Source organism: Leopardus geoffroyi, chromosome D3 (genome assembly GCF_018350155.1).
Source record: "Leopardus geoffroyi isolate Oge1 chromosome D3, O.geoffroyi_Oge1_pat1.0, whole genome shotgun sequence".
Taxonomy (NCBI): Eukaryota; Metazoa; Chordata; class Mammalia; order Carnivora; family Felidae; genus Leopardus; species Leopardus geoffroyi.
The window spans coordinates 21,958,755-22,080,724 of NC_059339.1; the positions used below are offsets into that span (position 1 = coordinate 21,958,755).

The 121,970-nt window shown below is 44.8% G+C and overlaps 3 protein-coding genes and 1 long non-coding RNA gene across 10 annotated transcripts; 2 read left to right on the plus strand and 2 right to left on the minus strand.

Annotated features, from left to right (window-relative positions):
* The first annotated feature begins 1,711 nt into the window (after positions 1-1,711).
* PIK3IP1 (phosphoinositide-3-kinase interacting protein 1) lies at positions 1,712-13,269 on the plus strand. 3 transcript variants are annotated; one of them, XM_045458282.1, is made up of 7 exons: positions 1,713-1,981; positions 2,846-2,866; positions 2,987-3,106; positions 3,193-3,312; positions 4,265-4,465; positions 4,563-4,641; positions 11,551-13,269. In XM_045458282.1, exons 1-7 carry the CDS (start codon positions 1,912-1,914, stop codon positions 11,753-11,755), a joined length of 816 nt encoding a protein of 271 aa, XP_045314238.1. In that variant the 5' UTR covers positions 1,713-1,911; the 3' UTR covers positions 11,756-13,269. The 3 variants fall into 3 exon arrangements, with proteins under 3 accessions (XP_045314237.1, XP_045314238.1, XP_045314239.1); XM_045458281.1 differs by having other exon boundaries at positions 1,712-1,981; positions 2,846-3,106; XM_045458283.1 differs by lacking the exon at positions 2,846-2,866.
* Positions 13,270-14,422: 1,153 nt separating this feature from the next.
* On the minus strand, positions 14,423-74,326 carry LIMK2 (LIM domain kinase 2). 5 transcript variants are annotated; one of them, XM_045458275.1, is made up of 16 exons: positions 73,940-74,124; positions 62,222-62,321; positions 32,729-32,864; positions 31,702-31,811; positions 30,922-31,110; positions 29,348-29,453; positions 28,776-28,972; positions 26,632-26,818; positions 25,710-25,796; positions 24,415-24,546; positions 24,196-24,252; positions 22,234-22,299; positions 21,117-21,291; positions 20,102-20,157; positions 18,882-19,039; positions 14,423-16,235 (listed from the first exon to the last, which is right to left on the minus strand). In XM_045458275.1, the coding sequence occupies exons 1-16, from the start codon at positions 73,953-73,955 to the stop codon at positions 16,091-16,093; spliced, it is 1,917 nt and encodes a 638-aa protein (XP_045314231.1). In that variant the 5' UTR covers positions 73,956-74,124; the 3' UTR covers positions 14,423-16,090. The 5 variants fall into 5 exon arrangements, with proteins under 5 accessions (XP_045314231.1, XP_045314230.1, XP_045314232.1 ...); XM_045458274.1 differs by lacking the exon at positions 62,222-62,321 and having other exon boundaries at positions 73,940-74,326; XM_045458276.1 differs by lacking the exons at positions 62,222-62,321; positions 73,940-74,124 and adding an exon at positions 42,604-42,888.
* On the plus strand, positions 74,286-81,415 carry LOC123588056. Its single transcript, XR_006707669.1, has 3 exons — positions 74,286-74,399; positions 75,205-75,345; positions 80,728-81,415. It is a non-coding gene; the product is annotated as an uncharacterized LOC123588056 (long non-coding RNA).
* On the minus strand, positions 78,639-116,693 carry RNF185 (ring finger protein 185). Its single transcript, XM_045458284.1, has 7 exons — positions 116,551-116,693; positions 92,298-92,517; positions 89,704-89,722; positions 87,702-87,814; positions 86,257-86,311; positions 83,062-83,179; positions 78,639-81,119 (listed from the first exon to the last, which is right to left on the minus strand). The coding sequence occupies exons 2-7, from the start codon at positions 92,471-92,473 to the stop codon at positions 81,022-81,024; spliced, it is 579 nt and encodes a 192-aa protein (XP_045314240.1). The 5' UTR covers positions 92,474-92,517; positions 116,551-116,693; the 3' UTR covers positions 78,639-81,021.
* Positions 116,694-121,970: the final 5,277 nt, after the last annotated feature.

Here is a 121,970-nt window from a genome sequence, read left to right on the forward strand (position 1 = left end):
CCCCTGCTGCTGTGAAATTAAAAACTGCATTCTCAGAAAATGGTAATAATAAACTGCATTCTCATTTTTGCAAACCTATATATTTTATGTAATGAAACAAAATGTATATCATATTTCTCTTGTAGTGGTGTAAGAGTAGGATCTGCAAGGAAAAAGGACCTCCTCTTTGGCCTTCTGCCTGCAGAAAAAGCCTATTGGTTCCCTGAAAATAGTGTAAGCTTTCTTTAGCAAGTGAAATACACCCCATTGTTCTCTCCTTGATCCTTTCACTTTTTTTTTCATAACACTTAAGACCACCTGACACTTTATATATTTATCCTTTATCTTTCCCTACTAGATTGTAAGCTCAGTAAGGGCAGAGATTTCAAGTATTTTATTCACAGACAACTTCTCAGTATCTGGAATTATATCTAGTATGCAGTAAGTTCTCAAAAAATTGTAAAATTAATAAAAGTGTTTTTAAAAAGACTCCTGAATATTATGTGAAAATTATTATAAAATTTTGGCATATCTGTGTATATATATATACATGTGACTAAATTTACAGACTCTGTGTAATTTCTAGCATAGGCCAAGTCAGGAGTCAGAGGATCAGAAGTTTGTGTGGGGAGACAGGAGCGTGACTGCAAAAACAAAGCAACATGTTTTATTAAAGGGACTGAAGGAATCAAACACAGTCAGCAAACTTCTGTAAAAAGTAAACTAAGTTTATCTCTGTCCTTTCCATGTCTGAAATCTGTAGTAAATTCAAATTCACTTCACAGTGGTTGGATTGACATTAGCTTTCTTCCTTGATAAAGCTTTTGAAACTTATTTAAGGAAGTTTTTTTTTCTGCTCCCTAGATTACTGCCTAAAGATACAAGCCCTCCGATCGAAACAGTCTCTCATTTCTATTTTGAGATTTGCCTGAGTCACAAGGTAGTCCTGGAGAATCACTCTGTTCGTCTCTACATTTACTGAGGCTTCAAACTGGGAACTCAAACTGTCAGCCAAACAGGAAGAGGACCCTTCTGCCTAACTCCAAAAGGCCTAAGTCATATGTATGTGGTGAGGTTTAATGATGGATATAAATCACTGTGAATGGATTTCCCACAGGGTGGAGGGGGGGAAAAAAAGCAAACATTTGATTTAACTTCCTCTATGAATTCAGGGCTGGTAGAAAGGGTAGAGTATTAAATATAGCTGAGCAAATGTCCCAACGTTTGCCTAACATGTGTTTTAAACTAAAGAGACCTCTTCTGTATACCTAATATGTATGACACTCCAAAAATATAAACAAAGGAAAGTGACTGATCTGACCCTGGCAATGTCATACTGTTGTTTTTTTTTTAAGTTCATAAAAACATATAAACCACAAAAGCCCTTTTTCTTTTTCAGGAATGAGTATAAAGAGTTACTTCCACCTAGATACTCTTTTTTGTGCCCCTTATGTGGTCTTGAATTCCTCCTACTAGTGTAGTTAGCACACTGTCCACCCTTGTGACTACAATTTCAAACCCTTCTCCCCACAATGATGCCTCTTGACAGAGTTACTCTTTCTGTACTCACACAAATGGAAACAGAAGAGATGAAAAGCCCTGGGGATGCAGTCAGTGTAGGTCTCAAACTGATCTTCTGCTAAGCACAACCTGAACTCTGCCTCTCTCTTCTCTGGGGGGAGTTTCTCTCTTGGCTTAGTGATCTTGCCTGGCATAGGAGGCTTAGGACCCAGGGGGCGCCTTTCAGCCGAAAAACACCTCGCTGCAGCAAGCTGGCTGGGAAGCTCCCAGTTCTAAAGAGAGGCTGTTTACCAGAAGAGCATAACAAGGGCAGGTCTGACTGCAAGGCTGGGACTGGGAGGCAGAGCCGACGCCTAGGGGACCCCGTTGGGCACTGGTTGGTCAGTCACCTGCAAGACGAAGGAGAGGAGGATGCTCTTGGCCTGGGTGAAAACATTCCTCATCGGCAACATGCTCCTAGCAGAAGCCTATGGATCTGGAGGTGAGATTACAATCTTCCTTCCTGCAGCAACTTAATCAAGTAGAAAGGGTAAAGCTCCCTATTTCCTAAGCATGGCCAGGCTACACAGGAAGATGATAGGAAATGAAGCTTTTAGCTGGTTTCTGTTGTCCTATGAAGGCTTTTTTTTTTTTTTTTCTTTCTCCTTTCCCTGTCAGTGGCTTGCAGCTCCATATTTGCCATTAAGAACAAAGGCAAGTAGCCACTTTCTTTTTCTTTTTCCTTGTCTGGGGCTCATGAGTGGGTGGAATTTGGGGTTCATCTCCGCTACTAAGTCCTACTCTTTTCAGGGGCTTTGCACAGGGTGGTTAGGGCACAGGCCCTCCTTCCCCAGCGTCTTCCTGTGACTCTCCTGCTGAGGGGAGTGGGAGTTTGGAGTCACATCCAGGCAGCGATGAGGCAGGTTCCCTCCGTTTGAGGCTTTTGCCCGACCGAATTAAGGCTTTTGAAGAATTCTCTTGGGAGGGAGTGTTGCTTGTCCAAGTGTGGTCACATCCGTGAAAGGAATACCCGAGTTTATGTAACATGGAATTACAACACAGGGATGAATTTCAGGGCTGGCTGCCCCCCGACCCAAAACTCCGAACGTCTCCAAAAAGGAACCCGAACCCAGACCTCCCCCACACCCTCCTCTAAAGTGGCCACAAGTTCCAGAGTAACAACCCCTTGCACTTGTGCAGTGCTTTCTGGCTTGAAAGAAAAAAAGAAAAGGAAGGAAGGAAGAAAAGAAAAGAAAGAAAAATGAAATGAAATGAAATGCTAACAAGCTAACGTTGTCTGAGCAATGACTGAGGGCCGGGCACCAGCAAGGGGCTTTAGAAGCGCTTTCTCTTCCTTCTCTTTCAGGCGTCACAACAACCCTTCAAGGCAGGTGGGGTTTTCCAAGTGAGGGCAGGGGGGCCCCGACGGGCCCAGCGTCGCCCAGCCGGGATAGACTCGGCTTCCCTGCCGGCCACTCAGTGTCCGGGGGGCTCTTCTTCATCACAGGCTGCTTCTGGGACAACGGCCACCTGTACCGGGCGGACCAGCCCTCCCCAGCGCCGGGCCTCCGATGCCTCAACTGGCTGGAGGCGCAGAGCGGCCTGGCATCTGCCCCTGCGTCGGGTGGTGAGTGTCCGCCCCGGGCGGCGGGCGGGCGGCGACCGCGGTCTGGGTCCTGGCCCCGTCCCATGGCGCCTTCTCTCCCTTCCCAGACACCGGCAACCACAGCTATTGCCGGAACCCGGACCAGGACCCGCGCGGGCCCTGGTGCTACGTCAGGGGCGAGGCCGGCGCTCCCGAGAAGTGGCCTTGCGAGGACCTGCACTGCCCAGGTACCCGCCCAGACCCCGAAGCCCTCAGGACCCCAGAGCCCCCAGCACGTTAGGCAGCCTGGGAGCGGCCCTTACACCCGCTGCGCACGTGCGTCCGCGCGTCGCCGGTCGGCCCCGCCCCGCCCCCGCGCCACCCGATTGGCCAGGGCTGTCTCCAGGCCGCAGAGCCCAAAGCCCATTGGCCGCCGCCGCCTCTCTGAGTGAGCTCATCCTCCGCGAGCGCCTTGTAAACAACCGTGGGAGGCGAGGCCCCACCACTTGGCCGCGAGCTCCATGCTTGGTGCGCAGCCTCGGGGAGCCCGCGGGACAGTAGTCCGGGTCTCAACGCCCTTAGGTAGCCCCTCCCTCAGCGTTTAGTGATCGTTTGGGGAGCGTATGCTGTGTGTTAAGGCACTCTATTCACAGTCCCTCCTGGAAAGAAGCTGGTTGTGGGATCTGAGCCTCAGAGAAGTTTAGCGACGTATTCAAAGCAATGGCAGGGTCCAGATGTGACTCTGTTTCTCAGACTCCGGAACGAAGGCTTGTTGCTCCCGAGGCAGCAAGACCATTCTCTAGGGTTAGATTAAATGGAATATGTAAAGCATATAACATAGGGATTGGCAGGCAGTGTGGGCTCAGTAAATGTGAGCTGCTCACAGGGGTCGTGGATTGTTTCCTAGCGCAGAGGGGGACCCCCCTGGAGAAGATAGCAACTGAGCTGGGCCTTGAAGATGGCAAGGATTCGAACAGATGAAGACGTGGGAGGCAGGAGAGGCTCTTTCTTATGTCCTTCCCCTCACATTTGCCTTGTCCCAACTGTAGTGTGACCCCATCAGACCTGGTCTTGCTCCTGGGGCAAGGATTGATTTCAGTATGTACAGACATTCTAAGGTGGACCCTCTCCCCCAACAGTTTCAGCTGTGGAGTTCACTCAGGCTACGCTAATGAGAGATATTTTACACTTCACCTCCAGAGACCACTTCCCAGTCCCCTCCAACCTTCACAACAGAAACTGAGGAGGCGTCTGAAGTGCCAAGTGGAGATGAGGTGCAGGTGTTCGCTCCTGCCAACGCCCTGCCTGCCCGGAGTGAGGCAGCAGCTGTGCAGCCAGTGATTGGGATCAGCCAGCGGGTGCGGGTGAACTCCAAGGAGAAAAAAGACCTGGGAACCCTGGGTACGATTGCCTCACCCATCCTTATGCGAATCATCAAGAAATATTTGCCGATGGGCTGGGGTGAGGCTAATGGGACCTTGTGTCCTGTCCTTGGCAGGCTATGTGCTGGGCATTACCATGATGGTGATCATCATCGCCATTGGAGCTGGCATCGTCTTGGGCTACACCTACAAGAGGTCAGTAGCTTCTCTTCTGGGCCCTCTGAAAGGACGGGAGGAAGGTACATAAAGTTGAATCAGACTTTTTTGTAGCATACATACCCAAAAAGGAAGTGAAGTATTAAAAGAGGAAAACAAGCTTAAGATGTACAGACTTGGTTCTAGTCTTTACCAGGTGACCTTAGAAAACCCCTTTCCTTTAGTGTCTTTACTCCTCACCCAAAAGCATTGTGAGGTAGGAGTTCTTGTTCCTCATTTTACAGATGAGGAAGCTTTCATCAGAGAGGTGAAGTGACTTGCCCAAGGTCATACTCCCTGGGAGTGGCAGAACCTAGATTCAAACCCAGCTCTTTTGATACCAAATTCTCTGCTGTCTAATCCAACATGCCTGGTATGGAAGCGAGTGGCACTGCAGAAATCAGTCTGGACACTCATTGCAGGGTCCCAGAGATTGAATTATTTCTGTGAGTTATAAAATTCTACTAGAAAAGGTTCCCAGCTACTCCTTTCACAGTTTGGGCTTGAATTTCCTGGGCCATAAGCAGGGATCTCCTATTTAGGACAGGAGGAAAAAAATGAGCTGGAGGATATAGAACCTGCTACTCATCACTACATATGAGAAAGCCAAAGAGGCTTCTCCTGGGAAACTCAGGGACCTGACCTGTGGCTGGGACAACAGGAGGAGGAATGCTCATTTTGAGAGGGCCCCTGAAATATCATGTGGAAAAGGCTCTCAAAGTCAGTGGTGGGTGCATGATAAGCCAGAGTTGCATTCATTTTTACAGTGCTGGCTTGTTCTGGGAAAATTATTTGCCGTTCTGGGCAAAATCAGGGGATTTGACTTCTAGCCCCGAGTGCTTGGATATGTCTCTTCTGAGGTCTGAGAAGGCTTCCTAAAAGGGATGTGACATGGTGGCCTGCATTTTCCAGTGGTAAGGGCTGTGAGTTCACAGCCCCAATGGATCACCCAGCATTAAATAAACCTGGGGTGTCCTTAGAGACAGTGTAGTCAACCTCCTCATTTTACAGATGAAAAGGGTGAAATAGTGGGTAAGAATAACAACAACAACAATAACAAGAAAGTGAACACTAACCATATGCCAGACCCTGCTTCAAGCAATTTGCATGCTTTAATTCAGTTCACACAATCACCCTTATGGTATTATGGTTACCATAATTTAATTTAATTTAATTTTTTATGGTTACCTCACACTTTATCTTATGAGGTAAATGCTGTTATTTACACGTTTACATGTTACATGTAAACATGTTACATGTTACTGTTTACATGTTAGGAAACAGAGGCAAGAGACGATACGTACCTTGCCTGAGGTCACACACCTAGCATTTGGTGGAGCCAAGTCTTAGTCCTGTCACTAGCTGTGTGACTTTGGGCAAGTTATTTCTATTTCCTACTGCAGAGCACTGCTGTAGCTAAGGCATGTGATTGCTTAGCTCAGTGTGTAGCAGATAGTAAGTGGTCAGTAAATAATAGTTGTTTTTTCTTTTCTGTAAAATGTGAGTACTGTACTAGCACTCTCTGAGCGCTTGTTTCTTCTCTGATTTTCTATGATTCAGGGAGCAGAGGTTCAAAGAGAATAAGAATTGACCTAAGAGGGTCTCTTGACTTCCATTCCAAGGCTGTTGCCCTCAGTGGGATGGTTAACATGGCAGGTCCAGGGACACCTGTTTGTTCATTCAGAGAGTTACAGGAAATGATGTGGTAGCCTTGGCCTACAAGTCATAATCAGACCTAAACCTGTTGGCTGAGTTTAGCCTTTGAAATATTTCCTCTTAACTCAGCCACTGGATAGAGTATGGCTTTACTCCAATCTTGTGACGGTTTCCAGGCCTCCAGGTATTTGAACTGACTTAAATGTTCTTAATTCTGAGCTCAATTCTCATGTGCAATGAGGAAGCCAGGCCTTTTTTTCTTCTAAATTGGCTTCTTTAGGCTGTCATAGGACTGCCCTGAAGCCTAGCATTTACTATCCTGTAAATTCAGGGCAAGGCACCAAGTCACCAGACTCCCTGTCTACTACTACTACTCCCTCCCTAACTACTGGTCCACCCCTTCCCTCAGCAAAAGTGCTCTGAGAACAGACTATAACAGGAAACCGCATGTGGTCTAGAGGCAAGCTCTCAGCTCCCATCTCTCTCCAAAGTCAGAGAACAGAGTGTCCTGGAAAGAACTGTTGTGTATAGGTTCGGTCATTCCTCTGCACCTCCGTTTCTTGACTATTGAATACGGATATATGCCCCCTCCATGCACCCATACCCACCCACCCAAGATTATCAGTAAGTATTAAATATAAGCAGTAGGACACCAATCATGTTAGATAATCATAATAGCAGCCAACATTTATTGCATGCTTTTTATTTTTATTTATATGTTTACTTATTTTTGAGAGAGAGAGAGAGACAGAGTGTGAGTGGGGGAGGGGCAGAGAGCGAGGGAGACACAGAATCCAAAGCAGGCTCCAGGCTCTGAGCTGTCAGCCCAGAGCCTGAAATGGGGCTTGAACCCATGAACCGTGAGATCATGACCTGAGCTGAAGTTGGACGCTTAACCGACTGAGCCATCCAGGCGCCTCTGCTGCATGCTTTTTAAATAAATAGGGCCCTACTGAATGCTCTTCCCTGATCATCTGGCCCAAGTCTCATGACCACACTAGATGGATCACTTTTTATACTGTTTTACAGTGAGCTGCTGAGACCTAGAAGAGTTAAGTGCCACATCCAGGCTACACAGCCAGTAAGATGTGTGCAAGGATTAACAATATCTCCCAAAAGCTCAGCGAGGCTCAGCAGTGTCCTGCAAATTTGAATTGCAAAGGATATTAGGAAAAATGGAAACTTTCAAAATAAAATAGCTGGACTTATAAGTCAAAAGAACCAGGATCTAGTTCTGCAACTGCCATCAATTCTGGGTGCAACATTGGACAAGTAATTTACGTTCCTCATCTGTAAAAAGTGCAAAGGTAGGAGGTTGGATATGATGATCCTCTCAGCTCTAATATTTCCTAAAAAGGCAATATTACCTGTTGGTGGCTGCAGACAGTACTGAGTTCAAATCCTAGTTCTGCTGTTTGCTTAAATAAATGATTTAACCTTTCTGCATCTGCCTTCCCATCTCTAATCCTAATAGATACCATACAGGTTTGTTGTGAGGATGAAATTAGACAGTATAGTTGGACATAGGTTTTGTGTTCATAGCCTTAGCTGCCTTGAGGAACTTTTCCTGAGTAGCAGTGTGGTACAGCACTGCTTTCAACTGGGCAAACAGTGAAAAGAATAATTGGAAGAAACTGTGTTGCCTGAAGAAAGTCTGAGGTGTCTCTGTCACTCCAAAGAGGATGTCAGATGTGGGCAGCAGCTCCATCCATGCTTGCTGTCTCTGGCCCTGGGGCAGTCATGGATAGAATTACTGCAACCCCTGAACTCTGCCAAAGACCATGAGGCTAATGGGATGGAGCTTTCCCCTGGCTGGGAAGGGCAAGCAGGAACCAGGCTTCCTCTCAGGGGAATAAGGATGGCAGGTGGGTGTGGGTGAGGCCTCAGCCTGTCGGGTCTTTGTCACGGTTGTCTAGGCTACAAGACTCAGCCAGCCAGTCTGCAGCTCCCTCTCCCTGCCCTAAGTGCAGTGTCTGTGCTATCCAGAAGGAGCATTTATTTTCTGATAAAAAGGCAAGGGAAAAACTGTAAGTCAACACCACTCCACCCCCTTAGGAGGAGCTGAGTCAGTGAATAAACCTTTTGTTCTATCTTGGCTGCCAGACAACAGCCTGCCCCCTATCCCCACCGCCCCCCCCCCCCAAAAAAAAAAGGCATAAGAAGGGGCTGAGCTGTTTGATGGTCAGTGCAGCAGGCCTGGTGGCCTCAGATCTTAAAAGGAGCTGGGGACATCCTCTGCATCTCCAGGACTCATAGGCACCATTAACAGGAGGCCTGTGGGGTTGGGTGTGTTTTGAGGCTTGTAAATGGATGAGACTGTAATCCAGATGAATCCCAGCATCTCCTTCCTTTACCCTGACTGTTCTTCCAGTCCTGCTCTGCTCCATCAATATGAATTGATTTTTTTCCCCCTAAAGACTTGTTTATGATGATGTATCCTGATCATTATCGATAGCTGGCCACAGTCAGATGCTTGGTAAAGGAGGTAGCTGAGGGGGGCACCTGGGTGGCTCAGTCAGTTAAGCATCCCACTCTTGATGTCAGCTCAGGTCACGATCTTGTGGTCATGGGATCAAGCCCTACATTGGGCTCCGTGCTGAGTGTGGAGCCTCATTAGGATTCTCTCTACCTCTCTCTTTGCTCCTCCACCACGTGCGTGCACTCTCTCAAAATAATAAACTTAAAAAAAAAAAAAAAACAAGGTAGGGGTGCCTGGGTGGCTCAGTTGGTTAAGTGTCCAACTTCAGCTCAGGTCATGATCTCACAGTCCATGAGTTTGAGCCCCGTGTCAGGCTCTGTGCTGACAGCTCAGAGCCTGGAGTCTGCTTTGGATTCTGTGTCTCCCTCTCTCTCTGCCCTTCCCCTGCACATGCTCTGTCTCTATCTCAAGAATAAATAAAAACATTAAAAAAAAAAAAAAAAAAAGGTAGCTGAGGAAAGCAGGACAACTCCAAAGCCTCAGTTTGTCTATAAAACGTGGACAATACTATCTTGCAAAGTTAGTGTGGAAATGGTACATGTATAAAGTGCATGGCATCCAGTAGGTGCATAGGTAGCTCTTCTCATCCTGGGTAATGGGAAGGTCATTTCCTCGCACCTTAGTAGGCACTCCGGATGTATGAGTTCTCACTTTATCTCTTCCTTTAGCCCTTTAGAGTTTGAAATTCAGGCCCTGGCAAAGGAGACTTGCATACTCCACCTCTTTTGTTAATTGCCACTTGGCCTTCTGCTGGCTTGAGGGCTCCCTTAATAAAGTTAAACCCAGACCTACATAGGCAACCTTGAAGAATCTGGCCTTTTATTATGGAGGAAAGTGTTTCCTTCTGTAGTGGCAGCTGTAACTGATGAGCAGTGCCCAAAGGCAAAGTGAATCTTAGGCTGAGTGGGGATGCACTTGGCCCAGACAACTGTCTTCCCAGGTCCCTCCATTTCCTTTTTGGAGTGCTCTGGGGGTTATTCTGCTGCAGGAGTTGGTGGTGTCCAGTAGAGACAAATGATAAGGATGGGGCAAGTGCTCAGGGTTGCACATGCAAAAAACTCAGTCACCTAGGGTGATTCACAAATTTGTCTTCTGTGACCTTATGAGAATTAGGGAATCAAAGCACATCTCATATGAGGGATCATCTAGAATATCAGGGGCCTTGGAGGTTATCAAGTCCAACTCCTTGTTTTAAGAATGATAAAATTAAGGCCCAGAGAGGAGGGGAGTTGCTGAGGTCACATAAACAATAATTGCCTTGGCTGGTCAGTAGGAGTTTCCTTGGGAAACCATATTAAGATAACATTGCTTGGTGAGTCAAGTCATATTCAGGGCAAATCATAATAATCTCCTCTGTGAGTTTTACAGCAGTTCCAGTGTTTTCAAAATGCATTCACATTCATTGCTATTTTGAGGCAGATACTGTCCCCCTTTCATAGATGAGGAAACCAAGGCTCAGCAAGGCTGTTTTGCCAGGTGTCACACAGTCAAGGCTGAGCTGGTACTAGAATACAAGAAAACTGGTTGACTTAAAGACAGTTCTGAGGCACCTGTGCAGCCCCCAGGCCCCTCCAGGCCCTGCTGTTTTCTCAATACTGTTCTCCAGTCTCTGGAAACTTGTCATTGCACCTTATACCATGAAGAATATGTAATCCATCTGATCTCAGCTATCTTCCTGAGGTCTGAAGTAGGCTTTTTTTTCACCTAGTCATCCATCAGCTGTCAGTTTCAAGGCCTCTTTGGGGTGGGCTCCTTCCAGAAAGATTTCCCATGACAGTTGAGCCCATGTTTCTAGTTGTGGCTTCAGAGTATGTTAGTGTGGACCCAGATCTGGGTCCTGGGTGCTGGTTGTGGTATGCAGTGTGTTAGGCACTCACCAAACCCTTCAGCCTGCAACAGGGGTAATCCAGGCCAGTGGGAAGGACCCTACATGTGCAGCCAGAAGACTGGGTTTGAGTTCCTGTGCCACTGTTTCTTTGGGGTGACTCTGATCGGTTCAGAACTTCTCTGAATATTAGTTGGAGTCCAGCAGACTTGGGTTTGAGCCCATTATGTTATTGGAGAATTCTTTCACTTCTCCAAGCTATTTCCTCATCTGTAAAATGAATGGTAAGACCTAATTCTTAGGGTTTAGCCAAGGATGAAGTGTGATAAGGTACACATCATCCTTAGCATGGAGTAAGCACTCCATTTGAGTAAAATGGGGCAACACCATGGCCTAACTGAGTCATTAAGCACCATGAAAATTCAAAGATGTGTGAACCTAAAGGTATCTGATGGTCATTGTCTCATTGTTTCCCACTGACCTGAATAGCCCTCAGTCCCTTCTGCCCACTGTGTGGGCTAGGGACAGTCCTTATTTCCAGCCAGGGCTCACACCTTCCAGCACTTTAGGACAAGACAGCTGTCTCAGAACAGGTCAGTTTTCTGCACAACTTTATGGGTTAGGACTGAGATGGTTCTCTGGGTCTCTTGGAGCCCTGGGCTTAAAGAACAAAATCGTTATCTTAAGAGTCTCTCTTCTATACACTATCTTCATTGAGCCTGTCTGCAGCTGTGTGAGATTCAGGCTGCTACACACCCATTTTACAGATGAGGAAGCAGAGACCAGAGGTGTAAGAACTTCGTGTCAGGGCAAAATGGAAATTTTATACCTCAGCTACTGAATTGCTGACCATGGTTAGCCTCAGCCCCTGCCTGAGTGCAGCATTGCTATTTAATGAGCAAAGCCATTCAGGAGGCACAGCCTCAATGCTTACCTCTTTTCCTGCCAGGGGGAAGGACCTGAAAGAGCAGCATGACCAGCGTGTGTGTGAGAGGGAGATGCAGCGAATCACCCTGCCCTTGTCTGCCTTCACCAATCCTACCTGTGAGATCGTGGATGAGAAGACTATTGTGGTCCACACCAACCAGACTCCAGTGGACCTTCAGGAGGGCAGTGCCCCTCTCATGGGCCAGGCAGGCACTCCTGGGGCCTGAGCTGCCAACAATGGGCAAGAGCCCATGCAGACACTGGTGCAGGACATCCTACTCTCCTTCAGCTGGGAGGATCTACACTTTTTGTTGTGGTTAAAATCCTCCCTCGACTTTTTGTTTTCTTAATTCTAAAACAGAAGCAGGTGGTGTGCTGAGGGCAAGTCTGGGTAGGGTCCTACCAATGCTCCTCCTCCATCCCTTGGAGCAGGGTTTTGCCTGTGGATGGAGACAGTGGCAGCCCCCACAGCAATGCTGCTGACAAGGGCTTCCAAACATTGCTTGTGCTCTGGATCTGAACCAGGGACAGGCAAGGAGCTCCCCCAGGCTCCTCTGTGCTTTATTATCTAAGATGGCCTCAGTCTCCGCCTTTCTGTTTGTTCTCCGTGTGCTTGAGTGGCGCATACTGTTATCCATAGTTCGGGACAGACAGGTCAGGAGGCAGTATTTCAAAAATATAGTTTTTAAAATATTTGGGATGGAACTCCCTACTGACTTTGAGAACCAGAAATGAATTTGTACAAAAGTCAAAACTATGGGTTGAGAATGGGATCTAGGCTGGAGGCTCCTGGGGGGTGCTCCAGCTTGCTAGCAGTGATGTGCCTTGATAACTGTGGGCTGGCCCTGGGCCCAGGGACTCTTCCTGTTTTGAAAGGAAAGGAAGGGAAGAATCGCACTGAACATTCCACTTGGGAAGAAGGGAGAGAAGGATCTATGGCTGCCTTAGGCCACAGGACTCGAGGGGGACCTGGGGAACCCTAGACAGTTTGTTCAGGGTGGACATTGGCCTCTTTTCATTTTGCAGGGGTAAGACATCAGCCAACTAACCTATGGGAATTACACTGTGGGGCCTTGTGAGCTGCTTCTGAGAGGTTAACTCAGAAACAAAGTTCAGAGGCAAGGTAATAAAGTGCTTCAGGGCTTGCCCCTGTAGTGGCTTGAGTTTGCAGGTGGCTCTGTGGCCTTCAGGCTAATGCATTACCGTGAGGGTAGTATGGCTAGGCTCACAACCCCTAACTTGTAAAACAATCAGAACCATTGGAAGGGACCTTAGGGTTCCTCAAGCCTTTTGGACACAGGGACCCAGAGGGGGAAAGTGATGCCCAAGGTCATAGAGCATAGGCATGGCTGAGAGGAAAGTAACATTTCTCCACAGCACTGTGCTTCACTGAGCCAATGGCTCAGCAGGGCCTCCAAGTCCTGATGTCACACTTGGAGGCCTTAGCAGTGCTCCCTACCCAGAGCTTCCTTCCACTGCCCCATGTGGAAAGGGGGCTTAGAGGGGCCCATTCTCTTCAGCAGACTATTCCTAGGAGTGGTTTGCTGAGGGGCCTAGGCCTCATGGGTCCCTTGGTGTTAGTGATGCTGAAGAAAAGAACAGTACATTACTGGTTTCTACTTTTCTATAAAAGCATTTCTCTGTGTACATGTTTTATATACCTCATTCTGATACCTGCATATAAAGTGCAGTAAATTGCTCTGCATTTGACTTGTATAAATTGAAAAAACAAAAAGCTGTGTATCACCAAGTTTTTATGGGGTACAAGGACATTCCTCCGCTAAGCTGGAAGTTTTTAATTACCTTGTCCATACCTGTGTGGCAAGCTCTGGCTTTCCCTCATTAACTCTGGCCCTGTGACTGGGAGATGGCAAGTGAGTGGTGTGTTAACTGTTGCCTCTGTTCTGTCATCACCAGGAATCATTCAGGTTGAAGCTGCAGGAAAGATGGGTATGCTGGTTTGGTCACTGCAAATCCTCTCCCCTTCACCATTTTTCCCAAGGTGGAGGTAGTTAAAATGAACATCCAGGCAGCCGTTGGCAGGGGCTGGAAACAGGTGTGATTGGTGGTGCTGCAGCAGCAAAAGGGAAGGATGGATGTGCAGAGGAGGCTGGGTCCTTGGGATGCAGGAAGCAGCTCTGAGCAGAGAAAGCCCCTGGGGATGGTGAGGGAGGGGGGTGGGGTGGGGTGAGGGGAGTGGAGGGGAACTCCTAGAGCTCTAGAAGAAGTTACCAACAGGACTTTCAGCACAAGATTTCAACAACATGTTCTCTGCCTCTAGGAATACCCAGGGTGATCTCTGTCCATGCCTAGACATTGCCCTGTAGTTCTACAAATAAGGGGCACCCTAGAATATCAGTTTTGCCAGGAATTGGAGTCTGTCCTTAAGTTGAACTTAAGGGTATATGGATTTATACTGTGTCCAGGATCCCACTAGGCAGATAATATCCTGCCCAGTGCTTCACATCTCCCATGTGTAGAAGTAAGAATAGGTCTTCTCTCAAGCATTTATAGGAAAACACAAGGTGTGGAGGTGACTTGCATTCATTTCTCCCCTTTAGGAAGGTGGCACCCAACCCTGCAGGGAGGATATCCAGGCTTATAGGAGTGTACATGCATCAGAGAGTGGAAGTATATGGCCCCAAGGGAAGCACTTGGCTGGGAGGTCAGAGTCAGACCTGCTTGAAGGACTGGGTTGCCTCAGGTGGGATGTGCATGTTCTCTGGAGCAGTTTAGTATCTATATAAGAGGGGATTAGAGTTGGGGTGTGTGTGAGAACTCCTGCTATGGGGAGTCACAGGGCGGGGCCTGAAAGTGGCCAGCAGACCCTCCACATGTACCCTCCTCCTGCTGAGCCAAGCCCCAAGTCACTTTCTCACTCTCCGTATCATCAGTTATGTTAACTGCTCAATTTATTTGGTCTGTTCAACAGCCCACCGTGGGCCCACCACTCCCATGCTTGCTGGGGACAACTGAGGCACAACCAGCCACAAAATGCTGACTTAGGGCTGCTGGGAGCCAGGGCTCAATCCTACAGCAAGCTTGCACACTCCACACATTACGTATGGTCTATATAGCAGGTAAACTCTGTCCAGAGATGACATCTAATCCCACAATTTATCAGGTCTATGTACAGTATTTCACATATCACCCAACAGACACAGCAACAAAATAGTTTTAACATCAACCACTCTCCTGGATCACTCCCCACCACCACCTCCCCCATCCCCAAAACAACCACCACACATTGCAGTAACGTCCCAAACCCATTTCCAATTTGTTAAATATGGTGCAAGCTCACAGGAGGCAAATCTATTTGTGTTGAAGAGTCCCTGGAGCTCTGGAAGCCAAGGTGGAGGGTGCCTCTGGGGCTTTTCAGCACCCATCAGCTGTGTCAGGAAGATACAGGCAGGAGCTAGTGAGCTGGGCCAACCAACAAGGGAGGTAGAAGCCAGAAAGGCCAGCTCAGGGAGTGGTCTCCTCCAGCATCCCAGCTCTGGAGCTCTGCCACCACCTCTTTCTGCCTGGGTTGCTGCCTGGACCAGGCATAGTGAAGAGTGAGCAGTGGTTGCCACAAGGACAAGACCAAGAGACTGCTGAGATTCCCACTCCCTTGGCTCATACACTGAGCCTGTGGCAAGCCACACAATCCTCCAGAACCCATCTAACACTAAGCTAAATGTCTTGGGCTTCTGACTGAGGTGCCCACCAGGCTATGAATGACAGCAGCCAGGATATGGGCTTTCTAGAAGACAGGGCCCCTTTCTAGCCCCTAGCCTCTTCCTGCACTTGTGGGTGAGTGCTTGTTGTAGGCAGAAAAGCCCAGGAGCTCTCAGCAAGAGTGGTAGTTTGTGAACATGAGGCGGAAGCTCCCCCTCACACTGATGTGGCCCCTAGGCCTGGGAGATGAGTAGAAACTAGCCCTTCCCTGACTCCTGGCCAGTTCCACCACAAACTAAGGAACTCTTCAAGACCTACTCCCTCAACCCCTGCCCCACAGGGGGGCGGGGCATGGGGTGAAAGGGGGGTAGCACCACTGTCATTTCACATCCTTGGATAGCCACCTGGCCACCAGTCTCTCTCTCATCCACACTCCCCCTTAAAGTCCTCCTGTATCCAGTGCGACCAGAGACTTCAGAGCCCACAGGCAGGTTCACCCTGGAATCCTGCCCAGCAGGTCCAGGTCACACTGATTAGTGTAAGCAACAGCCTCCCAGAATCACACTGCCAGGGAGCTCCCGAGTGGTCATCAGTAACAGATTCCCCCAGCCCATGGGCCAGGCTTTTCTTTTTCTTTTCTTTTTTTTTTTTTTTTTTTCTTTCTTCACAGCTTTCAGGTGAGTGTTGGATTTACAGACAGTAACCAGAACCCCAAACCTGTGATGTGTTTCCTGGTGCTGCACCCGCTGGCCTCCTGGGGAGGTAGTAGGGATGGCTTGTTCTGCTTCTGAATAAGCCGCCAATCCACAGGAAGCCCGGACAGCCCTGCCCACAGCAGAGATGGGGCGCAGAGGGGGCAATGGTGGCTGCAGAAAGCCCCCCTGCAGGGGGCTGGGCCAAGGCTAGGGAGGTGAGTCCCGGGTCAGGCCATACTGCATGCTCACAGTGTGGTCCAGCTCTTCCAGCTCTGCAGGCAGTGGGATGCCCAGCTCCCCCAGATACAGGGAGAGAGCCTCAAAGGAGTCCTCCAGTTTTGAGAATGCCGGTCTAGAAAGAAAAGGGGCGAGTTGGAGGCAGGTGAGACACGGACAGGGCCACAGGGTGGTGTGAAAGGCACCCAGGCCTGCATCTCAACCACTTCCTAGTTGTGTGACCTTGGGCAAGCCCCTTAACCTGTGCCTCTGCAGGAAATGGGGATATAATGTTACTGCTATTGTGTAGGGTTGTTGTGAAGATGGGAGATAATACTGTGATAAGGCTGGACTTGCTCAAAGGGGTAGCTTAAAAAAAGAAAGTCCAGGAGAAAAAAAGCTCCTCTCATGTCTTGGAGAAAATGCAATAATTTTAAGTGCCTTTTTAAAGATTCTTTCCAGTCCTTATATTGTCTTCACATCAATAGATCTGCTCAGGAAAGGACATTTCACAGACTCACCAGCTCTTCCCAAAGGGAAAACAAACACTGGGTTTCCAGTACTGTGGAAACAGTTCAGCTGCCCTGGAACCCTAAGACAGCTCAGGCTTACTCCACCTCCTCCATGTTTTTGTTTAACCATCTTATCACCTTCTCAGCGGGGCCCACTCACTCTCACCACCGTATTTAAAATTACAACTTACAGGTGCCTGGGTGGCTCAGTCAGTTAAGCATCTGGCTTCGACTCAGGTCATGATCTCGCAGTTTGTGGTTCAAGCCCCCCATCGGGCTCTCTGCTGTCAGCTCGGAGCCTGGAGCTTGCTTTGGATTCTGTCTTCCTGCTCTCTCTGCCCCTACCCCACTCACGTCTGTCTCTCTCTCAAAAGTAAACATTAAAAAAATTTTTAGGGGTGCCTGGGTGGCTCAGTCGGTTAAGTGTATGACTTCGGCTCAGGCCAATGATCTTGCGGTTTGAGCTCCACGTTGGGCTGTGTGCTGACAGCTCACAGCCTGGAGCCTCCTTCGAATTCTCTGTCTCCCCCCTCTCTGCCCCTCCCATGCTCATGCTCTGTCTCTCTCTCGATAATAGATAAACGTTAAAAAAAAAAAATTTTTTTTAATTACAACTTCTACCCTACACATCCTCTTTCCTCAGCTCTGCTCTTTTCCCCATACTATTTGTCACTTTCTTTTGTTCAGTGAAGTTTATTCTATCTATTGTTTATCATCTCTTCTTATTAGAATGTGAGTTCTAGGAGAGCAGGCACCTTTGCTTTGTTCACTCCAGTGTTCAGGACAGTGTCTAACACATGGTAGGCACTCAGTCAATATTTTTTGAGTGACTTAAACACAGACATTTAGAATGACTAGGAAAGGATATTAGCAAACAAATACTGTGTAGCTTTACATTTTCTCCTCATGGTCTTGCTCTGATGTTAGTGAAGGAATGCAGTCCTTTGGCCCATGAAGGAACAAAATGTAAAGCTTCCCACCAGCAAATCCCAACTCTAAACTTGACCTTGGAAACCATTTTATTTTTTATTAAAAACAATTTTTTTAATGTATTTATTTTTGAGAAAGAGGTAACACGAGAAGGGGAGGAGCAGAGAGAGAGGGAGACACAGAATCTGAAGCAGGCTCCAGGCTCCTAGCTGTCAGCACAGAGCCCGATTGTGGGGCTTGAACCCATAAACTATGAGATCATGACCTGAGCTTGAAGTCAGACACTTACCCAGGTGCCACCTGGAAATCATTTTAAAATAAAGGTTATGCGCCAACTGGTTATCTTGAGGGGATGGAGCAGGAGAGTGAGGAGTGCTGGGGAGCACATTGGTTAGTAGATAATAGAAAATGTATACTTCCTGTGCTATATATTTTAGTAATACTTGAATTTGTTGTTTTTTTTTTTAAAGAAACAGGATTTTTGAGAGCAGGAAAAAGTACAGATTCTAGTTTTCTAATGTACAAACTTGAAAACAACCAGGGTAATAATGAAAACTATAACCTGAGATAAATAAAGGTCATTTAAAAAATATTTCTTTAAAGGAAAAAATTAGTTAAATGAATAAAGATGCTCACTATAGTAATACCTATTGTAAGGAGAAACTGGAAAAACCTGAATATCTATATTATGTATATTATATGTTCAGATTATATCTTAAGTGAATTTCACATAGTCAACAAAAATGATAAATGGGAAGACTGGGTAGTATATTTTTTGCAGGGCAAAATATAAAACTTCTCTTTATTTGAGGGGTGGCTCAGTCAACATCCGACTTCAGCTTAGATCATGATCTCACGATTCATGAGTTTGGCCCCTACCTCAGGCTCCTTCCTGGCAGTGTGGAGCCTGCTTAGGACTCTCTCTCTCTGCCCCTCCCCCATTCACCCTGTCTCTTGCTTTCAAAATAAATACATAAACTTAAAAAAATTTTTTTCTTTATCTGAGATTATAGCTATATGAAAAAAAATGTATGTGTTTGGAACAGATAGGTGAAGAACATTTTTTCTGTTGGAATGGCACAGGTTTGTGTGAATTTTCTTCTGTTAAAATTTCTTTTCATGGCTGTGTCTTTGTTATATCCAGGTCACTCATGACAATGCCTTTGTCCCCCCTACCACCTCACCTGGCACATCAGAGTTGTTAGGGTGGCTTCAGTGGTTGGTATCCTTGAGCTCAAGGCTTTTGCCACCCTTGTGCCTGGGAAGGGCTTGGGGATGGCTGAAGGCTGGGGCAAGCATCCGGGATTATGTGAGCTGGGGAGAAGGGGTAGGATACCGACCTGCTCTCGGGCTCCAGTTTGCAGCAGATGGCGGCCAGGGGGAAGAAGGCTGGGGGGCAGTCTGTGGGGACAAACTTCTCCCAGAAAAGCTTCACGTTGAGACCAAAGTCCAGTGTTCGGGGCAGGCAATCAGGATCTGCATACACCTGCCCGATGATCTGCAGGTGAGAAGATGGCTGGTCAGGAATGGGCTGTGGTGTGTGCGGCCATAGGGCAGGGGAGAGGGATACTGGTGTATGGACAAGAAGGATGGGCAGAAGAGGGAGGTAAAAACCAAGGTTAGAAAGCTATCCTCCATGCCCAAATTTTGCTAGTCCAGACTTGTCTCTCAGCTGAGAGTCTGGTTACTGAGGAGGGTTTAGAAAAGACTTCTCTGCAGCAAAAGCACAATGTTCCAAATCTGGAGGAGGAGTTTCTATACATCCCACCCTGCCCTGCTATGTGCCCTTGTGTCTATGTCCCCTGCCAGAGTTCAGGCTCTGTGAAGTGAGGTTCTGGGTCTGATGCATGTCTGAAACTTCTTGGCACCAGCCTCGTGCTTTGCACACAGTATATGTTCAATTGATCTCTATTAAAGAAAATGATTTAAAAAAACCCTCCTTCCATTATTCCAACTGTTCTTGTCTCTCCTCTACCACTCACCATTTTGTAGGAATTACAGAAGGCTCTGAACATATGTGTTTGATTGAGTGCTTTCAGACAGACTGAGCTAAGCTCCTAAGGGGAGGAATCTTTCCAAGACTCAGCCTATACACCTCACAGTGCTTAGAACTGTGCTAGACAGGCTAGCACTTCTTGTGATGGCTACTTCCACTTGTGGGGCTGAGGGCAACAGCACTATCAGGGCCTGGGGAATGGGGATCAGAGTCAAAGGTTACATTGGCCCAACAACTAAATGGACAACCATAAGGACAGCCTCATGCCTTTCCTAGTGGAGTTCCGAGTCTCACCTGCCCCTTACCGGCTATGTGACGAAGAGGAAGCTGCTGCCCCTTTCTGAGCCTCAGTTTCCTCACCTGAAAAAACCCTGCCCAGTCCTTCTCATGGGACTGATGAGACTCAAATGTGTCAACAGATGTGTGATAACTGCACAACCCTACATTCATGTTGACTTTATGGTGAGCTACTCATCGTTAGGAGAAGCAGTCCCAGTTCTGAGGCAGGGCAGAGCCATTAGGCCTTCTGCCTCAGGCCTGGCCTCTGTGCAGGCCGGAGCTCACCTCGCAGAGAACGATCCCAAAAGAGAAGACATCCACCGTCTCATCGTAGCTCTTTCCTTGGAGAACACAGGAGAGCAGGCTGTTAGGTTTGGTCTCTTATCTGCTCTGCACTGAGTCTGGGGCCAAGCCAGGCCACAGCCAAGAACCAGGGCTAGAAGAGGCTCCATGGGGATGCCTTGAAGGCTTCCCAGGAGAGGTACCATCTGAACATCTTTCCTCAGCCCTGGGTGGGCTGCCTCAGAGAGATCTTATAAAACACACTATCCAAAATGAAACTACATTGGACATTGAAAGAGAAATGGATCAGGGTTCATCTGGACTCTGTCATTAGCTAGCTGTATGTTCCTGGGCAAACCGCTGAACTTCTCTGGGCCACAAGACTCCAAAAAGTGTTGGGGTGCCTGGGTGGTTCAGTCAGTTAAGCACCCGACTCTTGATTTCAGCTCAGGTCATGATCTCACAGTTGTGAGACTGAGCCCCACATCAGGCTCTGCACTGAATGTGGAGCCTGCTTGGGATTCTCTCTCTCCCTCTCTTGCTCTCTCTCTCTCTCAAAATAAATAAACATTAAAAAAAGATCACCAACAGCTTAAAAAAAAAAAAAAAAAAAAAGACTCTAAAAAGGGTTAAACCAGCAGGCCATTTCTGAGACCTCACAACCCTGTATATTTCAAGAATCCCAGCCAGCATCTCTGGCTGGTTTGAGCATTATCCACAAGGGGGCACCATAATTCAGTTCTCAGCAGGGAGAAGAAAAGGCTAAATCTCTTGGCAATAAACAGCCTGAGCTCTCAGCTACACTTGGGGCACAAAAGCCACAGTCAGATCTCACCCTAAGCCCAGGACTTCAGGGAGGAAGGGGTTTATAAGGCCCAGTCTGGCAAGGGATAAAAATCATCCAGCTGTCAGCTCTGGGTACCTGGCCTTCCACTTCACCCAGGACTCTGATGCAAGATGTGGCTCCTAACTCCCCTCTGGGGACATGTCGCCTCCAGTGTCCAGTGTCAGGACTCACCATTCAGCATCTCAGGGGCCATCCAGTAGGGGTTTCCTACCACGGTATAGCGCTTCTTACGGTCATTCTTACGCAAGGTGCGTTTCTTGGTGGTGGCCTTCTCCACTGGGGGCTTTTTCCTCTCTTCAACTATGAGCCGTGACAGCCCAAAGTCTGCCACCACCACGGTCTTGTCCTGGTAGGACAAGGGCCAGATCAGGACTTGGTGAGGACATTCCCAAGAGAAATTGAGAAGGGGAGAAAAGGTATGTAGCAAAGGAGAGTCATAGCTCATGCTCTCTCTGGTAGATAAGGCTCAGTTATTTGTTTTCTAGCAGTCTGGTACCTGCTCCTCAGACTTCCCAGACTTGGGGGTGTTCACAACAGAGCCCCTGGAGCCTGGAGGAGTAAGGCTCTGGGACTTGCAGAGTGGAACTCAGAAGCAGGAAAAGGGATTTTTTTTCCTTTTTTACCCCATCCTGCCAGTTCCCCAAAAGATTTAAGGCATGGCTAGAACCAGGATAAGACAGAAAAGGATAAGGTGTAGGGAGTCAGTGGGGGGATTTAGAGGGAGACAAGCTCTTCAAATAGCTACAGGGCAGTCATGTGGAAAAAGGGTTACAATTGTTTAGTGTGGATCTAGAGGGTGGAGCCAGGGCCAGTTAGTGGATACGTGAGAAGCTAGATTCCAAGTTAATTGGAGAAATGACATGCTAACAGCCAGAGCTGATGGTTGGTGGGAAAAAATGCTGGTCCCAAACTGGCCACTGTACATTTACTAGCTCTATGGCCTTAGACTGAGGCTTCAAGGTGCCACAGTTGTAGAATAGGGTCCTCAGTGAGCTGCTTTACAGAACTATCGTGGTGAAACCAGGAAAAACAACAGGGCTCTTTGTAGTGTTAAGGAACTTCTGAAGTCCCTTCTAACCAAAGGATTTCAAAGGCTGCTACTGGGAGGAGGTATTATTGTGTCTGCATGTGTTTGAGAGCCCCCAGAAGACAGGGGAGGGCATCAGGCGCAGCAGGAAGGGTAACACAGGAGTCCTAGTGACACCTGAGGTCTAAAGCACAAGGACAGTCTCCTTTGTGACAAGACATGAGGGCTGGCCCTGGGGAAGCCAGAATGGTTGGGACATACCAGCTTGATAAGGCAGTTGTGTGAGTTCAGATCCCGGTGGATGATGCACATGGAGTGTAAATAGGCCTGGAACAGAAGTACGAGCTGAGGCCAATGGCTAGTTATTCAAGCAGATGCAGACCCTGGAACTGGAGGAGACTGCTCTTCTCCCAGGCCATCCCCACTCAGCTTCAGAACCCAACATGGACCTTAGGGCAAGGGCCTCCTGCTGTCACCCCCTTGTCCCAACACTAACAGAAAGCCAAAGACCGCCTGGGCTTCCTCTCTCTCCCTGCTGCCACCTCTTGCCCATCCTTTGGTTCGCTGGCCCCAACCCAGTGCTGCTCTAGACCCTCATTGCTCCCTCCCAAAGTCCCCAACTCTACTGGGCCCTGGCCCTTGCATGCCCCCAGCCCCTCTATCCATTTTATGTAGATCCAGGCCACCTGAAGTGAAGGTCCTCAGATGTACTGCTCCAGTCCCCCTCACCACCATCATCACCATAATCTCTGGCTTCAGCCACCCTCACTGCCAGTGATCAGAGAAGTGACTTCCTCCTGGCCAGCTGGCCTCCTGGCCAGAAATACATTTCTGACATTCTCCTTCCCTGAGACTCAGCACCCTCCTTGTTCTTCTACACTTTAACCTCTCCCTCTTCCTACCCCAATGTTTTCACACAAGTCTTTGCTATTTCCACCCCTAGTCTCCACTCCTGGCTCCTGTCACTCTCTGTAGCCACTTCCTTTTCTTTTCTCTTCCCCAGCAAATGTGGAAGGAGCTACTTCCCTCCTCCCCTGTCCTTTGCAATAATGCTTGCATCCCCTAGGCTCCTGGCTCTGCTCACATACCCAGGGAGCTCTTCCTGAATCATGGTAGTTCTTGTGACCTGCCTGCTTGCCTGTCCTTTCCCCAAAGGCTGCCGGAACTTCTCCCACGCTACCTGTTCCTGAGACTCCTGTGTGGCTGCTGTTTCCTTCTAGCCTCCTTGGTGCCAGCCCTTTTTAAAGCTGCCTTCTCTACATACGCCGATGCCCACTAACAGCACATCAGCTTCAGTCGACACTAGGTCTTCCCAAACCTGTTTCCCCAACATCACTGCCTCCCCAGTATCTGGTAAGTGACACCACCATTCTTCTAGGTACCTCAAAAAAGCACAGCTCTGCTCACAAAACTTCCTTACTTAAACATCTTTTACATCTGTCTAAAAAGATGCTTCCTAAGCATCCTAAGTAAAATCCAGACTCCTTAGCCTGAAATATAGGGACCTTAATGTACCCGAGACCAACACTGTCTTAATGGACACCACATGAAGAGCGGTGATTAAAGCTTCAGGCTTGGGGTCAGACTGACAAGCCCAAGCTCCTCTCTCTTTCTAGCTTTCTAGCATCAGCTTCTCATCTGGAAACCGGGGCTGTCATGAGGAACAAACATATACATGCATGTCAGTCCCTCAGCTCAGTGCCTGGCATACAGAAAGCACTCAGCGACTGTCACTGGTACTACTACTACTATATAATTGGTATCATTCTTTTCCAGGTGAAATAGACTATTACTTCCTCTCTCCTCCCAGGTATTTGCTGCTATCATCACCTCAACCTTGGTGCCTCTCTGCCAAGAGGAACTTTTATCCAATTTTGACCCATCCTTCAGGGCTCAATTAGAACACTTCCCCCTCCTCTGATTTCATAGGCAGTGAGGTTCCCTGCTTGTTCCAAGCTCCTGCAGTGGCTAGACGCTACTAGTTTGCCTCTCCAGTTTTCCCTTGAAGATTTGGAATTCTTTGAGGTAGACTGTGAGCTAAGAAAAACAACTGGGGACAATTTCAACAGCCCAGAAAGAAGCTCAATAAATAGCTGCTGACTGACCCAGCCCATACAAGCTGCCCAGGATGGGGTCTTTACCTTCCAGTGCCTGCCTGCAGTCCCTCCCCATCACCACCTCACCACCACTCCCACACCTGGCAGGGCTGTTGGCAGAACTCACCATTCCAGATGCGATGCCTTTGGCAAATCTGACCTTCTGCTGCCAGGGGAATGGGTCCTATGGGAAGGGGGAATGCCCATCAGAGGCTGTTGGGACCTGTCCCATTTGTGGTCCAGGCCCCATGGGTCAATATTGTCTGCCAGTGAACCCTCCCTGCCTGTACCCAATCACGCTCAGCATGTCCCTTTGTAGGCAAAGCAGCGAGGATGGTGTGCTCACCACACTGCGCAGAAAGTCCTTCAGCGTGCCCCCTTCAATGTACTCTGTCAGCAGGTTCAGCTTCTTGTCCTTGTACAGCACACCAATGAACTTGAGCACATTGGGGTGGTCCAGGCTGCGCATCACCTTCACCTGGGGGTGACGAGGCCAAGGAAGGTGGATGGTTACTTTCCACTATGTCTTCCTCACCCCTTCCCTCCAAGGAGTCAGTCTGATAACTGTTACCTGCATCTCCTACCTCCAGTCTTATGTGATGGGGCACCACATCACATGGATAGGGATGCCTCACAGGCCTCACCCTGGGATGCTGCCTTTCTAGGAATTGTACTGGGGGGAACTGGAATGGGAGGGTCCAGGAGTGAAACAAAGGCCTGGAGGGCAATACCTGAACCACAGGAGTACCAACCGAAGGAATGGAACAACTTGGGAGAGGTGGTAAAAACTGTGTAAATGCTCAAGAGATGGCAGTTCTCTGGAAGGCCCCACTCCAGGCTCCCTTAGCAGGGTGTTCAGGTGGTGAGTATAATATCTAGTTGTCCTAAATTGGCCTGTTTTCATGTCCATAACCCCCACTAACTGTAAGCTCCTCTGAACCACATCTCGTTTGTTACTGTATCCCTTGTACCCAGATCATGCTGTCTTTAGTAAATGTTTACTGAATAGGTCATTATGCTGTAATTTAGAAGGGGTAGGATATTCCTCTAGCGCTATTTTCTGCCCAGCTTTTAAGAAAGTGATTCTAAAATAAGTTTCCACCTAGGGGTGCCTGGGTGGCTCAGTCGGTTAAGCGTTGACTTTGGCTCAGGTCATGATCTCATGGTTCGTGGTTCAAGCCCCACATCGGGCTCTGTGCTAACAGCTCAGAGCCTGGAGCCTGCTTTGGGTTCCGTGTCTCCCTCTCTCTTTGCCACTCCCATGCTTGCACTCTGTCTCCTCTATCGAAAAGAAACATTAGGGGTGCCTGGGTGGCTCAGTTGGTTAAGTGTCCGACTCGACTTAGGTCATGATCTCATGGTTTGTGGGTTTTAGCCCCACATCAGGCTCTGTGCTGACAGCTCAGAACCTAGAGCCTGCTTCAGATTCTGTGTCTCCCTCTCTCTGCCCCTTCCCTCACACATTCTTTCTCTCTCTCTCTCCCTCCCTCTCAAAAATAAACATTTAAAAAAAAATAGACATTAATTTTTTTAAAAAAAGTAACAAAATAAAACAAGTTTCCTCCTGAAACCATTATTTAGTAAGATCTACCCTCTTCCAAGAGTGACACCACACTCCTAACCTCTACCCCCCCTTTTTACCTCAGTCAGAAAAGTCTTCTGTGTTTCCTCATCACACCGAATTAACTCCTTCATGACCATCACTTTGCCCGTGGCTTTGTGTGTTACCTAGTTACAAGGAGGACAACTATTAGTGGTGCAGAGTTCTGGGGAAATATGTGAAAATATATGCAACTGGCCATCCCATCCCTTGGAAGACATACTGAGCCAGATCAGACTGACAGAATTTATGTGTAGAAGACACAGCATGAGGCAACAGGGGCCTCAAAGGGGAGCGTACCCTCTTTGGAGAACGGGGCATGCATAGAGGGGAGGCAAGAATGCAGAAAAGGGAAGTGAGGAGGCAGGAAGGGACACTGCCAAGCCAAGCAGGGGCTCTGGTTATCTGACAAAGGAGTGAGTCCCTTGGGTGAACAGAAGTCTGGGGGCAGTAGGGGTCAGTGCCACAGACATGCACCAGGTAACTAGGTGGGTCAGGGTGAGCTCTCCAGCCCCAATGCCCTGAAAGCTGAGACACATGGCTTACCTGACCCCCCCTCCCAGCTCTCAGCAGAGGAGGAGGAGAGAAAGAGAGAGAGGTTAGTCCCTAAGACTGTTCATCAGGGAGGCAGGAGCCACTCCCCTGTGTGCTCCCTGCAGTATACCCAACACTCAGGCCTCTGGGTACCTAAAAACATCCCTGCCTGGAGATGGCAGGGCCATGGGCAACAACTCATCCCAACCTGGGTCTCCAGGTCCACCAAGCTCACTACAACAGCAACGCTGCCCTTAGGTGGCCTGGGAGGGCAGGAGTGTAGCCCTCACACCATCACCTGCAGCAAGGAAGGGGGCCTGGTGTCCTGCAGAGTATGTATGGGGTGAGACCATGTGGTAAGAGCTCCCCAAAAGAAGGTGAGAGAAGGGTAGGGGGCCGAGAAGCAGACCAGCTGCTGCCTGTGCTCACCTTGATGGCCTGTCCAAAGAAGCCCTTCCCCAGGATCTCCCCATGGATCAGGTCACATGGCCGGAAGATCTGCTGTGAGTAGCTGCTGGAACAGCGGAGGGATTCTGAGCGGCTGATGTCACGGCTAAAGAGCAGGGGCTCCTTTGGGGAGCTGGGGCCAGGGGACTTGGAGATGCTGTTACTGCGCCTGAAGATAAGGAAAGATGAGGGTAGGGATAGGGTAGTCCTCAGAGACTTGCCAGAAAAACCATGGAGGTAGAAACCCCAAAGCTACCTTACCACCCTATCCATCCCAATTTCTGTAGTTCAGGTGCTATGATGAGGGGAAGGAACTCTTATGTCAGACAGACATGCCATTTTGGGGCTACAAACATCAGTAGTTTATTTAAGTACAATAAAACCACATTCAAAGCAGGAACCCTATAGTGCTCAATATAGGACAGCACTGTAGGATGGTAACCCACCACTTTACATGCCTGCTTGATTCAAGGTACGGAATTGGGTTAGAGTGGTAGCCTACCACCATCTGAAAAATGACCAAATGGGATTCTGGCTATTTTGCTCATTTTGTACCTGTCTATATTTCCTGAAATTTAAAATAATAAGCATGTATGATTTTTACAGCAATAAAACCAGTGTATTTACGTTTTTAAAAGCAGCCAGTAATAATAATGGTTGATAACTGTTACCGACTTCCTGAAGGACAAGAAAGGTTGAAGTCCACAGCACTGCAGGTGAATTACAACCCTGCAAACTTCTCTCCAGCACATCTTCCTGTTTCATTTGGGCTACCCAGAAAGGACCACACACAGGCTTCTCAACTCTTGCTCTTTTGCTCTGCCTTCCACCAACTGTGCCCACAGAAGCACACAAGGTGTGCTGCCTTCTGTAGTATGGCCCTCCAGAGATCTAAGCAGTCCCTAGCCACCCCACATCTTCCTGCTTCCAAGCCATGTTCTCAGGCCTTCTCTGCCCTCTGGCACCTCACCTCTACCAGCTCACTCGTTCTGAGGCCACAAAGACAGCCAGAAGTGCATGCCCAGAAATCTGTTGGGAGGGCCCTGTTTCCAACGGATGCCAGTCAAGGGCCCTGAGTGATTCAGTCTGTTTGATCAGGAGGGCGGATAAAGACCTGACTCCTAATGATACTAACAACACCTCACATTGAGTTAGTGCTGACCCTGTGATGTCACTGTGCCACTTTGCATTCCTTTCCACACTGAATCCTTACATAAAGGATTGTCCTTACATAAAAGACAGCCACCTTTGTCTTAGAACTCCACTTTATAGATGCAGAAACAGAGGCTTAGAGACATGAAGTGATGTGTGAAGGGAGGGAGCTCAGCTCAAAAGCATGGTATGGGTGTGTCTGCCTGGAGAGCCACTGCTCCAGACTCCTGTTCTTTCAGTCTCCCTATTTGGCACCTGTATCCAAGGTGATTGCTCCCTCCCCATGGACTTGGAACTATGAGGTTTTTTAAATTTTTTTTTTTTTTCAACGTTTATTTATTTTTGGGACAGAGGGAGACAGAGCATGAACGGGGGAGGGGCAGAGAGAGAGGGAGACACAGAATCGGAAACAGGCTCCAGGCTCTGAGCCATCAGCCCAGAGCCTGACGCGGGGCTCGAACTCACGGACCGCGAGATCGTGACCTGGCTGAAGTCGGACGCTTAACCGACTGCGCCACCCAGGCGCCCCAAGGAACTATGAGGTTTTGATTGTTGGTCCCTCAAATCTAAAACAGCTTGCATCCATCTCTTGCTTTACAGTTTTCAGTGTTCTTACTTCCACTTAATAATTCTTTCTGTGCCCCAACTCCAGTCTCTGAACCCCATGCTTTACCCATGGGCCATGCTGTCCTTCGGGGGTCAGCATTTCTGCCTCCTGAGTTCAGCTCAGAAGTTCAGTGGACAGAGCCGACTCTCTGGTTTCTAACGAAACCTGGCAGACAGCTGGGTCAGATCATGCACAGGCCCTGGCTGTGAACTGTGATCCCTATGGGGAGAGCTGGGTCAGCACAATCCTCATGGCCCATCTCTGGCCAGCGGGTTTCCTTCCTAACTCTGCTGGCCTCCCAAAGTCAGCTCAGCCTCTTCTGAAAGATAGGCATGGGTCAGCATGGAATCAGGGTGGGAGGCAGCACCTCAGAGAGCGTCTCCTTAGTGTTCCTTCCAAATTCTCCTTGGTGTCCAGGGTGCTGAGAGTCGGGGAGTGTCCGGCATTCTGCATGCGGGGAGAGAGCCGTGCATCCAGCCGCAGCTGGTCCAGGCGCTGGGAGACGGGGTCATGTTCAATCAAGAGCTGAAGCGTCTGGCTTGTCTTGCTAATTGCATCCTCTACCTGTAGCCAAAAGCAGTGTAAGGCTGGCTCCCACAGGCTGTCCCATCCCAGGCCACCCACCGTCAGCCCACATGATCTTAGCACAGTATGGCCAATGCTCAAGTTGGCTAATGGTGGCCTCTATCTGCCAGTAGCCCCAATGTCCTCTCACTGGCATCCTGTCAGATATCCCATCTGTCAGGCCATCCTTACTGCCCTGAGAATGTGCCAGGCTGACACAGGTCATCAGTGGTCACAGGCTCAGTGGCAAGACAAAGAGATAGACTGGGGGTGGAGAAAGGCAAAGGTCCATAGCTTGATCTCCCAGAGGGTCTATGTTCCACCATAGAGGAACCATGTTCCACCCCCACAAGACAGACTGGACACACACTGTACCTCTTCCACTCGGAGTGTGCGGACAGGGGTCCCATTGATCTCCAGGATGCGGTCCCCAGGGTGGATGGCATTGCGGTTGTTGGGACTGATGTGCATCCGGTTGACCCTGGGCCAGACAAGAGTTGAGGCAGGAAGAAGGCATCCTAAAATTGTGCTTGACCAATTTTACTTGTATAGGAAGGTTCACCATGTCCCAGGCCCCTACATGCCTGCAAGGCCCAGACAACTCACAGGGGAAATGCAACACCCTTTACAAGATGCCTCATCTCAGTGAAGGGCACCCCCACTCACCCAATGGCCTAAGCCAGAGCCTTGGATGGCATCTCCCCTATCCGGAGTTCTCTCACTGCTCCACAACCCTTACCATCTTCGAGAATCCTGCCTTCACTTCATCATCATAGTTACCAACATTTCTCACCTGGATCTTTCAACAGAACTGGTCCCTGGTCTCTACATCTGTTCTAGATTTCAGCTCAGGTCACAATCCCAGGGTCGTGGGATTGAGCCCTGTGTCAGTGTGGAGCCTGTTTAAGATTCTCTCTCTCCCTCTCTGCCCCTCTCTCCCAGCTTGCATATGCCCTCTCTCTCTCAAAAGAACCTCTGGTCTAGACAGATATCTCAATGAACTAAAGAAGCTCAATCACCTCTGTTCTTCAAAAAAACTACCCATCACCAACACCATTGCTGATGTTTAAGTTTTTATTAACACCACCCTCTACATTTCCAGGCTTGCTCCTCTTCCATCCAACATCCATGCCAGCAATCCCTCTAGAACGCTAACCTGGTTGTATCACCTTGTTGCTTATCCCTTAAAAGACCTGCTGAGTGTTCATAATCCAGGCCCTATATAACTTAATAGCCCCCTTTTCTGGCTATTCCCAACCACCTAATTTACACCAGACACAATCATAGACTCCCACCTCTGCCCTGAACACAATTCCCTCCCATCTTCATCTAATGAGGTTTTAGTGCAGATCTCAACTCTTGGTGACTTCCCCAACCTTAATACCTCTCACCTGTACTGCAAGCACCTAGTAAGTGCACAATCGCTATTTATAGGGTTGGCAGCCATAGATTCCTCATTACTGGTATTAGACGAACACAGGCTCTTTCCCCATCTGGTCTCTGGCCTGGACCTAGGATGAAGTCTTAACCTCTTTCTCCTCCATCCTCCATTCACTCAACCAACAGAACAATAATCAATGAACCTATACTACATGCCAGACACAGTTCCAGGACCTGGACATACAGTACTGAACAAGATTAAGTTCCAGAAGGAACTTGTTGGGAGGACAGATGATAAACTAATACACATAATCAAGCCAGATAATTTCAAAGAACAAACGTTATCTGAAACTTGACACATGAAAGGTGAGCGGTTCTGTCATTAAGTATCTTGTGGGAAACAGCCTAGGCAGAAGGAAGAGTAAGTGCCAAGGCCCAGGTGCAGTTACAGCACAGTGAGCTCCAGGACAAAGATATGAGATGTGGGTGAAGAGAACTCTGCACCCCTTGAGGCCCATCTATGGACTCTGTGTAAGGACTCCTGCTTCTGGGGTTCTCAAAATACTCACTCTTTTACTTGCACAGTGGTGGCATAGTTGGAGCAGGCACTTTCCACAGACACAGAGAAGCCCCGTCTGCCCTCCGTGGTGGCTGGCATGGAGATGTGTGTGACAGAGTAGGGCAGCTGGTCCTGAACAGACTCCGTGGAGAGTCTCTCAAACATGGGTGCCAGCACCACCTCATTGTGGCACTTCCCACTAGAGGAACATAAAGGTGGTTAAGATCCTGGAGCCCCACCTGGAAGCCCCCAGTAACCACTGTACCATGTGGCTTCAAGCAATAGTACCCACAATCCCACTATTACCATCCTTGCCATGATTCCAGTTGGTTGCTCAGAAAGAAGAGCCCAGGGTCTCTGGGGTAGGCTGGAAGTGGGGGTGAGATGGCCTGGGTTCTCTTCACTCTGCCTTTGATTCACAGTGAGAACCCAGCCCTCTTCTCCATTTTGGGCCTCAGTCTGACTTCTTTGCCAACTGAGGCAATTGCGCAAATGAACTCTAAGGGGCCTTTGCTTTTAATTTTCTGGGATCCTCCTCTGAGAGCACCTTCTGAGCCATTCTCTCCCTCTGGGAAGACTGCAGCACAAAGTGTCATTATTCTCATGGTCGGTAAGGACAGAGGGCAGAGAGATGTTACTTGTCTTGCTTACAGATTACAGAGCTGGTTATAGGCATTGCTGGGATAGGAATCCAGTGCTCTGATATCCCAGTACTGTTTCTGCCCAACTTGCACTGACATCTGTTCCTCTCTCTTGACTGCTCTTGTAGGGGAGAGGGACACCATCTTACCAGTAAAGGGTGGCATGCTGCACCAGAGCATATGCATCCCCATCCTCGATGATCACCTTGCAGCTCATACAGGCAAAGCACTCTGGGTGGTACTTGAACTCCCCGGCCACCTGTGAGCAGGTGGGGAGAAGGGTAGACAGATGACAGATGGAGGAAGTGAATTGTCACTGTTGCTGGAGGGTAGGGGTGGGTGAGTGACCTCTTAACTGAGACACCCAGGCGCCCCTAGAGAGACCTCTAATTAAGGATCTATAGGTCCTTTGCACAACTCTGCCCCAGAGCTTCCAGAGGACAAGTCAGATTGGTGCCTCTGTCATTTCTGAGATTACAAAAACTGTTTTGGTCCTAGTCAAGTCCCCAGAAGTCATCATCCTCACTAGAAAGACACATAGTTCCTCTAACACAGAGTTGGAAAATCCATGATTGGGCTTAAAGCCCTTTTCTGAAGCAGGTAGTGGAGGTGGAACCTCTCTCTACCAGCCCATTCCAGGGTCTCCTTTTCAGATTCCCTCTACACAACTTGGGTGTATTCTCCTCTCAACCTGTAATGCTCTCCTTCGAGGACTTTATCCATTGAATTAAGTCTCTGCCCTGCCCGCCCACCCACCCATTCCCAATATTGGACTGTTCAGTTTTTTTTTTTTTTTACCTTAAAAAAAAGGTTTATTTATTTGTTTTGAGAGAGAGAGATAGAGAGAGCACACATGCTGGGGAGGGGAAAAGAGAGAGAGGGAGATGGGAGAATCCCAAGCCCTGATGCAGGGCTTGAACCCACAAACCATGAGATCATGACCTGAGCTGAAATCAACAGTTGGACACTCAACCTACTGAGCTACCCAGGTGCCCCTGGACTGTTAAGTTTTTAAGGGAAGGATCCTACCTGGCACTTAATTGGTACTCAACAAACATCTGTTGAGTGAAGAAATAAAAGGGGAGGCCTTGGCTGATGGAAGACTAGAAGATGAAAGGCCATGGGAAACCAGAGGAGCTGTCAATGGACTCTGATGACTGAGAGGGACTCACTCACCATGACAGGCCCTGTCATCAGCAGAGAACACCCATGGCAGAACTCCCCAAACTTCCCCCAGTAGTCCTTGTGGCAATAAAGCTTCCCATCCTTCTCATAGTACCAGTTGGTGAGGGAATCCTGGCATTCTGAGCACCTGAAAGGCAAGACAAGAAAAAATTGTTGTGGATCCCTGGAACCAGGCTACATAGGCTGCCTCTGGCTCCCAGGTCTAACAACAAAATGGACAGACCTTTCCTTGATCCAAAGCCAGGATGGAGGAAAGTTACAGTTTACTGCCATCTCCCCAAAGGAAGCTGATTCAGAATAAAGAAGATCCCAGAAACCAGTTCTGTATTGTCTGCCTAACCTGGTAGACCAGTGTCTGTTTATTAATTTTTTTAACACTTTTGTGTCTTGAAGCCCTCAGAGAATCTAGTAAGAACCAAGAAGCTGTTCTTGGAAAAAGGCATGTACAAGGAAAATGTACATATTATTTAGGTATGGGTGTGTGTGTGTGTGTGTGTGTGTGTGTGTGTGTGTGTGTGTAGGTCTGAAGCCTAGTCATGGCCCTAGCTAAGAACCTCTGTTCTAGATTTCAGCTCAGGTCACAATCCTAGGGTCATGGGATTGAGCCCTGTGTCAGTGTGGAGCCTGTTTAAGATTCTCTCTCTCCCCCTCTGCCCCTCTCTCCCAGCTTGCACATGCCCTCTCTCTCTAAAAAGAACCTCTGGTCTAGACAGACATCTCAATGAACTAAAGAAGCTCAATCACCTCTGTTCTTCAAAAAAACTACCCATCACCAACACCATTGCTGATGTTTAAGTTTTTATTAACATCATTAACATGTAGCATTCTTGTGAAAAAATTATGCTAAGCATTAAGAAACAATCAGGCAAATCCAGAATGTGGGTCATTCTAAGACTACTGTTCTTGACTCTTCCAAAAAGTTAATGTCATGGGGAAAAAAAGGTACAGGGATTAAAAAAGCCTAGAGACACAGCAACCAAATGCAGCACCTAAACCTTGGATCCAATTCTGGATTGAAAAAGAAAGCAGCTATGAGTGTCATTTTTGGAACTGAGGAAACTTGAATTTGGGCTATATATTATACTGTGAAATTACTATCCATTTTCTTAGATGTAATAATGATACCTTGGTTAGATAGAAGAATTCTTAGAAGAAACATATTAGAGTAACTAAGGGTGAAAGTCAAGATATCTACAACTTACTTTTACATAGTTCAGCAAAAAATAAAATACATCATGTGTGTACATAGTTAAAGAGAAAGTGGCTTAAAGTTAAGTCTGGGTGAAGGATATATATGGGTGTTCTTTGAACATTTCCTTCAACTCTTCTATGTATTTGAAATTTTTCGAAATAAAATAATGGGGGTGGGGGGGAACAAAATTCCACTAGCACTGTGCAAGATATACATGTTAGACTCCACAGCTCCTTTCCCCTCCAATTACCTGGTTGTAAAGCTCCACCCCTCAGTCAGGCTGGGTGTGTTTTCAGACCAAGTTTGCACAAGATAAGCATTTCTGAACCTCTCCTGATTTCTGAACCTCCCAGCACCCAGAGCTAAGGGCTCCCGGCCCTTGTGAGCCCATGCCACCTCTTCCTTTCCAGTGAAGACTCTATTCTTGTTGTCAAGGCTTCACACCACCCTTCACTGGCCAAATCCTTGCTTCTGAGAGGCAGGATGGAGTGGCCTCTTAGTGTGACTCCTGACCCTGCCACTTACTAGTTAGCTCATCTTGGGGAAGTTACTTCACTCCTCTGACCCAGTTTCCTCATCTGTCAAATGGACTACTGTGGAAAGGAAATAACATGTACCAAACTATATATAGTTTATATAAAAGGCTAAGTACAGTAGGAATTCATGAAGTGTTAAACTGCTATTAAAGATGATGATAATGGTAGCTGCTCACACTATTTGCCATTTTTCCTCCACTAGCTGGATAGCTTTGGACTTCTCTCAGTTCTTCCTCCTTGACAAAATGTGACTAATAGCACAGTACTACAAAGAACACCGTGAAGACTAAATGAGCTAATGTATGAGAAAAGCCTTTTGCAAACTGTGAAGAGCGGAACTAGCTGTATTATTACAGCATCTTGCTAGGCACTGCAGATATAAGAGATAGATATATAAGGTTCCCTACTACAATTTCCAAGAGCTTATAATGGGCTGGGGAAGAGAAAGTCTAAACAAAACTTAATTAACAATGAAAGGTGAGAGGTCACAATGGGTGCTACTACTACTGGGCACTGCAGGAGGGAGGAGGGAGACCAGAATGAGTTGAAGCAGCTATGGAAAGCAACTGAGCCAGGAAGGTCTAGAGAAGCAGGACCCTGAGAATCGCTCTTTATGGAGTGTCCACGTCTCTCTGGATGTTTAACACTGATGGCTTCTGCCATCAGTCATCCCCATCCTGTAGCATCTCCTACTTGTTCTTTTTTTTTTTTTTTTTAATGTTTATTTATTTTTGAGAGAGACAGAATGCATGCAGGGGAGGGGCAGAGAGAGAGGGGGACAGATGATCCAAAGAAGCCTCTGCACCGACAGCAGCAAGCCCAATGTGGGGCTCAAACTCACAAACTGCAAGATCATGACCTGAGCCGAAGTTGGACGCCACCCAGGTGCCCCTCTCCTACTTGTTTTATGGATGCTGAACTTAAGGGACTTGAGAGCCAGACACAGCGTGACGAGTATGGATATGAAATACCTAGAATGGTACAGTGTGAACCATTAATTCTAGGAGGCAAAGGGGGAAGACCTGTTCTGGACATGCAGCTCAAATTCCTCTCAATGTAAAAGGCACGCTGGATGAGCTCTGAATTGGGAAGAGGCCTGGTTCAAGTTCTTGGGAGCTACAGGCTCTTGGACAAGGCCCTTTCTTTCTCCAGGTATAGTTTCTCCACCTATAAAATGAAGGAATTAGACTATACCCACATCCCCTTAATTCCATGCATATCTATGTCTTTCCCTAGATGATCTAAAGTTCCAATCTCTGAACTAACACTTACCACCTAAGTGATCTTGGGCTGGCTGCTTCATTTCTCATTTGTGAAATGAGACAAAGGGCAACATCACCACCTATATTCAGGGTAGCAGTGCGGACATTAAATCCAGTTCTGAATGACTGTGAGGAGCCTAGCAAAGGGCCACCACTAGGAGCAGGGACTTCCTTCTTGCCTCCCAGCTTCTGACTTGAAGCTCCTAGGTACCTATCTTTCTCCTTCATTAGAGTGTGAGTTCCCTGAGGACAGGAACAGCGTCCCATTTACTGTTGGTAGACTAAGCACCTAACAAAGAGCCCAGCACAGTAAGCCCTAGCAGAGGTTTCCAAACCAAAAATGGTGGGAGTGGCAAGAACCAGCAATCCAGGTGGAAGCACAAACATTCTGTGGCTCATGGTCAGCAGGTCCTGCCCTTCTGCTGTCTGCAACGGAGAAAAGCTGGTGCATACGTTATTTGCACCCAAATGCAGGCCTGGGCCCTGTTACACCCTCTCAATGGTATGTGTGCTGCAGGGCACAGGAGTACCAGAACACGTCCTCCTTTCCACTGCCAATATTCTGCTTTTGTTTGTTGCAGGTAGCCCTGGCCAGGCCCAGGAGAGTGGGGAGAGAAACGAGTGCAGACATGCAGGAGAGAGCCACGCCAGACTTCTGGGAAGAACACCTGCCTGGAGAGCGACATCACCAAGGCACACCATGTGTCAGGGAATGCCTTTGAAGGGCATGGCCAGCGAAACAGCCAAAGTTGGCTGACACAGGTATGTCTGAATAATAGGAAGGTGAACAGCTGATAGGAGGGCTGGTTGTGGGTCCCTAAGCTGTTTTGTCACAGAACACAATTGGTTCTCAGGTCACCCAAGTGGTAGACTTAGAGTCCTAGCTTAGATATTAAGAACAATTACTGTCGACTGTTACTTAAATGCCAACCATATTCTGGGCACTCTATGAGGTGCCTTACTTATATCCTGGCCACATCCTGCAAAGTGATAGGATTATCCCTGTCTTATAGAACACTGAAAAGCAGAGTCAAGTCACTTGTGCAAAGTTGCCTGACACACACAGGATGGAGCTAGAGTCTTAACCTATGTGTACTTGGCTATGAAGCCATTTCCACTAGACTACATCACCTGAGCACCTGAGTAATGCAGCACATCTACTAAGCTGGGCCTCAGGATTTGCATCTGTGAAAATGAGAGCTCAAGTCCCCCTGAATGTTAACACTTTGTTTTTTTTTTGTTTTTTTTTTGTTTTTTTTTTAATTTTTTTTAACGTTTATTTATTTTTGAGACAGAGAGAGACAGAGCATGAACGGGGGAGGGTCACAGAGAGAGGGAGACACAGAACCGGAAGCAGGCTCCAGGCTCTGAGCCGTCAGCACAGAGCCCGACGCGGGGCTTGAACTCACGGACCGCGAGATCGTGACCTGGCTGAAGTCGGGCGCTTAACCGACCGCGCCACCCAGGCGCCCCTGAATGTTAACACTTTGTGAGGGCTTCCCCTTAAATCCAAGTACTGAATTTAAATGGCACAATGATTCTCCTTCTTCCTTTAGTCCACAGCATTGTTCCCCAGCAGTCTCTGCCTTTTTAAGAAAAGAATCCATGGGGCACCTGGGTGGCTAAGTCTGTTAAGTGTTGGACTTCAGCTCAGGTCATGATCTCCTGGTTGGTGGGTTTGAGCCCCACATTGGGCTCTGTGCTGACAGCAGAGAGCCAGCTTTGGATCCTCGTCTCCCCCTCTCTCTCTGACCCTCCCAACTTGCGCTCTCGAGGTCTATCTCTCAAAAAGTAAATAAACATTATGGGGTGCCTAGGTGGCTCAGTTAAGCATCCGACTTCGGCTCAGGTCATGATCTCACGATGTGCAGGGCGTTTCCTGGTTCGAGCCCCGCATCGCGTGGGTTCGAGCCCTGCTGTCAGCACAGAGTCCACTTCAGACCCTCTGACCCCCTCTCCCTGTCCCTCCCCTACTTGTTCTCTCTCTCTTTCAAAAATAAACATTAAAAAAAAAAAAAAAAAGAAAGAAAAAAGTAAATAAACATAAAAAGAATCCAAAACACACTCTGGAAATGTAAGGTGCTACCCCCAAAACGCCCCCCTCAGATTGTTAGAGGCCATGGCCACGATATGTTTCTCCCAAAGCCAAGCCTTTTTTATTGCAGCTTTCAATTTTTGAAAGTTTCAAGTGAATGTCAAAATCTGCCCTAGCAGCAGGTTGCCCAAGGGCATTCAGCTTGGAGGTAGTGGAGCTGGTGGTGGAACCCTAAATAGAGGCCTGAGGTATCAGACCCTCTCCTGAGCAACCAGAGGGAACAGAGCTGAAACCCTCCAGTCAGGGGAGATCACAGACAGGCCCACATGTGTTGAGGATAGCCGACAACCTTGAAAATTCCTCTCCCAAAGCACTATGGTCAGTTCAGTGGGCAGCTCAGATCCAAACTAAGGGCCTAAAAAAATTAAAAAAATAAAAGACTTTATTTTTAAGTAATTTCTACACTCAATGTAGGGTTCAAACTCACAACCTGATCAAGAGTCATATGTTCCACTGACTGAACCAGTTAGTGGCCTCAAACTAAGGACTTATGAGTCAGTAGGGAACACAGTTTAAAAAAAAAAAAAAAGAAAAAAGAAAAAAAAAAAAAGATAATCAGGTTGAAATTCTCAAAATAACTCTTTCAAGATCTGGGTCCACATTCTTTCTTTGTCATTTACTATCTGTGTCACTTCAAGCCAGTTACTTTAGGACTCTGGGCCATAGTTTCCTTATTTGTATACCAGTGATGATAAAACCTCACCAGTTTATGAAAATTATGTACAGATGCTCAAGCAGGTGCCCAGTAAATGTCCATTTCCCTCCCTCCCCTCTTTAACTTGAGAACAGCAAGGGCAAAAGTAGACAGACTCCTTTCCCTCCTGTGCCTAAGCAATATGGATCTGCATCTTGGCCTGGAACCAAACAGATTTCTGTGAGTAAAGAAGGTCCTAAAATGAATCATTTATCTAATAAATTAGAAAAAATTTATTATTATCAATTAGGAAATAGTTACTGTGCATCTAGGATGTGCAAGACCAAACAGGCAAGGTGCTGTGCAGGGAGAGGCCAAGTGAGATAAGACATAATAAGCCCAGCCCTCACTCACATGCAAATTTTTCAGACCAAATGTTTACAGGTAATATTTCAACCTTATGTGGTTGAAGTAGTCACTATTACAGTAGATTTACACAAGTTAAAGAAAAAGCCCACCATGGGGTACCTGGGTGGCTCAGTCACTAAAGCATCCGACTCTTGATTTAGGCTCAGGTCATGAGCTCACAGTTTGTGACTTCAAGTCCCGCATTGGGCTATGCACACTAACAGCACCAAGCCTGCTTGGGATATTCTCTCCTCTCTCTCTGCCCCTCCCCCCTCAAAATAAATAAACAAACTTAAAAAAACAAAAACACACACAAAAAAACAAGCCCTCCCATGTCCTAGTAAAGGTCCGTTGGATGCTCATCGTTAGCCTCCTGAATGAGCAGACAGACTGTTGGGGAGAAGCTGTTTCTAGACCCTTGCCTCTGAGCTCTGACTGGGCTAAAAAGGGAAAATGGACAGGTCTCTGTGCCACAGCCTGAGGGTACTGTGACCAGGGATGCCAGCTCTCCCCCAGGCACAGAAGGGTGGATGTAACAGGCACCTACAGATACTGGCCCATCAGAGCCCAGTCTCCTACCACTAAAGATCCCTTTATTACTCCTTCCTGTAGACTCAAACAGGCTGTCAGTGAAGCTGTAATTATTATAGACTATGATGTTATCCTGCTTAAAAAAAATTAACCAAACACATAACAAGCCTCTGATCAGCAAGAAGTGTTACCAGAGTGCGTTGATTCAGTTCCAACCAAAAGCCAGGAAACCTGTAGATTCAAGTAATTTGTGCAGTCATACTGAAGTTAAGGGTAGAGCCTCCATGATTAGTAAAAAAATGGAAAAGAGCCTGTGTGTCTTTGAGGAGCCACATGACTTGCGGAGTTGTAGGAATCATTCACCTAATCCAAGTCCTTCACTTTTTAGACGAGGAGTCAGGACCTAAGGCAGCTGCCAAAAAGTTACTGCTAAGCTGGGAAGAGTTAAGAATAATTTCTCCCTTTAAACACAGGTTGCTTTGGGATACAAAGATGCACCTATTCTCTTTAAGAGACAATGTGTAAACCAAACCCATTCAATCAATGTTAGACATTAAGGGAAATTCTATAAAAAGAAAAATCCTTTAAAGATGTCAGACAAAAGTCACTCCTTAATTTACCTCTTCTGTAAATTCCAATTTGAGACATTTTCTTACTTGGAAGCACACCAAAATTGTATCTCCCCCTTCACACTAGTGGCACTCTGCTGAGGGCAGTCTGTCAGGTAGGGGTGTATAGGGTACAGAAATTACATTCTTCATTCCCTGCTCCCTCTTCCCTCCCTTGTGCATTGTCACGCCTGATCATGTCCCCATGGAATCTGGTTGCATCACTTTCCTGCAACCACAGCCCTAGTCCAGTGGACTTTGTACTCCCCCAGAGACTTGAGGTCAAGGACTTAATTTGTTTCACAGAATCTGGCAAGGTTGTGTTCAGGGAGTCTAGGAAGCCCAATCCTATGCTCTGCAGAGGAGGAACTGAGGCCCAGGGAGGGGACTGGCACCAGGTCAGAAAGGAGCCCTTGAGAATGCCCTGTAATAAGGGAGGGGGCTGATGGTAGAAGTGATTTTCTGACCAGTGACAGTGGTGATCAATTAGACTGATACCTGGGAGAGCAGAAAGTCTGGGTGGTCCCTCCTGTGGGGCACAGAGCCCTGAGTGTTGGCTATCTCTTCAGAAGTGGCTCCAGAAATGTAGCCCCTCATGGGGGGGGGGGAGGTGGGAGGGTCTAAAGCGAGTCAGTAACCCCCTGACTCCAGCTGGACAAATAAGAACTGGGGCAGAGAGAGGGTAGTCAGGTTCCCCAGAGGCATGGAGACAGAGCAAGACAAAGGACAGGTGGGACCTGGGTAGCATCAGTGTCATGACTCTCAAAGGTCCAGGTTGAGAGTTTATTATCTGCTTTAGCTGAGTTGTGTCTTGTCCCGAGATTAAAAGGGGCACAGCATTCCTGGCTCCTAAGGGAACAACCCCTCCCCTAAACTGCCTTTCCAGGATTAAGAGTAAGAGGGATTAATGAGGCTCTGGCTAAAGTAGTGGCTATTTCAAACATTTGGCATCTTGATTCCACATGGTAAAACCTGCCTCCTAAACTCAAGATCAATTCCCATTGGCTCTTCAGAAAAGAATCTCTGCCATCCCTCCGATGTTCCAGGCAACCTATGAGGGCCCTTTCTGGATTCCCTCTGCTGGGAGAGAAAAGCAAATCTGAGACAGCCCTGGGGGGAGGTGCGAGCAGAGGAAGGTGCCTTTTGAAGGATGAAACAAACTCAGGAATACGACAAAGGCTGGCCAGAGAGACCCCACATGTTAACTCTGTTGAAAGTGGTTGCCTCTTCAGTAAAATGGGGATACTTAATGACATTAGGTTTTGAGAGAATCAAAGGATAAAGCGCCTAGGAGGGTGCCTGGAAGAGTCAGCCCTGAAGGCCAAGTTCTCTTCCCCCTCCCCCATATCCAAAGGCTTCCCATCACTCAACCAGGGTCCAGTAATTCCCTGAAACCACATGGTATTCTGCTTTTTTGCTCAGGGCATGGCCACCTGACGAGTATCCCAGCAGCAAGGTCTGGGCATGAAGCTGGGTTGGGGAAGCCAAAAGGGAGAAGTCGACCAGGACCACTGGTGAGGGGGAGGCAGCCCTTGGAACAAAGGCTGCTCCCAAAGAATGAAAACAAGCCCCACCCCAGCCAGGAATGGCTCCATTCAAGAAGGGACCCGGAGGGCCAGAAACCCCCTGGGGAGTTTCTGTTGGAGGTAGGGTGGGGCAGTGAGCAAAGAAAGGCAGGTCAGAAGTAGAAAGTTTCTACACCTCCGAGAAGCCCCATAGAAAAAGGCCCCGAGAAGTCTCAGGCCTGGGGACCTGACCTGCATGGGGCAGGGGTGGGGTGGGCTAGCCTGAAGCTCAGGAACACCCCAAAGCCAACTGCCCCAGTCTTGGAAGCACCTGCCCAGGCCTTTCCTTAGCAACTGTACTCACCTGAGAGCTCAGAAACCCTTAAAGCCAGAGGCAAATATGCCTGCCATTAATAGAAAAAGCGTTTATAGAGCGCCTACTGTGTACTAGGATGCCCACACCCAGGTTTTGCCAGCTTCTTCCATGCCGTTTGGCAAAACCTGCCCATCCTGCTTGTTGAGGCAAATTCCTGGCAGACAGCAAGGCCTGCAGGTAAGACATGTGAGAGCTGGAAGAAAGCACCCCATTTGTGCTCTTCCCCCGGAAGCAGTAACACCAAGAACAGGCAGGGTCAGCGGCATCTTTTGGAGGCTCTTTCAGGTGTGCCTGGGAAGGAAGGAGAGCCGGAATTCCCCAAGAGCTTCCATGTGGGCATATCCCTCACCTCACCATTCCTAGACCATGGTGGGAGCCTTCAGCAGGCCTATTCTGCTTGGGAACAGCTTCTACTAGCTTCTGCCTGACAGAACCGATGGTCAAAGGATTAGTGAAATCTGAGGCCTCTGCCCTTCCCTCAGGACCAGGGGCCAGAAGAGGAGATGGAAAAGGGACTCTGAGCCCAACTCACCGAAAGGGGTCTCTGGAGGTGAAGTAAGCCGGGACGGACAAGTAACTCCCCATCTTCTTCCCACACCAGATAAACAAGCTCAGCTGCAAACCCGTCTGGGAGTGCCTCAGGCTGGCTGCAGACGGCCACCATGACAGGCCCAGGGCTCCCGGCACCTCTGGCTGCGGGCGGTCTGCCCAGTGCTCACCTCTCCCTCCGGAGCAGCCGAAGGGGCGTGAGGACTCCGGGCCACTTGCCCCCTGGCAGATTCCCGCAGGAGCTCATGGCTGGGATGGCTCCTCCCCAGTTCTCGGAAGCTCCAGCAGACGCTGGGGACTCCGGGAGAACCACCTCTCTGCAGAGGCTATACACACACACACACACACACACACACACAGGACACACAGGGATTCTTGGGCAGGGGCCGGTGACTAGCTAAGAAAGAAGCGCTGCTGTCAAGTTAGCCTTCTTCTTCGGTCCCTCCCCTGATGAGGGAGGGAGGGAGGAAGAGGAGGGGCTCCTCGCGGAACCGAGGTGTGTGGTTGGAGCAGCTATTAGGAAATAGACCTTGCAGGCAAGGGGTGGAGCTGGGCTGGAGGGAGGCTGCAGACTAGCGCCATAGACAATAACCAGGACTGGCTGAGCGTCCATCCCTGAACTTGGGGAAGGGCAGGGCAAGAGAGAGAGAGCCCATCTGCCTCCAAGTGTCCCTAGCCTGAGGAGTTGCCCAAAGTATAGTAACTCTGCTCGGAGGTGAAGCAAAACAAACATACCAACTCCAGGCCAAGCCACACCTCCCCTCAAAAGGGGTGGGTGGGGGATGGTCTCTCCGGGTTGGAGAGACAGATCTAGAGACCCAGGTCCAGAGAACTACCCTCTAGGTTTTGTGCTCTGGGCTGGCATCTACTGGGTCCTAGTGTTAGGGTCCCCATTCATCCCTTCCCTCTGCCTGGCCTGAGGACAGCCCCCAGGGCTAGCCAATGGGGGCTGCCATTCCACTTCTGGGCAGAGCTGTGCTGGGAAAGAGGAAACAAGGCCTGGAGTGGTCACTGACACCTGACATTTCTCCATGTAGCAAGCACTGTGTAAGCACTCTCTTATTTCTCCGAGATGGGAATTACCTCTATAAACAAGGAGATAGAGGTTGAGAGATTAGCTAACTAACTCAGGCCAAAATACTAGTCAGTGGCAGGGCTGGGATTTAAATGTAGGCCCTTGTGAGAGCTCCAGAGCCAGAGCTCTGAGGCTGGAGCTTATTCTGACTCTTCAAGGGGAAATAGCTCCCTCAAAGCCCTTCTGCAAGTAGGAGACAGCATAGGGACTAGAGCCCAGATCACCTGTCACCCCTTTTTCATTTATATTCTTTCATTGCCAGAATGCCATCCATTGGCCTTGGTGGGCAGTGGCACTTTTTCCATTGTGTCCATGGTAACCAAGCTTCTCAAACAGAAAAATGGGGCATGATGGAGGACAAGCCTGGGAGTGCCTGTGGGGATGATGGGCCTTAGTATCTGGAGTGGTGGTCTGGCTGAAGAGCACTGGCTGAGGGGATGACCAAAACATAGCCCACCATTGGGAAAGCCTCTTGTTCCCCTGAGTGCAGGACTGTGAGGGGAAAAGCAAGGTTGCTAGATTGGGACACATCCAGACCCCACTGCTGGACTTGAGGGAGTGACAGTAGCTCTCTCCCACCAGGCACACATTCCTCTCCACTGAAGTCACCCTATCACCGTGACAGGAAAGTCTGTGGCAAAGGTGGTGGCTGGATTACAAGGGAACCTTTTCCCATTCCTCTATTGATTGGATACACGGGTAACAATGAATGTGATAAAACAGATTGCGTTTGCACCCTGTAATAAGCTACCATTTATTAAACACTTAGTTCCTAGCTCTGTATTAAGAGCTCTGCATCTTTCATCTATCATACTTTAATTGCCAATATATGGGTGTAGATGTTACCCCCATTTACCAGATAAGGAAACTGAGGTTCTGAAGGGTTATATCACTAGTCTGAAGACAAACAGCTAGTAAGTGGTATAGCTGGGTTTCAAAACCAGTAAGTGTGACTTACTGGTCACTTACAGGGTCAGGAACACCTTTTCTGTAAAGGGCCAGAGAATAAATATTTTAGGCTTTGCAGGTCTACACAATTATAGATTGTCACAGCTACTCAACTCTGGCACTGCAGTGTGAAAGTGCCTGTATATAAAATGTAAACAAATGGATGTGACTATTTTCCAATAAACCTCTATTTATGGACAATGAAATTTGAATTTCATGTAATTTTCATGTAACATGAAACACTCTTTTGCTTCCCAACCCTCATTAAAAAATGTAAAAATCAGAGGCCATAGTTTGCCAACCTATGCTCTGCAGTGAAGGCACTCAACCACTCTGTTTACTGCCTCTAATAGTGAAGACCAGCTTTTGACATATGTACAGAACTCAGCCACCTTTATCCACTGCCATACAGATACCACACTCCAGCCCCCAGAAGCAGCCAGCAGGAACAAGCACTGGCCAGGCGCTCACCCTGCACCAAGAACTAACTGCCCACAGCACTCATACATATGAATGAATTTTAACCCACACTAGTCAGTAGTGCTAGGATTTCTCCCTTTTTACAGAGATAGGAATTGAAGCACAGTCTAAACTGCTTGTGTGAGGCTACCCAGCTGTACAAGTGTGAGGTGAAGCCAGGATTCGAACCCAGGCTTTTTATACTGAGCTCCGCCATTGCTATGCTGGAGCCCAGTCTGGGCCCAGAGCCAGACTGTCTGGATTTGAATGTGACAACGAACTGCGCGTAAGCCCTTGGCACAGGGTCTGGAACACATTAAGGGTTGATAAATGTGAGCTGCTAATATCATTAAGACTATTGTTACTACCACTATGGGCTAGCTATGTGGCCTTCAGTAAGTTGTTGCCTCTGTCTGGGCCTTGGTTAGGTCTCTAAATAGCTTCCAGCTTCAACATTTGTCAGCCCTATGAAGTTGCAGAGGGCTGCTTGTTTTCCTTTGGTCTCTAGTGGAGTTTAAACCTCTTGAGCAAGCCCGGAGGTGAACAGGATCCCAACCTGGGGGCCACACAGGAGCCACAGAGGAGGTGGAGCACAGTGGAAAGGGGAAACACACAGGATACCAAAAGCCCTGTCCAGCTGGAGAGCTAGGAGCTCTCTTTCTCCCAGTGACAGAGCCAACTATTTCTCACCATAATCTATTATGTTCCCTTGTAATTCGATCAGGCAAGAAGAGGGCCCCAAATTAAGTTTGGAACTAGCAAATTATCTTCTAATTGCACCCTCTGATTTCCATCTGATGAACAGAGTGCAGATGGAAGAAAATGCAAGCCACAAAGAGACTGGGGCCAGGGAGCCCATGAGCATAACTCCTCTTGACATTTCACACAGCTCTGCTGTTCCAGCGGCGGCAGGCGCAGTGAGTCGGTGTCTAGGAATGCGAGCAGGAGGCTGCAGGCGTTCTCTGTTCCCCCCACTCTGCTTACAAAGGATTCAGTGGGTGGGTGGGTGTGTGGGGAACTAGTGTGAGGGCTTCTCAATGCCATGAAAACTGCCTCCCCCTCAAAGAGGGGCAGCCATCTCCCCATGTCATGAGCTGAAGTGGAAGCTCCTCCTAGGTGGAATCCATGTGACCTCCATAAATCCAGACTTCAGGAGGAACCACTGAAGGACTGATCACCAGATGTGATAAGCTGCTGGCTGCTCAGACCCAAGTGTGTGGTTGGTTCCTCAAGGCCAACTTCAAAGGGCCTAAACCACCCAGAACTGGGAGGTGAAAGGTTATACTGGAGACTATACTTCCCCCTCCTGCCCTTGGATACTGGCCTTGTGTGGAAAGCTGCTCTTCTAGGTCCCTAGAGCAGCTGGCAGAGGATTCAACAGCTACAACTGCCAGAGGCAACTGCAAGGATCCTTGTACTGGCAGTTATGGACAGGATAAGATGGCAGGAGAGGTACTAATCTCCTGCACATTTTACAAGTTGCAAACCTGACCAGAAGCCAAGCAATCTGATTCTTCAGGACCAGCTGAGACACAAGGCTTCAAGGTGTCAAGCAATCTGATTCTTCAGGACCAGCTGAGACACAAGGCTTCAAGGTGTCTGTGAGAGGCTGGAGGCGACAGCCTTCAAGGCTGGTCGCCCTAAGCAAGCACTCTAGTGAGGAGTGGTGAATCACCGCCCCCCCCCCCCCCCCCCCGCCCCCGCAGCTCTGGTCAGATAATCCGAAGCCCAAGGAACTGTGTAGTGTGGGGCCCTCTATTGGCCAGGAGGACTCCAACCAAAAAATGGAACTGCTGGGACTCTACTACTTCTGAACCTTGAAAGGTGAGCATTTCCACTCCCATCTACTGACCATTGTTCCAGCCTCTGCTTCTCTTCTCTGTAGTGCGGAAACACTACAGCAGCCATCATCCTTCTAAAACAGGAGTCCTAGAAATTCCACTGATAGAAATTTTGCCCAGAGAAATATTTGTACGAATGTGCCAGGACATGTGTCCGGCACGATTTAATACTAAAAGATTAGAAACAGTCACGTGTCCATTAATAGGGGTGGGCTAAATATAATTACACAGGCATACAATAAAATATTATGCAGCTATTAAAAATAATTAGGTAGGGGCGCCTGGGTGGCTCAGTCGGTTAAGTGTCCAACTTCGGCTCAGGTCATGATCTCACAGTTCGTGAGTTCAAGCCCCGCGTCGGGATCTGTGCTGACAGCTCAGAGCCTGGAGCCTGCTTCAGATTCTGTGTCTCCCTCTCTCTCTGCCCCTCCCTTGCTCACGCTCTGTCTCTGTCTCAAAAATAAATAAACATTAAAAAAATTAAAAAAATAATAATAATTAGGCAGACCCTAGGTACTGAAACAGAAGTTGTCCCAGGTAAGGTATTACGTTAAAAAATCCTATGGGAATGCAAGCTGGTGCAGCCACTCTGGAAAACAGTACAGAGGTTCCTCAAAAAACTAAAAACAGAACTACCCTACGAACCAGCAATTGCACTACTAGGCATTTATCCAAAGGATACAGGTGTGTTGTTTCGAAGGGACACGTGCACCCCCATGTTTATAGCAGCACTAGCAACAATAGCCAACGTATGGAAAGAGCCCAAATGTCCATCGATAGATGAATGCATAAAGAAGATGTGGCATATATATACAATAGAGTATTAGTCGGCAATCAAAAAGAATGAAATCTTGCCATTTGCAACTACGTGGATGAAACTGGAGGGTATTATGCTAAGTGAAATTAGTCAGAGAAACACAAAAATCATATGACTTCACCATATGAGGACTTTAAGAGACAAAACAGATGAACATAAGAGAAGGGAAACAAAAATAATATAAAAACAGGGAGGGGGACAAAACAGAAGAGGTTCATAAATATGGAGAACAAACTAAGGGTTACTGGAGGGGTTGTGGGAGGGGGGATGGGCTAAATGGGTAAGGGGCACTAAGGAATCTACTCCTGAAATCATTGGTGTACTACATGCTAGTTTGGATGTAAATTAAAAATAAATAAATAAATAAATAAATAAATAAATAAATCCTAGCATCAGAGAGTAAACATAATAGTTCCATTGTTTAAAAATTCTATGTGCATAATCCTTAAAGACCATCTGGAAGATTGCACTACTTGGTTATCAGTTTCTCCTTTCAAGTAGTGAGATCTCTCGAAGCAGGGATAAAAACAGTATTAATTTTCTACCCTTTTGATACTGTTTCCATTTTTTCTTATACACTTAATTGCTGCTTTTTAAGGCGATAAATGAATAACAACAAAAAAGAAGCCCCAAGATTTAGAGCAAATGTCTCTTCACACTTTTTTCCTAGTGCTCTTGTCCAAAGGCAAAGCCTGCCTGGGTACACTGCACACAGAACTCCTGGGGCTATTTCTTCAGCTTCCCTACCAGGGTCATGGCTTTGGCCACCTCCGGCCCCACTCTACTTCCTGACCTGGCCACACAGGCTTTCCCAAACCTTTGCTCTCTTAGCTCTTTCTGTAGCCTCCTGTATCTTCAGGCTGGTGGTTGCCTCCTTTTTCTAGATCCAGCTCCAACAGAGCACTCAATCTCCTTTGGGAAGAGTTCCCTTGATGTGTCCCTAAGCACCACACGCCAAGAAGGGCTCTGACCCCATATCTGTCTAGTGCCAGATCCAACGACATGAGGCCCATACCAGGCTCACCCTTCATCCACAGATGCCCACTAAATAAACATGTAACTCAGGACCCCCCATTATGAGCAACCACAGTACTAGAATGGCGGTGGTAACTAATGTTTGTAAAGCATTTTTAATTTACAGAGGGCTTTTATACTCATCATCCAGTTTAGTCCCTGTAACAACCTCACGAGGAATACCTATAGCACAGACCAGGTAAGGGCAGCCTAGAGGTATTAGGTGATTCATCCAAGGTTACTGCTGGGAAGTACAAGACTGAGATTAAAAGCTACCTTGCTGACCTCAAAACCCATACCTTTTCCTCAACATGAGCCCTAGCAAGGTGTTCAGGAATCCCACCTCTCCAATAGAGGGCCCCAAACTGCTGGGTGTGTTCAATTCCTGTATCTGATTTTTCTAGATTTCCTGCCCACATTCTTACTGTCAGGGTATCATGAAAGAGCTTATCAAATGTCTTAGGGAAATCAAGAGAGGGTCTCACAACTAGCAACCCAGTGAAAATATGAAGTCAAGTCTAATTAGTCATGGCTAATTCACTACTGCTGAATCCTAGTAATCGGCTCCTTTTCTAAGTGCTCACTGTCCACCTATTCCAATATCTGCAAATTTCCACAGAATTCCATCAGAATTTGGTGAAGAAGTCAAGTTAAAAGGATTATGAGTTCACTTTTTCCAGCATCTCTATTTCCTTCTTTTTGAAAACTGAGCCAGTTAGCCATTTCCATCTTTATTTCACTGATAGGTCCTTGGTATATGGCAGGTATGGCTCAAATAACCATTATACTTGGGGTACTGCCCCCATTCGGTTTCTCAAAAGTTACTAATAGAGGTTCTGTTATTATGCCACAAAGATTTTTCATTTTTTTCTTTTTTCAGTATACTGGGAAAGAATTTTCCAGTCTAAAAACTAAACACATTTCATGTGATTGGGTACCCTCATGCATCTTGGGCTTCACATCCCCCCTCCCTAGTTTCAAGTTCATGAGCTGTAAATCAAAGGATTGGACTAAATCTCTAAGGTTCTTTCCAGATTGCCATGACACTTAAGACGAATGCCAAAGATTATCTTTTGCTGGTGTTTGCTAACATGACACCACATTCCAGAAGTTGTGGACACTTAGCTCCCACTCTGCAAAACACTGACTAAGTTCCAGGAGTTAGGCACTGAGGTGGGCTTGTTCACATATGCTTTCATTTAATTCTAAAAACTTTGTGAGGTTGAGGTTGCTATCTCCTTTTCACATATGAGGAGCTAAGGTTCACAATGAAAGCTATTATTCAAGGTCACAGGTCTAGCAATCGGCAGAGCTGGGATTTAACCCAAGTCTTTGGATTTCAGGTCTGAGACAGTAAAGTTGCCTCAAATAACTATTTTACACTTGCTATTTGATTTACAGTGGTATTTCTGAAAATGTGGTTGAAAATGTGGAATAGCAGCATCAGACTCCCAGGGGGAGCTTGTTGAAAATGAAGACTCCTGGACCTTACCCCAAGCCTACATAATAGGAATGGCTGAGACCATGCACAAGAATCTGCATTTTAAACAAGCCCCAGTGTTTCTGATGCACATTGAAGATGGAATCCACTACTTTACTCTTTCCTATGGGCTTTTTTTCCACTTGATTTCATTCTTTTCTCATACTAACCTTGAGAGGCAAGCCGAATAGGTCACTATTACCTCCTGGCTACAAATGAGGAAATGACTTGAAGATAGGCTGTTCACCTTCTTATTCTGGATTGAGAATAATTAAAAATAAATGTTTATAAAATGTCTACATTTTGTAAAGCCTTGGCTCACTGGGGACTTTCACCTTCCTAGTGTTGTTCTTACTTATTTGCAACCCCACAGTAGCTGCCTCTCTTTTTCCTTCAGTGACACTGTAGTGTTACTCAGGGTATGGTGGGAAAACAGGACTCCAGAATACAGGTCATCACATGAAAAGGCCACCTTTGGAACTGAAACAAAACACAAGGGCTGACATTAGCCAATTTCAGAAACAGCTGATGCTGCTGTAAGAGTCGGGGCTATTGATGGGAGCCCAGTGGAGCATCCTTGGATCTAAGCAGGATCACTACAGAACAGCCTCAGGAAGGTATTGCCAGAAGATGACCAACAGAGAGAAAAAAATTACCCTCAAATCTGGCCTAAGGTACTTGGGAGGTTTTTCCTGGTAATGGTGACAAATGTGGAGAAAGAGAATTTGCTAGCACTCCTCCAAATACTGCCCAAGGGAAGGGGGGATTCCAGCCCTTGGAGGAAAAATACAAAGCAAATTAGCACAGTGGACTGCCACAGTGCAGAAGGCATGCCATAACTTGACCTTTGATAGATTTCAGCTTTGGAATGACACTTACGGACAGAGGTCTTACTCCATGCTCCCATTTCAGAAGAAAAGCTCTTGCCTGAAAGAATACTGTAGAGCAAAGAGATGGTGAAGATGCATACTGAAAGGGCTTATCCATGTGTCCAAAGAGAAAGGTGGTCATTTGACAAAAACATCTTTCGCTTAACAAACACTGAGCACCCACTGCATTCTGGGCACTCTGCTAAGCTCTGGGATACCAAGATGAACTAGATATGGCTTCAGACTTGAAGAATTTCATACTCTAAGAGTGTATGTGTAAACATACACTTAGATGTGTAAACTTAGATGTGTAAACAAATATTGACAGGACTATAACTGAGGTATGAGAATAACAAAGAGGGAGAAAGTCTCCTATGTTTGGTGGGGAAGGTTCAGGGTGGATTTGGCTAGGCTCCTCCACAGAGGATGAGGTGTATCAGTTGAATCTGAAGGTTGATTACCAGGCAGACAAGAGGAATTCCAGCCTGAAGAAACAATACGTGCAAGTGCACTGAGGGAGAAGAGTATGGTCCATAAGCTGCAGTGCAGGGCACATGTGAAGGGTGATCAAGAGGAGGCTGGGATGGTGGGAGAGGGCAAGGGCAGATCACCAAGCGTCAGGTCTGCTAGGTGAAAGAGTCATCCACAGGCAGTGAAGAGTTATCAGAGATATTTAAGTAAGCAGAGATTCTCAATTAATGGAACACAAAGCCTCAGACACCAAAGAGGGTGCTGGTTTTTAGTTGCCAATTAGTCTCCTTGAATGCGCATTTTTATCTCAAGTCTACAGCTGGCTGCACTTATGTCCATATGAAGTCTGCTGGCTAAGTGTTCACTAATGGCAGACCATGGCTTCATTCTCAGGCAACATGTCTACTGAGCTGGTCATTTTAACAACTGAGATTTGCCTGTATGGGCTGTAAGCACATAAGAGTGAAGTTGTAACCTCTTGTAAATAATCATCTACTGTTGCTATGTGATACAACTGAATGTCCAACCTTCGGTGTCTAATGCTATGTTTACATATTCTTCTCCTGGCCACAATGGGAAAAAAACACTTTGGATATCTTAACAAATCTGTAGGTAATGCCAGGAAAAGAGCCCTGGCCTGAAAAGAGAAAAACTGAAAATGTGACTTGGCTAAAAACAGACTTGCTGTGTGATCTGAGGCAAGCCATTAAACCTCTCTGGGCTTTAATTTCTTCCTCTGTAAAAGGAAGGAGTTAAGTAAGCAAAAAATTCCACACACAGGAGGTCAATACTGAAGAGAGACATGAGGAAGGGGTTGTAGTCAGAGAAAGGTTAACTGGTTCACCATCTAGAGACCTCTCCAAGACTAGCATTTTCTGGCTGAATGATCCTACTTCAATGAAGCCTTATTTTTTTTGGCTTCTGAGGTCCGGAAACAGGGCTTCATAGCACCTGGAGAGGTACAGACATTCTAGGATGCCTCTAACCATTTATCAATCCCACGGTCCATTTACGAGTTGACACTTTAACTTAGAATACCCACATCCCCCATACAAGTACTACCTTTAGACCCTTCCTGTTATCAAGATGCCCAAGAAGCTGGATTAGGCATCAGAAGGTTGTTTTGTGAGTATGGACTTAAAGGGAGATGAGCAGCCATAGAGAGAAATTTCATTCTGGTACTGGCAAGCCAGCCAAATCAGTCCTGTCTATAACAAAGAACTCCCTTCTGGTGACCAAATTCAAATTAAATATTTTTATCTGGACGTACTACTAATTTTGCCTCACTGATTTTTCACTTTCTGTTTCACTGCTGGCCACTCATTATTCTTCTGGGCTTTAAACTAATTTTTTCAGGGGCGCCTGGGTGGCTCAGTCGGTTGGGCGTCCAACTTCGGCTCAGGTCATGATCTCACGGTCTGTGAGTTCGAGCCCCGCGTCGGGCTCTGTGCTGACAGCTCAGAGCCTGGAGCCTGTTTCAGATTCTGTGTCTCCCTCTCTCTCTGACCTTCCTCCGTTCATGCTCTGTCTCTCTCTGTCTCAAAAATGAATAAATGTTAAAAAAAAAAAATTAAAAAAAACCCTTTTTTTCAAGTATTTATTAATGTTTCTTTATTTTTGACAGAGAGAAAGGAAGAGAGAGAGAGAGAACAAGTGAGCGGGGAAGGGGCAGGGGGGGGGGGGACAGAGGATCTGAAGCGGGTTCCACACCGTCAGCACAGAGCCAGATGTGGGGCTCAAACTCATGAACTGCGAGATCATGACTTGAGCCAAAGTTGGATGCTTAACCACCTGAGCCACCCAAGTGCCCCTCAAGTTTTAATTTAAATTCTAGTTAGCACATAGTGTAGTATTTGTTTCAGGAGTAGAATTTAGTGATTCATCACTTACATACAACACCCAGTGCTCACAACAAATGCCTTCCTTAATGCCCATCACCCATTTAGCCCATCCCCCCACCCACCTCCCCTCCAGCAACCCTCAGTTTGTTCTCTATAGTTAAGAGTCTCATCATTTGCCTTCCTCTCTGTTATTTTCTTGCTTCCCTTATATTCATTTGTTTCTTAAATTTCACAAGTGAAATCATAGTATTTGTTTTTCTCTGACCTACTTATTTCACTTAGCATAATATACTCTAGCTTTATCCACATGGTTGCAAATGGCAAGATTTCATTCTTTTGATAGCCGAGTAACATTCCATTGTGTATATACCACAACTTCTTTATCCATTCATCAGTCGATGACATTTGGGTTCTTTCCATAATTTGGCTACTATTGATACTGCCGCTGTAAACATCAGGGTGCATATGCTCCTCCAAATCAGTACTTTTGTATACTTAGGGTAAATACCTAGTAGTGTAATTCCTGGGTCATAGGGTAGTTCTATTTTTAACTTTTTGAGGAACCTCCATACTGTTTTCCAGAGTGGCTGCCCCAGTTTAGTACAATATATTTTTTTAAGTATTAATTTATTTTTGAGAGAGACAGAGAGAAAGAGAGAGAGACAGACAGACAGAGAGAGACAGAGTGTGAGTTGGGGAGGGGCAGAGAGAGAGGGAGACACAGTCCACAGCAGGCTCTAGGCTCTGAGTTATCAGCACAGAGCCTGATGCAGGGCTTGAACTCACAAACCATAGGATCATGACCTGAGCTGAAGTTGGATGCCTAACCAGCTGAGCCACCAAGGCACCCTGAATAAAATAATTTTTAATTGAAAAAAAATTAATTACTTCTTCAGATATATAACAATCACCAATTCACATATTATTCAGCTCTGGGAGACATTTGGCTCCCTCGTAGCTAATAATAAATGGCTAATACTCATGAGTGCTCACTGCACGTGAAGCCCTGTTCTTACCCAATACTACACAGGACTTCATTTATTTATCCCTCATAATAATATTAGGAACTAGACAAAAGGTTAGTATCTTCGTTTTACAGATGAGGAAATGAAGCACAAAAAGGGTAAGTAACTTGCCCAATGTACACAAGCAATAAATGACAGAACCAGGATTCGAACCCAAGCAATCTGGTTCTTGAGTCTGTGCTCTTAACTACCATATGATACTGTTCCTATTACATGTAGATCTGACTAGTTTAACCCCCCAGAGGACAAACTTCATTTCCAACTTCTTGGGGAATCACCAACCTATTCACCCCCTCCCTGCCCCAAATCACCCATAAGTAAAAGATATTATGTAAATATTCCATTTTTTCCACTCTAAACTTAACGTACATCTTTAGCTAATATCATCTTTCAAAGATTTATAAAATTTAAAAAATAAAAAAACTTACAATTAGAACTGAAACTTGTCAGATTTCAATTCATAATTAGTTTCGTCTAGAGTAGTTGGGCTCTTTCTTCCCTCTACTGCCTTTCTCTTCACAATTTGTTCCTGTCTGGCTGGTACCTACAAAGAAGCACAGCTCAAGACCTGCTGCTGAACAGGATTCCTGGGTCATCATCTCTGGCTCCTTTGGGGCAGAAGACAAAGCTTTAACTTCTCACTTCAACATCGCAGGCAACTTTCCAAAACAACCCAATGTCTAGAACCAATTCCTCTCTGCCACTTACAGTAACTGCAGACACAGTGGCTGCTAAGGAAAGGATGTGGGGAAGAGGAAGGGCAGGGAAAGGCCTTGCTTACATCATGTCTCTTGGCCACCCTGGCAACTCATTCAACAAATATCCCTCACATGCCAATGATGTGCTCAGTGGTGACACAATGAAGGGCAAAATGTCCCATGGTCCGTGATCAGGTTATACTTACAGAATATTAGAGGTCTCAGGATGTTATTAAGGAGATGATCAAATGAATAAACGTAAAATTAAAACCACAAAAAAAAGCATCAAAGGGAAGGTCTATGAAAGCATAAAACAGGGGGTCATGACCTATTCTATAACTATTTCTTTGAGACATTCAGGTAAAGATCTGAAGGATGAGCAAGAGTTAATTAGGCCAAAAGAGAGTGAGGGGGCATTCCAGGCAGAGAGAACAGTGGGAACAGGAGGCTGTCAGAAGGAAGCGGGGTGTGTTTTGGACCCTGTGAGGAGGAGCAGTGAGACTGAAGTAGAGTGAGCAGGAGGCTATGGGGAGAGGCCAGGCCACGAGGGGCTCTGTAGGCCACATTAGGGACTGGTTTTTATCCAAGAGCACTGCAAAATCATGGATGCATATAAGGATGGAGAGATGACAGTGTGACGTGCTCAGATTTTTTTTTTAAGGTCACTCATTCTGGCCGCTCTGTGGAGAATGGATTGGGTGGTGCAAGTGACTATGCAGTTAGAAGGCTACTTTAGTCACCCAGGTGAGAGACAATAATAGCCTGGAATAGGGTGGTAGTAGGAGAAATGGAAAGAAATGGACGCATTCAAAATATAACCTGGAGATAAAACTGACAGGTGTGGATATTGGGGATGAGAGAGAAGAGGTATCAAGAAGCACTTCCAGGTTCTGGCTTAGGCAGTGGGGTGGATGGTCATGCCATTCAATGAGACAGGTTATACTGAAGAGAAGCTAATTTGGGGAGGAAGAATGAAAGTCCAGCTGGATCTGGGATGCCTGGAAGACATTCAAATAGGCAGGAGAGGTTCATAGTAGGATAGACAGGACAAGAGCCCAGTGGAAAGGTTTGGATTGTAGATACAAACTTTGGACTCATCAGTGTGTGGAGGAAGCCATGGGTGTGGGTGAGATTGCCTAGGGAGAAACAGAGAGTGTGCCTGGAGGAACAGCAACATTTCAGAGTTAGATAGAGGATAAGTAAACTGGAATGACCAGAAAAGGGGGGGGGGGGTGGGGGGAAGCAGGAGAGTATGGAATGTCATGGAAGTCGAGGGAAGAGAATGTTTCAAGAGTGACAAAAATACTGACATAATAATAAATGCTAACATCTATTAAGTCCTAATTATGGCCAGGCACTGTGCTAAGGGCTTTGAATACATGATCAAATTTAATGCTGCACAACAACCTTTTCAGGTGGGAAGCATTTTACTTCCCCTTTTATAGATGAGGAAACTGTGGAAAGAAACTCAAGGTCAGCTGACTCAAGAGAAACTGGGATGGAAACTCAAACAGGTTGACTCCAAAATCTTGTTCACTTTTCTCTACTAACCTCTAGTGTAACTTGGAAGGTCATACAAGATGAAGACTGAAGAGCGGCCAGTGGATGGACTGATGTGGCTGTCCCCTGGAAAGTTACTAAGGGAACACTGTTTCAGGGGAATGAGAATAGAAGTCACACTAGAGCCCACTATTAGGACTGCTCCACATTATTACCATTTTTCAGCTGTCTGAGGGAGCCAGTTAGGAGACCAGGCCAGTATGTTAAATCTGTATCCCCAACAGCATCTAATTTGGTGCCTTTGATATAGCAAATGATGCTCAAAATTATATGTGAACTGGTAACGTAAGCAGCACAAAATTCCCATGTGCTGCTCACTGCTAACCCTTCACATTACACCATCCTCATGTTTTCAGAGTGCTTTGTTTTGTGAGATCCTGACCTGAGCTGAAATCAAGAGTCAGATGCTTAACCAACTGAGCCACTCAGGTGCCCCTCAGAGTGCCTTCTTATCCATTACCTCCTTGATCCTCACAACAAGTTCATGAGGTGGATTACTTTTACTATATCTCATAGATGAGGAATTGAAGTTCACAGTGGCAAAGGAACTAGCCCACAGTTACAGCCAGCCTGGCTCAGCTAAGACCCAAATTCAGCTCTTGTGACTCTAAGTCTACTATTCTTTCTGGGGAGTCCTAGTGGAGAGAAGACCCTCTTCAGAGTCAGGGAGACCTGAGTTCAAATGTTAGCTCTGGGTGACCCTGAGCAAGTTCCTCTACCTTTCTGGACCTTCCTGTTTTCATGTAAAATGCAGTTGTAGGGGCGCCTGGGTGGCACAGTCGGTTAAGCGTCCAACTTCAGCCAGGTCAGGACCTCGTGGTCCGTGAGTTCGAGCCCCGCGTCGGGCTCTGGGCTGATGGCTCAGAGCCTGGAGCCTGTTTCCGATTCTGTGTCTCCCTCTCTCTCTGCCCCTCCCCCGTTCATGCTCTGTCTCTCTCTGTCCCAAAAATAAATAAACGTTGAAAAAAAAATTTTTTTAAATGCAGTTGTAGAGTTATTGTGAGGGTTGAATCAGATAACCTAAGTGAAATTCTCAATACAATGCTTAATAAATATCTGTCTTCCATTACTGGCTCCACCCTACCCCTCTTCATCTCTGCCCCAGACAGCAGCTGTGGGGCTTCTCTGGGATCTTAGTTCTCTCTTCCCAAAGAACAGAGCAGTATTAAGGCATGCTGAAGGTAACATACTGCTGCTATATACTAGAAGTCCCACTCCGTGTTCACGCTGGAGTTGTTTGTGGGGGCAGAGGAAGGCCCAGCTGTTTGTCCTCTGTCAGGCAAGCCCTAGTCCGTTTAACTGCCAGCCTTAATGACTTGCTGGCTGGCTCTTTCCTTAGAGATAAAGTAGACAAATAAGCCAACTAGAATCAAAGGCTTGGGTCAGTAAATGCGGCAGCAACATCAACATTACAACAGCAGATGGCAGGGTTGCTCCACGGACTCCCCCAGCAGGAGCCAGAGACCCAGGAGAACTGTATCGGCACTTTTGTTGACATTTGAGAGTTCATAAAGCTTTTGAATCAATACCCTTCAGTGTTATCTGACACCACCTGTGTGTGGCAAGCAGGGTGAGTGTTTTTACTCTGAAGCTACAGAAGAGGAAACTGAGCCTCAGGGAGGTTAAACAACCTGACCATATTCAGGAATGTAAAGAGATTCATTCTTGTAAGCAAGGAGTCAGAACACCTGGGTTCAAATCTCAGCTATGCTACTTACTAGCTCTATGACTTTCATTTCCCTATTTGTAAAATATGTATGACCAGTACTACAGTTATTAGGTTGTTATAAGAATTAAGTTAGATGATACAAATGTGAAATGCTTAGGACAGTGTCTGGTACATAGTAAACACTCAAAAAATGGTAGTTCTTACTATAATTATGATGCACCATGATTGTTTAGATGGGGGTGTAGATAAGAAAATGAGCATGGCTTGCAGCATCACAGAAGATACCCTGTCGTCACCCAGCCCATTACACCACAGTCTCTGGTGGCTACGTGTAAATTTCTTCACCGGCCTTTCCTGGAATCACAAATTTAGCGGAAATGGTCTGTTGGCTGATGAAGTGACAACAGCTTTCTATCTGTATTATTCCTTTTCCAGAACATAGGCATTAGAAATCACTTCTCAAGGGGAGCCTGGGTGGTTCAGTTAGTTGAGCGACTGACTTCAGCTCAGGTCATGATCTGGTAGTTTGTGAGTTTGAGCTCCGCGTCGGGTTCTGTGCTGATAGCTCAGAGCCTGTAGCCTACTTCAGATTCTGTGTCTCCCCCTCTCTCTACCCCTCCCCTGCTCACGCTCTGTGTCTCTCTGTGTCTCAACAATAAATAAATGTTAAAAATAAAATAAAATAAAATAAAATAAAATAACATAAAATAAAAAAAGAAATCCCTTCTCAAAAGAGAAAGCTCAGAGTCTGTTCATGATCCCAAGAAAGGAGGCCTTGAAGAGTTCCCAGGAGCCTTCAGGATGGTGGGTTTTTCCTTCTGACAATGCTATTAGGAACCAGGTCAAGTCAGAGAGTCCCAAGTAAGGACAATAAAGACTAATTAATAGAGGCAGTTTTTCCTCTTCCCACTACCCCTCCTCCTTGGCTAAACACTTCTGATGAGGGTGAAAGGACAATCATCAGAAAGCTTGTCAAGGTTCTTAGGTTTGCCAACATGCCAAGTCATTATACAACATGCCAGCTCCATACTTGACCTCAGCTACAAACAACATGTAGTCTGGCTGTTTTCCTGGCCTCCCCCATGGAGAGGAGAGCCAGTTTCAGAGAGCTTCAGAGAGAATGGCCCCAACTCTAGAACCAATGGCATTGCCAGGGGTACACAGAGTCCAAATAGGCCTGTTGGGAAGGTTGAGGAGAGGAAGCAGGAGGGCTGGTCAGCCAAGTGTCCAGGGATCAGAAGGATCCTGGCCAGGCATCCAACTGTACCAGCACAGTTACAGACTAGGCTACTTCCAGGAGGTTTGTCAGCTGGCCTCTGCTGTACAGTCCCAGGTTCCAGCCTTCAGTGGCTTCCTATTGTCCGGGGCACCTGAGAATCTGGCGGAAGGCTATCAGAGATAGGATTACGGATGTGGCTGCAGATGCGGGGGATGGGGTAATGTAAGGAGAAGGAGAAGGGAGGAGAGTTTGGGCCACACCCCAGTAATTTCTTCATTGAATATCCAGCTCCACCCTGTGACTAGGAAAACAAAGGTGTGGGGGAAAGGGAAAAGAAAAGTCATTTCCTTTATTGTAACTAACTCAACTGGGTAAGAACAAGGCTGGAAGGGAATCACAAAAAATGAATTTCTTTCGGTAGCATGGAGGGAGGGTCCTATTTTCAGCAGACCTGTGCCCAGACACTCTGAATTCATCAGAGAATCACAGATGAGCTAGGATGAAAGAAAATTTCAAAGACCATTCAGGCTGATGCCTCCTGGTCCTTACAACCAGGTTACTTCTGGGGTCAAACAAATACAGTCCTTCTCAGCCCTGAAGATCTTCCTCCAAACTGGACAAAAGTCAGTTGGCTCCAAAGAAGCCAGTCTCTCCAGGGCAAATTACTAGGCTCCATCCAAGGACTTCATGTCATCCAGTTTTCGTGAGAAAGCTCAGGAATCAGGAAATGTGCTCCTTAAATAAAGCTGGATTAGAGAGATTATGTCCTTGAGACAAAACTATAAATAGGTCTCCTATTCCAGATGTTCTACTTCCCCCACAGGCATGATCTTTGGTGTAACTGTGCCAAGGTAGTTCAAAGTTAACTTTAATCCCTGAGGCTCTACATTAGAAGACCAAGAGGTGTGTAACAAGAGAAATAAATCCATGCACATAGGTGTATATAGACACACACTCACAATATAATATAAAGTGACAGCTACGGATTATTATGGGTATTCTATGTGTCAGGTGTTATGCTGAACAGTTTATCTAGGTTATTACATTTAATTGTGATAGCCTGTGGGATGAGTACTTATCCCCATTTTATAGATGAGATGCCTAAAGCTCAAGGCAGTCAACCCAAGGACAGTTAATAAATTGCAAAGCCAGGATTTGAAACCAGACAGCCTCCTTCTAGAGCCTGCACTCATCCACCATGTTAACGTGCCTTACTTCTTTCTCTCTACACATATATTTCTCTCTACCCCCCACTCTGACACACACCCAACATGCACACAAATATGTTCCCTAACAAGCTAGCATCTGACCAGACCCACAGTTGATGCAAGAATTCAGTACTAAGGTCAGCTCTGACCATCCATGACCTGTCTCTGTACCTCTTTTTGTCTTTTTGGTTTCAGGCCTCTCAACTGTGATAGGAAGGGGTTATGTCACACAATAGGTGTGTGGTTCCCTTCTGGTTCTGAAGTTCTCTAGTGTTAAGAGAATCCAGAAATTCAAAAAATTAGCTTCTTCTACCCTGTCCTGCTTATTTTGGATGGAAAATATTAACACAAATAGGAAAACAGCAGGGATAAATATGACCCTATGGGTTAGGTGCCAAGGTGAGCCTCAGCCTGGGAATTCATCAGGATTAGCTTCAGCTCTAAATGAAAGTGGTAGCCAAAGGTTTTATCTGTAGGGTCCCCTTATAGCTCCGATATTCTGCTCTAATCCTTACTAAATAAAGGTAGTAAGTAAAGGTAGAATCAACTTCCTTGAGGGTAAAAGGAAGAACCAAGGCAATTAGATCCACAGAGAAGACTGGAGAGCTCTCTGAATTAGAGCTGAAAGGGCAGAAAAAATGCTAGTTCCTCTCCAACTCTTCCAGAGGCCAGAGCTCTCCAGGCCAACCCCCCACATAGTTCCCGGGTGGAGGCAAGTGCTTAAAGGTCAATTAAATTACTTGATATCAGCACGGGGGATGCTTTGCAACAAGAGCTGTGTGTGGGAGTTGGAATCTATAGCACATGGTGCCTGTCTACAGTCTGTCTCATTCTCAGGATGTGAGCAACAGCCCCACCACTTCAGACCATGAGGGCACACATGCCCACCCAGCCTCCGATGTGGAATGACTGTAGGCCAGGCACTGTTTTATGTTCTGGAGAATGCAGACAAGCTCCCACTCTTGAAGATTCCAATCTCACAGGGGAAAGAAATAACCATTCAGTGGGTGCCTACCATGTGCTAGGCCCTTGGCATATATGATTTCATTCCATCTTAACAAATCTATGAGATAAATTTTTAACATCCGTGTTTTCCCGATGAGGAAACTGAGCCTCAGACAACAGGAACAAATCTGACTTTAAAGTCTCTGTTATTTTCAAGAAACTGGGCTGCCTTCAAACAACAATCTCAGAGCTATAATAAAATTAAATAACAAAAAGCAGGAAACTAGGGAGGCATCCTGTGGTGAAGAGCTGGCTCTGCCAACTGCACTCAAGAACAACCCTTGAGGCACCTGCGTCATCAGTAGTGTAGCTGTGGGAAAGTCATTCTTTCTGGGTCTCAGTTTCCTCATCTGTAAAGTGAAGGTGCTGGGATACCCTGGAAAAGGCTGCTCCAATCCCCCTACCCCATTTCTAGCTGTACCTTGCCCACATGTGGCTCTTCCATTTGCTCATGTGCTCTTCCTTGGCACATTCTTCCCTGTCCTCTCAACCCATACCAAAATGGAAACTCTCAAGTCAGAAGCTTGTTTTTGTATTTTCCAAAACACGAAGTAGTGGCTGGCAAAGACAGGAGGACAGACCCACTTACCGGAAGCAAGAGCTGTGCCAGGCTTCGTTGACAGTCCTGTACCACCTCTGGCTTGGAGCAACGTGGTCCCCACAGCCCCGACACCTCCAGGCATCTTCACCTACACACAAAACCAGGAGGTTCAGAGGCCCAAAGTAGCAGGGGGCACAGGGACAGGATTCCTACCATGCAGAATAAGACCGAGTCAACAGACTTATATTGAAAGGGTGGTCCAGTGCTCTGCTAAATACACAATTCCTGCCTCCACAAGATCTTTGGTAAGCACTTATCCAGCTTGCTCATCTCCCCAGGGACAGGGAATTCATGACCTCAAAAGTAAGCCTCATTCCATTTTTTAGAAATGGTTCCGATTATTCCTTTTTCCACAAAACCTGCCTTTTCCTAGAACTTTCAGCCCTTGCTTATTATAGCTCTGAGTAGATTAAATGAACAAGGTCTCTTTCTTTTGACTTCCTATGACTGTTTTCAACCAGCACCCACAAAAACTTCTCTGGGTTAAACATGTTATTCCCTTTTCCTATTCCATCACTGAGTCCAGGAGCTCATTCATTCAACCAACATCATAGGTCCTCTTGTCAGACCCATGGGTCCTCTCCAAGCTCTATGATGGAGACTGCTGGATAACATCATCTCTGTTCTTCAAGGAGCAAATCCACTGAAAAAGAACCCTTCTTCCACATTATAATTTTTCCCTTAGTAGAAGCAAAGTGCTATTTTAGTTAGGAGAAATTATGGGTATAGAAGGGAAAGAACATTTAATGAACACCTCCTATATACCAAGCCTTGTACTAGCTGCTTTCACAGACCCAATTGCATTTAATTCTCAAAACCATCCTGTGAAAGAGGTATTAAATTCATTTAATGGGTGGGAGAACTCAAACCTAGGGCTAGAGGGTGACAGGCCACACAACAGATTTAGCATTCCAACTCAGGCCCAACTCATCCTAAAGCCCATGCTCTTTATACTCCACCATGTTAATTTCTGCTCATTCCACTTAGGGGAGTCAGAAAAATCTTTGTAGAGGAAGCTAATACTTGAGCTAAACCTTGAAGGATGGAGTAGATTTGCCAGGGGCTGAGAAAGGATGGAGAAAGGCTGTATATAGGCTGAGAGATTAGCATGGGCAATAACACAGAGTAAATCCATGTCCCTCCAAAAGGGACAAAACACAATACTTCTGCTGTGGCTCTGATGCCAACTTCTTGAAATAAAGAAGGCAGCTGAGATCAAGCTATGGTACCTGACTCAGCCCTAGAAAGCAGGACAAGGTTGTTACAAGACTCCCTTGTACACTCCGTGTATGCAGCTTTGTTCTCTCTGGGTAACTCCAGACTGCCACAGGCACGGTGACAGTCACTGAACCCTGTTTCACAGGCACAGGGGTCATGAATAGACAATGCACATCTCCAGACACTTCAAGATTGCTCAGCAGCATTCTGGGGTAGCCAGAACACACAGGCAGCTGTCCTTATACCCCAGAGGAAAGTTAAACAAGCTAGCAGAAGGCTTTAAAACCTCAACCCACCTGCTCCTCTCCCCCAGTTCCATAGTGATAGGACATATATGCCATCATCACCTGAATCTAAAGTTCTCAGACTCTCAGGGCACCTGGGTGGCTCAGTTGGTTAAGTGTCCAACTTCAGCTCAGGTCATGATCTCAAGTTTTGAGTTCAAGCCCCGTGTTGGGCTCTGTGCTGACAGCTCAGAGCCTGGAGCCTGCTTCAGAGTCTGTGTCCCTCTCTCAGCCCCTCTTCCACTGGGGCTCTGTCTCTCTAAAATAAATAAAAGGTTTAAAAAAAATTAAAATTCTCAGACTCTCAAGAGGGGTCTTTTTGGTTTTTTGGATGGTAGTAATCAGAGAGTGCACTATAATCCTCACAAAGTCCAAGGTTCAAAGTCTGAGAGACTTACTCAAATTGGGTTATGGACAGTGGGTGAGACAAAGAATTAGTGAGAAGGTTTTCAATGAAGACAGGCATCCAAATGAATCTTCCAAGTTTGTTGTTGTTGTTTTTTTTAAGTTTATTTATTTCTTTTGAGAGAGAGCAAGCAGGGTAGGGGCAGAGAGAGAGAGAGAGAGAGAGGGAAGAGAGAGAATCCCAAGCAGACTCCACACCATCAGTGCAGAGCTTGATGTGGGGCTTGAACTCATGAACCATGAGATCATAACCTGAGCTGAAACCAAGAGTCAGACGCTTCCAACTTATAGAGGTACAGATTTGAAACATTTTTGGAACTCTTGCATGGAAGGGTTTTTAGAGTCAGTTTGTGAACTGCTGTGTCCTACCCCCAGCAAGTCTCATTATTCTAAGCCATATTTTATTTCTCATTTTTACTTTTTAACTGAAAGGAATGGTCTCTAACTTGACCACCCACTTACTCAACAATTCAGCATTTTGGCCCTGGATGACCTCTGGCTGTTTACTAAATTCAAAAAGGATCAGGACTTTCCACTATGAAGATATCTGAGGTAACTTGTTATTGACACACCCTCCAGAGCATGCCCTTTCCCCAGTCTTGAGAAACTCAAAGCCACTGAATGAACACTTATTTAGAAACTGCTTTGTGCTAGGCTCCAGGAGCACAAAATCAAGACCCCTACTCCCTTCTCTCATACCCACCTGGTTTCACCTTCCAAATGTTTCTCTAATCCTTCCCTGTCCTTCACCACAGCCTGAGTTCAGGTCTTTGGCTTCTTTTCCCTATCTACCACACAGTCTTAGCTGGCTCACTCAGACTCCCCAGTGTCCACAGAAGAAAAGGCTCAATTGTTTAGCATGGCACTCCTGTAATAGATTCCATCTTATCCCACCTCTCAGAAGATGTGCACTTTCCATTATCTCTACCACTACTCCCTTCCCCATTGGCTCCTTCCAAGTATTATTTAAATTAGTTCAAGTCTTTCCCATTAAAAAAAAAAAAATCTGGATTCCATTTTCTGCTCTAGCTACCACCCTTCTTCCCCTTCACAGCCACACATATTAAAAAGCTGTCTACACATCACTGCTCTCATTTCCTCACTTCCCACCTGTTGCAATCTGACTTCCACCCTCACCATTTCTCTGAAACTGTCTCACCAAGGGCCAAAGTGACTGCTTATTGCTAAATTCAATGGACACGCTTCAGTCATTCTTTCAGCAAATATTTATTCTATGCCAACTATGTATCCAACCCTATACTGGGGAAAGAGCAGCAAATGAGAAAGAGATTCAACATAGATATTAAACAATAATATACTTATTTTAATTATAATTGGGGCAAGTGGTATGAAGGAGAAATCAAGTTCATAACTAGGAAAATGGGGTTGGGATAAAGCAAACAAGCATTCCTTAAGGAAATAATTTTTAAACTGAGCTCTAAAGGATGGATATGAGGGGTGCCTGGGTGGCTCAGTCGGTTAAGCATCCAACTTCAGCTCAGGTCATGATCTCCCAGTTCATGCGTTTGAGTCCCACATTGGGCTCTGTGCTGGCAGCCTGGAGCCTGGAGCCTGCTTCGGATTCTCTCTCTCTCTGCCCCTCCCCTGTTCATGCTGTCTCTCTCTCTCTCTCTCTCTCTCTCTCTCTCTCTCTCTCTCTCAAAAATAAATAAAACATTAAAAACAAAAGGATGACATAAATTAACAGGCAGAGAGGAGGAGGGAAGGATAACACTGGAGATGGGAGTGGAAAGAAGACATGTGCAAAGGTCCTAAGGTAGGAACACAAAGTCTTCACATATCATTAAAGTTGGCTATTGTCAGCTCCAAAGGATGAGGGGAACCAAGACAGGTCCCTGGCCTACTGTAGTCCTTCAACAAACTTTTACTAAAGGAATGAATGGCCGTCCACAAGGTGACCCCAAAGAACCTTTATCTCTCATCAGCAACAAAGGGATGCTCTAAATCACATCTTGATCTATTTTCTGTTTCTGCCATTCACATTTATGTTCTTGCATCCTAGCATTCACATCTTGAGCTATTCTGTGTTTAAGATACTTTACTGCCTTTTCCCTTAATCAAATTTCTATCCTTCTTTGATGGTCCCCCAAAGGCAGACACTGTTTGTTCCATTTTGTCTATACCTGCTTTACATCATTTGTTTTGTAATTATAGTTCATTATGTTTCTATTTCCTTCAGTCCCACCCTCTCTGTGTCCCCCATCCCCACTCCCAGCTCTAAAGGACAAAGACTGCATCTTGATTATCTTCAAATCTCCAGGGCCTAGCATAAAACCTGGTACAGAACAGAAACTCTTTGTGTGGCAAATCCAACTGAAATGTTGGATCCAGCTGCCAACTATGAAGGTAATTTCCGAAGATAAGCTCCAACGGTCAGCAGGGATGATTCCACTCAATAAGTATTCAGGTTCTCAGGATGACTACTTATGGGTAAAGCCACATGTGGATGTGCAGGCCTCAGTTTATCTGTTATGCATTCACACTGTTTTTCAGTTAGAGTACCTGAGCAAGAATATTCACCCAGAACCTTCAGCTTCTCAAAACCAAATCCCCTCCAAAGAATACTCTTGGCTTCTTCAGCTCCCTACAGCCCTGAAAGTTGATGATCCTTTTGCATCTTTTTTTTTTTTTTTTTTTTAAGTAGGCTCTACACCCAATGTGGAGCCCAGTGTGGGACTCAAACTCACAACCCTGAGATCAAGACCTGAGCCAAGATCAAGAATAGGACACTTAACTGAACCACCCAGGCACCCCCAACTTTTTTTTTAAAGTAGGCTCTACACCCATATGGGACTTGAACTCATGATCCCGAGATCAAGAGTTGCATGCTCCACTGACTGAGCCAGCCAGGCATCCCAACTCTCTTACAACCTTTATTCTAAGAAATGAAAGAGAAATATAATAATACAAAGACCTAGCAATTTCTGTGAGGCCCAATGAAAGACCCATCCAGAATCCAGTCTGCCTGGGAAATATTTCCTCTCAGAAAATACCTCATTGTACCAGGACATTTACTCTCTCCCTCCATAGTGTTTATCTCTCATATTTGCAGACTTATCAACAGTGGCTACTGATTGTCAGAGGCCAGAAAGGGAGTTTGATTAAGTATATGTCCCCAGTAGCCTCAAAACAATAAGGGGCCCTTAGTAAGTGTTTAATAATCAGAAAACTGTACCTTCACAGTTACTATTGGAATTTGTTGCTTTTAAGAAGTTGTAAATGTGCCATGCAAAGGGGGTGAGAATTACAACAAGTGGTTCATTACAAAGGTTCTCACCTTCAGGATCTTTTGAATCCTGGTACAAAATATATTCAGTTTAAAAATATATATATATATATATATATATATATATATATATATATATATATATATAAAATCAATTTACATATGCTTCTCTCCCCCAACTTAATAACTGATGATGTGATTCTCAAATAATCTGTGAATTCACTGGGGCAGGCACTAGGATGACAGGATGGTAAGGCTGGAAGGGCCTTTAAAAATCATCTACTCTAGTCCAATCCTTTCATTTTTTTGAAAGAAAAATGGGCTTGAAGAAGGAGAGTCAAGTTGCCTAACCATCAGAAAGCTGGTCCGAGAGGGGCTCAAACCCAAGTTCTGAAACTACCAGACCAGTTGCATTTTTATTATTGTATGCAGCCTTAGACAAGTTAGGACTTGCTTAAGACTACACAGTTATTCAGTGGAAGGAAGGGCTCAGCCTGGTACTCCAGCCCACAGCCAGTGCATTTCCCACAAGACACTAACATTCCCCTTAATCTTGGTCTAAGAGCTGGGTTTCTGCAAACTAGTCCTTTTCAGACTTCAAAGTGGTGAGAAATTTCCAGGTACTGAAAGCTCATGAGACCATAAAGCCTAACCTGAACCAACATGCACAGATCCTATCCTTTCATTTGAGAAAAATCTTTGATGCTTCTCATGTTCCACTAGACAATGAGAGCCAGGAACAAAACCCAGCCAATTCAGTGCAGCACAAAACAACAAGGATGGTAACTGCTGTGCCCCCCTGGGAACTGGCAGGTCAGGTGTATAAATCCCACTTGTTCCAGGATAAAGCAGGAAGCAGAGGGGCAGGGCAGCAACCAGTGATGAGCAGCCAAGAGAGAAAAGATCACCCTTTAATGAAGTAAGTACTAACAAGACTAACAGTATGATTAACGTTCCTCTAGATACTCTCCCCTATATCCCAAAGATTTTTCCTCTGCACTAGCTTCCAAATATTACCAAGGGGAGTGTCTATAGAAGAAATATGACATGATTTTTTTTTCTTTTGTTTTGTTTTTTTGTTTAATATATGAAATTTATTGTCAAATTGGTTTCCATACAACACCCAGTGCTCATCCCAAAAGGTGCCCTCCTCAATACCCATCACCCTCAGTTTGTTCTCAGTTTCCAAGAGAATATGACATGATTTTTAAAGGACTTTCTGGACTTCTCTGAACCTTAGATTCTTCTTTCATAAGAAGTGGGATCAAATTATTTCTTCTAGCTCTGAGTTAGTGACACCAAATGAGGGTCTCTCATTTTGCAGGTTAAGGCACATACACAGACATCTCAGAAGGTTGATTTTTGCTGTTGTTTCCCTCTGCCCTTTAGTAGTAAGGGTCAACCAGAAGAGCTGGAGTAACCTAGGTGTGAAACCTGGTTCTGTGTCCTTGGGCAAATTATTTAACCTCTCTGAGCCTGTCTCCCTTAATCTTTAAAAAGAGAATAACCATCTATACCTCATAGGATTCCCAAGAGGATTAAGAGAAATAACTAAATATATGTGAAAATACTTCCTGCAGTGCCTGACACTTGGTTGGCAACTGAAAGCTTTTCTTCTTTCTTTCATGTATATCTAGGGGGTTGGCAAGGGAAAAGGTTGAGTTGAATTACACTAACCTCTAAAATCTGAAGGGAACATTTTCAAAACAAATTCAGCAAATTTTTTCTACGTGCCCATGTGCAAGACAAAGACTATGTCATGAACTTCTGGGGCCCTTGGTGAGTACTCAGGCAGGTGACAGAGACAAGGGGATATGTACAGAAATAACACATCACAGAGGGACAAACCAGTTGCTGGGAGCAGGGCAAACTTAGTAGGGTAATAGGATACTTGGTAGAGAAACAAGTGAGACAGATGGTTCCTGTGGCTTTCCAGCACTCAGGTTCTCACTTCCAACCATAAGTCTACTTAGCTGTGAATGAATAGGCATTTTCTTATCAGAGAACTGGTTAACCAATTAATACATTCCCAAACAGTAGTTCTCTACTCATTGTCAAAGATAGGGGGAAAAAAATTAACTACTTTGAGTCCTTACAATGTGCCTGGTGGTGTTCTAAGCACTATGCAAACATGAACTAATCAAATATAAAGATCCTATAAGATGAAGACTAGTATTGAAGGATTATTATTGTTCCCATTTTATGAAGAGAAAATTGAAATAGTGTTCTAAGCACTATGCAAACATGAACTAATCAAATATAAAGATCCTATAAGATGAAGACTAGTATTGAAGGATTATTACTGTTCCCATTTTATGAAGAGAAAATTGAAATTGAAATTGAAAATTAACAAGTATTAGATCTGGGTTTAGACCACAGGTCTGCTAACTCCAAAGTCTATGTCTTTATATTTAGATTTTCTTCCCTAGAAAAAGGAAATTACAGGCAGAAAGACTTGACATAGAATACCAGGGTGGATGATCAAAGTATATTCTAAGAGAACTCGGCAATGGTTTCATGTTCTAGCTACAGTTGGGTATAGATTAATAGGTAAAAGAGTCTAATTCTTGCTACTATAAAAACAAAGTCAACAGTGAGAAGGAAGATAGGCTTGTAAGAGAATGCTAGAGTTCTAGGTCCTCTCACTGAAATGCCAAACTGATCCTGCATACACACAAACTGATCCTGCATCCGTTCCTAATATGCCCCTGAACCCTAGCCCTTCCAGGTTGCAGGTAATTCCTGTGGTCAATGCCTTCTTCTCCATTCCTATCACTAACACTTCACCTCAGGGCCCACTGTATCACCCCCAGATTGGTGCCTTCCTTACTCTTGTCCAATCTATCATGCCCACCAATGCCAAATTGATACACACAAAATACACACATCATCATGTTCTCTGCCTCTAAACCTATGGTCTCTACTGTAGTCTGAAAAATTCCACAAATCTAGCATTAAACCCTCCACAGTCTGGCTTTACCTACCCTCTCAGCTTTATCTTTCACTTCCTGTAACTGCCCCATTTCTCCATTCTTGCCTCTATCACCCATATCAATTCACCATCCCTTGTGAGAACCTTGAAACTTGCCCAGCTATGCTTCCTACTTCCAGTTTGTTCCCTACCAGGATATCATACTGCACCCTCACCCCCACCACTTTTAATCTACCCAAGACTTCTCAAATTTTACCTCCTAGAAGTATCTCCTGACCAAATCTGGTAGCCACCCTGGACACCTTGCTGTTGTTCAAACATGCCAAGTACATTCTGGGCTCAGGGCCTTTGCTCATTCCCTTCTATTCCCAACACCTTAAATGTTCTTCCCTCAGATATCCAAATGGCTTACTCCCTTCCTTCATTTCTCTGCTTCAATGTCATTAATCAGGGAGGCTACCCTTCCCTGACCTCCAACTGTTCCTATGACTTTATCCTACTTTATTTCTCTTCAGAGCATTTATCCCTGATGTTTGATATTCATATTTACATACTGTCTATCACTTCCATCAGAATACACACTCTGAGGGGTACGTTGATGGCTTAGTTGGTTGAGTGTCCCGCTTCGGCTCAGGTTGTGATCTCACAGTTCCATTAGTGATTTAGACCCCCACATTGGGCTTGCTGCTGTCAGCTGGTCAGCGCAGAGCCCACTTCAGATCCTCTGTCCACATCTCTCTCTGCCCCTCCACCACTTGCGCTCTCCCCAAAATAAATAAATACTAAAAAAAAAAAAAAAAAAAAGAACACATACACATACTCTGTTAGGGAAGGGATTTGGTCTGTTTTGTTTCCTGTTGTTTCCCCCAGGGCCTAGAAGTGCCTGGCACGTAATATGAACTCAATATATATTTGTGGAATGGATGCATGAATAGAGTTCTCCAACATCTTTTAAATTCCATAATGTTATCACACACAGGCTTTCTAAAAATTTGTCCTGATTTGCCCATTTTTTTCTTAATTACTCTCAACTGACAGTGAATTTCTCAAAGGCACAAACCACATATTATTCATTTCTACAAATATTTATTAAGGACTTATTATGTGCTATGTCTCAAGTAGCCTGGAAAATTGGAAAGAGCACTGGAGGAGAAATCCTAGTTTAGTCCTGACTCTACCATTAGTTGAGTGACCCTAGACAAATCCATTTTTCTCCCTGGGCCTCAGTTTCTTCATACATGAAACAAGGAGAGTAACATTATCAAGTCTCTCCTGGCTCTAGCATCTGTTAAAATTTATAAGAGGTAAAACTTGGCCCAGCCCAGTGCCTGAGACATCACAGTACTCAGTAAATATTTGGTTTCTTTGTTGTTGATTCTCCCGTTACACAGGAATCTGAGTTGTCTTGGAACAGTTCGGACAGAACAAGTAAAAGTTTAAGCCCCACTTCCTTCTGACTCCACAGGATAATCTCATTCTAATGTTTGTGATAATAAAGAATTCTGGTGTTTGTGAGAGGATAAGGCACTGAATTTGAAGTTGGAAAATATGAATTCTGATCACCGCCATTTACTTGGCCGTACAACCTTGAACAAGTCATTTCTGAGCCTTAGTCTCCCCATCCATAGAAAAAGGCATATTGGCCTACTCACAGCTCTTCATAGGCACCTTTTAAGGCTGCTCCATCTACCTGGAACATTCTTTGCCCTTTCTTTGCTGGACTTACTCTCTACTTATTCTCAAGGATCAGCATAAACTTGCTTTTTAAAGGAAAAGTGTCTTCTTGCCACTCTCCTCACCCCTGGTGCACTCTTACAGCACTTACTTCCACTGTTTATCTCAAATTATTATAGCATTTATTTCTATTATTACCTCAATTATTTACTATCCGTCTCTAAGGCTGTATCCACCACAAAGGCAAGGACTGTATCCATTTTGTTCATCATTATACTACTCAGTGCTTGCATAAGCACAAAAGTATCCCACAAATATTCTTATGGACAAATGTCTAAACTAATACACCTAGACATTTTAATGCCTCTACAAAGCTTTTTGGTTCACTCAGAGAAATCTAATAAACACTTATTGCACTCTAAGATCTTTTACAAGTTTCTGAGAATCAAGGTTCGAGACAGGTAACTGACATACATGGAGGTTAGAAAAAAAGTCACTGGAAATCATTTAAACTGAAAAACTCTGGAAGCTTAAAAAAAAAAAAAAAAAATCAGAGAGAAAGGGACAGGGAACATTTTTACTCCTAGTCTTCTCCAGAAGCCTATTATCCAGAATGAAGAGAAAAATCCCAAGCTTCCATGGTAAGGAAATGACCCATTGGTGGCCTGGTCCTTGTATTCAGGATGGAGGAAGTGACTGTCCACAGGCTGAAAGCCAGGAAATGGGGGCAGATATCCAAGACAGCCTCCCTCCTCCACCATTCCCTTCTGTCACCTCTAGAAAGCTTCTGGATGCTGACCCTGGTCGACCTAGAGGCTGGGCCTCCCACACAGGTGGCTGGGAAACAGAGGCAACAGAAAGTCCTAGTGCAGGGGGACAGGCCAGGAGGGCAGGAAGCTGCAGGGTAGTGTGTGAGGTGACCGAGAGGGGACTGTAGGCTCAGCTAATCTAACTCTGAAGCTACCCTTTACCTTTGGACAACTCTTCGCTCTAAGAGGTGTTTGGCCACATTCTTCTCCTGTCTCAGAGAGGCCAAGGGAAGACCCAGCTCCCATGGAGGGTCCAGAACCCGAAGTGGCCTACCTTCCCCAGGAAGAATGCTTCACTCTCTCCCTAACCCCTAATCCGTGTCTTAAACCCCAAGGGAGCCCACACTCCCAGCTTCCTGCAAAGAGCCCTAAGACCTGCCTAAGATCACAGGCACCAAGATACCCGTGAGACGCCCTGGATCCGGTCAGAAGTCACAACTATCCTCATTTCCCACAGAAAACCCAGAACCCAGGGTAACTCTCCATCCCCATATAACTGGCCCAAACCCTGAGAATCCCTTCCTTACTCTCCATATTCCACAAAGCCCTCACTCCAAGAGAACTCAGGCCCCAGCTTTCTTAGAAAGAATTTTTTTTTCTTTTTTAAGTTTTGATTTATTTATTTTGAGAGAGACAGACAGAGAGAGAGAGGGGGAGAGAATATGAATCCCGAGCAGGCTAGGCACAGTCAGCGCAGAGCTCAATGCGGGGCTCAAACTTCCCAACCGTGAGAACACGACTTGAGCCAAAACCCAGAGTCGGAGGCTTAACCGACTGCGCCACCCAGGCGCCCCCTTAGAAAGTTTTCATTTGGGGACCTGCGGCCGCCAGATTCACACAAAAAAGCTGATTCCCTCACAGAGCCCAGCATCCCTTCCTCGAGGGACCTCAACCCTCAGCAGCCCAACCCGCATATCCCTCGCATCCTTCTGTCTTCGGCCCCCCAATTCCCGAAGCCCCACAACCTCCGAGTCCTCGGGGAGCGTTGTGCTCACTTCCCCAGTTCTCCTGCTCAAGTGCCGGGGTCCATGGGGGTCCACTCAGCCCGAAACTCCCGAGGCTGCCAGCTCCCTTCAGGCGTCCTGGGCCCGGGCTTCCGAGATAACGGCGAAACAGAACGGCGCGGCCCTTCCTTACCCGACTGCGCGGCCATGGTTCCGGGGACGCGGAAATGGGGAGGAGGTGGCGGGGACTACAGCAACTCCTCTCAACTCTCGCAGCCGTCTCAGGCGCGGGAGGACCGCGGCCCCCGGGCGCAAGCTGGATGCACCGCCTACGGCGCCCGGGGAGGACCAAACCGCACCTGGCACGGGGGCCCGCCCGCCGACGCCCCGCCCCGCTGACGCCAGGCCACGCCCCCTGACTCGGGCTCTGTGGGGGCCCTGGTGCCTCCCAGAAAGAGCGACGCCTTTTGTTGAGTGCCTGAGCTGGTAAGGATGATTGTCCGCGGCCGTGAGGTGGTTTGTCAGCATAGTCCCCGGGACTCCTGGGAGGTCTCAACAGGAGATCCTCAGCCCATTTTACAGATGGGGGCAGCTGAGGACCCGAGGAAAGAAGTTCTATTACCTCAAAATGGCTCAGCTCACTAGGAGCAGAGGTGAGATGGGAACCCAGGTCGCCTAACTCCCAGGCAAAAGCTCTTTCTAGTAGAGTGTTTAGGACCAAGAATATGAATATGGAGGGGCACCTGTCTGGCTCAGTCATTAGAGCATTCCATTCTTGATCTTGGGGTTGTAAATTCGAGCTCCGTGTTGGGTGTAGAGATTGCTTAAAAATAAAAATCTTAAAAAAAAAAAAAAAAAAAGGAATATGAATATGGAGAAGCTACTCCACAAATAACTTTGGGGATTTAGAGTGGACTTTTCTTAGGCTTCCAGCTCAAAGAAGCCACTTATCTGCCCCACTGTGAGTAAGCTGACACTTAGTAGATAATCTCTAGGTCAAAGATGGTGTGAAGGTGGTGCAACCAGCATACTAGGGGCAGATTCTTATCGGGGCCAAACAGGTATATAAATAAATGCAGCACACCAGATCTTCCAAATTTTCAAGACAAGCCCAAACTCCAGGTATTTAGGTGAATTTTCCCACTTTTTAAAATGTTGGTAACATTCAGAAATTCTAAAAATGCCATGTAGACTAAAGGGAACACACTTGTAGACTGGATTTGCTCTGCTGGCTCTTCTTTGTGGAGGAGAGAGCCCTGGACAAGGAGTTAGAACAGCAGGCTGGTTCCTGGCAGCTGCTAGCTGGCTGAGGGGCCTTGAGAACCACTTTCTTTCACTGGGGTTGGGAGGGAATTGGGGTCCTCTATGTGACAAAGGGTGGGCTGCATCAACAGGACCCTGCAGTCCTTCCCATCTGATTCTCCTGTGATGCGTGTTTGGCGACTGTCATTTCCTTAGACTGGATTTAGGTCATGGGAAAAGTGTCCAAATGATCAGGAAGAGGCAGGAATGGGGCCCAAGGAAATGGATCATGACACCCCTGCTAAAGACAAAGTTCAACTCTGCTGCTGTCTGGCTCCAGCACTCCAATAAGCAAAGGTGGGCACAATTCTCTTTTCTTCCTGACCTGTGTAATCCAAATAGGAAGCAGGTCAGATGTTTCTCCTCTGGGTGTGGCAGGTGGCTCCTGAAATCCTGAGTATAGAGAAAGTGCTGAGGGGGTGGGGGAGGGGATGTGCCTGACTTCCGGTAATTCCTGGGAACCCTCCAGCGGTTGGCTTTACAGTTTCTGAAGAATTTCTGGTCTGATTATAGCAACTACAGGATTGTGTGTTGAATTAAAGTGGCAGGGATCCAGGGGACTCTGACAAGCCACCTCATGGTAGGCAAAAAGGGAGCAGGGATTTTATTCACCCTACACATGCAAAGAGGTAATGCTGTATTTTGCCAGGCACACAGGCACTGGAAGCCTTGGAACCAAGACCCCTGTTTGTCTTCCCTCTCCCTCAGCCCCACAGCAAGGCACCCAGGTCTGTCTTTTCTCCCTCCTTACCCTCTCTCTTTCCACTTCTTTCCCACCTCCAGCCTCATGGTGTTCACTAGCAGGGAGTAGGGGGATAACCAACTACCCCAAGTTCCTTCCAGGGAAGTTTAGGTAACTCTTGAGAAATGCAAATTGAAATGTAAAGAAAGAAAATAGCAATCTGTAGAAATGTATAACCAAAAGATATCTTTCCAGTATAGGCCCAAAGAATATTCCAAGATCACTTGTGAACTCCAGGGGGATTTCTGGAAGACAGAAAATCCTGGGTAGGGAGAAGATGTGAGTTTCTAGCACCCAAGTCACCCGTTCACACTTTGATTACCCCACCATAGTTTGGTCAGTCCCTAAGGCCAGATCCTGCTGACTGACAATCAACTCTTTGGACCTATAGAAATGAGAACCTGGACACTGAAAACACCTGAAGGTTCTGACTCTGCCATCCTGAGGGAACGGGTCTACTGATTCCCAGCTATACCTTCCGATTGTCACTTACACTTTCATCAAATTGATCCTGTCTTTGGCCTCTAGTCTCTCCACTCCTAGAATCAGTCCCATCCAAGAGCAACTGATTAATCCTCCAGAATTATGTGTCTGCTCAAAAACCTTCAATAGCTCCCTGTTGCCAACAAAACAAAGGCTAAACCAGGCCCTCATGAGTGAACTACATCTCACTTTGCAGGCTTTTCTCCTACTCCCTTCACTCCAGAACTGTTTTTCCAGAATACATTCTGCCCTTGTACCACTCTACCATTTCCCTCCGTGTTCTTTGTAATTTTGTTGCCCCTTTCTACCTATTCTACCCTATTCTTGTTTCTAAATGCTTAACACATTATCTTCAATTATATTATTTTGCAAACCCTGTGAACTAATCTAAATCTGCACTGATACAATAGCCATTAGCACATGTGGCTATGTAAGTTAAAATGAAATAGAACTTAAAATTAAGTTCCTCAGTCCACTAGCTACATTTCATGTGCTTGCTAGCCACATGTGCCTAGTGGTTACTGTGTTGGACAGTCCAGATAGAGAACATCTCCATCATGACAGAAAGTCCTGTTTTAGACAATGATCAGTAAGGGCTGCTAACATCACAAAAAGGGACTGCCAGGCATCATGTGCCTCATGAAATGATGCAACAAGAGGTATATAGTACCATTTATGACATAGTCTTACTAAATACCCAAGCCTGAACCTGGTCAAGCTTCTGGATTTAACAATTTACAGGAAATACAAGAGTAAGAGGAGCTTATTAACACCACAGTGATGCATATAGCAAAACTGAAGCTGTGGGAAACTCAATAGGACAAATGACAAACTGCGGGGTGCCTGGGTGGTTCAGTTGGTTAAGTATCTGACTTCGGCTCAGGTCATGATCTCACAGTTCATGGGTTTCAGCCCTGTGTTGGGCTCTGTGTTGACAACTCAGAGCCTGGAGCCTGCTTCAGATTCTATGTCTCCGGCTCTCTCTGCTCCTCCCCCACTTGCACTCTGTCTCGCTTTCAAAGATAAATAAACATTAAATTAAAAAAAAACATGTAAACTGTAGAAGAAAAGAGGAAACTATGGATGTAATAAGAGACTTAGGAGACCTCCAATAGCAAGATATCGATCTGATTTGGATCTTTAAATTTTTTTTTTTTAACTTTTTATTTATTTTTGAGACAGAGAGAGACAGAGCATGAACGGGGGAGGGGCAAAGAGAGAGGGAGACACAGAATCGGAAGCAGGCTCCAGGCTCTGGGCCATCAGCCCAGAGCCCGACACGGGGCTCGAACTCATGGACCGTGAGATCGTGACCTGAGCTGAAGTCGGACGCTTAACCGACTGAGCCACCCAGGCGCCCCTAATCTGATTTGGATCTTAATGCAAGCAAACTGAACAAAAAAGTTGAGACAACTAGGAAAATTTGATCAATGATTGGATATATGATGACATTAAGGAATTATTGTTAATTTTTTCAGGTACATAAAATAGTATTTTGGTCGTTTTTGAAAATCCTTATCATGGAGATGCATATTTGAAATACTTAATAGATGGCATAGGACTAGGATTTGCTTCAAAATAGTCCAGGCAAGAGAAAGGGAGCAGTATGAGGGTGGGGACAAAACAGGATTGGACAGGAATTGATGGTTATTGGGGTTGGGTCATAGGTATGTAGAGGCTTTACTGTCCTATTCTACTTCAGTGCATGTTTTGTTTTCCATCTCTTATTGGGCTTATGAGTTCTTGGAGATCTCTGATCTTTGCATTTCCTACCATATCTTAGTGCTGTTCAACTTGATTAAAGCCTTAGGTCAAAGTGGAAGAGAGGGAGAAAAGAGACCTTTTCAGAGGGATGACCTTGTAGCTCTATTGTGTGTGTGTGGGGGGGGGTGGGGGGGTGGGGGGTGGAGCCTGAGGCAAGGCCAGGTTTGTAACCTATCTACCATCTCATACTCTGCTACTGAGGAACCTTAGGGAGCTGTACATCCACTGCTCCAGGTAGAGGGCTTGGCCAGGGTCCCATCTGCCCTGTTGCAGAGCATGTGAATAACCTGTGATTGTCCTCAAGGTTCTGATTGTCCACAAGCTAAGCTCCATCGTGGTAGCCTTAAGCTTAGGAATTCCATACACTTGTCAGGACTGGGGCTGTCAGGTTACATTTTGAGTAGGACTGTATATGCAGCCAGTCCTCTAGCCTGTGCTTCTCATCCCTAATTATCGATGGCTGCCTGAAGACTGCTCCTCATTGTGACAGTCCCACGTATGCAGAAGTGTTTCCCAGAGGCCAAATCAGTGTGATTACTCCCCAACCCATTCACGCTCCCCCCCCCCCACCCAGTTACACAGACAAGTCCACAGCTCACAGTAATGTAAAACCATTTGTTTAATTCTAAATCAAATCACTTTCACAACAGTGAAAATTAGTGACTGGTCAAGATGTGCCACTTTACATGGTGTCATTTTCTGACTGTGGTCGGGACCTGGTCCTAATCCACAAAGGTGGCAGGGGCGGGGGTGGGCAGGCTGGACGCCAACATAGAAAACACACAAAAGAAACGAAAACTGCCTTGGCAGAGGGGCAAGGTGGTGAGCCTGCAGAGGGGTGGTGGGAAGGGGGTTTCCTGTTGGGGCTGAGCCAGCAGTCCCAAGTTGGCTCTCCTGCCCCAGCTCCCAGTAGAGGGTGAGTGGGGGGCCTAGAAGGTTCAAAATCAAAGGGTACATGGCCAACCTGCCTTGGCTCACAGGTTCCTGGGATGCCTTTGCTGGTGGAGTTCTCCTGGGCTCACTCTACTTCATCAAAGAGTCCCAATAATTTGTCTTCCTACCCACAACCCTTTCTTTTTTAACTTTTCTTCTGGAAACCCATTTCTGTTGGGCCCATCTATCTGAAGTCCTCTCTCTCACCACTAGGTGGGGCTACTGCACTGAGCGATCTCACCAATTCACTTGTGCTGAGAGGTTGGGGTCCCTCTGACTTTTGGGATTTCCAGGAGGTGATAAAAAGAGCACTCTTGAGTGGGTGTCCCAAGAATGTTTAAAATCCATCAGGGACACTGTAAAGCTGGTAGCTTAGTCCTACCAAATGGATTCGGCAAATGAACCACCTTTTCAACACTTAACGTTTTGTCTGATTAAACACTGAACTCTGGCATTGACAGGTACAGAAGGGAAGGGGTTGGGGGCTATGGACAGGAGAGGAGGACTTCCCCTGTCTTCCTCAAGGTCTTGGTTTCCACATGCTATGCAGAGCCACAGCTGGAAAAAAGCACTAGGTGGGGCTTTCTACCACTTATTGGCTATGGCTAGGGGTGAGCCAGGAGCAATGTGGACTGGTAAAGTGACAGAGAGGCCCCCAGAGGAAGTCCATCTTCCACGACCCCTGGGATCTCCTGGAAGAGGCTGAGTTTCTAGGAAAAGGCCTGACCAGGAGAGTGAGAACCATTCCACAAGTGAACTGTCCTCCTGCCTGGAACCACTCCCTCAATCAGATTCTGAGGAAAAAGTTTGTGAACTAGAAAAACAAGTCAAGGGCTTGGGAAAATGATTCCCCTGGAAATTTCCTGGGGAAAACCACACCATGTCATCGTGCTGAGGCTCTCTAGGCCCTGCTGTCTGGCATTAAAAATCATCAAGGGTTGCCTGCTCCACAGTTGCATGATTCCCTGGTTTTAGTACACATACAAGGAGTTTTCAGGGGTATCCACCAAGCCATACCCAAATCAGGGTCATATGCGGATCTCCCCACTCCTGCTTCTTCATAAAGGACAATTTGGCTTCTGGGAAGATGGTCTTCAACATGCGCTGACTTGACAAAGCCCCCAGTTCCCGTTGGGTGGGTCTGAGAGGACGCACTTGGAGCTTTTGTAGGCTTGGGGAAAGGGCTGCTTGTTCAGTTCCTACATCAGAGCTCCAAATCCCATCAGAGTCCCAATGGCAGGTCTTTCCTAATGCGTAGTCCTGGCTTCAGCAGCAGTCTCGGCTGTGTGTCCTCTGGCAGAGAGCCACAGATGCACGTATTTTTGGGGGGAGAGAGGATGGGAAATCTGTGAGTGAAACCACATGTCTCTGGGGATAATACACACCAGGAAACCAGGAGGTCATTCAAGCCACTCTCTGCAGCCAGAGACTGAGCATGGCCCAGAGCCAATAAAAGATCTTTGGCTCTCTGGTGAATTCATGAAGTGACTCCAGCTTTAGATGCTGCAATTACGATCTTTATAGGACAGCAATTTCTGGCATTTCTGCTAAGGAGGAGGAGGAAATAGAACACAGCAGCACTGGGATCTGGAGCCTCACTATATGGGGAGTCCCACTGATTTTGGAAGCCACTTACCAAGGGGTATTTAAAGAGATGAAAGAAAGTTTCTATTTGGTTCATCCCTTTGTTTTTGTAATATTAAATTCAGGTGAAATTGAACTGTCAATTTCTCTTTTCCTGCCTCTTCCCTGTGCAGAGTCAGGACCTGCTAAGCTGGTTGGAACAAGACTTCATGGTGTAACTCATGAGAGACGACTCAATGCCAAAGACTGAGGTTACAGCAGGGTGTTTACAGCAGTGGCCATACTCCAGAGTCCTTGACAACAGGTCTTGAGTCCCAAAGCTCTGATGGAGAAGCAAAACTCCTTGATGTGTTACTGACCCCACCGATTCCAGGGGTCAGGATTAGCCAGGGAGCCAAACATCGAGAGTGGGTGTGGCATGTCACCAGTCCAGAGGCCCTGCCGTGGATATAGGCTGGGACCCAGCATTAGGCAATCAACAGCCAGAACATGATCACCAGGGCCACAAACAGGAAGAGGCGTGATAGGAACTGCTCATCCACATACTGGGGTGTTCCAGGGACAGCTGGAGAGAAAGGAGGGAGAAGAGAGGCTGTCAGAACACTGCAGCTGTGCGCACTGCCTGTCTGGGCCAGAATTGAGAACATCAATCTTCATCTCTTTAGAACAGAACTCTGCACACTAAAAAGATTTCCAAACCCCAAATAACATCAGGCAAAACAAAACTTGAATTATGAAGATATGTGGAATAATATAACAATGAGGACAAGGTCTCCAATTTATCCTAAGACAGTCTGGTCTGCAGATGTACATAAAACCGGAAGCTCTTAGAGGAAATAATAAAAGAAAAGCTGCTGTTAAGCCTCTTCTGTGTGCTAAGTGTTTTGTACACACACCTTGCTGGGTATTATTATTCCCATTTTGTGTAAGTAGAAACTGAAGCACAGGTATGAGGTGACCTGCCCAAGATCACAGAGTTCACAAGTTAGTGGCAGAGCCCCAGTCATGCTCTCAGCCTCTCTGCATGCTGCCTTGAGTCACAGAGTCTCTAGATTTTGGCACTGTTGAGCATGGAGGGGTCTTAGCCCCACATAGAGTGCTTTCCTTTTCTAGAGGATGAACTAGGGCCCAGACAAGGCAAAATGGCTTGTCTCTTCCATCACACAGCAAACTAGGGACAGAACTGGGCCTCCACTCCTCCCTGCTTTGAGAAAAGCTATGGCTCCCTGTCCAGACTTTGGGGGAATGAGTGTACGAAAACCAGTCCAGGATGGGCAAACATATCAAACATGATAAAGGAAAACTGTGATTGTAGCATGGGGATAAAGTGATCTCTGGATCAGTCTAGTCTGGCTATAGAGCTCTCTTTAACTGAGGAACCCAGGTTGAGCCCTGGACCAGGAAGAAGGGAAAGAAGCTGCCAAGCAGGTTCTTACTGCCTCTACAGGGCCCTGTCCCTCCTTCAGGGAAGGGTACACCCTGCCCTGTGGGGTCTCCTTCCTTTGAGAAAATATGTAAATGAAGGAGAAACCTTTGAGGTGAAGGAGGTACAAAGGGCATTCCAAGATTTCTTGATGCTATACTATTCCCCAGACAGGTGCTCTGATGATTCATGCAGGCAGGCAGTCAACAAAGACTTACTGATTGCCTGCTATATGCCAAGCATCAGGGTAAAGGCCAAAGAAAACTGGAATGACCCAGGAGTAGGTTTCTGTCCCTAAGAGCATAAGCTTCTGGCCAGGAACCACACACTGGTTCCTTCTGCAAATACACTGAGTCCATCACAAATGAGGCTCCAATAAGTACAAGTAGAATTCAACCAACTTCAGCACCTCTGCAGATTCCATGGTAAGGATCTTGGCTCTGGTGTCAGATTGGGATAAAGTACAGGGTACCCACCTTGCTGCCTAGTTCTACACAGAATGCAGCTGGTACCTTTAAGCTGGCTGGAAAGAGAAAGGTAGTGGCAGGTAACAGACCTAGAAAGAGTTATCAAAGGGATGGGACTTGGGACCAGCCCCATGTGTATCCTGAGGGAAGCTGGACAGAGATGCCAGAGAATAGAGAGGCCCTGAATCCTGGTGGGTTGCCTCACTCTTCCCTGTCCCCAAATGGTGAAAGTGGGGGATACGTGAACAGGATGAGGCTTTTCTTCAGCTAGGTATACTAGGCATTATTTTATTCTTTTTCATTTTATAGGCACAAAGTATGTCTTGGGAAACATACTGAGCATTTTCTGATTTGTGAAACGGAGCTAGCTAATTGCACACCCATCCCACAGGTGTACACAGGCTTGTGGTGAGGATCCCCTGGGTTTGTGATGGCAAATATTTTGAACATGCCTAATATTTGACGGGTGTGCAATATCATTATGACTACCAGTAATCTGGAAAGAGTTCACATTTTGAAAAGCCTAAACTTCCAAGCAGTGACAATTATCTGTAATCTTCATACTAATGAATTCCAAGGAGCCTCCAAGCAGGATTACCAAGGAGATAGGGTCTTACCTGGAGGAGGCCGCCCATCATTTATATTAAATGCTGTGGCAAATATCCCAAAGGGAAATGCCCCAATTCCAAAAGACATCTGGAAGCCACCATCTCCAAATCCAAATCCTTGAAATCCCTGTGTGGAAGAAGTGCAATTCAGAAGAACAAATACATTTCTCCTGCACCTGTCAAACATGTCACCTGCAGGTGGCACCTGCCTTTCCTCCCTATCCTCTGCCACCTGTTTCCAAAGGGGGAGGGACATCTTTTCCTCCCATCTAGACCCCAAGGCAGAGGAACCCTGAGGTTCCCCTAAGGAACCCTGGCCCCGCTAGCCTTCAAGGAGTCCCAGCCAAGGAGATGTGAATGCCAGAAAGGCCTGGTCCTGGTCCAAAGTAAAACAGTCTGCTGATGCAAGTCAGGGTTCTTAGAGCGCCTCAGTTTTTTCCCCAGAATCCCACACTAGTCAGTAAAATTTTCTACATGCTTTATAATAACAAAATTGGCAACAATCCGTACACCCACATTATTGGTAATAGCAAAAAAGTGGAACCCTAATTAACCGACAATGGAGGTCATGATCAAAATCTTGATACATGCTCTCTAAAGACCATTATGTTGATAGTGCAGCAACACAGGGAAGCTCTTGTGACCAAGTTATCAAACAAAACTGAACACTATGGTCACAAGTACATGACAACATGTAGGTATGTGAACAAGATACAGGTAAGTATTTTCCCTCAAAATTTTCTTTTAATATTTTTACAAAGAATTTTAAAAAATGTAAAATACTTTTTTTTTCTGATTACAAAAGTATATATGCTTGTTATAAGAAACTTATACATTAGAAGAATAGTGGACATAGAAAGTCAGAGGTCTCTTCATTCACCATTTCAAGGCCATGCTCTCTCCAATAAACACTGTTACCAGTTTGGTGTATTATCCTCAGCTTTCCCCCCATAACATGTTCTACACTACATCGTCTTTCATATGAAAAGACTCAGTAAAGGGGCACCTAGGTGGCTCAGTCGGTTAAGCATATGACTTTGGCTCAGGTCATGATCTCGTGGCTTGTGAGTTCAAGCCCTATGTCAGGCTCTGTGCTGACAGCTCAGAGCCTGGAGCCTGCTTCAGATTCTGTGTCTCCCTCCCTCTCCCCCTCCCTTGCTTGTGCTCTGTCTCTCTCTCTCTCTCAAAAATAAATAAACCTTAAAAAAAAAAAAAAGATTCAGTAAGAATTACAACACTGTGAATAAGCAACCCATTTTTTACCTTGACCAAGGTTGCACAGCTTGTAAAAGGGGTAGAGTTTAGACTGGAAACTAGGTCAATATGATCTGAAAACCCATGCTCTTAATTATTGTGCACATCTTACAAAAATTTTCTCTCTTCCCCCACATCCCTGGGTAGATCCTTAGAACAAATGATTAAAAAATAATAAGAAAATTTACTGGGTCAACTGCTCTCCACAAAGAGCTCACTGGCCTTCATTTGTGAGTCTTTTGCAAGTTATGAAAGTGGCTGTTCCTTATCCCATACTGAGCAGCCTGGCACCCAGCTCCAAACTTCTTGCTGGGTGGCACTACCTATAAAACCTAACAGCAGATAAACTAAGAGAACAAATCTACAGAGAAGAAAAACAACCAGTTTTCCATCTCCTCAGTATAGAAATGCCTCCTATTCAGACCCAGCATGGTTGAGTCTGAGGGCTCCTGGGACCGAGGCTGCCTTACCCAGAAAAGTGCAACTGTTTAATTAGGAACTACCACTTCATTGAGTGCAATCCTGAGGACTGACCTTCTGGCCTCCCTTTTAGCAACATCTATACAATCCCCTAAGTCCTTACATTTGGTGGGTATATGTTCTTGGGGCAAAGTAGACAAAAAGCATCACTGGTGGCTGTGGGTGCTTGTATATGCTGGAGGTGTGCACCACAGTAATTAAGGCCAGGGCCTCTGGCTTCCTGAGGTTAGGAGCCAAATTTCTGCTGAGAAACAGAGCCTGGAAAGCTTAAGGTGATATTACATGGTAGTCAAGGGGTAGCGCTAGGTCAGTATGTCCAACAACCTATGATCCTAATTCTTTTGGAGAAATGAAAAACTCTTGTGACCAAATTATCAGACAAAACTGAACACTATGGTCACAAGTATGCTCAGGACAATATGCTGGTAGGTGGACAAGATATAGATAAGTATTTTCCCTCAAAATTTTTCTTTTAATATTTTAATCTAGAGAAATAAAAATATACTTTTTTGGGGTTCTGGTAGTATGGATAAGTATTTTGCTTTTAAAATTTCTTTAGGGGTGCCTGGGTGGCTCAGTCCGTTAAGCATCCGACTTCAGGCTCAGGTCATGATCCCACCGTTCAGGAGTTCGAGCCCCGGGTCAGGCTCTGTGCTGACACTCAGAGCCTGGAACCTGCTTCGGATTCTGTGTATCCCTCTCTTTCTGCCCCTCCTCAGCTGCACTCTCTCTCTCTCAAAAATAAACATTTTTAAAAATTAAAAAAAATAACATTTAATATTTTAACTGAAAATTTTAACACTAACATCAGATTTAAATGAGCAAATTTTTTGAGCTAGTGATTCTTCTATGAATTTGTCCTGGTAAAATAACCACAAACCTGCTAAAAAATGTATCTATAAGTTCATCAGAGTATTTTTAAAATAAAAAAAACAATTCAATGTTCAACAAAGGATAAAATAATGTTAAGTTCATACAACTAAATACTAAACAGCCTTTAAATAAAATATTACTGACATGTAAAATCTCAAGATACATCGTTAAAAGTATCCCCCTCTGATATAAACTCCGTAAGTTTATCTCTGCTATGTTCACTGATCTATCACCAATGCCTAGAATAATGCCCAGCATAGAGAAGGCACTCAGAATGAATGAAATTTCAAAAAGAGTTACAGGAGCAAAATATTGTAAAAAAAATAATAAAATATATGTATACATAATATATCTATAAATACATGCACATAAAGAGATTTACAAAATTTATAGAACAATAGAAAATAGACCAAAATATTTCCAGCAGTTTTTTCTAGATGGTGTGATTTTAAGTGATTTTTTTCTTCTCTTTCTCCTTTATGTATTTTACAATTTTTCTTTTACTTTTATAATCAAGGAGAAAAAGTGTAGGGCCAAGATGGAAACTTCTAAAGCCATGAACTCATTTCTAGAGGCTTCTCCTAGAATGTTCCTCACCCCTCTGTTCTCTGGCTCTGGCCTCTGTCCTTGAGGACGGGGAGGGGTCTTCTCTCTGAAACAGAAACATTGTAAAATAAATATTATAAAATGTTTACAGCTGTTCCTTGAGTGGAGTGGAAGCTCTTCACCAACAGGGTAAGGTCCACTGTGCCTAGCATATGAACTTATGCCAAATTAAACCAAATCCTAACCTTCGTTCTACTTGCAATGGTTTTTTCAACCGTATAGAAAGCCAGGGAGAAAATTCACGTATAAGATGTTCACCATATTGCACTATAGCCTACTCCTCTCACAGAGAGCCTGGCTCAGACTGGTTATGAACGCTAGCCAGACACCCTCTCTGAACCTGTGTAACATAGGGGTCATGGATACTAAAAATCCCAAATCCAAACCGAAACAGAGCTGAGATTCAGGGTCTCTCTGATCTAGCCCTGTTAACTTCAGCTTTACCTCCCATTATTCCTTGGTAAGTACTCTACACTATGCTTTTTGCTTCTGGGTTTAGTCCCTACCATCATTCATCCCCAAAACACTAGACTAAGGGTTTGCTACCCATTAGGCACTAGGCAGGATATGACCAATACTAAGCCTGTGACAAACCCTACTCTTAAGGTGCTTATGGTTTAAATGGGGGTACACCGATCACAATACAGCATGAGAAGGGACTTCTTGAATAGAGGTATCAACTACCTAGGGTGGAAGCATGGATGAGAGCAACTAATGTGGGGAAGAAGGGTCACTTCAAGGAGGGGGTAACTTCAGGCCTGCTCATTAAAGACAGATAGAAATTACTTGAGGAGGAGGGTGTTGAGCAGGCCCAGGGAGGGCAGAAGAGGCAAAGGGAAAACAAATACAAAGGCTCATGAATGTGAAAGGGTAAGTTCCTTTAAGAGAGGTCCAGTATGTCTAGGTACAGGGTATGCTGGGGTGAGGTGGGTTAAGAGAAGGTAAGAGATACCGCTGGGGAGCTTCAGGGTGTGTGAGTGCATACATGTGTGTGTATGCATGCACCAGACTGAGACCAGCTCTCAGAACTTGTGTTTGTGGGAAGATCCACACATACTTCAAACTCTGCAAAGCTTTCCAGACCTCCTGTCTCCTCCTCCCTCTATACTTTATGTATCACTATTGCAGCAACCCCCTCCTTGCAAACTCTCCTGCTGGACACCCTGCTTCCAAAGCTGCTATTTCACAGCACTCTGCACACTTACAATTGTAATACCTTGTGTGCTGCCTAGCACACTGCCTGCCCACTGGCAGATGCTCAGTGTATTACAGTCCAGTGAGTGGCAACTTGGGCTTCCTCCCTTCCTGACAGGCTGCCATTTGGATCCTAAGTGCCTCAAAACTGAGGGTAAGTACTTAATAAAGGGTGGGGTGAGAAGGTGCTGAATGGAAGAGAATTCCTGTCCAAAGTAAGGAGTGGGTGTAAGAGGCCTCACCTGGGGTCCTGCTGCCCAGTGCTGCCCCTGCCATAGAGGGGGATGACCTTATCTCGGCTGATGCCAGCTTTGCAAACTGGACACACCTGTCTGTTAGGTCTGGTCTCCAACCACTGCAATCAGGAAAGAAAAAATGCATGAATGGCGCAAGAAGCCCACCTCAGAGCAGTCAGGGTCAGAACAATATGGACCAGAGGCCTCAAACTGGAAACACCAGCACCAGCAGGGAACACTTCAAGGAGCCCAACTCCTGATTCCTACTCCTGGCACTCAATAAATATCTACCAGTGGTGAAATCAAAATTGCTTTTATTTTTAAAAAAATTTTTTTTTTTCAACGTTTATTTATTTTTGGGACAGAGAGAGACAGAGCATGAACGGGGGAGGGGCAGAGAGAGAGGGAGACACAGAATCGGAAACAGGCTCCAGGCTCCGAGCCATCAGCCCAGAGCCCGACGCGGGGCTCGAACTCACGGACCGCGAGATCGTGACCTGGCTGAAGTCGGACGCTTAACCGACTGCGCCACCCAGGCGCCCCCAAAATTGCTTTTAAACACCATCATAAATTAAACAGGCTTCCTCATGCATCATGATCTCTAGTGGCTCCCAGCAATATAGCAGGAAGGAACTGCAAGTCTGGAGCTGTGTCAAGGAGTCTGACTGACCCAGCTGGTATAACGAGCTTTAAAATCTCTGCATTCCTCAGTAGACCAACTGTAAAAAATAAATTTTTCTCTCTGTGATTTCTCATTTTTACAGCATTTCCTCAACAACTTTGTATCCCAGGCATCAACATCTGAACATAACTTGGCCATTTTCTGGTGATTTACTATGTGCTAAAAGACAGACTTTGCTTATTATCTAAATTTGTTGTTTTTTAATGTACTTTCATTGATTTTTGTACTCAACTACTTCTTTCAATACTAAAAACACTAGAATTCTATTTTGGGTTTCCCAGGCTCTTTCACTAGTTATAAAGCATTTTGCTTAACCTTCTCTAAAACAAATAAAAATGATAAGAACATATTATCTGTAGTGTCTTCGCAGACATTAAATAATTTAATACATATATATTTTCTCAGAATTTAACTTAGAACATAAATTGTATCTTTAGATCCAATGATATAAAGTTTATTATATAAATGTGAATCTAAGATTTTGGGGCCAAGGAGAAAGCATTTAGTGATTTTATATCCCACTTCCTTTATCTTACTGTTGAAAGCTTCAAAAGTTATGTGTTATGTGCTCTTTATAAATTTACAGAAGACATGTTCTACCAGGTTCCACTGGAGTCAGAATGCACAGCTCCGAACATAGTGGGAATCCCTCTCTTGTTTCCCCCGCTCCTTCCTCCTACCTGAATTCTGAGGCTCTAGAGGTCTGGAACTTCTGTCCTCCCCCAATGTTCCCAAGCCACCTACTACTATAGGGTTCTGCCAACAACCATGGGGACAGTCAGCGCACAGTAATCATCCACAGCCAGTTGTAAATGCCAGGCCCTGCTCTGCCTCACCAACATGTGGCTGGGTCTTGGTGAATACTTACTAACTGGTTTTCATAATCATCTGAAGCTAGGAAAACAGATTTTCTCCCCTCTCACAAAAGCTCTCTGTTGAGACCAAAAAAATTTCCCTCTTTCTAACATTTTCATAGTTGATATGTAGGAAATACTTTTTGTAGAGGCCAAATCTCAAAAATAAACACCTAACATACTATCAAATCCAACCCAATCTACAGATGGAAAATTGTGAACCAGAGAGGTGGTGGCCTGCCAAGGCCACAAAGGCCATCAGTACAGTCAGGACCATCCCAGGTACTCCACTGACCCCTGTTTCACCAAGTGCTCATCAGTAGGCAGATGTATAAAGAGGGTTGGGGGTAAAGCAAGCAAATGAACCCACAAACAGGGGAGATTGCACCTTCTGACGGTAGTCTCCTGAGACTAGGGGTGTCTTGTGCAACCATAGCTGATGAAAGACAAAGTAAAATGAAATGCATCTTACCTGATGTAAACATGGCCAACTGCCAGAGTCCCCAGGGCACCAGTCATCAAGGAGAAAGAGAATGGGGGTAAAGAGAGAAAAATGTTTTCATTAGCAGAGACACTGAGGGTGGGAGGAGTTTAAAACTGGGACACAAGGTGGAACTGTGGAGTACTGCAATCCCACCGAGTGTCTGTGGGGAATCACTAGTATCAGAAATTAGAAAAGATTGGGCTAAAATCACAGGAAAAATGAGGCAATACAGACAAGACCCCAGTCTCTACCCTTGGGATCCTACTTGTGAAGGACCTCCAGGTCCCAGACCATCCCAGACTCAGCTTCTCTACAAGTCAACCTTTGAGAGGTTGTGGCACCTGAAGGAATCCAATAAAAGCTAAAGACCCTTTGTACAGAAAAAAATTCATGGAGGCATTCTCATATATACATGCATACCTAAGTCTCACAATGTGTGACTCTCAATCTGGTTTAACAAAATCCTCAGGCTGTCCTCAACCCTGAGTGCTCTGCTGGCAGGAGGTAGCTTATAAATTCAAATCTACTATAAAAACATCTTTAAGTAATAAAAAGCATGGGGATGCTGCTTGGCAGAAAGGGCTACCTTCAGCTTATATGAGCTGCACTACAATGAATTGCTGCCCAGTCTCTCATTTTTTAAACGAGGAAACCAAACTCAGAAACATGAAATGACTTACCTACGGCACCAGGACTAAAAAGTAAGCCTCCTGACTATTCTATCACCCAGCACTAGGTGCAAAACAAGACATTTACAGAATTGAAGGAAAAGTTACTCTAACTCCAGATTTTTCACTTTTTCTCTCTTGATTCATTCATCCAACTAACAAATATCCACTGCACACCTATGAGCCAGGAGAGTGGAAAACGTGGACATGGTTTCTGTCCCTCATAAAACATGACTCCTCTAGCCGAGTAAAATTTGGACTCAGAGGATAATTCCTTTCCCAGTTCCTGAGCCAGTTTAGCCTCACAATCCAGATATGCAATCTCACTGGATATAACAGACACATCTGACATCTGACTCCCACATTAACCTTGCAGTACCATTCCAAACTGAGCCTAAGGCACCTCAAATCATGGCAGATCTCCCCTAGCAACTTCCCTCAAAGGCTGTGGGGGAGAAGTGAAAGTAACTTTCCTTTAGGGGAAAGTTCAGAATTATAACAAAGATGGTGATCACTTCCATTTATTAAGCAACTATTGTGTGCCAGGCTGTGGCTGACAAGCTTTTCATTTATTAATATTACTGGAGGGTCATATTAACCTATGACAAAGTATAATTATCTCTTCATTGCACAGATGAGAAAACTGAAGTACAGAGAGGCTGGTAGATTTGCTCAGGGACAAACCACTCTAATTGGAAGCATCTGTTTCATTTTAGAGTCTGTGTTCTTTCCAATGGTACCTTCATTTAGTTCTTAATTATGACACTCATTTCAAGTCCTGGTTATACGATTCCCCAGAGAATCTCCCAATTTCTAGGAGACAATAGTTTCTGCATAAAACTTGATGATTAGGGCAAGAGCTACCAGAACAAAATCTGCCCCATTCTATTTATTCACCAATAAATTTACCTTTGTCACTGCTGCCAACTTAAACTCCCTTAAATACTGCTTAAATGTCCCTTTCTTCACACCACTTCCCTGCTCAAAAATATCCCACAGCTTTATGTCCTCAATCAAATCTGGGTTTGATAATCTGGCCCAACCCTCCCTTAACCACTCTTGTTTCCTAACACTTCCCAGCCTCCCATCCAGGGTGCTATTTGAGGTATACAGCAGCCTCGGGGTCTCAAGGTCTCATATCTAAGAGTGCATATGTCCATCCCTAGAAAATGCCTGCATTGGAGGGCACATATTCTTTGCCTTATCTGTCATTCTTACCCCTCCAGTTACTCCAATTCACTCTTCCAGGTCAAGTTCAAAATCAAGAGAGAAGAATAAAATCTCAATATTTACCCAGAATCTCAGGGCCAGGAGGGGCTTCTATAACGATGGAGGCCAGAATGAAACTAACCCTGCCACTTCATTTTGATGTATGTAAAATATAGCAACAATTATTAGGATCATCTATTAGGATCAACACTAATACATAGTATTTACTGTGTGCCTCATGTTCTAAGCTTTTTATGTATTTAGAGTCATTTGATGCTTACAAACAACCCTGTAAAATGAGACAGAGTGTGTGTAAGCATCTTGCCCAAGGTCATCCAGTAGGAAAGTAGCAGAGTCAGGATTCAGAACAAGGAAGTCTGGTTCTACTGTCCTTGCTCATAACCACTATACATACTGCTTCTTTGCTCAGCACAGCAAGTGGCACATAGTAACTGCTCACTAACTGGTGAGTGTTTTCATTTCAGAGGTGGGGGTACAGAATCCAGAGTTGGGACATGATTTGCTCAAGGCCACTCAGCTCATCAGCAACAGAACTGGCATAAGAACCCAGGCCTCCTGCTTCTTGGGCCTGATTGTATCAGGAGATCCAAAGTGGGTGGGAAACCCTTGTTCCAAAGCTGCCCAGGGCCACAGGCTTTCAAAACTTAGCAGTGTGTCTTCTGGGGTGGTGACAGGGATACTGACCAGAAGAGGTGGCCACACAGGCTGATGACGGCGTCCTTGGCTGTGTCCAGGCAGATGTTGCACTCGAAGGTGCTGTCCTGCCCTCCACTCTCACCAGCACCATTGCTGCTACCACTGGGCCCCCCTGCACTGGAGTTCTCAGGGGATGCAGAGGCTGAGGGCCCCTTGCTTGCCATCCTTGGCTGTCAGAAACGGAGTGAAGATTCTCCCCAGGAAAATCCTGAAAGACAGAGAGTCCTTGATTGCCCATTTCTACAGCCCACTCTCCCTAGATTCCATAGCAATACCTCCACTGTTTCTCAGTTCTGAAGTTCAGATTATGACTGGACCCCTAAACAGACTTCGCAGAGGCTACAGAGGATGACACTCATGGGGCACCACCCAGAGAACAATGACTCAGATACTTTCATGAACATGGACTAGAATGTACCACACAAATACACTGCACAAATACACAGCATCCTCCTTCCAGATGGTTCTCCAAAGGAACTGACAACCTTTCCCACATGACCCTACATTCTCCCAGGATAACCAATCCAGGTAACAAATACGTGCTCGATAAAACTGAATGTGCACAGGCTGTCCTTTAACTTTAGACTGCAACTATATTGGCGGGTGAATCGGGTTAGGCCAGAAAAGTTGTGACTGGTATATGCCAGAATATAAGTGTAACTGTGAAAGGTTAGGAAGCTAAGAAGAACCAGAAAGGCCATTCAGCCCAATGTCTTTGAAAATCTTTTGCATTCTGCCTTCTATCGGGTTAAAATACTATCTACTTTGGGGTGGCTCAGTCGTTTAAGCGTCCAACTTGGGCTCAGGTCATGATCTCGTGGTTTGTGGGTTCGAGCCCTGTGTTGGGCTCTGTGCTGACAGCTCAGAGCCTGGAGCCTGCTTCAGATTCTGTGTCTCTTCCTTTCTCTGCCCCTCCCATGCTCATGCTGTCTCTCTCTGTCCAAATAAACGTTTAAAAAGAATTTTTTAAAAATACTATCTACTTTATTTGGTCTAAATCTATCAACTCTTTAGACTCAACACATTAAAAAAATTTTTTTAATGTTTATTTATTTTTGAGACAGAGAGAGACAGAGCATGAACGGGAGGGTCAGAGAGAGAGGGAGACACAGAATCTGAAACAGGCTCCGGGCTCCAAGCTGTCAGCACAGAGCCCGATGCGGGGCTCGAACCCATGGACCGCGAGATCATGACCTGGGGCGAAGTAGGACGCTCAACTGACTGAGCCACCCAGGCGCCCCTAGACTCAATACATTTAAAGAAGAGATTTATGTCACTGCTGTACATGGAAAACCAGTATTAGTTACCATAAGTGAAAGATAACTACAACATAATGATAGAAAAGCTGTTTATCCGCATACTGAGATCATCTGGCACATACAATGTGTTGGGCAAACTTGATCTGGTCCAATCTCTTTAGGAAACTGCACCCCAAGACCTGTCCTCTAACTGATGAATATGGAGCTAAGACCGGGACTCATGACACCCAGTCTGTATTCAAACCATTGTACCACCATAGATCAAGCTGGCCAACAAATGCTAGGAGAAAGACACTATTGTTCAACACTGCCTCCAAATAAAAGAAACTGCCAGAAGCTGAACACAAAGAAGGGCAAAACCAACACCAACCATACCCAGAAATTCTGGGTATAGATTAAGAATCTGTCAAGAGCCTGGTCCAGCCACCCTCACCACCCTAGAAATTCTAAGTAGGAGATGCTGGCTGGTAATCATAGCCAGAAAACCAGCAGCTTGGATGCTGACTTCAGTTGAGCCTCCAGCTTGCTAGGTGTTTTGGGAACCTCCCTTCTCCTCTGTGGCCAGTTTTTTCATCTGTAAACTGAGGCACTGGACTACACTGTCTCCTAGTTGTTTCCTTCCAGCTCTAAGACTGCCATCCCAGGTCATCTCATCCACTCTCTCCAAAGCAGGCAGCCCCACCACAAGTCTGGGACTCACCACTGGAGTACCAGAAGACTGTTTTGATTCCAGCTTCCAAAGTTCAAAGAGATGTAAAGACCAAAAAGCCAGTCTTCTCAGACCAAGAAGCCTTCCTACACACCACCAACTTAGAACTCTGGACTCACAAGCACCCTCCTCATGACAGGAGCTCAGTGACTTGAGCAGGGAGAGGAAACCAGCTCACCACCACTTTTTCACATAGTTACATCATTTTACATAATGTCCCAGAAGGGCAGCTGGCTGCTGGCAGCACCAGTGCCTCACTGGCCTCAGCTCCAAGACCTTCCCCCTGACCCAGTGCTTCTTTCTCTCCATATACAAGTGTTCTCTCCTTCTTAGGATGGAGCGTGCTTCTGAGGGCCATGTTGTGGCCTTCACATGTCGTTCCAGCTCAAGTACCTGACAGGTGTGAGTTTCTTTAAAATATATTTACCTTTTAAAATTAAGAACTGTGTATACAGAAGTAGAAAGACAATCATAAAGTCAGGTTCACTGATCAATCTTAATGATAGTCTCCTGCTGTGATGCAATAGGAAGTACATATCACCAACAACGAAGCACTCTTAATACATAGACTCTAATCATATCTCTAAAATAAATTACCCACTTACAGAAAATATGGGGCATAGATGCATGTGTTTAACAACTCCAGGAGGATGCAATCAGCAAATCCAGAATGTGGGACCTTGCATAGGACAAATAATCCAAGTTCTCCAAAAAATAAATAGCATAAGTGGGGCGTGGAATTCTAGATTGAAACTTGAGACATATCTGCCACTGGAACTGTGTGGATCTCACTGGAACCAGGTTCAAACAAACCAACTGTAAAAAGACATTTGTGAGATGACTGTCGAAAATTAGATTTAGGCTGGATATTAGTGGTATTAAGGAATTATTATTAATTTTATTGAGTATGACAATGGTATTGCATAATTTAGAAAATATTCATCTGCTAGAAATCCACACTTAAGTATTTATGATGGAATGATATTTGGGATTGGCTTTAAAATACTCCAGGAGGAGAAGTGAAAATGGAGAGAAAAGATGAACAGGGAAGGTGATGGTTGTTGGAGCTGGATGATGAATGGCGATTTATTCCATAGCTTATTTTTGTGTCCTTATAAACTTCCATAATAAAAGGTATTTTTAGAAACATGTTAGATTGCAGAAGAGTATGTGCCTGAACTTATTTGGGTAAAAACAAAATACATAAATGAATACACACACACATACACACAAATATATGCAAAGAAAATGCCTAAAAGGCACAAACTAAACTATTGACAATTATTTCTCAGATCAGGGGCTGGGGAACTTTCGAGTTTCATATTCTTATTCTGATTTAATGTTTTATGATAAACAGGTATTACCTTTATAGTAACATTTAAAAAACTGGGGTTGCCTGGGTGGGTCAGTTGGTTAAATGTCTGACCACGGTTCATGGGTTCAAGCCCCATGTTGGGCTCTGTGCTGATAGCTCAGAGCCTGGAGCCTGCAGCCTGCTTCAGATTGTGTCTCCCTCTCTCTCTCTCTGCCTCTCCCCCCGCTTCAAAAATAAACATTAAAAAAAATTTTTTTTAAAGAAATTGTAAAATGTATGTGTAATATTACATTTGTTACAATAATGATATTATTATAAAATGTCTTTTAAAGTGTGGAAAAACATACCAAACTGTTAATAGTGACTATCTGCATTGGTGGGAGCTTAGAGGTAGTGATTTATACTTTCTAAGTCCCCCACATTTACAAAACTGACATTTTTACATGTATTAATTTTGAAATGAGACAAAAGACCAACAGTACATTAAAAAAAAAAAAGAACACTTTCCAATCTTCCAGTTTCCTCCAATCCTGAAAAGTTCTGAGTTCAAGTCCTGACTACACCACTCTGGGTAGATACCTTGAAGGCTACAATCTCTGTTTTCACTGAAAAGTGAGGGTGTCATGCCTCCTACAAAGGGCTGTGAAGGTGACCCTATGAGATAACACAGTGACCCAGAGGGCCCAGCAAGGTAGGCTGTTGCTACTGGGGAGATGTATATAGACACCTCTTACCCTGGTCCATTACGTCTCTGCTCCCTGAACCCAACAAGGCTCTGCATGGCTCCTATTCCTTAGGGATATAAGGCTTGAGGGGACAGTCAGGACCAAGGTAGGTGTTGGAGTGGGAATGGTCAGGAGACAGTTAACAGGACAGACAGCTCAGTGTGTAGGCAGTGGCAGGCCTGCAGCAGGTCAGGCATTGGGATAGGGCTGCACATTCCAACTCCAAGCAGACTACATCACTCTCATGTTAATTCTTAGTAGACTGACCACATGGTCGCTACTCAGGCTCTAAAGCCTCCTCCTAGTAGGCACTCAAATATTTGCTGAGTGAGTGGGTGCAGGCATGTGTGATTGGTTTTGGTCAACTCCCAGGCCAGCTGCTCATAAACCTCTCTTTGCAATAAATACATCCTGGGCCCCAGAGTCACACACCTATCCCCAGAGACCTCTCCACACCTCCTTTCTACCCTCATGTACAGGAACCTCACCATACCAAGGCGACATGGCAGAGATGAGCAGCCTTCCCTGGGAACTGTCCACTAAACACCTGCAGAACAACAGAATGTGGCCACAGCTTCATGGGCCCAGGAATGGGACAGTGGCTCAGAGGACAGAGGGTCCTGGTTGGCTCAGGAAATGGACAGAGTAAAAGGAAGGCAGGCCCTTAGCATGCCTGAGCTGCCATCTTACTCAAACTTTCTCCTGGTCCCTATAGGAACCAAGAACTTCAACCTGACTACATAGCAACCTTGTTGTGGCTGGTTCTGTGCCCCTGTCCCTACTTTGACCATTCTTCACTCCTGATCTGAATCAGCTTTTCAAACATATTCACATCTATTACCACTCTGCTGAGGTAATAGCTTTTACTATTTTACACTCCATTTCACAGATGAGGTCATCAGGCCAGGGAGGTTAGAGGACTTGCACAAGGCCAGGCCATCACACAGTGCCAAATTCAGACTTTCCAACACAAATCAGTGCTCTTTTCATTCTGACATGCCACCCTTTAATATGCAGCTTTACAAAATTAAATACCTGGTCTTTGTTTCGCTCAAATTCATTGTGCAATGCTGCAACTGTTCTTTGGAGTGTGAAGCAAACTCATCACTCATGCATTTATGCGTTCAATCCACAGATCTCCAATACCAACTACATTTGATACTTGGGGCTACCAACTGTGTGTGTGGAGGGGGGGGTCACAAAGAAGAGCAAGGCCAAGTTGAGGCTCTGGAATCTAGAATAGGAGCTAACGAAGACACGTGGATAATTATAAGAATTCTTTTTTTTTTTTTTTTTTATGAAATATATCTTCAACGTTTATTTATTATTTTTGGGACAGAGAGAGACAGAGCATGAAGGGGGGAGGGGCAGAGAGAGGGAGACACAGAATCGGAAACAGGCTCCAGGCTCTGAGCCATCAGCCCAGAGCCTGACGCGGGGCTCGAACTCACGGACCGCGAGATCGTGACCTGGCTGAAGGCGGATGCTTAACCGACTGCGCCACCCAGGCGCCCCTATAAGAATTCTTAATAAGGGGCTCCATCAAACTTGCCTGTTTTTCCTAAACAAGGCACCCTCCCAGAAATCTGGTTCCTAGACCTCCTCAGTGATTTAAGTAGGATTTGGATCTGGATAGTGCCCAAGAATCTGTTTTTCTTTTTTTTTTTTTAATTTTTTTTTTTTTCAACGTTTATTTATTTTTGGGACAGAGAGAGACAGAGCATGAACGGGGGAGGGGCAGAGAGAGAGAGGGAGACACAGAATCGGAAACAGGCTCCAGGCTCTGAGCCATCAGCCCAGAGCCTGACGCGGGGCTCGAACTCCCGGACCGCGAGATCGTGACCTGGCTGAAGTCGGACGCCCAACCGACTGCGCCACCCAGGCGCCCCAAGAATCTGTTTTTCAAATAAGAATCTTATTTTCAAATAAGGGTCCCTACTTTCCACTCCAGGTGATTCTTTGATGAAGAGTTTGGAAACCCAGCTCTCTAAAGGGGAAGAACTCTACCAAAAGCACAAAGCAATATGGAACAGCACAGAGTTTGGGAGGGACAGTGATCACAGGGCCTGTCCTTCAGAATATACACCCACCCCAGCTACAATCCACAGGCACTATGAAGGTCAGATAAATCTTTGGGTTGGGGGACAAGTCTGCTGAGATCTCAGACCAGCATGTGCTCCATCCAAGACAGAGCTGATCATTAAAGAAACAAATTCATACCTAGTTTTAAAAAACATTCCTAAAGTTGAGATGTCCAGAGTGGCACCATATGGTGTGGAACTAAAGCAGATTTGCAATACGTGATGATCCCTTAGGAATGCAGAACCTGGTAGCTGAAATTGATTGACCCAGCCTCACTCCTATTACCTTCCCAGAGCTGGCCTGGCCTACCTCACAGGAACTGAGCAAGGGAGATAATGGAAAAGTTGCATGTCCCTGCAGGAAACACTGGGGAACTCGACCTCATGAAGAAATCTCTTCGTAACATTCTTGTATTCAAGAATTCTCACATTCTAGAGAACTGTAGGTATTCAAAATATGCCTTCTCTACCCCCTTAAAACTCTAAGAGTTCCTGGACCAGGGTGTACCAAGGCATCTAAGAATGTTAATCCTAGTTATGAAGATTACAAATTTGGGTGATAAATAATTGGCATGATCCAAGTGGGTACCCAGCAGAGTTCTTGTTCCTGTGGGCACATGCTTGTTCATACAGAAGCTTTCTTCCAGGAACTGTAGCTTGCCTGAGCCTGTCTCTGCTGCTCATTAGGATGCTGTTGGACCACATGTAGGCAGAGGCGAGACATGCATTCTGAGAATGCCTATATCACACTCACAGAAGTTTGGAGTGGGAAGAAATCTGAGTAAGCTGATTGGAACTTGGAACACACAGAAACCAGGCTCTAACATTTTAGAGTCTAAAATGGAGTTTAGGTAGGACCAAGGGCATGAATGGCCTTTAAAGTCTCAAAGGACAGAGGAAGTTGAAAAGACTGGCCTCTTTTCCTTGGGGATGCACTGGTTCTTTTCTATGGCACCCTTTAACCTCCCTATCTGTTCAACCAACCCCTCTCTTACCTTCAAAGATTTATTAGACAGCTTATTTGTCAAGCATTCAGGATACAGAGATAAAGGGTTTATCTAGGGAGACACAGACAAATAAACCAACAAGGCAACCTTACCTTCAGCACAGCGCTTAGCTTACTATTAGCACAGCGCTGAGTGCTGATAAAAATATGTACAGAGTCACGGCAGGCAGGGCATGGTGGGGAGGACGAAACACACAGCACATAGGACAAGTGGACAATTTATTGTGCTGAGTTCAATGGCTGGAGCCCAGGGCACATATAGGAGTGGCAAGACAACAAGGGTTGGGACTGAGGCAGGAAGAAAGGCCTTGGAGTCCTTGTGCCCTTCATATCTAAATGGGGATTCTGGGGTCAGTTGTTCCTACTTCTTCAGATTTTCTTCTGCTATTTTTGAATAGAAAGGGTTTTTTGTTTTGTTTTGTTTTAAACTTCAATGCTTTTTCTTAAAGCTTATCAGGTTTCCTAAGAAAGGATGAAGCAAGATTTGGACAATCCCTGGCACAAGCTTTTAAGGGTCACCCAAGAGCTGCCTTTTGTCATCCTTTACTGTCTTAAAATGTTCTTTAACTTTTTAAGGACTTTTGTCCTTAAAAACACACGTGGCAGAGGAATTTGATGGCTTTGGGTTCAAATCTCAGCTCTGCCACTTACTCTGTAACTTTACATGTTATTTTCTCTCTGAGCCTTTGTTTTACTCATATATGTAAAAGGGAAGCTATTACCTTCCTCATAGGATAGTTTATAAGGATTAAAGAGATGCAACAATAAGGGACTAGCACAGTGCCAACACAGTTAAGTGCTTAAGAAATGTTAATTTCCCCTCCCTGTAAGGTCTGACAGAGTACACTGAAGGTGTACTGCTTCTTTATATTCCCCACAGAGCTATGTAATCAGGTACTTGTTTAATTTGCTGAATGAATAAGTCACAACTTCCCTTTATGAATCATCATCATTCTTTGAAGGTATAGTAGGTGAAACATCAGAACCGTGTATGAGAAAATCCAGAATGCGACACACTTAGTTTGATCCAGGCAAAATCCGATTTTCCATGAAAGTATTAAAATTAGGAGTCATGTTATATATGTTATCACCATGAATAATATCAGCTAACACTCAGTGCCATTTACATGAATTACCTCATTTAATCTTTATACCCTGCCTTTGAGGTAAACACCACTATACCATTGTTAGCATCCCCTGGGATGTTAGATTAAAACTTAGATTAGTTAAATCATTTAATCATGGTCACAGAGCCAGTCAGAGGCAAAGCTTCCCAACTCCCAAGCCAAAGTGCTTAACAGTACCTCAGTGATCTGTTTGTATGTCTGTCTCCTTGAGCCCAGACACAGCTTCCAGGTGCCTTACTCAGCACAGGGGCAGGCACCTCAAGGACACCTCATAAATGTGTGTGGGTTGATGGACCTGATGGCAAGGAGCACTTAGAACTATACAGCTCAATATGACTCAGTTTAGCCAATTGAAGTTGTAGAAATCAGTATCCTCAAAGAACAAGATATTCTTGGGGCTCCAGATATTCTGGGTGGCTCAGTTGGTTGAGTGTCCAACTTGGGCTCAGGTCATGATCTCTTGGTTCATGAGTTTGAGCCCGCATCATGCTCTCTGCTGTCAGCATGGAGCCCACTTCAGATTCTCTCTCTCTTTCTCTCTCTTTGTACCTCCCTGCTCACACTCTCTCTCAAAAATAAAAAACATTAAAAAAAAAAAAAGACATTCTTCAGCAGTGTTTTTCAGAACTGGAAATGTTAACATAACTGTTTTAGACCTTTTTTTTTTTTTTTAAGTTCAATATTGCCCAAACTCTTTAAGAAATCAAAAAAAAAAAAAAAAAAAAAAAAAAAAAAATCAGGAATTTGCACCAGAAAAAGGTTTGGGTTTTCCCAAATTGGTACCCACCTCTATTAGAGATAACTACTGACACAGAGGTTGAATTATTCACTGAATTTCCTATTTCTCACTCTAAGTCAGACACCTCCTAGAGCCACAAGCACAGTTCCTGACACAAAGTAAATGTCTGATGAATGCATATGAATAAATGATGAGGATCTGCCAATTTCAATTCAAACCAATATAACTGCATAAAATATTGTATTAAAGCAAACATCTTCAGATTGGACAGATCTTAACTGAGGACTGTGGATTTCTAGGATAACACAGTGAAAGGAAGAATCTGGAGCCAGAGGACCTAGTCTGATCCTCAGCTCTGCCACTCACTAAGCCAGAGTCCTCACATGCAAATGGAATAATTGTATCTACCCTTCCTTTGTTATCAGAAAAAGTTTTCATCTTTTTTTTTTAAGTTTGTTTATTTGAGAGGGAGAGAGTTCAAGTGGGGGAGGAGCAGAGAGAGAGGAACAGAGTATCCAAAGGGTGCTCTGAACTGACAGCAGAGAGCTTGATGTGGGGCTCGAACTCATGAACTGCAAGGATCATGACCTGAGCCAAAGTCATACACTTAACCAACTGAGCCACCCAGGTGCCCCCAGAAAAGTTTTCAAAATGAGACTTTTGCTTTTGTTTTCATGCAGTCAGTAAATCCTTGTTAATATAGATTCTATAAAATCTCATTAATTCAGATTTTACCTGAGGTTGAGCTAAAGAGTGCTAAAATATTCTGAAAGTAGAATAAAAAGAAAATGAATGACAAGATTTAACTAATTAATGAGAAAACTTTTTTTTTTAATAAAATTTATTTTGAGGGAGGGAGAGGGAGAGAGAGAGAAAGAGAATGTGAGCAGGGGAGGGGCAGAGAGAGAGACAGAGAGAGAGAGAGAGGGAGGGAGAATCCCAAACAGGATCTGCGTGCTAGTGCAGAGCCTGACATGGGGCTCGAACTCAAGAAACATGAGATCATGACCTGAGCCAAAGTCAAGAGTCAGACACTTAACCGACTGAGCCACCCAGATGCCCCAAGGAGAAAACTTTCTAAGAACTTAAAAACATCCAGCTCAGGGGCGCCTGGGTGGCTCAATTGGTTGAGCGTCAACTTCAGCTCAGGTCATGATCTCACAGTTTGTGAGTTCGAGCCCCGCGTCGGGCTCTGCGCTGACAGCTCAGAGCCTGAAGCCTGCTTCAGTTTCTGTGTCCCCCTTTCTCTCTCTGCCCCTTCCCCGCTCATACTCTCTCTCTCAAAAATGAACAAACGTTAAAAAAATTAAAAAAAAAAAATTAAAAAAAAACCCCAAAACATCCAGCTCATACTTGACAAAGCAATAATTTCACTTCTCCGTTCAAAGGGAGGTCCCAAGGAGGACCATCAGGAGAACATATATAAGATAAAACAACTATGGTTTAAAATAATAAAACCAAAATGACATCATTTTGAATAATATGTAAGATTGACTTCTACAAATCAGATTTGTGTCCGAGCCACCTGACATTAATTGTCAGAGCAGTTTGGGAAACATTTGGAGAATGGCCAAGAACTATGCTCAATGAAATACTGAGCAATATTGAGCAATTAAATATAAATCAGACAAAGTCTGGTTCCTGTCCTCAAGAAGTCTATAGTCTAGTGAGAATTTAACTGACATTAAAGAAAAAAAAAAGCATCTCACACTGAAAACCCCCTCTGCAGAGATGGCAGTAAGTAAAGACAAGTAATTTTCCTGGGCTTTTGCCCAGTATCCACTCCCATATTCGGAGAGCTGTCCATCTTTAAAAACTCCCTCCATGCCTATTCCACAAGGTACTTCTGAGGAGCAACTGAGAGCATGGATATTAAATAATCAGGTGCTATAGAGACTACCAGGGGAGTCAACCTGGTCCCAGGGTGGAATGGCCAGCCAGACTCCTAGGCCATTTCCACAGAAACAGGCATAGCCTACTGCTTCTGATTTCTGTGTGTCCTTAGGCCAGCTGGGGGACAAAGGAGCCACCATTCAGTTATGTCATGTTCCCACTGCTCAATGGAGATGGATTTATGACATCCTAGCTGATGTGAAGAGTAGAAAAGTAGGGTCCATGATAGCTATGTGGCAGTTCAGGCCACTTCTGAGAATCTTAAGCCAAAACCCACTTGGTAGCTTTTTACATGCTTTAAATACTACATTTCTGGCAGTGATTACTTGGTTAACACATCAATGGCACAAGCAAAGAAGAAAAAATAGACAGATTTCATGAAAATTTAAAAATTTTGTGCATCAAAAGACACTATCTAAACAGAGTAAAAAGGCAACTTACAGAATGGGAGAAAATATTTGCAAATCATGTATCTGAGAAATCAGTATCCAGAATATATAGAAAATTCCTAAAACTCAACAACAATCCCTTTCAAAGAAGGACAAAGGACTTGAATAGACATTTCTCCAAAAATACACAAGTGACCAAAAACAACATGCAAAAATGCTTAACATCACTAACTAGAAAAATCCAAGGGGCACTTAGGTGGCTCAGTTGGTTGAGCGACCAACTCTCAATTTTGGTTCAGGTCACGAACCCAGGGTTATGGGATTGAGCCCCGCATCAGGATCCATGCTTAGCCTGAAGTCTGCTTGGAATTCTCTCTCCTCCCTCTCTGCACCTCCCCTCTCACACTCATGCGCGCGCTCTCTCTCTCTAAAAAAACAAAAACGTGTGTATATATATATATCCATGTATATATGTATATGTATATACATATCCATATGGATATCCATATGGATATATATATGGATATATATATCCATATGGATATGTATCTTATATCCATATGGATATATATATATATCCATATATATATATAAGATATATATCCATATGGATATATATATAAGAAAAATCTAAATCAAAACTATGAAATACTGGGGCGCCTGGGTGGCGCAGTCGGTTAAGCGTCCGACTTCAGCCAGGTCACGATCTCGCGGTCCGTGAGTTCGAGCCCCGCGTCAGGCTCTGGGCTGATGGCTCAGAGCCTGGAGCCTGTTTCCGATTCTGTGTCTCCCTCTCTCTCTGCCCCTCCCCCGTTCATGCTCTGTCTCTCTCTGTCCCAAAAATAAATAAACGTTGAAAAAAAAAAAATTAAAAAAAAAAAAAACAAAAAAAACTATGAAATACTACTTCATACCAATTAGGATAGCTACTATTAAAAAAAAACAAATATATAAAACAAAAATATATATAAATACATATATATAACAAAAACAAATATATATAAATATATATATAACAAATATATATATATAACAAATATATATATAACAAAAACAAATATATAAAACAAAAATAACAAATATATATATAACAAAAACAAATATATAAAACAAAAATATAAACAAATATATATAAATATATATATAACAAATATATATATAACAAATATATATATAACAAATATATATATAACAAATATATATATAACAAAAACAAATATATAAAACAAAAATAACAAAATATAAAACAAAAACATATGGATATATATATAAGAAAAATCTAAATTAAAACTATGAAATACTACTTCATACCAATTAGGATAGCTACTATTAAAAAAAACAAAAACAAAACAAAAAATCCACCAAACAGAAAATAACAAGTGTTGGTGAGGAGGTGGAGAAATTGAAATCTTTGTGCACTTTAGGTTGGAAAGTATAATGGCATAGCTGCTATGGAAAACACTATGGCAGTTCCTCAAAAAGTTAACAATAGAATTACCATATGATCCAGCAATTATGCTTCTGGGTATATATATCCAAAAGAACTGAAAGCAGGGTCTTGAAGAGATATTTGTACACCCATGTTCCTATCTGCATTATTCCCAATAGCTAAAACATGAAAGCAACCCAAGTTTCCATCCACACATAAATAAATGGATAAACACAATGTGGTATATGCATACCATGGAGCATTATTCAGCCCTAAAAAGGAAGAAAATTCTGATACACACTACAACATGGATGAACCTTGAGCACATTATGCTAAGTGAAATAAACCAGTAGCAAAAAGACAAATACTGTAGTATTCCACTTATGTAAAAAATTTTTTAATGTTTTTTTTGAGAGAGAGAGTGCAAGCGAGGGAGGGGTATAGAGAGAGGGAGACACAGAATCTGAAGCAGGATCCAGGCTCTGAGATGTCAGCACAGAGCCAGACAAGGGGCTTGAACTCACGGAGTGTGAGATCATGACCTGAGCTGAAGTTGGATGCTTAACCGACTGAGCCACCCAGGTGCCCCTGTAGTACTCCACTTATATGAGGTACTTAGAGTAGTCAAAATCATGGAGACAGAAAGAATTGTGGTTGCCAGGCATAGGTGACAAAAGGGACTGACAAGCTACTGCTTAATGGGTATAGAGTTCCAGTTTTGCAAAATGAAGAATTCTGGAGATGGATAATGGCTGCACCACAATATGAATGTACTTAATACCACTGAACTATACACTTAAAAATGGTTGAGATGATAAATTTTATGTTATGTGTATTTTACTACAATAAAAAAAATTGGAGGGGCGCCTGGGTGGCTCAGTCAGTTAAGCATCTGACTTTGGCTCAGGTCATTATCTTATGGTTCGTGGGTTAGGTTCCCATGTTGGGTTCTGTGCTGACAGCTCAGACCCTGTAGCCTGCTTTGGATTCTGTGTCTCCCCGTCTCTTTGCCCCTCCCCCACTCACACTCTGTCTCTCTCTCAATCTCTCAAAAATAAACATCAAAAAAAAGGTGGAAAAAAGATCCCTATATTTCCACAAAAGGTAATTTATTATACGATTTCCTTAACAGAAAATATCTACAATAGGGGTGCCTGGCTGGCTCAGTTGGTGGAGCATGACTTTTGATCTCAGGGTCGTGAATTCAAGCCCCATGATGGGTGTGGAGCCTACTTTAAAAAAATAAAATAAAAATGGGTGAATACTGTCTTTAAAAAAAAAAGAGAGAAAATATTTACAGAAGACAAATTCATAGAGACCAGAGTGGATTAGAAGTTACCAGGAACTAGGATGAGGGGCAAATGGGAGGTTATTGTTTAATGGGTATAGAGTTTCTGTTTGGGGTAATGATAAAGTTTTGGAAAGATAGTGATGATGGTTGCACAACATTGTGAATGTACTTAAATGCCACTGAATTGTACACTCAAAAATGGTTTTAAAATAGCAAATTCTGTGATGTATATTTTACCACAATAAAAGTTTTTAAAAAATAATCTGGGCTCCTTATTAGAAAGAAAACCATATTTCCACTCACTAAAAACATGCTGATTAATTGTTGTATATATCATTATCTATACAATAAGATTTACTGACTTATTAAATAAATGAATGGTTAAGTAAATGTATCAGAAGCAATGCTTACCAAAAAGGCTGGCAAAAGCATGGAGACATTAACATTACAATGCTAACAGGAAAAAGCAAGCTATAGAACTATGTGCAGTGAATGATTCTAACCACTAAAAATGTACACAGTGGAGGAGAAACAAGGAAATAAAGCAACTGTAACAAATGCTCTCTTCAGATAAGGAGCTAGAGATAATGGGGGGTGGGAAGAGAGGGAAGTTTCTCTGTAGTTTCCAAAATGTCTAAAATGAGTATATATTACTTGAACAATTAAACTTACTGTTTTGTGTCCCTCACCCAAAACAGTTTTAACCTAGAACTTCCTGATTGTTTCTAAAAACAAGTCCCGATGTTATTTGTCCTTTTTAAGGTACCGTGATACCAATTAATAAGGGAAATAGGGCTTATTAAAAAACAAAATGTGGAGAATTTATTTAGGTTGAAAGAAACCTCTGTATTTCATACAGTCCTAATTCCTTGTTAAATAACCCTCACTTCTTTGCATAATAGCTCCAACCTGAGGCTGGACACTGGACAAAGAAAAATTTAATGGTGGTCAGCAGACACCCCCCACCCCCTGCTAACACCTGCAAAGATACCTCTCTAGAACCTCCTGACACAACACTGCATAATTCACTGTACAAAGTACAAAAAGACTGGTTCGAAGAAGTATTAAATAGAACTTATTATCAACACATTATCAATGTAGCTGATTACCAAGTCTAATCTAATCAATACAATATTTCTTTTGACCTAGCTGGTCATGTCCTTTAATTTCTCTATTTTATCATCTGCCTAACTGCACTTCTCTCCACCACATTATTATAAGAGTATGCGTGGGGCACCTGGGTGGCTCAGTGGGTTAAGCCTCAGACTTCGGCTCAGGTCATGGTCTTGCGGTTCATGAGTTCAAGCCCCACATCCCCACTGGAGCTTGTTTTGGATTCTGGGTCTCCCTGTCTCTCTCTCTGCCCTCCCTCCCTTGCTCACACTCTGTCTCTCTCAAAAATGAACATAAAAAAAATTTTTTTAAAGAGTATGTTTAATATCTCCAGAGATAATTTGTCTAGTACCTACTCCAGCGACTTGCTTCTCTAAGCTTTTCCCTAAGATCTTGTTTTCTACCCAACTTCACCAACCCACTTCTGTGGCCATTTTCTAAAATTTGTCATTAACTATTACTGGACTTTTTTTTTTTTTAAACGTTTATTCATTATTGAGAGACAGAGCAAGACAGAACATGAGTATAGGAGGGGCAGAGAGAGGAGGAGACACAGAATCTGAAGCAGACGCCAGGCTCTGAGCAAGCAGTCAGCACAGAGCCTGATGTGGGGCTCGAACTTACACACAAGATCATGACCTGAGCCGAAGTCGGATGCTTAACCGACTGAGCCACCCAGGTGCCCCAACTATTACTGGACTTTTAAAACATGTATTTCAGGGGTACCTGGCTGGCTCAGTTGGTAGTGCATACGACTCTTGATTTCTTGATTTCATAGGTTCAAGCCCCGTGTTGGGCATAGAGCCTAATTAAAAACAACAACAACAAAACATGTATTTCAGTAGTTTCATCATCTGACCACCACTTTCTAAATTCCAGCAAATTTCCTCCTCCTACTATTCAATTTGATAAAACTTCAAATAACTGGGATGGCCAGTTCATTAACTTTACCCCTTTTTTACTGTATATCAAGACTCTTCAAGTCCTTACTTCCCTTTTATCTTATTTAGATCTCATGGTCCATCCTTTTATCCATATGCATACCTCCATAATTTCCTTCCTCTCCCTTAGTTTCCATCAAAGAACTTACTTTAAAAAATGCAAACCTAAAAATGTAAACCTAAAAAACAAACAAAAAAAACAAAAACCAAAAACCAAAAAACCAAAAAAAACCCCCAAAAAACCCCCCAAAAAACACAAAACAACAACAACAACAAAATGTAAACCACCTAAAATCATTGTTGCACTATATGCTAACTAACTTGGAAATGAATTACAGAAAAAATAAATAAATAAAAATTAGAAATAAACTTTATTATCACAACCATTAAAAAAAATGTAAACCAGCAAAATAATGCCTTCCTACTTATTGATACATTAAAAAAACTGAATATGTCCACACAAGGAAGAAGGAGATTTGGTGCAAATCACTTTACCGTGAATTTATGACCTCAAAAGACCCCTTGCAATTTCCAGCAATCCTTCCATAGTTTCAGAGTCAATCTAACTTATCAGTCTGTGAGGGCTGTTTCATAACTTTTTACTCCTTCAATTACAAATGGCCCCTACCTTCTCTTCACCTTCACTAATGACCATCCTTATTATTTCACTGAAAAAAATAAAAACACAATCTGCCTTATCTTCCTACTTCCAAATAGGACAAGCTGACTGTCTGTAGGCTTATATTCTTTTTTCTCTCTTTATTACCATGCATGAACTATCTCTGCTCTTAACTAAGGCTAAAGTTTCCATCCATACCATGGATTACATTTCCTCTCACTTGTTCAAGATATTTGCTCCCCAGAATATGCTTTTTTCCTTGCATCTTCAAAGTTTGGCCCTTGGCTAAATCTTTTCTTATTTCTAAATCAGTAAGAAAGATCTGTGCTATCTACACTGTAATGTCTCCCATTTAAATTTCTACATACTCTATTAAAATACTGTTAAATTGAGTGAATGACTAAATTAATGTTTTTCAGGAATATGCCTCTATTTGGTTCCTAATTGTGAGGATAACCATATCTCATTCCTCATCCCCCAGTTCTTCCACTCTCCTTTCACAGACCAACTAATCTCTGGAAAAGGAAACATATAGTTTCTAAACTTTCAGTCCTCTAATGCTAGGAAAGCTCCTAATATGGTATTAAGCCTGAAGTAAAGAAGGAATAGTGCATATTAGTCTTCTTGAACGGTCCCCTTTTAGTTGAATGTAAAGATTTTGCATTTTGGACTATATTTTTTTACTATGGACACAAATTCTACCAACAAATAAAATGCCTGAGGATAACATAGACAATCCTTGCTTGGCACAGTAGTGCACACAATAAAAATGCAAGCTGAAGCTATAAAAAATGATCATAATAATAAATGGGAAAAAAAATCACAATTGTCCATGAATTTAAAAATTTTTATCACATTAAAAACACTCTTACTATTGGTACACATGTACAGTGAGGTGAAAAAGTAAAATTAATACTCATTTAGTTTACTTGTAGCAAAATATTAGAAGCATTGAAAATTAAAATTTTTTTCTTTGTAAAAACTTGTATTTTTTAAAATATTTTTAAAGTTTATTTATTTTCAAGTTTATTTATTTTGAAAGAGAGAGAGAGCAAATAGGGCAAGGGGCAGAGAGAGGAGAGAGAATCCCAAGCAGGCACCATACTGTGAGCACAGACCTTGATGTGGGGCTCAATCCTACGTACCATGAGATCATGGCCTGAGCCAAAATCGATACTTAACTGACTGAGCCACCCAGGTGCCCCTATTTTATTCTGAGAGAGAGAGGGCATGCACACACATGGGAGGGACAGAAAGAGGGAGCGACAGAGAATCCCAAGCAGGCTCCACACTGTTAGCATGGAGCCCAATGTGGGGCTCGAACTCACAAAGTACGAGATCTTGACCTGAGCCGAAATTAGAGTCGGACACTTAACTGAGCCACCCAGGTGCCCCATCTTGTAAAAACTTTTTCAAAATTATTGTTTTATTCTTAATTATATGTTTAAGATGATCTGGTTATATAGCCAAATGCTTTGGGGTCAAAAGAGGCATGGGTGCACTGGTAGCTCTGCCACCAATATCACAAGTCCAGGGTATCCCAAACTGCCACTGACTCCTCTACTCCCTGTCTGTGACCAGACAACCATGAGAGTAGCTCCCAGGTGGCAGGATCTCCTAGTGGTCTTATCATATTTTGAATAATACTGTAGGACCTCTCTTACTTGACCATGGCCACCCCAGCTCTGCAAGATCAGCAGGAGTAGTTGGGGTTGAACAAGCTCTGAATGGTCAGCAGTTTCAAAGGAGCAATTACTCTGTGCTTCAGCATGTCCAAATCCAACTCCATTCAGATCAGGGCGTTATTGGCATTGCCTCAGAGTTTGCAGTTCAGCTCACTGTACGTTACTTCAAGGGGCTTCAAGGAATCTGCAGAGTCTTTGAATACTTACATGCAAAATTGTGCATGGTGACAAATTACGCAATTACAAAATGGGCAAAGGATCTGAAAAGACATTTCACTGAAGAAGGTACACAGATGGCCAATATGCACATGAAAAGATGTTCAATATCATCCGTCATTAGAAAAATGAAAATAAAAACTTCAACGAGATGCCACTTCACAACCACTAGGGTGGATATAACAACAACAACAACAACAACAACAACAACAACAACAACAAAGGACAAGAAAATTGTTGAAGAGGATGTGGAGAAAATGGAACCCTCACATATTGCTAATGAGAATATAAAATGGTGCAGCTGCTATGGAAAACAGTTTGGCAGTTTCTCAAAAAGTTAAACATAGAGTTGCCATATGATCCAGCAATTCCACTCCCAGGTATACACATCTAGGAGAACTGAAATTATGTTCAAATGAAAATTTGTACATGAATGTGCAGCGTTGGTCATAATAACCAAAAGGAAGAAACAACCTAAATGTTAATTAATTGATGAATGGATAAACAAAATGTGGTATAACCATACAACAAAATATTATTCATTAATAAAAAGTAAAGAAGTACTGATATAAAACACAACATGGATGAACCTTATGAAAACATGCTTAATCAAAGAAGCCAGACACAAAAGGCCACATATTGTAAAAAGGTCACATACTGTGTGAATCTATAACTAATGGTTGCCAGGGGTGAGAAGAGGGGAGAATAAGGAGTGATTGTTACATGTACAGGTTTTCTTTTGGGAGACATGAAAACGCTCTGGGTTTAAAATAGTTGTGATGGTTGCACAACCCTGTGAACATACTAAAAACTACTGAATTCTTTAAAATAGTGAATTTTATGGGGCACCTGGGTGCCTCAGTAGGTTAAACGTCTGACTCTTGATTTCAGCTCAGGTCATGGTCTCACAGTTGTGAGATCCAGCCCTGTGTTGGGTTCTGCACTATCAGTACAGAGTCTGCCTGGGACTCTCTCTCCCTCTCTCTGCTCCTCCCCCACTCTCACATGCACATTCTCTCTCTCTCTCTCAAAATAAATAAGCAAACACTTAAAATGGTGGATTTTATAATGTATTAATTCTGTTTCAGTTAATTGAAAGACATTCTACAAAATAATTGGCCAGTCCTCTTCAAAAGTTTATCGTCACGAAAGACAAAAAAAGACTGAGGAACTGTCTCAGATTGTTAGATATTAAGAAGCCTTGACAACTTGGGAATGCAAACTGGTGCTGCCACTCTGGAAAACAGTATGGAGGTTCCTCAAAAAATTAAAAATAGAACTACCCTATGACCCAGCAATTGCACTACTAGATATTTATCCAAGGGATACAGGTATGTTGTTTCAAAGGGGTACATGTACCCCAATGTTTACAGCAGCACTATCGACAATAGCCAAAGTACAGAACGAGCCCAAATGTCAATCAACGGATGAATGGATAAAGAAGATGTGGTATATATATACAATGGAGTATTATCCGGCAATCAAAAAGAATGAAATCTTGCCATGGATGGAACTAGAGGGTATTATGCTAAGCAAAATTAATCGGAGAAAGACAAATATTATATGACTTCAATCACATGAGGACTTTAAGATACAAAACAGATGGATATACAGGAAGGGAAGCAAAAATAATATAAAACAGGGAAGGAGACAAAACATAAGAAACTCTTAAATATGGAGAACAAACAGAGGGTTGCAGGAGGGGTTGAGGGAGGGGGGACAGGCTAAATGGGTAAGGGGCATTAAGGAATCTACTCCTGAAATCTCTGTTGCACCATATGCTAACTAACTTGGATACAAATTAAAAAAAAAAAAAAGAAGAAGAAGAAGACTTGACAACTAAATGCAATGTGGGAAACTGGATTGGGTACTGGAACAGAAAAAGGACATTAGTAGGACAAATGGCTAAATCGGAATAAAGTCTACAGATTCGTTAGTAGTACTGAATTAATGTTAAATTTCTTATTTAGATATTTTAAACACAGTTTTGTAAAATGTTAACGTTAGGGAAAGTTGAGTGAGAAGTATACAAGAAGTTTGTGTATTATTTTTCCAAGTCTAAAATTATTTCAAAATAAAAAAGTTGAAAAAATGGGGGCGCCTGGGTGGCTCAGTCAGTTGAGTGTCTGACTTCAGCTCAGGTCATGATCTCATGGTTCATGGGTTCAAGCCCCACGTCAAGCTCTGTGCTCAGAGCCTGGAGCCTGCTTTGGATTCTGTGCCTCCCCCTCTCTTTGCCCCTCCCCCACTCACACTGTGTCTCTCTCTCTCTCTCTTTCAAAAATAAATAAATATTAAAAAAAATTTTTTTTAATTAAAAAAATTAACATGGTGTAAGTCAGGGGCTAGCAAATTTTTTCTGTAAATGCCATATAATAAATATTTTAGACTTTGTGAACCATATGGTCTATGGGCAACTACTCAACTCTTCTGCCAAAGACAATCTGTAAATTAATGGGTGTGGCTGTGTTCCAATAAAATCTTATAGTTTTAATTTTCCTTTAATTTTCACATATCACAAAATGTCCTTCTTCTTTTTTTTAATGTTTATTTTTGAGAGAAAGAGGGAGAGTGTGAGTAGGGGAGGGGCAGAGAGGGGGAGACAGAGAATCAGAAGTGGGTTCCACTCTGATAGCAGAGAGCCTTGAGTGGGACTCAAACTCACGAACTGGGAGATCATGACCTGAGCCAAAGTCAGACACTTGATCAATTCAGCCACCCAGGTGCCCTGAAAATATCATTCTTCTTTGGATTTATTCTCCACCATTTAAAAAGGTAAACTTCATCCCTACTTCACATGCCATCCAAAAACAGACAATGGAGCAAGATTTGGCCCATAGGCCATAAAACGCAGACTCTCTAGGTCAGAATTTGCCAAAGTTAGGGGCACCTGGCTGGCTCACTCGGAAGAGCATGCAACTCTTGATCTTGGGGTCATGAGTTCAAGCCCCATGTTGGGTGTAGAGATTACTTAAATAAACTTAAAAAAAAAAAAAGTATTTGCCAATGTGTGCTTCAATTAAAAAAAAAAAAAACAGTGTTTTAGGGGTGCCTGAGTGACTCAGTCAGTTGAGCATCTGACTTTGGCTCAGGTCATGATTTCACAGTTCATGGGTTCGAGGGTTTGTGCTGACAGCAAGAAGCCTGCTTTAGATTCTCTGTCTCCCTCTCTTTCTGCTCCTCCTGGGCGTGCGCCCTCTCTCTCAAAAATAAACAAACAGTAAAAAAAAAAAAAAAAAAAAAAAAAAAGTGCTTTACACCAATTAAGTTTGGTGACAGTACATTAAACAAGATTAGACATGTTTCTTTATTACAGGATATCTCAGTGCCTTTAATGTGGTACTATACACTGAGAAGTTCCAAGAAAAGATAATGATATACAGCATTTTCCAAATTTATTTTTACTATAGAGCACTTTTTTTCAGAGGCATGTCTTAAGACTAGTGGCCTGAAGAACACACTTTGGAAATGCCAATTTAGGTGCTTTTTGAAAAGGAAATGTTCAGATTAAGAAGTGTTAAAGACATCACCAAATTATAATCATTTTACCCACCACCTGGATAATATCTGAAAAAGCATTCACATCCTTTTTGTTTAATCCTAGGAAACACAAGCAAAGCAGGAAGGTGAACACAAGCAGGAAGTCTTGGCTCAAACCCAAACTATTTTGGGGGGTGGAAAGGATGTGAGCAGAATTGGGTCATAATATGGAATCTTTGTTCCACAGGGCAATGTAAGCATTCCTACAGGTTTTGAAAAAGTTATCTGCTTGGAGTTTTCCTATCCACAGAATAGGAACTTTGACATTTGATTAGAAAGCTGAAAGATATGCTAGGAGCATTATCTGTAGTTTATGTTAGTGAGGATGAACTGGCAAGTCATGTCCCTAAGAGGACTGGTTTTAAATGCTGGATGAAAAGTTGGCTGACAGATTGCAAAAATTCTCTCATTAGACACAACAGCTATACAACACATTGCTGGAGAGAGGATTAAAGAGGGATTTACATCCCAGGGAGGAAAGGCTGGCCTGAACAACCCTGAGGGGCCCTTCTGATCAAGGGTCCTCAATTCCATGATCTTCAAAGAGTTCACTGGTTTCTACTGATCAAACACAAAGTCTTTAGCAGCATTTCCAAGTTATTCTAAGAACATAAGCTACAAACCAATAGGGTGGGGAATCTCCTTAGTTATTCAACAATAATGGGCCATTCCAAAGTCCTTGAAAAGAAGGATAGTGCACAGGACAACCAGGAACAGACTGCATTAATTCAAACCCACTGGCCTTCTAGAAAATGTAGGCTGGTGGGGATGGAGGTGTCAAGAAGAGAGGCCAGAAAAAAGAAGTCAATCAGCACCAGAAAGATTCAAAATAGTTATTCAGAATCACACATTTCAAATTGCAAAAGACTGCCATCTAATACCTATATACCTCCTTCAACAGGGAGTTCATTACCTTTGAAGGCAATCCATTCCATTGCTGGTCATCTCTGACCAGCATTAAGTTCTTCCATTAAGTCAAAACCTTCTCTTCCTGTAGAATCCACTTATTGGTCCTAGTCTGCCTCTTTCAACCCCAAAGATAAAAGTGGAAGCGCTCTTAACCATAACAATTCCCTACCCGCCCGCCCCCCCCCCCCCCCCCCCCCCCTTTAAAGACAGTTTCCTTCCACTGCTCTCTTTTCTGGGCTAAACATCCCATCTTTCAAAGATCCGGAACCGGCTCCAGCTGCTTCAAACCAAAGAATGGATAACTAGTTCCCACAGCAGGAAAGCACTTAAAATCAGTGGGCTTCAAACATCAGTATGTACAGAACCCCTGAGGTGTACGTTCAAAACGCAGTTTCCCAGGTTCCAACCCAGATTCTAATTCAGAGGTCTTATCTGAGTCTGAATGCAGATGAATGCATTCAGAGTCTGAATGCAGGTAACCTGCATTGTAAAGCATGTTCCCAGGGCATTTCAAAGCAGTGTAAGAACCATATTTTGACAAACACTGCCCTGTTTTACAAATGAGGAAACTGAGGGGCGCCTGGGTGGCTCAGTTGGTTGAGTGTCTGACTCAGATCATGATCTCGTGCGGTTCCTGAGTTCGAGCCCTGCGTCGGGCTCTGTGCTGACAGCTCAGAGCCTGGAGCCTGCTTCAGATTCTGTGTTCCCCTCTCTCTCCACCCCACCCCTACTTGTGCTCTGTCTCTGTCTTTAAAAAATGAATAAACATTAAAAAAAAATGAGGAAACTGAGGCCCAATAAAGGGAATGGATTGGGTCCATAGCGCACAATTAGTTAAAGTGGCTAAGTCTCTAATCGGCTCCCTTACTGCCAAGCCCAACTCTGTCCCCCACGATTCCCGGCCTTGGCCTCTCCACTCGAGGTAAAATCATCACAAGCACATCCATCTGAGAGAGGCGGCCTCAGGCCAGAGCCAAAGAGTTAGAATGAGTCCCCGCCTGGAAAGGAGAGCTTGTGGGAGCCATTTCCCTTCTCGTGGCCTCAGTTTCCAAAACTGTAATCACAGGACGGTAGAACACAACGCCAGCTCGAGCTCTCTTCTGGGGCGGAGGGCGCGGGGCAGAGCCGAGGTTGTTGTCTCTGCGCCGCTCGGGCAGGTGTCTCAACCCGTGGGCCCGGGAAAGGCAGAAACCCTGCCCGCGTCTCTCAACCTCGACGGCCCGTACGCTGCCACCCTAGCCCATCATGTACCTACCTCTATTCAATTAATGCCTTTGAGGACACCCCAGCGTATCCATCCGTCGTCCGCCCCGCCAGTCGTTCCCTTCAGGCTGTGGGATAAAACCTGCAATTCCCTCCTACGCGGACTCCGGTCACCTGACACAGGGCCGCCCCTCTCCGAGGGACTTCCGGCTACAACCGGAAGAGGTGGGTCCGCAGCGCTGTTCTCCGCCCCCGTCGGCTCTAAGGTTCCGCCTGAGGGCAGGAAGCGGAGAAACAGAGACCGGCCGCCTTTCAAAGAACCTGAGTCCGGGCAGGGAAAGTACCAGATAAGCTTGAAACATCTTGTTACACCAGAATGTAAGGATAATGGGCATCAGAATGATGGGAGCATGTCAAAGGACACGGGAGCTAACTTGAAGGAGCTACCACTGGCTCCTTCACACACAAACTGGCTGTTTGAGCATCAAACATGTTAGTGACAGAGTATAACTAATTGAATAAAATGGTAACCCATGAATCTTTACTGATATAAATAAGGAAGTAAATAAATAAATAGGGAGAAGGAAAAATTCCTTTTTTTAAAGATGTAGTTAGAAAATCAATTATGAATGATAAAAATAGAAGACGAATTATTTACACAGTAAAAGTGTCTCTCATAAATTACTTATTGACTACAAAAGGAAAATGGTAATTTTACAGAGGTATAACCTCGAAAAACAAGTGAATCAAAAATGATCAAAGTTAACATTACCAATTATAGGTCAAGTAACGATCTTGTGTCTCCCAATGAGATGCACTGAGAAGGACACAACATCTCTTCTGTGATATTTCTGTCAAAAATGCATAACCCAAATCTCATGAGGAAGCATGACATAAACCCAAATCGAGGGCACTCTACAAAATAACTGTCAGTATTATGAAAGGCAGAGAAAGGCTGAGGAACTATCCTGGTTTGAAAAAGATTGAAGAGACATGACAACAAGATGTAGTATGTGATTGGATTCTGGACTGGGAAAACAAGAAGCAGAATAGGTGTAATGTACAATACTGGGACAAGTGACAAATTTGAATATGGATGTGGACTAGCTCTTAATGCATATTGTATCAACATTAAATTTTCTAAATTTGATTACTGTATTGTAGTTAAGAGAATGTCCTTGTTCTTAGGAAATATTCACTGAAGTATTTAGGGATAAAAGGGCACACTGTCTCCAACTTAATTTCAAATTATTCAGAGAAACGTGTGTGTGTGTATATTTGGGGGGGGATGATTAAGCAAATAAAGCAAATATAAACGAGTAGTGAATCTAGGTAAAGGGTACATGGGAGTTCCTTATGTTCTTTTTACAATGATACAAAAATTAAAATTTATCCTCCAAATGGAGGTAGTTCCTGTGTTTTAGCCAATTTACTTATTTATTTATCAAACATTTGTGTATGTGCTAGGCACTGGTGATATAGTAAGAGACAAGATCTTTGCTTTAATGCCTAGTGGGAAGAATATCAAACATGATCACAAAGCTAATGGAGTACTTATCCTGAAAATAACAATAGCTAACATTTGCTGAGCTGAAGTAAGCACACTCCACACAACAGTTCATTTGACCCTCATAGCAGTCCTTTGAATGATTTCGATGATTATCTCCATTTTACAAAAGGGTAAAGAAAAACTTTTTAAAGTTTACACAATTTTATCATTTAATTAAAAATTTCCAAATCACATACTGATAAGTGGTGGAGATGCGATTTGCTCCTAGGCAGTTGTTCTCTGGAATTCTTGACATGTTCGTTGTTTCACTAATTCAGCAAACATTTATTAGCTGCCTACAATGATCCCAGAGACTGTATTAGAGGTTGAGTCTGAGTAGGTGGTGAAGGCAGTAGATGAAATAAGTGCATAGATGAAATTCCTCATCTGCTAGTCTTCTTTTCAGGTTTCCTGTGGAAACACAGGAGATGTTTCCAGTCACACAAACCTGGATCTGAGTTCAGGCTCTGAGAAAAAGAAAAGCAATCTCTGATATCTAGGAGCTGGCCTGGCACTCACAGGTAGGTCTTGGTGTTCTCCTGTTGAACATACTCCCTGCCCCCAAAGTATTTAACACAAGCTCAAATCCTAAATGTCCTTTCTAACACTCTGGTACTGAGATGTCCCATCATTCCTCCTGATTCACATCCCCTGCTTTGCTGTAACAAGTAATAAACCTAGCCTGTCCAACCACAGGTGTGTTCTTGGTGGTCTTTGATTGGAGGGCATTTAAAGTCCCCATGCTTACTAGCTATGTGACTCTAGACCAGCAGTTTCACTTACAGAAGCCTCCATTTCCTCATCTTTTTAATGTAGAAATTTGTTTCTACCGCAAATGGTTGTTGTAAGGATATAGAACAGGCTTAGCACTGAATACGCTCTCAGTATACTTTTAAAAATTCCTGCTTGAGCTATCTCCTTTGAAAAAGTCACCAAGTACCATCATTATGAAAAAGACATTGAAGCATTAGCTTCAGTTAAGACAAACTCATTGATTATATTCTCCTTTGCTGTATTTGTTGGGCTCATCAGGCAGACTTAAAGGCAAGAGTTCAACTTTTCCTTTGTCAGAAATCAGGTCATCCTCATGGTCTCTTCTTGAAAGCAATAACCACATTCCTGAAACTTTAATGTTAGGGAACCAGCACTGTTTATTTCTTCATGCTCTTGTTATTAAAGATGTTCCCAAGAAATAACAGAGTTGGAGCTACCAAACTTAGAAACACTTCAGCTTCAAAAATTTATCGAGTAATATCTTCTCTATTTTAGCACACTAAGGCACTTATGGACCATAAAAGCACTGTTGGTGATGTTTGCATTTATCCTGCTAGGACCCAGCCTGGATTTCATATTATTTAATGCTTACAACAAATTATGCTGAATAAAAAATATTCAGTGGGAAAGAATAAAATAAATAGAAATGTTCTGATTTCTTCCTCTGCTTGCTCTGAGGATCCCAACGGTTCTCATTTTAATAGCTCTAACATTTCTCCTGCCCCGTCCCCTCCTCTCCCCTTACCCTTCTAATACTAACTAATATTAATACTAATACTAGCAGCTAATATTTGTTGAATGTTTATTGATGTGCTACACATTATGCTAAGGGTTTTGTGCAGTTTAATCCTCACCTTCAAATTGTGAAGTAATACTATATATGAGGAGCTAGAGGCCCAGAGAAGTTAAGCAATATACCCAATGCCATACAACTGGTAAGACTCAAGCTCAAGATTAGACTCTGCCTACAAAACCTGCTCCTGTTGAAATGCTGCCTTACCACCCAGGGCTAGAGAGTAGGGTCTGTGAAGGGATGGAAGGAGGGGTGGGCTGGAAAGGAAGAAAAAGGTGGGGGGGGATGGTAATCCATGCAGAGGCATTCAGATCTTCTCCAGAGTACAAGGGGGAGAGGTGGAGATTAGGAGTATAAGACAAATAGGAGGCCAGTGTAGAGTCTCAGAGGGATCAGGAACCTCAGTCAAGGAGTTTGGGGGCCAGGAAGGTCGCATGGTGGGAAAAGAAAAGTAATTAGGTGGGAGAAAGCTGTGATTAAGGACTTGAGGCCTCAGGTGTATATCTGCCAGGTGAGGAGAGGCCAAGAGTCTGGTACCTTCTGGCTTATTTGATCTGTTGAGGCTCATAGGTCCTTGCTCTTCTCTGAGCCTGTTTTTTCTTCTGTTCAGTGCAGGGAGAGAAAATTTCAGGATCCTAGGAACCAGCCCAGTTCTGTTAAGGTAGCATCACTTTTTCCTCCAGTCTCCTCACATGACATAGGGAAGAATGTTCCCTGGGCATGGCACATCACCCACCCTCATCCCAGGTTGGGGTCAGTCTCCCCTCATGGGTATAGGAAGCTCAGAGAGGAAGACCATGTCTGTAGATAGAAGGGTGAATATGCCAGATAAAGTGTCCCCTAATCCTACTGAACTCAATCCTTCCACAGAGAAGGTTGGCCGGTTAGGAACATGGCCTCATTTGTTACCCAACCTGAGGCAAATGTGCAAATCTTGCTGCATGGCCTTCAGGCACGTTACCAAACCCCTTGGCCTTAGGCTCCTTTCATTCTCTGAGCTTGGGTCCTAAGGTTAGGATGAAGCTCACTGCCCCCCTACATTCAAGCCTTGTGCTCTGGGACAGCTCAGGGTCAAGTTCTTCTGCCTCCTGCTGGGGCCTGGCATAGGTCTCTGCCCATATGGTGACCCTGCTGGCTGAGGGCAGAGTGAACAAGTCTGGGTTGCTAAGTTGGGGTCTGAATAATCTTATTTGTTTAGGGACATGGCCACTAGGTGGTATCAGGGCCATATTCTGGAATCTACTGGTTGCTGGATCAAGAAGACCTTATTCCTGGGTGATAGGCTCTTCCCAGAGGATTCTGGGATGTTCCCAGCATAGATGAAGTGTGGACAAATCTCTAGAAAACCAAGGAATGGAAAAACCAATAAAGAGGAAAATCTGGAAGGCACTAAGAAATCATGGGGTCCTACCCCTGGACAGTGTAGGGAAGGAGATAGGGCATTCACTGGGCAGCCCATCTCTGCCCTGCACCTCTGGAAGCCCAAGAAGGAAGGATTGAATGTTTACTCAGGGCCTAATAATATGTGCCAGGCCTAATGTGTGCTAGGCATTATGGAGAGATCCTTCTTTTTGTTATTGTTGGAAAATTAAAAAAAAATTTTTTTTAATGTTTATTTCTTTTTGAGAGAGAGAGACAGAGAGACAGAGGATGAGTGGGGGAGGGGCACAGAGAGAGGGAGACACAGAATTCGAAGCAGGTCCAGGCTCAGCTGTCAGCACAGAGCTGGATGCGGGGCTTGAATACATGAACTGTGAGATTGTGACCTGAGCCAAAGTTGGATACTTAACCAACTGAGCCACCCAGTTGCCCTGGAAAAATTTTTTTAAGTTTATTTATTTTGAGAGAGAGGGATAGAGAATCCCAAGCCGGCTCTGATCTGTCAGCACAGAGCCCAAGGTGAGGCTTGATCTCACAAACCCTGAGATCCTGACCTGAGTTGAAACCAAGAGTTGGACGCTTAACTGACTGAGCCACCCAGTTACCTTTGGGAGATCCTTCTTAAAAAATTTTCTCAGTGAATCTTCTCAACAGGTCTTTAAGGAAAGAATTGTTGACTATTTTACAGAAGAGAAAGCTGAAGGTCAAAGTGATAAAGAAATGTGGCCAACATCACACAAGGAAGTAGAGCTAGATTCCGTGCTTCAGAGTCCTGGAGGACGAGCTAGAAGTCAGGTTGCCAAGTAGAACAGACAACACCCAGTTAAATCTGAATTTCATACAAACAAACATCTGAGACATAATTATACTAAAAAATTATTTGTTGTAGGGTGTCTGGGTGGCTCAGTCCATTAAGCATCTGACTTTGGCTTGGGTCATAATCTCACCGTTGGTGAGTTCAAGCCCCACGTCAGGC

What these genes read in the sequence shown, in the direction of transcription:
- RNF185 (XM_045458284.1), bottom strand. Translation starts at nt 92,473, where the DNA reads ATGGCAAGCAAGGGGCCCTCAGCCTCTGCATCCCCTGAGAACTCCAGT. An exon ending in ACTGGGCAGCAGGACCCCAG is followed by an intron (nt 86,312 to 87,701) that starts GTGAGGCCTCTT and finishes TTTCTGTTTCAG; the next exon opens with AGAGAAGACCCCTCCCCGTC. An exon ending in TGATGGGCGGCCTCCTCCAG is followed by an intron (nt 81,120 to 83,061) that starts GTAAGACCCTAT and finishes CTTTCTCTCCAG; the next exon opens with CTGTCCCTGGAACACCCCAG.
- PIK3IP1 (XM_045458281.1), top strand. Translation starts at nt 1,912, where the DNA reads ATGCTCTTGGCCTGGGTGAAAACATTCCTCATCGGCAACATGCTCCTA. An exon ending in CGAGGACCTGCACTGCCCAG is followed by an intron (nt 3,313 to 4,264) that starts GTACCCGCCCAG and finishes CTTCACCTCCAG; the next exon opens with AGACCACTTCCCAGTCCCCT. An exon ending in TTGGGCTACACCTACAAGAG is followed by an intron (nt 4,642 to 11,550) that starts GTCAGTAGCTTC and finishes TTTTCCTGCCAG; the next exon opens with GGGGAAGGACCTGAAAGAGC.
- LIMK2 (XM_045458274.1), bottom strand. Translation starts at nt 74,274, where the DNA reads ATGCTGACAAACCACCTCACGGCCGCGGACAATCATCCTTACCAGCTC. An exon ending in TGATGACAGGGCCTGTCATG is followed by an intron (nt 31,812 to 32,728) that starts GTGAGTGAGTCC and finishes ACCTGCTCACAG; the next exon opens with GTGGCCGGGGAGTTCAAGTA. An exon ending in TCTTTGGACAGGCCATCAAG is followed by an intron (nt 25,797 to 26,631) that starts GTGAGCACAGGC and finishes CCTTGTAACTAG; the next exon opens with GTAACACACAAAGCCACGGG.